At 43.6% G+C, this 144,179-nt stretch overlaps 2 protein-coding genes and 1 pseudogene across 3 annotated transcripts; 2 read left to right on the forward strand and 1 right to left on the reverse strand.

Annotated features, from left to right (window-relative positions):
• Window positions 1-16,076: 16,076 nt before the first annotated feature.
• Window positions 16,077-20,555, reverse strand: LOC147462373 (pentatricopeptide repeat-containing protein At3g09040, mitochondrial-like; annotated as a pseudogene).
• Window positions 20,556-21,226: 671 nt separating this feature from the next.
• LOC147462374 (uncharacterized) lies at window positions 21,227-87,133 on the forward strand. Of its 2 annotated transcripts, none has more exons than XM_086483719.1 (5): window positions 21,227-22,474; window positions 85,635-85,764; window positions 86,009-86,073; window positions 86,144-86,251; window positions 86,384-87,133. In XM_086483719.1, exons 1-5 carry the CDS (start codon window positions 21,281-21,283, stop codon window positions 86,561-86,563), a joined length of 1,677 nt encoding a protein of 558 aa, XP_086339845.1. In that variant the 5' UTR covers window positions 21,227-21,280; the 3' UTR covers window positions 86,564-87,133. The 2 variants fall into 2 exon arrangements, with proteins under 2 accessions (XP_086339845.1, XP_086339852.1); XM_086483726.1 differs by having other exon boundaries at window positions 21,227-22,468.
• Window positions 87,134-110,262: 23,129 nt separating this feature from the next.
• Window positions 110,263-111,223, forward strand: LOC147462375 (uncharacterized). The gene has a single exon (XM_086526069.1). It carries the CDS (start codon window positions 110,392-110,394, stop codon window positions 110,929-110,931), a length of 540 nt encoding a protein of 179 aa, XP_086382195.1. The 5' UTR covers window positions 110,263-110,391; the 3' UTR covers window positions 110,932-111,223.
• The last annotated feature ends 32,956 nt before the right edge of the window (window positions 111,224-144,179 follow it).

The raw sequence follows: 144,179 nt of genomic DNA on the forward strand, positions 1-144,179 counted from the left end.
TTTTCCTTAATTTTTCTATAGAAAATTGAAAGTTTCATGTGCACAAAATTTGACTTTGGAGTATATAAAATAATGAAAAGTTCCATGTGTTTGATATGGTCATTTCAAACATATCGTTGTATACAAAGAAAATTATGTTTCCGATGTATTTGTGAGTTTTAGAAAGTGATACATTGCTTGCCCTTAAAATTTTGTATCAGGTTTGCTCAAAAAGACATTATACGTGTAGACATTATACGCGTATGATGTCTTTTTTCACAGATTTTGGATATTTTTGCTTTGCTCACTCCCAGTAGCACCCTTATACTCTGTCCACTCATAAAATTCAATTTGAACTCTGTTTGTGCAAGTTATGGCCAGATTAGGCTTTTCTTGGCAATTTCCCAATTTTTGACTTACTTGAGGTCAGATGTGATCCAAATGACATGAAACTTGAAATACAAGCTCTAGACAACTAGTACAAAGGATCTATGTTAGCAACATATCAAAATATGCCGAGAATTAGGTTAGAGACATCATATGCCTATGATGTCTTTTTGCTCAATTGTGGTCAAGATTCAATATTTAAGCTTTTCACAGTGTTCTTCTTTGGGATCCGTTTTAGCCTTGTTTTTGGTTGTCGTATTTGGCATTGTTCCTCAGCAGTGGGTTCTAGCTTGACCTTTGGTATCCACATGTATGCTTGATTAGCCTGTGCTCTGACCAACTTCTTTGGTAGCCAAATGTGCTTTGTTCTAATTTTTAGAGTCCATGGTGATGACCTTGATAGCTACATCTTCTTTGGAGTGGGTAGCATGATTGTGTTGTAGGGTTGGCTTGTTTGGGGATCCAAATGTATTTTTTATTTTTATGTGCTTGGATAACGTACATTTGTAAATTCCACTTTGTTTCAAAGGTTTTAGCTTACATGTTTGAGATTTGGACTTCTCTTTGGTTGCCTCTGGTTATTTTGCTTTCGAGCTTTTCCTTTGCATTCACTTTATCTCCTGATCCGTAAGCCTTGTGCAGCATAAAGTGGTGAAGTGAGTGACTTTCTCTCTTTTAAGTGCAATGTAACTATAGGAGGAATTGAAAGAATACAAGCGGCGATGCGGTGATAGTAGTTTTATTGGTTTCCTTTGGGACCCAATTCTTTGATAATTGGTTGTTTTGTTGATGATGCTCGTTTGGGAACCCATACTTGTCCCTGCTTCGTTTGTGTTTGAACTGACTTCTTTGGGATCCACCTTGTCTTTGCGTGAGTCAGTAGCTGTCTTTGCTTCAGCCTTGTATGCTTGGTTGGGGATGGGATTCAGACTTTGGGAGTTGATACTTTAACCATTTTGGAATAGAAATAAACTCCTGACCTCTTTGTGCTTGAATTGACTTCTCTGAAACCCAAAATCTGAGTTGCAAAAGTTTGCGACTTTGTGATTTTCTTAGCCGTTCTTACATACTTTGATTGTTTTCCTTTTGGTGTTGGATCTTGTGATTTTTCATCAAAGATCTTCATCTTCTTGATCCATACCTGCTTTTGGCTGAATTGGCTCTTTGATATCCAGATTTGTCAAACGTTTTGGCTTTGACTTGTTGTTATTTTCTTTTGGCCTTACATGGTTGTTACAAAAGCTGCTAGTGTTAGTGATGACCTGAGTTCTTGGTAGGGGATGTCATAAGAATCATCTTTGTCGCTACTATCCTTAGCAAGGTTGAGTTCTAAGGATGATGGCACAAGTCATTGATAAGGGAAACCATAAGATTCTCCGTTGTCACTTTCGATCGAGGTGCTATCATCACCAAGGTTGATTTTTGACGTTTTTCCTCGGTGGTTTGGCTGGTTATGGAAAGTTAAAGTTTGTTTGCTCTTGGATTGCAGTTTCTAGAAGAACTTTTCTAGCCAATTGATTAGCACATTGTTAGCTCATTTTCATGGCCGTATTTTTATTGGCTCAGTATTTTCTTCCTATATAGGAGCCACATATGAGGATGCTTGTTGTGGTTGCGCCACCACCAGAGACTTTGGAATCCACTTTTGATGCACTTTATTCTTGCTACGGTTTGGTTCCTGGATCTTTGATCTGGATAATCATAAAATTGTGCATTAGTTAAAGTGTCGTTCATGTCACCTACTGGGTTGTCCGAATTTTTGTTGTCAGTATCTTCTTGAAGCTCCAAGTGTTCCATAGAGTCATAGAACTTGTCTTCTTCTTTGTCTTTTGATTCATGACATTCCTTTGTTTGCTCTTCATTCTGTGAACTTTTTGATGCCTAGTTCTCTACGTTTTCCTGGATCATACTCACTGCAAAATAAGGAATTACATCAAAGCCATCTTTATCTCAAAACTTCGTCATTGGGCCATCTTGAATAGTGCACACATCCAGAGTAGCCAAGATGTGTTCCCATTCTAGCAGCTCTAATGCTTCTTCAGGAAACGGTTCTGGGATTTTATCCTTATTTTCGATCGCCCTTTGTAAAATACAATCCTCTCATTTCAAGTTATCACACTGGGGGGCTCCACACATCCATAACTCCTTTGGTTGTCCTAACCATGTTGGAAGTTCTGATCCAGCTAAAGTGGCTGAATTAAACTCCTCAACTGGTGTTCTTGTCACGTCCATGTAGCTATGGTCTTTCAAGTTTATCCTTGTCGTCCTAGAATGATGTCATAGTTGCTTTTCTTGTTGAAACCGACAATAACAAAGGTATGCTCATACTCAATGCCATAAGAAGTGACGATTACCTTCTCTAGGAGCCCTAGGGGTTTCTCCATATATCCATCAGCTAGCTACGATTTCATTCACGTGGCTCTCGATCGATTAGTCCCAATTTTTCCAAATCTCTTTGGTAGCGATGGCAACTCCAGATCCACTATCTAAAATTGCCATGGTGGTGATACTTTGGAACTCCACAGGGATGGTTGTGTTTCCATCCTCACCTTCACAATACTCACCTATTTAATGGCACTGGCCTAGTGTTTAGCTAAGGCATTTCAAATTCTTTGATCCCTTCTTGTATCAGAGTTGTTGGGTCTTTCACACCAAATTTCTCTAGACATTTACCCATCACAATATTCCACATGTTTGGTCTTATTTTGAGGAACTTGGCTAACATTATCATATAGGTCACACGTGTTGACAAAATGTCTATCAACCCTTTAGAGTCAATGACTTTCTTGAAAGAGAGTCTCTATGATGACGAGACTGCAATAACATCTGACTTGGCCTCGTGCTCTCACGTATAGGACGATAGTGTTCTTAGCGAATGGGGTTGAATGTCCATAGATTGTACAGATCCTTGGTCTCCCCAATACAATTGCACTTCTAGATTATCTTGAGATCCAGCCTCAAATTCCTCTATTGGTGAAATAAACACTCCTCTTTCTTCACCAGTCTGGTTTACTCGTCTATTTAGCTCATTGGCTTCATTGGCCTCGCTGACTTGTTTCCACAATTTGTCAAGAGCATCTATTTCTCTACAACCCTCTGGTATAGCTAGGTGAATCCCTCGAAAGAGTTATCCATGGTATTCAACACTATCCTTGGTTCTAATGTTGGGTCCTAGAGCTTTGGTCCATGCTCGTGTGACTGGGATGTGGCTGGCTCTATTCGTTTCTAGTTTGGTGGGGTCATTGGTGTAGGTGGGACAAGGATCATATCCTCAGGCTTTGGCAACTAGTGGTTCTAGTAAATCTTGGGCTGTTTGAATCATTTTCTGGCACATTTCAAGTCTTTGTTTTTCTATTTCCACATAAGGATATGTCATCCACCTTTGTTCTTGGGTTTGGTTGTTTTTGAGCCACACTTCATAGGCTTTCAAGAGGGCATCTAATGGCTCATTAACCTTCTCGACCAACGCTAATCCTCCTGAACTAGCACTTCTCGGTTTATCTTCCATGAATGGTTCTTTTGGAGGTTGAGACATCTGCATAAGAGGAGGTGCGACCCTTTCCTCATGTTGTCTTATCTTCTCTTTAGCTTGGGTAAGCTCCTCAGCTAGGGAATTTTTCTCTCATTCTTTACATGCTTTCATCCTAGCCTTTTTAGCTTTCCAACTATTCCGTTTGCTCTTTGTTTTTTGACTTGGTGTGTTGGTCTTTGGTTCATCATCCGTCTCTGATCTCGCGTTAGTTTTTGTTTTCTCTATCTCTTTGGGTTATCATCAGTTTCCTTTTGAGCTTGCACTCTTGTAACTACTTGAACTAGTACGACGTTTTTATTTTCTGAGCTACTGGGTAGCTCAACGATCCTTGAGACATTCGTTCTGATCTTTCTGATTTGGTTTGGGTTTTTTGGACAGTCAAGAATCGAGTAAATGATGCCACAGCCAAGACAATAGGCATCTACTTGAGTGATCTCCATCTGAGGACATTGTTTGACCAAGTGGTTGTCACAGATTTTGTGACAATCTATCTCTGGTTGAGGAGCTTCTTCTTGCATTTCCTCTTGGCTGTAAACAGGCTCTGACCTAGCTAAGTTGCTATTCACAATGAACCGCAATGTCCTTTTGTCAATCTCATACCTTCTTTTTTCAGGTTGGAATGCATGAGGTGGAGGTTGTACCAACCTCACCACTCCATGTGTTTTTCTCGTCTTCTATCGCTTCGAAGGGTAGTACTTGCTTTGGTTGTTATAATACATTGTAGGGCCTAGCCCTTGTTTATTAGATGCTTCTATCATCGGTGTGTATCTCATGTCTACAGGCATTCTAGCACCTAACATTGGAGGTTGTTGTCCCAAGACATGTTGTGGCCTTGAAACAACTAATGGTCATGGTGCATTCCTCGTAATGTATATAGGTGGGGTAGATGCTACTGGAACAGGTTATACGTACCTCTCCCTAGCATATTCCTTGCTATAGTAGCACTCTTTCCATGTATGGTTTGTCCATTTACCCTCAATTTTGCACCACTTAGGATCCCTCAAATCAGACCTTACAAGAGGAATTAACCTCTTGACTATGTCGTCGCGATAAACTTTTTCGGATTGATAGGTGCCGTTGGTTTTGCAATGGACTCAATCATCTGTGAATACTATGTTGAGAGGATGTGTTGTTCTCTTATCTCTTACAATCCTTTTCTTTATATCCCTCACATTTATCCACCGGATAAAGATCTTCTTTGATCAATTCATTTAGCATCACGATCCTTATCATATGCAGATCCTTAGACCCGCACGTATCATTCCCTGGATAAAGATCATCATCACTCGTGTGACTGCGTAGGTAGTTTTGCTCTCAAACGGAACTTGACATATCTCTTGAGCTGTAATGCCGATTTGCACATTGATTCACCCTATTTCTGCTTGAATCTGTGAAGTTGCGAGACAATATTGTGAGCTATGCCTTTCTGCGAGAATTCTTTGATGAATTCTTCAAACAGGTCATCTGGAGTTTCAAAGTCCCATCTTTCTACTGAGTCAAACCATGTAGCCACGTCATCTTCCAGAGTCAGGCCGAATCCTGCAAATTGTGTTGCAAAATCCAAAACTTCCTCTACTCTAATTAATCTTTTGAAGCCGCTATGTGATCTCTCAGATCTTTATCTCTAGAGTATTTCATGTTTACTCATTTCTGGACTTGGGACGGTCTTACTCATCGCTGATTGTCTACAAATCTAACCATAGACTCTCTCAATCCTTCTCTCGCTTCATGCCTTCTACTATGACTAGGTTCTTCTTTGATTTCATCTTCTAGTTCATATCCTCGTGAGTGTCTCACGACAGGTGGGTCTTCCCGGAACTCTCTCTCGATTCTTACTCTTTCTACATAAGGTAACCCTGTTATAGTTGGTCTAATGGTTGGTCCTCGACCTTCACTCAAATAAGGATATGATGGGAATTGAGGTGGTTCACTTGGTCCTGGGATGATCGAATAACCACCTCTATTGATATCTAGTCTTGGTATGGCATCTTGATGTAGCCCCGCTGCAATGACTATGGAGTATTTGGTCCCATGTTGTTCATTGGTGGATAGATCGGGCATTTCCACTCTCCTTGTCTGGTCCAATTGATACCTGATTGTATATTTGTCTTCTTCAAAGGGATTGGTCATTTTATTAGAGATTTTCCCATTAGGGAGATTCACTTAAGGAGCCATGTATGCCATCTCTGTTATCATTTCATCTCTCATTATTGCTCTAGGACGGAATCCAAGTGGCTCCTTTTGGAATTCTCGTAGGAATTCCCGTGCTTGGTGGAGGTATCTATGGTCCTTCATTGACCAAATATCCACCTATTTTTAATCCAATCTGTGGATTTGTGCTTCTTACAACTCTCTATTCGTGTCCATACTTGTCAAAAACTATAGATTTCCATTGACAACTCCGTACGTATAGACATATAAGAGCTTGTAATCCGTCATCTCTTTTGGGTATGGCTTTGAGCACCTATAAAGGTTGACCTCACTACTGCCAATGTATCTATACAATCCTTCACTCTCATGATTTTTCATCCAAACTCTCTCAACAAAATTGGTCTTTATCAATTGCAAGTTTGGAAGATCCATTATGGGCCGATGCTCCTCTATCGATGGGATCCCGGAGCTTGTATAAGCTGTGTTTGAATCTAAAGTAGACATGATTTATGGGCTTAACATCTCTAGCTTGATGTGAGCAGTCTTATTTCAATGTGTTCCAAGTGCTTTGGTTAGGAAAAAGTCGAAACTATATTCAAAACCACGATCGTTTTCTCACAATTCTCTCAAATTGTCACTTTTAGACACTCCTAACTTCTGGATGCATTTTGAGGCCTCACATTACGTTTTTTTGAACGCTGGCCAACAATGAATGACCACAAGGGTCTTTCATTGTTGTTCAGAGGGTTACATTAAACATTGTAGAGCTACTCTTGAGCTTTGTTTTGATTACAAAAACTTTCTTAATCCGATATCGATAGTTCAAGTTTTGGCCAAAACAGTCTCCTATCGCATTCAATCTTCCTGTAGGTCAATTTTGGTGGTTTCAAAGTGTCAACACTAGATACATGCTTTGGTCCACTTATATGTGTCTAAATTTTGTTTTGGAATGATATTTGGGATGCTAGGGTCAAAAGGACGTCTTTTGGCTAGTCAAAGTTCATGTCTTGCCTCAACATATGCCTGGAGTCTTCATATGCGTATGATGTCTCCTGACTCATAATTTCTCCAAACTTTAATTGTAGACTCTCATTGATGTACTCTAACCACTCCAAGTCTCGGTTTGTGATTTTGACACTTTTAGTCAGGTCTATCACTCCTTTTTCTGATTGGTTTCTTGCAACTTCCCTAGGAGTTTAGATAAGCCAAAAGTGATCCAAATTGAATGAAGCTTGGTCTCTAGGCCTATTTTGTGATTGCAAACACTTCTGTAAGCTCATATGTAAGATTTGAGACATCATACGCGTCTGCTTTTTTTTTGTGGCAAAATGAAGTGAATTTTATCTCAAATGCAAACAGGGACTTCAGCAAACAGATTTGTGATGAATAGCTCTAGATTAGAATTAGATCGCTTGCCTAAAGCTATTTCTACTCATCATATGCAATTGTGAATAGAAAAACGCTTCACTACCACACACGGACTAGCAAACGCTTTTATCTCCTCGCAAATCACTCGACCACCAGCAACTACTCTAATCTACAACTAATACTACAAATCCTAACTAAATCTATCTAATCACAGACCCTCGGTAAGACACACACTTCCTGGTTGTCCTCTTGATCTCGGAATATCCTCTTCCGGATCCACTTTAAAAAAATGCTCTCTTTAGTTGAAACTAAAGCAAGCAACCATCACACAAGTGTTAGTAGGATTATCTACTTAAGTCCTTGTGTCCTCGACAACGACGCCAATGTTGCCGGAGCAAATCACACCACCTATAAAGTGCATGGAACACTACCTAGATCAACTCAATGTCAATTGAGGACACAGGTAACATGATAGGTGCATGGAGGCAATCTCTATAGCTTGTGAGGCTGAGATCATCCCACAAATACAACACTCTGGAAGGCCAACTAAACCAAAATCAAGAATCTCATAGCTCTCAAACTACATCACCCAACCCACATACACACAAACAGAAGGAAACTCACCAAATCATACAAAAATTGTACGAAACTTAAGGAACACCATCCCCTCACTAGGATACACCTGCCCCAAAGCCTCTACACTCAAAATCCATCTGTTGCAAATGCGTATGAAGATAATGCAAAATTTTGAAAGTGCCCAAAAATGAAATCCATGAGTGTCTATTTGTAGATTATGTCGCCATGATTCTAGTGACTACTTGCTAACAAAAAACAAACATCAGTTGATACACTTATGACCACAAATAGCTCGTAGATACGTTAGTGTGTGTGTGCTCCGTTTTTCATGGAATGCTTGGCGTTGTTGCATAGATCTCTTCGATCCTATCGCAATGGTGCATTTGGATCTCCAATGCGATGAGCGAACAGGGAGTAGCATCAAGATGAAGCTCACTCTCTCTCTCTCTCTCTCTCTCTCTCTCTCTCTCTCTCTCTCTCTCTCTCTCTCTTACACACAGTCGATGGCATCACAAAACCTTGATCAAGATAAAAAGTTGTCTTTACAAAATGACCTAGGTACCTTATATACTAAGGCTACCATAGATTAAACCATAAATAGCGTTCAATGGGTCAAATGGCTTTGTATTTACAATCTGGAAGTGCCATCGCACCCCAACTTCTGCAACTAAAATAGCTACTCATTACAAGTGATGTTTTTAACCATAATCCGCATCATTTCATAACCCTCAAAAAATAATACTTTGGTATGAAAATTGAGTTATGTCGTAATGTTGACCCATGGGTCAACAATAATACACACACATGCTGGTTGCATGAGGATGTTATTAACGACTTCATGAAAGGAAACCAATGAAGACAACTGAACAAGAACAAACGTAGAGGGAGAGCAAGAGAGAGAGTTCCTTACTTACTACCACTCCTACACAGAAACAAAAAGGGAGAAAAAATATTCCCTAATAGCCATCATAGAATAGCGATAGCTACTACAAATGTGCCATGAGGGTCCTTAAAGAGGACCATGTTAGAGGTGTCAACAACACCCAAGGTCATGGTTTACTTGCCATTCTATTTGGCTATTCCAATTTAAAGACCTTGAATTTGGAAGGTTGAAGCATGAGCTGATACAAACTATTAAGGTTCATTAGTGCTTATGCGATGGTAGGAGCGGCACCCCTCAGACATGACCTCCATGTGCACAATCACCTCTCTCTCTCTCTCTCTCTCTCTCTCTCTCTCTCTCTCTCTCTCTCTCTCTCATGCACATTATTATACAATTTTGTTTTAAAAAACTCTGTATATAATCCCATGCATGAAACTTGTGTATTGGACCCACATAACTTTATATAATTTAAATAAAACATTAAAATTGAGTAAAGTATAAACAAACATGTGAAAATAATATAGATATACTAACTACATTGTTTAAAGCATTGGCATTTTTTTCCAAGTTTATTGTATCTATCCTTTAAATTCATTACATGCAAATTTGCACAAGCACTATTTATGGTCTCTATAAGTTATCATGATAACCTCAAAAGTATAAGGAAGCGATTATAAAAACTCTACAATTATGGTATAAAAGGCCTTTTTTTAAGATTTCCTTTTAAAAAGACATGACTATTTATTCAAAATTTGAGAATGAGACATTTGAGTTATTTGTTTGGGTGGAAAACTAATAAATATTTTTTTTTTTGTGTAAATACTTTCTTGTTGGTTAGAGTCAGTTATTTTTTGAACATGGTGTTCTTTTAATGTTTAAGTAGTCTATTCACACACACACATGCCACTTTCATGTGTGGCTCTTCTGAGAATGGATACTTGCTGATATTTAACACTACATGGATGGTAGGTATAAGTTAAAAAGGTTTTAAGTAGGACATGGATAACAGCTAATAGGTTTGTTAACACTTGTAATACGTATTCAAGGCTGTGTTGTTTTGTTTATACGGATTTCACTTTAGAATAAGTTGTTCTTGACTATCTTATATACAAAACACTAGAATGATACCTCATTCTCACTATGATGTACAAACATGAGTCAAAGACTAAGTTGTTTTTTTGCTAATCATTGTCTTTCGTCTAAAGCCATTTGTCTTTTGAAATGTTATGTTCTTTTCTGTATAAGTCTAAAAACAGCAACACACGCGTCCTAAACACAAGGTTGTCCCAGAAAGCTAACAAATCAAGACATTGGCTTTGGAGATTTTTGTTTATAGGCTTCGATGGACCCATTGTCTATAATTCCTTCTTAGGTTGACATGTGTTAGGTGGTCTTTCCTTGCCTATAGATTGGGTTCCTGCTCACAGCTATTGTAGTCTTTGACTCTGCTAGTTTTAGGTTATAAATTAATTCAAAATTACTTACCCTCGTGTAATTATTTCGATATGATTTCAGGAACATTTTACCTATAAACAAACTACTCTTGGATGGACGGTTCGTTTGAGGACTATCCATAGAAATTGGTTAAAGCATGGAGAACTTCTACCACTGACTATGAACGACATCCACACTATTCTCTACTGGCTAACAAAGCCTTAAAACTCTAACTGGAGTACAATCCTCTCTGTTAACATTGTCACTTATAGCTCCGATGAGACTCATGGATTTTTTGGTATGCTACAACTCTTTGGATTCAGACTTGACTATTCTATTCTCATCAACTTGATGAGGCAGTAGGCCCATACTCAATGGGCCTACTACCGACTCATTGAGTATGGTGCCTGGGTTAGGGTGCACACACACACACATGTCACTTTCATGTGTGGCTTACTGTTTTGAGAATGGTACTTGCTGATAATTTAACACTACATGGATAGTAGGTGTAAGTTAAAAAGGTTTAAGTAGAACATGGATAAAAACTAATAGGTTCATTGACACTTGTAATACGTATTCAATGCTAATGAATGTGTTGTCTTGTTTATATGGATGCAGATGAGGATTCTATATTTACTTAGGATCTTTTTGGCTTTGTTGTTGTCCATCATTGTCAAACCTGGCCTCTTTTACTTCTGAATAAGTTGTTCTTGACTATCTTATATACAAAACACTAGAATGATACTTCTTTCTCACTATGATGCACAAAAACAAATCAAAGATTGAGTTGTTTTTGTGCTAATCATTGTCCTTTGTCTATAGTTAGCTGTCTTTTGAACTGTTATGTTATTTTGTGTATAAGTACTTCTAAAAACAGCAACACACACACATACACACACATGTACATAGATAATATATAGTGCTATATGTATGTCCTTGTTTGTGTGTACGCACAAACAAGGACATGCACACGCACACACACATAGATATGTGTGTGTACGCACACGCACACACACATATCTATAGATACATATATTATGTTGTATGTACATGTATGCCTATACATAAGCATGCCTTCGTTGACACTATCAGATGCAATTGCTAATGCAACGTTTCTATGTTTTATTGCAAAATGTGGCCTTGAATGTCTAACCACAAATAGAAATTATCCTTTAACAGAACCCATCTTCTCTTCTATGCTCCACGTTTTTGCCAAGCTATGTTTACATTGTCTCCATGCTAGAGACATAGAGAGAGAAGGGAAGGAAATGAGGGATTTTCTCTTACTGTGCCCGCGTTCTAAGCTGTGTCTTCACATCTCGCTTTCGGCAGTCTGTTCGTCATTGGGACGCTTTGTTTGTGTGCACACATTTCAATAGATACATATTGTGTTGTATGTACGTTTATACCCATACATAAAGCACTATACGTCTCTTCTATGCTCTGCATTTTGTGTTCACGATATCTCCATGCTAGAGAGAGAGAGGGGGGGGGGGGGGGAGGAAACGAGGGCTTTTCTCTCTCTGTACCCACTTCTAAGGTGCGTCTTCACATCTCACTTGCGACATTTTGTCCTTGGGATGCCTTGTTTGTGTGCACACCAATTGATAGATACATATATTGTGATGTATGTACATGTGTATCCCATACATAGAGCACTGTATGTACGTTAATATGAGTGAGTTAATAGTTCATCAACCTCATTTATAAAAAAAAACTTAACTCGTTCAAAGATTCCAAGGGTCTTAATCTTCTTAGGCACAAGGCCAGCCCATATGAGGATGGCCAGAGCGTGCGTGCAACCAAGAAGGGAAAGGCCCTAAGAGCACATGTAGCTGTGAAGAACTCTGTGATGCAATCGTATGTGCATGTAGTTTGGGGTAAGCTTGTGAACACATAAGGGAGCGGGATAGTTCACACAAGGAAATACCGAGCGAATGCAAGGAAGAGGAAGTAGAAGAGGAAGCAAGACATCATCGCAAGGCTCTTGAATGTTTCATCTCAGAATGCTTGTAACCATCCGAGATGGAAGGCGTCTGTAAGAAGTTTTGAGTCCGGCACAACGCAAGGATGCCCAAGAAGAGCATGAGGATTTCAAAATGCATAGAGAATGAGAGACACAAAGAGGTGGTTGAAGAGTGTTAGGTTCAAGCCTTGTGGTCTAATCCCGTGGGAACATATCCTAGAGCATGCCGATGAACTCGAACTCTTTTTTAAGTTTGCATGGCTATGAGGCTTTATATGTAACAAGGATTTCTCTCTCTCTCTCTCTGCTCTCGTTCAATCTCCTCTCTTGCCATGGCTACACCAAGGCTCCACCCGCCATAGCCACACTAGCCTAACACTGGTACCAGAGCTGCAGGCGGTGGTACTTCTCAAGGCGCTCAACCAACTTCTCAAGACACACACCGTGTGGTCCTCGCAGAGCCTAGGCGGTGCTCTGCAGCATATCTAGTTGCAGTCACAGCAGTAGGCCACAAGGAGGTAGGCATCCATCGGAGGAGAACATTCGGCAAGCTCTCTCATATAAAACGCTTCCATTATCATTTCCGAAAACTGTACTAAAAGTTTCGGATTATTTGGGGCTATTTTGATTTTCGCAAGGAGAGTGTGGCTGGCTTGAGATGACACAGAGCATCTCGCTATCTGTCCTTATCATATTTCGGTTTTCATAAGGAGATTGTGGCTGGCTTGAGATGACACATAGCATCTGGCTACTGTCCTTATATATATTGCTATCGTTGTCTATTTTTGAGGTTCAAGAGGAAGATGGGCATGTTTTTCATTACAAAGATTTGTTACCTAAGACATACAATGGTTTAGTCAGTATCCCAAGATTAGTTGATGACGAAAATGGTAAGAAGGAGAGAATTTTGGCCTCTTCTGAGCTAACATATGCTATAAGGAAAAGGTCATCAGTTTCTTGGACTAGAACACTTCCAAGCACCAAAATTATGCAGACATATACTTTCTACCAAAAGCCTTGTCTTCTTTCATCAGATGTCAAATACTGCTATGATAAATAAATTGTATGGGTTATACACTTCCACACATGAGTGGTAAGACCTCCCAAAAACATTTGTTCTCATCCCATTTTTTTTGCACTTCTCGTGAGGTTACTAGGTACACCTTAAACTGAAGGTTTGGCAGGGAACCAAGCTAATTTTTGACCTACACCCTATCTGTTCAAGGGGAAGTTTACTATCATAGCACCAGGTTATGGATACACCAAAATCCTTGGTTGTGAGAGAACCTAAAACTCACGGTTGAGGAGTACCCCAAAAACTCGAGATATCATGAGAGTGGTCTGTCTAGTTCGGGCTTGAGGGGGGTAATGTTAGGTTCAAGCCCTGTCTAGAGCATGCAGATGAACTCGAGTTCTTTTTTAAGTTTGCATGGTGATGAGGCTTTATATGTGACAAGGATTTTAAATCAAACAGATATCATGCTTTTTTACTTGCTCTGTCGAGTTCATCTCTCTCTCTCTCTCTCTCTCTCTCTCTCTCTCTCTCTCTCTCTCTCTCTATGCTCTCGTTCAATCTCCTCTCTCGCCATGGCTACACTAAGGCTCCACCTGCCATAGCCACACTAGCCTAACAAAGAGATCACATGGCATGTCAATCTTCCAAAATTGCCCTTCTCATGCACTGTCATGCCGCCTGCAGTTCAAGGGCCGAGTCCAATTCATTGTATCATTTACGATGCATCTTCCAAAAAACCATAGGAAAATCTTTTTAAAAATTGTTGATGCATACTAAGTCCCACACAGTCTTTAATGAAGCTAGAGAGATGGGATCAATGGCTGCAAACCAAGTGGGGAAATCTCGAGGCAGTCAGATGGTTAAAAAAATACGATGGTAAATGCCCGCGAGGTGATTCGAAGCCACCACCCACCCAATAATAGGTTGCTACCCTAGCCACGTGGACACATAGCTTTTGATAGTACCTAAGGCAAAACAAAACCTTATATTGTGAACACAAACGAGAAAAACTAAACTTAGCCAAAAAAGGTAAACTTGGACATCATCTCTGACGTGCACACTGTTTTTTATTTTTGAGCTTGGCTTGGGCATCATCGACCCTCGTTGAGTAAAGGGATCAATGACCCCCGTTTAATCCACCGTTGATTGACCTTCATAGAGCATAAAAAATTAGGGTTCCTAGTCATCGCATCGCGTCTTGAACCCTAGACCTCCCCATTCGCACTCAACAGCCTTGTCCAACGCACCTATCGCACGCCACTATAGGGAATATGACTCCATAACTACTACAAAAAGCCTACCCCCCGTTATGGAGATCCGACGGCCTAAAAGCTGCGTGACGTCAATCGTACGCCCGTGCCGTTGATCCCTCCACTCTCCTCTCGTGTCACTTATAGACAAGGGGCGAGCGTCATCGACCCCATGGCTTGGGGTTCATTAACAAGAGTGCCTCGTTAGCCGCATTTGTATTGAATCTTGATGGGCTCGATTGCTTGCTAAGAATTTCTACCACTACAAGTACTGCAAATGAATTCACTAAATCTATTCTCTGCGTGCATGGGTGTGTTAGTGTGTGTGTGTGTGTGCACGCGCGCGCGAATAGATCCGAATCTAATGGGCTTGGTTGCTTGCTAAGAATTTCTACCACTGCAAGTAATGCAATCACCTATGCGTGCATCTTGAAGCAAGTTTTGTGCTTCGTGAAGTACACCACATCATGAATTTTTGTGTCCGTATCAGAATCTTGTGTAGAGAGAAGAGAGTTTGAGAGAGATTTCATGAAAGAGTGTTAAATTTTTTTACCTGAGAGTGTTTGGGATACCGATTGTCATGGTTCAATGGTGTACCTCCACAAAGATTGGTTACTGATCGTAATGCTTCAGAGGGGTACCTCGCCAAAAACCACAAGGAGTGTTAAGAGTTTTGTCAAGCTCAATGTTCATGATCATACAAGATGTCAATGCTATTGTTTGTTGTTCCATTTTTATGTTTCAAAAAAAAAAAAACATGCAAGTCTCCTTGCATGGGGGAGTTTGCACAATCTTTCTCAATTTTTATAATACGAGGGAATGTGCCATTCCCACGGCAGCGTGCAATTTTCAATGCGTTCCTTAACTGCGTTCTCAGTGTCAAAAATAAAAAAATGGTAATGCTTACTCACCGTGCGATTATCATTGATGCACGCAAGTTGCATTTAACCTTCCGTATGACCGCATTGCTATGAACAAACATGATAGTGGAGGCGGAGTGGATATTGCAAAGCTTGAAACTGCGTCACCAAGCTTTGGTATGGAAGAGTCGAGAGAGCTCTTTTACAGTGGTAGGGGGCCCTTTACCCTCTTATAAGAGCACATCCAATAATTATTGCACTCCAGGTAACAACATTTATCACTGGCAACCATTGCAATAGAATGTGAGCATCCTCTAGACTCCTGCAACTTGGGTACATATTTATAAATGTGCTACATATATGGAAATCACATTCATGCCCTTTGTCAATTACGTGTTCATGAATTGACTCCATGTTTTAAAGCAACAAGGTTGGTACAAGCCTTTGTCAGAGAAATGAACGTAACCCTATCTGACACTATTCCTCTCTGCACCATCCCTTCAAATAACTGAAGAGCCTCCTCACCCTGTCTATTATGTGCATAACCGGCAATCAAGGCACTCCATGACACATGATCTTTGTAAGGCAGTCTATGAAATACTTCACGAGCCACCTCCATGTTGCCGCACTTTCCGTACATATCAACAAGGGAGCTGCCAATAAATGGGTTGATACCTAGGCCCCTCCCAATAACTTGGTCATGTACCCATTTGCCTTGCTCTTCAGCTACAATGCTAGAGCATGCTTTGACATCGCAACAAAGGTGACTTCATTCAATTGAAGACTCTCGCACTCCATTTGCTTTGTGCAATGAAGTGCTTCGTCTGGTGACCATGATGTGCATACCCAGTGATCAATGTAGTCCATGTTACAATATTTCTGTGTGGCAATCTACTGAGCAACTGGGCAACATTAAGCTTTTAGGCTGTAGAGACATGTCAACTAGCGCACCGCCAACAAAACCATCTGACTCAAAACCATTCCTGACAATATGAGCATGCACTTACATGCCAGTCTCTAAAGGTATTCCAGCAGTAAAGCATGCTTTAAGAATTGTTACATATAAATATCATCTGCCAATACTCCTGAGATGAGCATCTCATGATGAAGAGCAACAGCTTGGTCGTTTTCACAGATGGGTCGAAATAATGTCACCCTAGGGAGAAGCAGCAGTTTTTTCTAAAATTCTGAAAATTTAATTAGCTTGGGCAATATTCCCAAAGGACGCATGCATGCAAATCAAGAAATTTACCAATGTAATATTTGGGACCCGATCATTATGTAATATGAACTTCTGAAGTGCTTTTCTAGCTAAGTTATTACGCACATCTGTACAGCTCTGAAGCTGACTCTGAAGCTCATTAAGAAGCCCTGGGTGATCCAAGCTATTACCAGGGTCAAGAAGGATTGGAAACGACCCTCCGCCACTTCCATCCACTGGCTAGGAACTGCAAAGGAAGCATGCATCATTTTAGTTGCAACACTGCATGCCGATCTAGAGCCAACAAAGCACAAATGCATGTGAGAAAACTATCCTTTTTGTGTGATTTTCTTCCCACTTCCAAGGTGGGTGCAAGCAGCCGCAAGGTAATAATAGAAGAAAACCAGAGGACGATGGCGTAGCACCGCTGAAAAGCATACAAGCATGACTTCGTTTTTCAATAGCCCTTAACTACAAATATCATCAACAATTCTTTTGCCCATATCAGCGTCTTGCGTAATGCCACATGCCTTCAAGATAAAGGTGCAGGTGATTGCATACATGTCGATCGAGGCAGTGCCAACCATAACATTTTGTTTCAACAGCCCCTGACTAATGATACATCGTGAGTTCTTCTGTCCATCCTAGCCTCTTCCAAATTGCCACATGCCTTCAAGATGCAAGCATAGGTGATTGCACGTGTGGAGAGAGGCGCTCACTTCGCATTTGCTAAAAACAGCCTAGAGTGTTCTGTGTTAAGCATATCCCGCAATCAGTGTGTTCCAAGAGACGACATTCAAGACAGAAAGCTCCTCAAGCACTCTTTGGTGCTTTCCCAAGAACAACACATTTCGCATATGTGATCATTGCTCCTACGTAGTGCCACATGCTTTCAAGATGCAAGCATAGGTGATTACATCAAGAGAAATGTCTTCGCTTTGCATCTTGAAAATCGCCAGCCGGTCAGAGCTCCCAGGTCCTGTCACACTGTTGGGCATATCCCGCAATCAGATGCACTTGAAGATACGACATTCCACACATCAAGGAAGTGTCACATGCCTTCAAGACGAAAGCATAGGTGATTGCATTTGGAGAGGTGCCCTCACTTTGCATCTGTTGGAAACAGCCCAGGGCCGCATGGCGTCCCTCGTTTGGCATACATGTTGACCAACAGCACCACAACATACATATGAACACCAAAACATACATATGAGGCAAAGAATTGGCAACAATATGTTTCCAACAGCTGTTGAGCAGCAATCCATGCAATGAGCACACTGAGAAAGACAACTGTGCTTTCTCAACTGCAACACATGTGGCATATACATCGACCAAGGCAATGCCAAGCAGGACATCTTTCTTCAACAGCCTTGCTCTTGTTGCACGCATCCCGCAATCAATTCATTCCTAGAGGTGACACTGCGAACAAGAAGCTCCTCAAGCACTTTTTGTGCTTTCTCAAGCGCACCACATTAGGCAGTGCCAAGCACGACATCCTCTTTCAATAGCCTCTAACTAACAATATAATGGAGAATCTTTGTGCCCATATCGGCATCTTGCGTAGAGCCACATGCCTTCAAGATGCATTCGTAACTAATTGCATCTAGAGAGAGCCCCTCGCTTCGCTTCAACAAGACCTTTTTGGCCGTGCTCTTGTTGCACACATCTCTCAAGAGGCGACATTCCGGCTAGGAAGTTGCTCAAGTTCTTTTTGTGCTTTCTTAAGCACTCCACATTTGGCTTACATATCAACCAAGGCAGTGCCAAGCATGACATTTTTTTTCAACAACCTCTGACTAACAATTTAATTGCGAATTTTTGTGCCCATATCAGTATCTTGTGTAGAGTCACATGCCTTCAAGATACATACGTCGGTGATTGCATGTGGAAAGAGGCTCTCACTTTGCATATATATCGACCAAGACAATGCAAAGGACGCTGCACAAGGAAAATCTTGGAATTAGTGCATTCCAAGAGTCCACACTCCAAAACGAAGCTCCTCAAGCTCTTGCATAGAGCAAGATGCCTTCAAGATGTAAGCATATCCTTCAAGAAGAAAGTATAGGTGACCAAATCTCGAGAGATACACTTGCTTTGCGTCTCCTGAAAGCATCCTAGAGCATGACATGCTTCCCCAAGAGCCCCGGACAAGGTATGGCCTCATTTATTCTCTCAACCATGTCAACGACTTGTAGAAGGTCACATTCAGACTAAATTTGGAGAGATGCATTGCTGAAAACAACCTAGAGCTTTTTGTCGTGCATATCCTGCAATCAGTGCATTCCAAGAGATGACATTCCGGCCGAAAAGCTCCTCAACCACTTTTTGTGCTTTCTCAAGCGCACCACATTTGGAAGGCAGCACCAAGCACAACATCTTTTTTCAACAGCCTCTGACCAACAATACAATTGTGAATTTTTGTGCCCATATCAGCTTCTTGCGTACGTGATTGCATATGGATAGAGGCTGCTGAAAACAAAATAGAGCTTTTTGGCCCTGCCCTTGTGGAGCAAATCATGAAATCAGTGCATTCCAAGAGTCCACACTCAGGACACGAATCTCCTCGAGCACTTGTGTAGAGCCACATGCCTTCAAGACAAAAGTATAAGTGACTGAATTGGAGCGATATACTTGCTTTGCATCTGCTGAAAACAACCTAGAGAATTTTGGCCATGCTCCTGTTGTACTCATCCCGCAATCAGAGCATTCCAAGATGCCACATTCTGGACAGAAAGCTGCTCAACCACTTTTTGTGCTTTTTGAAGCACACCAACCACATTAGGCAGTGCCAAGCACGACATCCTTTTTCAACAGCCTCATAGTAACAATACAATGGTGAATCTTTGTGCCTATATCAGTGCCATCTTGCATAGAGCAACATGTCTTCAAGATACATGTGTAGCTGATCGCATCTGGAGCGAGTCCCTCACTTTGCTTCAACAAGAGATTTTTGGCCCTGCCCTTGTTGCGTGCATCCCGCAATTAGTGCATTCCAAGAGGCGACATTCTGGCCAAGAATTTGCTCAAGCACTTTTTGTGCTTTCTCATGCAGCCCACATTTGGCATACATATTGACCAAGGCAGTGCCAAGCTCGACATCCTTTTGCAACAACTTCTAACAAACAATATAATGGTGGAACTTTGTGCCCATATCAGCATCTTGCGTAGAGCCACATACCTTCAAGATGCATGCGTAACTAATTGCATCCGGGGAGAGCTCTTCACTTTTCTTCAACGAGAACTTTCTAGCCCTACTCTTGTTGCGCACATCCCGCAATCAGTGCATTCCAAGAGGCGACATTCCGTCCAAAAAGCTACTCAAGCACTCTTTGTGCTTTCTCAAGCGCACCATATTTGGCATCAACCAGTGCCAAGCAGGACATCATTTTTCAACAGCCTGCTCTTGTTGTGCACATCTTGCAATCAGTGCATTCCCAGAGGTAACATTACGGACAGGAAGCTCCTCAAGCGCGTCTTTTTGTGCTTTCTCAAGCACATCATAGTAGGCAGTGTCAAACATGACATCCTTTTTCAACAGCCTCTAACTAACAACATAATGGTGAGTCTTTGTGCCCATATCAGCATCTCTCATAGAGCCACATGCGTTCCAGATGCATGCATAGTTGATCGCATCTGGAGAGAGCCCCTCGCTTCACTTCAACAAGATCTTTCTGGCCTTGCTCTTGTTGTGCACATCCCGCAATCAGTGCATTCCAAAAGGCGACATTCCAGCCAGGAAGATGCTCAAGTTCTATTTGTGCTTTCTTAAGCACTCCACATTTGGCTGACATATCGACCAAGGGAGTACCAAGCATGATATCATTTTTCAACAACCTCTGACTAACAATATAATTGCTAATTTTTGTGCCCATATCAATTTCTTGTGTAGAGTTACATGCCTTCAAGATACATACGTTGATAATTGCATCTGGAGAGAGGCTTTCGCTTTGCATCCGTTGAAAATAGTCCAGAGTTTTGCAGCCCTACTCCTGTTGCGTGTATCCCACAATCAATGCACTCCAAGAGATGGCATTTGGGCCCTGACTTCAAGACTCAGGAGTCAAGGCCATAATGTCCATTCAAGGAATCGTGTGGCTGATGGCTTCCGCGAGGCCTTTGTTGCACATGACGAGGTGGTAGTGGTAGTATGTTTGGGTCTACCTTTGCCTTGAATCCCTTTGACTCTGCTCTCGCCGACGATGGAGGCGACTACAACACTGTGCTCTGCGGTGGCAATGAGTGGTAGTGGGTTTGGGTCTACCTTTGCCTAGAATTCCTCAGCTCCCGCCGGCGATGGAGGCAACTACGGCACTGCGCTTTGCGGTGGCGATGAGGGCGAGCAACACAGTGGGGCAAGCCAATGCGCAGTGGGTGGAGCGAGAAAGCGACGAGGTGAGTCGAGAGAGAGAGAGAGAGAGAGAGGAAACGGATTGGGAAAGTCGCTATTTTCAACAATCAACAACGCCATGTGGATTACCGAGAGGCCAATAGACACAAAGAGAGAGAGAGAGAGAAAGAGAGAGAAAACGGATTGGGAAAGTCGCTATTTTCAACAATCAACAAGGCCACGTGGATTACCGAGAGGCCAGGGATTTCAAATTGGCCACTACGCTCACAAAGTAAGGTCTTTACTGCTGAGGATAGTTCATCCTGTTAGATCGTCCCGCCTGCAGGGACGATGAGAACGAGATCACAAACAGGCGCTAAGAACAGCATTACTGGGAAGAGGAAGAAGAGCGATCACTGCGCTGCCCACGAAGATGGAGCCGGAAGAAAGCGAGGGAGGCTTAGCCCCCCCGAAGCTTCTGGTAGAGGAATGGCCCGTCATAACTCCGCTGGCACGAAAGAAGGGCTTCGTTCTCCTCGAGTCAAGAAGAGCGTTTTTGAAAAGAGAAAGGAGAACGTTAAGTCTGCACAAGATAATGGAGCCCGTGACAAGCAAACTCATGAGTCTCCTGATCAAGAAATGACAAACTGTAGCCCTGCAGGAACAGAAATTGCGGAAGTGCCTGGCGTTGCTCAACCAACCTGCAGAGATGATAATCTCATTGGAGATACAATTTCACCAACTCCTATCCTGGCTCTTCCTGCAATGGCGGTCCAATCCTCTGCTCCAATAGCAGCATCCAAAAAACAAAGAAATAGTAGCCATACAGAAAATCAACAGGACCCAGTGCCAATTCAAGATAATTCCATTGAGCATTGCAGCTCTTTACTCTCAGATGGTAATGGTGTCCAATCTCATGAAGAACATTTGCATGAGCAAAACACAAACTGTGAGGCACCTACCCAGCGTTCTGAGGATTTCCATGAGATTCTGGAGAGTGCAAATTTGCCACCAAAGCTTGCAGACACACAGTGCCAACCAGAAAGGGGTAATTCTAATCAAGCAACTCCTTCCCTCACACAACAGGGGGCAGAGAAGGGGTCATGCACAGCTTCATTGACACGAAAACCTGTCCGTTTGCAATCAAACTCGGCCGGCAAAAATAAACAACTGAAGAATGTTAGAAGAGATAAGCCAATGAAATCAAGAAAACCAGATCTTAAAAGAATTAGAGCTGCTGAGTTGAGATGGAAGCACTTAATGCAGAGCATTGTTAGTGCTAAATTTTCTCCAGGTAGCGCGACTGTTGACGATAAGCTTCCTCACAGTGGGGCTGAGCAGACCATGAGTGCTGAGAACTGTCAAAGCAATGAAACTCTGTCTGTGCATAAAAAGAGGAAGAGGTTGGTTAGGCATGACAGCTCATCAGCAGCACGCAGTAGGCCTAAAGTACTTAGGCAGCAGCAGAAAATAGGCAAGCAGCTGCGAAGACTGTTGAGATGGATCAAGACTTGGCTGATACAGGCAAATTTTTCACAGGTTATTGTGAGTGTTTTTTTGCAGTAATGCTTCTAAAAATTAAAATGCCCGACAATGAATGGATTCATAGACGTAGATGATGTTTCTTTTTCACAAAATTGACCTAGTGACTATTGCAGGTTATATGATAATAATAGATACTCTACTCATCATATTGTAGTGTGCATGAGCATATTGTTTATTACGAATCTAGATAAGATATAGTAGAGACTTGGGCAAGGTAGTGATGTTGAGCAATGGCCCTTGAGACTCTGTGTCACAAAGTGATGACGTGGCTACATTGACTGGACAAAGGAAGAGAGAAAGAGCGTCCAACTGATGACGGGACACAGGCTTGGACACCCAAGTGAGAAATCAATAGCAATGCACGAACAAAAACTACAACAAACTGAACTTGGAGAGAGAGAGAGAGAGAGAGAGAGAGAGAGAGAGAGAGAGAGAGAGAGAGAGAGAGAGAGAGAGACATGAAGCGGCAAAGTTTCGCTTCTTGATGCACTGGCCCCAAAGACTAGCGCCCCTTTCGGTATTTCTTTCTTTATCGATGATTCACAAATTACAAGTCGAAGAGCACTTTTGTTGCAATCTGCGCGCTGTAGAATTGCTAGAGAGGGCCCCAAGGCTCATATTTAAAGTCCCAAGGCCAAAAAGCAGTAGATATAAAAAACTGGCACCCATAGGACAAATCCCTAAAAATCTACCACGAATTTTTGGATGCCTGTATAGGTGCCACATCATCATATGTTGATGTTTCAAACTGATTCCCTTCATTTTGGCTACTTTCGGGTGCTTTGTGACATACCCCTCCTTGAAAGAAGAGTAAGATGTAACTGCCCTCAATTACGTCTGCAAAAGACACAAAGGTAGAAACTAGCTTAGTAGACACTAACTCTATGTACCCATGCACCAGACTGCACACATCTCGTACTTGCACAAAGACACAAGTCACTGAACGGTCACATCATTATTCCCGTTGAGATCTGAGGTACGAATCATGATCATTGTAACTTATGTAGCAATCACATCCAGGGGCTGAGGCTGTGGTGCAGGTCGCGGCCTCCTCCGTGGACAGGCCTTCGCTAGATGGCCCATCTGTCGACAAATGAAGCACTGGTTCGGGAGGCCCGAGTACTCCACACTCTGTCTAAACCAACCCCCACTCACCCGAGGCAGAAGAATAACCTTCAGGAGCGTGTGGGTATCTCTGACCAAAACTCGAACTGAGGGGATGCCTACCGCCTTGGCAGCTACAGATGCTGTCGTACGAGGTGTCTCCAGGACAGTCCCAATGGCGGAGCCAATCCTAGAAAGAAGTGGTAAGTACTCCCTCTGGAAAGCAGACTGAGATGGGGATGTCTGCCTCCTCTACTAGAACATCCGAAGCTGGGTCAAAACCATGTCGCCACTATCGAAAGTGGACGCGTGATGCTCGGATGGCCAGTGGACTCATAGCTATGACCTTGGACGCCATCTCGGAGGTCTCAAACTCGATCTGATAGTAACCCCGTCCGAGAATGTGGACATCCAAGATCTTGCCCACCTCTGCAAGAAGGCGGGCCTGGAGAAGGTCTCGCAGCTCTCCTCTGCTAGGTCGGGTGCCGAGAATCTTGTAGATGACCGAAGTCGCCTGCAATCGCTCCACCTCTACGGCAAGGCTCGCTCGCTCTGTCGGCGAGAGAGAAAGTCGAATGGTGGGCTCAACGGGGTCGAGCGAGGGGGCTTCTGGCGAGTCCCTCTGTGGCGAAGTTGGAGCCTCCATCTGTGTCTACTGCTGTGTCGTAAGAAGATGTCGACGAGAGCATGTTGCAATCCGGCGCAGAAAGCATCGCCCCAAGAATTGAAACAAAGCTAAATGGGTCGAATTGCAGGGCTGTCAGGGTGAAAACAAGGCGGGTGGACAGACGGGCCGGGGGGGGGGCAGCGGGCTGGGGCAAGTGGGAGCGCTGGCGGCAATAGGAGGGGGTGACGGGGGCGGCAGTGGTGGCAGGAAGGCAGCGCGGGGCAGGCAGCGGGTGGGCGGGCGGGCAGGCAGGGGGCGATAAAGGCGAGCAGGGAGCGCGAAGGCCAACAGTGCTGTCAGGCAAGCTGCGCGGCAGTAAGGGCAGAGGAGGGGGGGGGGGGGGGGGGGGCAGCAGGCAGCACTAGGGGGGGGGGGGGAGGGGGAGCGATGGCGTGCGAAGCAGCAGCAGTGAGCCGTTCAAGCTGACAACACTTTAACTCGATAGATAAAAAGATACATTCTTTTCATGTTGTTCCCACGATGCAGAAAAATGAGAATATCATCAAGAAAGATGAACACACATACACCAACTATATCGCCAAAAAGGCCTACCATGAGACTGTTAAATGTTCCACGACACCTGTCAATCCAAAAAGCATAACCACATACTCCCATTGCCCTCGCTCCGTGCGAAAGGCGGTCTTGTAGATGTCGCCTTTGAACACCCTTACTTGATGGTTATTCACTTTTGAGATCAACCTTACTGAAAACCATTGTCCCATTGAGCCTATCGAGGATATACTCAATGCGAGGCATCGGAAACTTGTTCTTGACGGTCATCTTGTTCAATGCCCTGTAATCAATACATAAACGAGATGAACCATCTTTTTTGTGGACAAACAAAATAGGAGCAGCAAAAAGACTTACACTAGGACGTATGAATCCTCTAGCCACCAACTCCGTGAGTTGCCGCTCTTAACTCTTCTTCTAGAGTCTTGTTCAAACGGTAGGGAGCCTTATTGACAGGTTGAGCTCCCTCCATGAGCTCGATGCGATGGTTCTCCGGCCGTTGGGGTGGGAGACGGGGTGGAAGATCATCCCACAAAAAGAGATGCTTAAAGTTTAAACTTGGTAAACAAGGCTGAATACCTGTCTGGAGCGTGAATGCTCTGGGTAATTGGAGAGGCATAGATGAATGCTGCTTGTGCTCCTCGTCGTAATTCACGCTTTGCTTGCACATGAGAAATGAGAGGCAAAGAATGCAGACCCTCCTCACCACGAATGATCATGGGAGAGTCACTTTTGGCATTCAACATGAGAGTATTGTCCGCCCAATCAATGAGAGGGTTATGCTCACGAAACCATGTGATGCCCAATAGCATATCACATCCTGAGAGAGGAGACACGACAAATTTCCTATGGAAGGCAGCTTGTTGAACTGTAAACAACACAGCAAGGCACTCTCTCGTGATGAGAGAGTCCACACCGGGAGGGAAGCCCGACATCTCGAGAGGAGATGCTTGACTAACCTCTAGGCGGGCTCTCTCTACAAGAGGCACCAATCACATCATGCATACTGCATGAATCAAACAATATAACAAAACGCTGACCCTTCACATGACCATAACATTTAAAGAGAGCGGAGACACGACAAATTTCCTACGGAAGGCAGCTTGTTGAACTGTAAACAACACAGCAAGGCACTCTTGCGTGATGAGAGAGTCCATACCGAGAGCGAAGGCCGACATCTTGAGAGGAGATAGCTGACTAACCTCTAGGCGGGCTCTCTCTACAAGAGAGGCACCAATCACATCATGCATATTGCCTGAATCAAACACTATAACAAAACGTTGACCCTTCACATGACCATAACATTTAAAGAGAGACTCCTCAATGTGTGTGTCAGAAACATATGAAGACTCGGATTGATTTATTAAAGTGCTTGTGGTAGTTGTTGGTTCTTTGGGTTCTTTAGGTGGGGCTGTCTTAGGACAAGCCTTCTTAATGTGACCCTTGACGTGACATTGATAGCATCTACCTTCCTTAGCATAAATCACTTGTTCTTCAGCCGTATGTATCCTCCTATAATTCCTTGTGCGGCTTTTTCATCCGGGGTTAGCTTAGGTTCTGCAGGTGCTTTGGCTTTATCCTTAGATTCATTTTGAGAGCTCTTTTATGAAGGATTAGAGGAAGATTGGCTAGAAGAGTCACCATTCTTACCATTCTTACCGTTCTTACCGTTTTGTGGGTTCTGAGGAGTCTGAGAGGTACTGTGAGAAGATTTGTTCTCCTTAGGCTTTCCCTTGTTGTGCTTCATCTCTTGTGTGTGAGAATTAGTGGTGCTAATCCTATATTTAAGACTAAAACTTCATACTTAAGATCAAACTGAGACTTAAGAGACAAGAACACTTGTTGTCTGAATGACTTTAAACTGAGTACAATAGGCTCCTTATATAGGAGACGAAGAGACAAATGAAAAGACATGTCTCATGATGAAGAGACGCGACTTTAGACGTAAAGACATGCTTTCGGCGAAGAGATGCAATCATTGGGCAAAGAGTCGCAACCATAGAGCGAAGGGGTGTGACCAGTCGTCGAAGGAGTGTGGCTTTTGGCAAAGAGGCACGTCTCATGAGCGAAGGGGTGTGACCATCCAAGCATAGGGGTCCTCCTTGGCATGACACTTCGCGTATCTGCAACTAGGAGTAGATGTAATACTGCAACATAGTCACAATCGTGACATTCCCTCCCATTTAAAACAGAAACCGGGGTAGTTGTAGAAACTTCCAGAGAAGGAAATGTATTGTTGTAGTGATTTTGCAAAGCTCTTTTTTTTTAAGTCCCATGTCATGGCACTGTTATTGACCATAACTATTTTACCAAATTGAAAACTGATTATTTCTGCGACTTGATAAGTGCCTTTGTCAAAGTTTTTTGTAACTTCGAGCTTTGTCTAATAAGAGATTGAATCTGTATCTGCTTTGAGTGAAATTATTGGTAAATTGACTTGCGTTTTCTGTTGAGTGATGATCATTGGTTGGAAATTTGTAAGGTATTCCATTGGTTTATCTGGAACAGCAAAATCCTCCCGAAGGGATGTCGTAGACTGAATCAGAGTAGTGTTTGGAGGTATATCCATCTGTAAAGGTTTATCACTAGAACAAGTTGTGTCCAAAGATTCAATTGCAGCGATTGAAGTCCTGCTGTAAGAGTCTGCATCTGATTTATCCTTTGTACCATTGAAGGCAAGAAATGGAGTCTTCAAGTTTGAAGCATTATCATTCACCACTGCATTTGTATCTGTTCAAAGAGAGAGACTTTATTTTGCAAGGGCAACGACAAGGCTAGTTTTTCTGCCTGGATCATGGCCAAAGAAGGGGTTTTGTGCTTGTCTGTTGTCACACAAAGAACCGGAATCTTTTGAATCTTCAGCTGTTTCAGCGGGTATTAAGGCTTCCAATTGAGAAGGGGGAGGTTGAGGGAGCTGTTGCTTCTAAGACCTCTGAAGAATCCTTTTGCACAAGGAAAGGATCAATAAATTTTCAACTTTACCACCGTCAAATAAGAAAGACTTAAATGTAGGGCATGGCTCACGAGAGGGAACTTGTCCACCATCGCGACATTCACGACCGAGTACTCGACTACTGTTGGATATATATGCCACTAAGTAAGCCCATCTTGATATGCGTGATTGCTTCTTAAGATGAGATCCTTTAGGCTTTGGAAGTGTAAGGTGCAGCGGAATAAATGTTGTATTTTCTCAAGATTAGTGATCTTACTGCTCAAGGTTCCTTTTAGTTCTTAGGGAAAGAGTGCTATGATCACGAACACAGTGAGTGGATATTGTGCGTGCAAGTGAATGAGATTGAGAGAAGGAGAGAGAAGAGATACGACACCGAGAGGTTGTAAAACCCTCCTCTGAAGGCCCCACTCTCGTCGACGACCCAAGTCAATATTATGGTCATATGGCGGGGTAGCGTTTTGTCATATTGTTTGACCCAGGTAGTATGCATGATGTGATTAGTCCCTCTCTTGTTGAGAAAGCCTGCCTAGAGGTTAGTCAGAAATCTCCTCTCGAGGTCTCTGGCTTCGCTCTTGGTATGGACTCTCTCATCACGAAGGAGTGCTTTGATGTGTTCTTTACAGTTCAACAAGCTTCTTTCCAAAGAAAATTTTTAGTCTCTCCTCTCTCAGGATGTGACATGATTTTGGGCATTCGATGGTTTCGTGAGCATAACCCTCTCATTGATTGGACGGAAAATACGTTCACTTTCAATGCCAAAAGTGACTCTCCCATTGTCATTCGTGGAGAGCAAGTTGTTCATTCTGCATCTCTCATTGCTAATGTGCATGCGAAGATTGAACGGATTTAGGAGAAGGAGACTCTCTCAGTCTCGTCTTCTCCAAAGCATGATACACAGGATTTGCATGATGATAAGCATGATTATTTGAATGAAAATGATGCGCATGATGATTTGGATGACAATGACAAGCATGATGATTTGCATGAAGAGGACGTGATTGTTCACAAGGATGATGAGTTAGTTGATGCCTTTTCTAGCGAAGCTAACATTGTTGCAAATTCGATCAATCACGAAGAACCGATCTTGGCTCTTGAGCTTAGGTCCAAAGAACCCTCGCAGGAAGTATTATGTGTTCACATGATTAATCAGCACGCATTGTTCGAGTGTTTCATTCGTGATCGTTTCCTGTGTTTTAGTCAGCGTCTTTATGTGATCGCTTTTCCTAGGCATGACATATTGGACGTTGAGCACGTTTCACTCATGAATGAGCACAGATGTATGCGGATTGTTCATGAAAAGCTGAAAAGTATGTATGTAAGGAAGTCACATTCCACGTCTCTTCTTTGGCATGACACATTTGTAGAAAGAGCACATGAAAGTATGAGCACCAAGCACCAGCATTTCCATTGTGTTTTGCCATAGTTGATTGATTTAAATCAGAAAAGAAAGATTCGATCTCATTGTTTGCGTGTGTGGGGTGAACCGTTTGGCACTCCGTCTAATTGTTCATCTACATTGCATGCACAGTCTTTGAGGAAGACAAGATTTTTTCCACTCACTTTACATGGAATGGGTATGTTCATGTGTTTGTGTTGGAAGTGGTTTCAGGAATTTTCAGCCATGGAGATTCTTGAAGAAGGAAGATGCATGACTCTAGACGAAGTTGAAGCATTGAAGGAGCCACAGAAGACTTTGTGTCGCTTTCGGCACGGCCCAAAGAAGCAAGCGTTGCAGACCTTTATGAAGTTCAAGTACCGCACGACCCACACATCAGAGTGGGCTGACAAAGAGTCCCTTTTAGGATTCCAGATGCTATTGGCGATCTCCCTCGATGCCATACAGTTCGGTACCAGTACCTCCTTTTCACCTCACTTTGAAAAGGAAGAGATGTCACGTGACACAGCCAACCCTATGTGTCCGTGGACAAGCTACAACATGATCAGGGTTCAGTTCAGTCAGTAAAGTTTAGAATAGCAAGTGATCTGGCACTTTTGTGAGTCTGTTCGCAGACCGTGCATGTCCAGACACTTAGATTAGATGCATATCCTCTGGTTGCACACAACATGACCATGAGATTCCAGTCAGATCCCATCAGTAGCATTTTTACAGTGTATAGACCTATTTTCCTTATTTTTGATATTTTTCACTTATTAATTTTAAGTGACTTTTGTTGGAAAATAGATAGGGCAATTTTGCTAAGTTTGTATAAATAGAATCCTAGCGCTAGCACTTTTTGGCAGAAGAGGCAGCAGGAGCACCTTGCTCAACAGGCAACTTCTCAGCAGAACCCATCAGAAGGCCTAGCGTTTTGCAGATTGCAGGACCTAGCGTTTTTGCATCAGATCAGCCTTGGCGTTTTGTGCACAGCACATCAGCCCCGACGTGAACGACACACCAGATCAGCCTAGCGTTTTGCATTTGCAGGTCAATCGGCAACAACAGCAGATTTTCAGCCCTAGCGTTTTTGTATCTGCAGACCCTTCAGCGTTTTGCAGATTCATCGCGACGGAGCCTCATTAAGCATCAACGTTTTCAGTTTTTAGCCCTTAGACACCGCAGATCAAGTCCCGAACCTCGCAGATCTCACCTTCCCGCAGTAGATCCTTGCCGCACGGTGGAATACATCAAGGTTTACAATTTCAGCCCGGAAAATGCAGATTTCAGCATCTGCGTTTTCAGCACGTCGTCGTCATACCGTCGTCATCGACATCGTCACCGACATAGAGTCAGAATTCAACAGATAGAAGATTTGCAAATTTCAGCGATTAGCGTTTTCAGATTTCAGCCCGTCTCGTCGTCATCCTCATCGTCGGCAAGTTTAAGCATTGTAGAGATTTGTGCAATCATCAGTAGACCGCTCTCGCCATAGAGTGGGGCCTTCGGAGGAGGGTTTTACGTCTCTTGTGTCGTATTCTCTTCTCTATCTCTCAGTCTCATATACTTTCACGCACAGTGTCCATTTACTTTGTTTGTGTCCATTGCACTCTCTCATTTAGAACGGAAGGCTCTCCCTTCCATAAGAACAAAAGGAACCTTAGCACAGTTCGGAGCACTCATCTTGAGCAAAGTTTAAACATTCACTTCCGCTGCACCTTACATCTTTTAATTGCGCTAGGTACTGAGGTGGCAAGAACCGCGCCTTGAGCTTGTCTTGGAAGTCGACCCAACTGAAAGAAAGGGGCACGTCTTTCTCGACTGCCTCTAGGTGCGCGGCCAATTGCTCCTCTTGCCACGCTTAATACCAATTAATGGCATGTGGTTGCCGTCAAAACTTTGCTATTTCTTGTCTTTTGAGTTGTCGCAAAATAAGCATTAGATTGATGCAACCAAGAATGAATAACATTAGCATCCATCTTACCGTCGTACTTACTAAATGTCAACTTCTTCGTGACGGGGTTGTTGGAGTCCAAGTCTCTGCTACTTGATGAACTACCAACATCTTTGACCGGCTCGGGTTTCAAGGTAAGTACCCGTAGGACCAACTCTCGCATGCGTTGGTCTCTCTGCGTCTCATGCTCTATCTCCAAGGCCGCTCGTCTCTCTTGGCGCTCGCGATCCAATTATGCCTTTCTTTCTTCGGCCGCCAAGCGCGCTTGCTCTCGCTCACGCTCTAAGGCTAACCGTCTTTCTTTGGCTGCCAAGCGCGCTTGCTCGCGCTCGCGATCAAAGGTGGCGTGTTGCGCCTCTTGTTGTAGCATCATATCCATCATCGACTTGACCAAAGCCTATATAGGATTTGGTGCAAACCGTGGCGTAGATGCGGAAGGGGGAGGGTCGGAAAAACCTCCCGTTGGGAAAAATTATTCTCCGCCACCTCCATGCTCATCACCTTCACGCAAAGTATCCATTCCGCTTCGGGTGATGACCATACACTGAGATCTTGGGTTCTTAAGTTCACGAGGAACTTGGGTTCTTGTGACGTTCTTGGGTTCTTGAGTCCTTGGGTTCTTGAGGTCTTTCTTTAGCTTGCAATCTGTGTTAGAGAAGGATCTTCTCTTACTCGAGCTCTACTCTTCCCTGCAGGCGCATCCCTTGGCCGGCCGCTAAGTGCACGGTCCGCTCTCAATAAGTGAAAAGAGGAATGAGGGGAGGCCGGACAAGCCCTTCTTTCTTGGGTTACCTGTCACTCTTCAACAACACGATTAGGAATTGACACGCTCAAGTGAACTTGGGTTATGTGCGATTGCAACAAGCAAAAAAAATTATTGTGGTTCTTTCCTTGAGTGATACAGAACATTGCCAAAGCTTTGATACCAATAAGGTGCAGTGGAAGTGAATGTTGGGTGAACTTTGCTCAAGATGAGTGCTCCGAACTGTGCTCAAGGGTTCCATTTACTTACGGAAGTGAGAGCCTTCCGTTCCTTTAGTGAGAGAGTGCAAAGTGAATGACACTGTTAATAGACTGAGAGAGTGAAGAGAATACGACACCAGAATGTTGTTAAACCTCCTTCAAGGGCCCCTCTCTCGATGGCGAGAGAAGTCTATGCTATTGATTGCACAAATCTAGTACAAAGGTGTTGATGCAAGTTTTGGATGCTATGATACAATGATGATCTGAGTCGGAGATGACGGCGACGACGAGGTCTATGGCTGAACATGCTAACTTCAGGGACTGAAATCGCTGATATGTCTCGCTTGGAAAGTGCTGCTATTCTGGTTTGAAAAACACTGCTGTCTTGGCTGAATGTCACTGCTGAAAAACGCTGTTACAGTTGCTGAAAAACGCTGGTTCATGATGAGCGAGCGGCGGTGTGTGCAAGTGATAGAGCACGAGGAGATGTGCAGGTCTTGAGGCTTCGAGCGGAGGCAATGTGCTGCAGAGGGGGAGCGCTAGAGAACGAAGTTGCAAAGAGAGAGAGGTAGCGCTACACGATATTGAGGGGAATGAGTTAGTGAGTAAATTGACTTACATTCTCTTTATTAAAAGTATAGGACCAATTTAAAGTTAGTGGCCAAGTTCAATGTGAACTTGGCCAAAGGTTAATAACCTTTAAAACTATACACAAAAGGGGGCCATTTGGGCCTTTAACCCAACAACCTCCCACTTAAAGGCATAAATGGTGCCTTTAAGCTACGTGACTCCCACCATCTGTATGCATAGATGATGATGTGCTTTGGATAAGCACCTAGTGAGAGCATCTGTTGGATTTTGTGATGTATGGACCTTAACCAATGTAATAAGGCCATCCTCAAGCACTTCTCGAGACTTCCGCACATCAATATGCTTTGTGCGTGCATGAAACATGGCATTCTTTGCCAAACATATAGCACTCTGGCTATCACAACCAAGCATAGGTGCCTTGTCAGGCAAACCAAACTCACTACATAGGCGTGTTAACCAAATGGCTTCTTTGGAAGCCTCAGTGGCTGAAATATATTCAGCCTCAATAGTAGACAATGCAACGATCTTTTGCAATCTAGAACACCATGAAATAGCACCTCCTGCAAGAGTAAACACATAGCCACTTGTGGATTTCCGTGTATCCACATCACCAGCCATGTGAGAGTCACAAAATCCCTTCAACTCCAATGGTCCTTTACCATAGCAAAGGCATTTGTTTTTAGTCCCTTTCAAGTACCTCATAATGGACTTCACTGCATCCCAATGCAACCTGCCTGGATTAGCCATAAACCGGCTCACAACTCCCACTGCATGGGCTATGTCAGGCCTAGTAGCAACCATAGCATACATAAGTGAACCATAAGCTGAAGCATAAGACACACTTTGCATGTCATTGGCTTCTTCCTTTGACTAAGGACAATCATCCTTGGAGATTTTGACATATGGTTGTAATGGCACGCCAACAGGCTTTGCTTCAGCCAATCTGTCTAGCACCTTTTTAATGTACTTTTCTTGCGACAAATACAATATGCGCTGGTCCCTTTGCCTCTAACACGCACTCCAAGTATATGTTCAGCTGTCCCAATGTATTTCATTGAAAATGCAGATTTCAGCTGCCCTTTAAGAGCATCAACAATGCTTCTTTTCTTTGCAGCTATCAACATATCATCCACATAGAGCACAAGAATGATAGGGCTGCCATCCTCATCACGTTTGGGATACAAACAATGGTCTGCATGGCTTCTTTTGTGACCATGTTTGAGCATGAAGCGGTCAAACTTCTTGTACCATTGTCTACATGATTATTTCAACCCATACAAGCTTCTATTGAGCATACATACCAAATGTTCCTTGCCAGGAATAACAAAACCCTCGGGTTGCTTCATGTAAAGCTCTTCCTCCACATCACCATGCAAGAAAGCGGTATGTACATCCGTTTGGTCCATTTCCAAATCAAGAGCAGCCACTATGGCAAACAATACACGCAAAGTGGTCATCTTCACTACAAGAGAGAACACCTCCTGAAAGTCTATGCCCTTGGTTTGAACATATCCCTTTGCAAATAGCCTTGCCTTATACTTGGGTTTTGCATCAACAGTCTTGATTTTATACACCCATTTGTTAGGAATAGCTTTCCTTCCTTTGGGCAATTCCACCAAATCCCAAGTATGATTAGCATGCAAAGCTTTAATCTCTTCATGCATAGCAAGCTCCCACTTGTCGCTGTGCTCACATGTCTTTGCCTCTTTATACGTAAGAGGCTCTCCCTCATCTGTCAACATAATGTAATGCAAAGAGGGATCATATCTACTCATGGGCCGTCTTGGACGAGTAGATCGCCTCACCCAATGATCCACATTATCCGGCAATGGGTTTACATCAGGTGGCATGATAAAATCATCAACAATGGGTTGTTGTACATCATTTTCAACACCATTTTCAGCATTGTTTTGTGGCTGCAAATGCCCTTCAGGAGCCTCAATTTGCCTAGCAGGTCTAACAGGTGGCTAGTCATGCTGAAATTTGACCCTTTTATGGTCATGCTTTGAGGCACAATTGTTTTGAAGCAGCTTTGGCTTATTAAAAACAACATCCCGGTTGCGTATAACCCTTTTGAGCTGAGATAACCAAATCCTGTAACCCATTTTGCCTTCTTCACCATATCCCATGAAAAGGCCCTTAATGGACTTGGCATCTAGTTTACTTCTCAACTCAGGTCTAACATGCACAAAAGCCTCGCAACCAAAAATGCGTAAGTGATCATATGAAGTAGGCTTGCCAGACCAAACCTCTTCAGGGATGTCATCTTTCAAAGATATGTGAGGGGATCGATTGCATATATGGACTGTAGTTTTTAAAGCTTCTCCCCAAAATCCATGAGAAAGATTAGCTGTGGACAGCATGCATCTCACCCTCTCACAAAGTGTCCTATTGAATCTTTCAGCCACACCATTAGAAGAGGGGCTGTATGGCACAGTAAACTTTCTCTTAATGCCCAAATTTTCACAAAATTTGTTAAATTCAGCACTTGTGAACTCCCCCCCATTGTCCGTACGCAAGCATTTTAGCTTTCTGCTTGTTTGGGTGGTCACAAATGCATGAAATTTCTTAAACGCAGCAAAGGCTTCATCCTTAGATTCAAGCAACTAAACCCAAATTTTCCTAGAACGATCATCAACAAAGGAGACAAAATAGCATGCACCTCCCATAGACTTAGTAGGCATGCTACATACATCAGAATGTACAAGATCAAGCACACAAGATTTACGAGACACCGGAGTAATAAGAACGCTTTACTTGCTTGCCATATTGACATTCATTACAAAAGTCAAGCTTTGTGCCTTGAGCATTAAGCTCGTTCAAAGTACAAAGCTTAGAACGGCCCTTTTGGCTCATATGGCCAAGCCTCTTGTGCCACAACTCCATGTGAGAGTTAATTTGAGCCAATGCAATAAACTTGCCCAACACGGCCTTTCCATGCATGCAGTAAAGTGTCCCTTTCTTTGTGTCCTTTACAATCAGCCTTAAGGATCCTCTCTCAAACAAGATGCTGTAACCATGCATATCCAGCTGACCAACAGAAAGCAGACTCTTCTTGATTCTCGGCACATATCTAACATCATGCAAGACAAGCTCATTTGTGCCATCTTTGGAGAGATGCACAGTGCCAATACTCTCAATGGAACATGCATGATTGTTTCCAACGTATACATGGCCATGCTTGCCTCCATCAAAAGTAGAGAAACACCCCTTGATATGAGTCGCATGAAATGAAGCACCGGAATCAACTATCCAAGTCTTGGATAATGTCACGTGACACATCTAACCCTATGTGTCCGTGGACAAGCTACAGCAAGATCAGGGTTCAGTTCAATCAAGTCAGTTGAGAATAGAAAGTGGTCTGGCACTTTTGTGAGTCTGTTCGCAGACCGTGCATGTCCAGACACTTAGTATAGATGCATATCCTCTGGTTGCACACAGCATGATCATCAGTATTCCCACCAGAATCCATCAGGGGAATTTTCCAGTACATTTAGCCTATTTTACCTATTTTTGGCATTTTTCACTTATTAATTTAAGTGACTTTCCAACAAAAGTAGGTAGGGCAATTTTGCTAAGTTTGTATATAAGCAAACTAGAGGTAGCACTATTTGGTAGAAGAGGCAACAGGAGCCAAGCTCAGCAGGCAACTTCTCAGCAAGACCAAGCCTTGGTGGTTCCCTCCAAGCAGCAGATCCCCCTTTCACTAGAGTTTTTGGAAAGCAAGCCTCAGCCTTGGCATTTTTGCATCAGCAGTTATCGCCATATCTCCCAGCCACTAGCGCTTGCATCAGCATCATCATCCATCGCCGGAAAGCAGACAAGCTAGCGTTTTTGAAAACCAGCAGCCTAGCGTTTTTGGTTTCCCTAGCGTTTGCAGACTCCAGCCTTTACAGTCTTCAGCCCAGTGATTTTCAGCATTAGAAGACCATCAATTTTAGCCCTAAAGAGTAGCAGATTCAGCTCGGTAAGAACCTCAAGTTTCAGCCTTAAGAAGTCTCAGTTTTCAGCCCTGAACCTTCAGATTTTCAGCGACAAAGATCCACCGAAACAGCCCCCAAAATCAGCGTTTTTGGACTAGTCGCAGATTTCAGCCCATAGCGTTTTAGATAGCAGTAGAAAGATTGCAAATTTCAGCCCTAGTGTCGGCCTCGTCATCCTCGTCGTCGTCGTCAGCATAGCCTAGACTTGCATCAGTATCATGCATACCATTTGTACCAGATTGTGCAATCATAAGTAGACCACTCTCGCTGACGAGAGTGGGGCCTTCGGAGGAGGGTTTTACGTCGTCTTTGGTGTCGTATATCTCTTCTCTCTCTATCTCTCAGTCTCACACACTTGCACGCATAGTGTCCATTCACTTTGTTTGTGATCATAGCATTCTCTCATTAAGAACGGAAGGCTCTACCTTCCATAAGAAGAAAAGGAACCTTAAGCACAGTTTGGAGCACTCATCTTGAGCAAAGCGCAAACATTCATTCCGCTGCACCTAACATTGGTATCAGAGCTTTGGCAGTGTTCTGTATTACTCAAGGAAAGAACCACAAGAATCACAAGAATTTTTTTTCTTGTTGAGGTCGCACGAACCCAAGTTCACTTGGGCGTGTCGATTCTTAATCGTGTTTTTGAAGAGTGACAGGAATCCCAAGAAAGAAGGGCTTGTCCAGCCTCCCCTTGTGCCTCTTTTCACTCATTGAGAGCGGACCGTGCACTTAGCGGCTGGCCAATCGACGTGAGGTGGGAAAAAGCAACCTTGGTGTGAGCGCAAGGCCGCCAAGGGGTGCGCTCGTGGAAAAGAGCAGAACTCGGTTGAAGAGAAGATCCTTTTCAAACACAGATTGCAAGCGAAAGAAAACCTTAAGAACCTCAAGAACCTCAAGACCCTCAAGAACCCCAAGAACCCAAGTTCCTCGTGAACTTAAGAACCCAAGACCACAAGAACCCACGACTTCAGTGGATGGTCATCACTCGAAGCGGAATGGATACTTTGCTTGGAGGTGATGAGCATGAGAGAGGCGAAGAAGAATTTTCCTTACGAGGAGGTTTTTCCGACCCTCTCCCTTCCCCATCTACGTCAAGAATTGCACTAACTCTTATGGAAGCTTTAGATCAGATGTTTCTGGAAAGGAAGTTAGAACGCGAAGGAAGAAATGCAGAAAGAATGGAAGAAATGGAACGCAGACACGTAGAAAGAAGAGCAGAAATGGAGCGCAGACACCAAGAAAGAATGGCAGCCGCCGTTAAAGGAAAGACAACCAACACATGAAAGAGTTCTTGCGACTCTTTTCTCAAGCTCAGGCATAGATGCAAGAGACTCGGGAAAAGGAGACTTTCTCAGTCTCTTCTTCTCCAAAGCATGACACGTAGGATTTGCATGATTCTGAGAAGCATGATGAATTGAATGACAATGATTTGCATGATGATTTGAATGACAAGCATGATGATTTGGATGACAAAGATAAGCATGATGATTTGCATGATATTAATAAGCATGATGATTTGGATGCCAATGACAAGCATGATGATTTGCATGATCAAGATGTGATTTCTTACAAGCATGATGATTTGCATGAAGAAGATGTGATTGTTCACAAGAAGGATGAATTAGTGAATGCTTTTTCTAGCGAAGCTAACCTCGTTGTGGATTCGATCAATCACGAAGATCCAATCTTGGCTCTCGAGTCGAGGTCCAAAGAACCCCCTTAGGAAGAACCGATCTTGGCTCTCGAGCCGAGGTCCAAAGAACCCTCACAGGAAGTAATATGTGTTCGCATGATTGATATGCACGCATTGTTCGAGTGTTTCATTCGTGATCTTTTCCTGTATTTTAGTCGGCGTCTTTATGTGATCCTTTTTCCTAGGCATGACATATTGTACGTTGAGCACGTTTCACTCATGGATGAGTAAAAATGTATGCGGATTTTTCATGAAAAGCTGAAAAGTATGCATTCAAGAAAGTCACATTCCATGTCTCTTCCTTGGCACGACATAGTTGTAGAAAGAGCACATGAAAGTATGAGCATCAAGCATGGGCATGTCCATTGTGACTTGCCACATTTGATTGATTTAGATCAGAAGAAAAAGATTCGATCTCATTGTTTGTGTGTGTGTGGTGAACGGTTTGGCACTCCGTCTATTTGTTCATCTACATTGCATGCACAGTCTTTTAGGAAGAAAAGATTTTTTCCACTCACTTTACATGGAATATGTATGTTCATGTTTTTGTGTTGGAAGTGGTTTCAAGAATTTTCAGCCATGGAGATTCTTGAAGAAGAAAGAAGCAGGACTCTAGACAAAGTTGAAGCATTGAAGTAGCCACAGAAGACTTTGTGTCGCTTTCGATGCGGCCCAAAGAAGCAAGCGTTGCAGACCTTTATGAAGTTCAAGTACCGCACGACCCACACATCAGAGTGGGTCGGCGAAGAGTCCCTTCGAGGATTCCAGATGCTATTGGCGATCTCCCTCGACGCCATACAATTCGGTACCGGTACCTCACTTTGAAAAGGAGGGGATGTCACGTGACACATCCAACCCTATGTGTCCGTGGACAAGCTACAGCAATATCAGGGTTCAGTTCAATCAAGTCAGTTTAGAATAGGAAGTGGTCTGGCACTTTTGTGAGTCTGTTCGCAGATCGTGCATGTCCAGACACTTAGTATAGATGCATATCCTTTGGTTGCACACAGCATGATCATCAGTATTCCCACAAGAATCCATCAGGGGAATTTTCCTGTACATTTAGCCTATTTTACTTATTTTTGGCATTTTTCACTTATTAATTTAAGTGACTTTCCAACAAAAGTAGATAGGGCAAATTTTGCTAAGTTTGTATATAAGCAAACTAGAGCTAGCACTATTTGGCAGAAGAGGCAATAGGAGCCAAGCTTAGCAGACAACTTCTCAGCAAGACCAAGCCTTGGTGGTTCCCTTCAAGGAGCAGATCCCCCTTTCACTAGCGTTTTTGGAAAGCAAGCCTCAGCCTTGGCGTTTTTGCATCAGCAGTCATCGTCATACCTCCCAGCCACTAGCGCTTGCATCAGCATCATCATCCATCGCCGGAAAGCAGACAAGCTAGCGTTTTTGAGAACCAGCTGCTTACCGTTTTTGGTTTCCCTAGTGTTTGTAGACTCCAGCCTTCAGCCCGGCGATTTTCAGCATTAGAAGACCATCAAGATCAGCCCTAAAGAGTAGCAGATTCAGCCCGGTAAGAACCTCAGTTTTCAGCCTTAAGAAGTCTCAGTTTTCAGCCCTAAACCTTCAGATTTTCAGCGACAAAGATCCATCGAAACAGCCCCCAAAGTCAGCGTTTTTGGACTAGTCACAGATTTCAGCCCATAGCGTTTTTGGACAGCAGTAGAAAGATTGCAGATTTCAGCCCCCTAGTGTCGGCCTCGTCATCCCCGTCGTCGTCGTCAGCATAGTCTAGACTTGCATCAGTCTTATGCATACCATTTGTACCAGATTGTGCAATCATAAGTAGACCACTCTCGCCGACGAGAGTGGGGCCTTTGGAGGAGGGTTTTACGTCGTCTTTGGTGTCGTATCTCTCTTCTCTCTCTATCTCTCAGTCTCATACACTTGCACGCACAGTGTCCATTCACTTTGTTTGTGATCATAGCATTCTCTCATTAAGAACGGAAGGCTCTACCTTTCATAAGAACAAAAGGAACCTTGAGCACAATTCGGAGCACTCATCTTGAGCAAAGTGCAAATATTAATTCCGCTGCACCCAACAGATAATGCATCATTGACAGTCAACAAAGCATCAATAAGATCACCAAGAAAGATCACTCTTGGTGATCTGCATGTCCTGTGAATGAACATTAAGAGAGGCATCAAGGTCATAAGCATCATTTGACATAGTGGCACACAAGATGTCCTCTACGTTTGACAGCTCCTCAATCACAACAGTAGAAGCCACATTGGGCTTCTCTTTGTCCTTTGAGTTGTCCTGTGCATCTGCTTTGACTTCCTTCTTCTCTTTCTTTTGTCTCCGCCATTCTTTTTCCGTTCTAACTCGGCTTTGTAGTCCTGCAATCGGGTTTCTTGTGACCTTTCCTGCCACACTGATAGCAAGTCACATCACCCTTGACTTTGCTGGCATTCCCCCTTTCCTTACTCTTACTCTTACTCCTTTGTGCATAGAGATTCTTCTTCTTTGTCCTACCTCTAACCATGTTGGCAGAGCTGCCTCCCTCTCCACTTGCTTTCCTCCTGATTTCCTCATTCAAGATAGAACTCCTAACACCATCAAAGGTCAAATTGGGGTTATTCGACAATGAAACCACCAATGTTTCCCATGAATTAGGTAAGGTCATAAGCAAGAAGATAGCTTTCAACTTATCATCAAAAGGAGGCAAACCTGAATCCTGTATCTGCGACAAAGTACCTGCGAACAACGACAAGTGCTTTGCATGCCAACAAGTTTTCGCATCAAATGCACTTGGTTGACAGGCGTTGTATTCTCATACAACGCCTTTAACTTCTCCCATACATCAAAAGCAGTTTTGAGACCTTTCAAATCAATGATTGTCTCATCGGTCATGGCCATTTTAATGTATGTAACTGCCTTCCTGTTCAAGCTAACCCATGTTTCATCCGTCATATTCTGTGGCTTTACCTGTTCAAGTGCCCCTTCACAATCCTTAAGAAATAGGATTCCATGGATCCTGTCTTTCCAAAGGTCGAAAGCTGTTCCATCGACCCTCCTAATTCGAAGAGATTCTTTACGTCCGAAGAAGATGAGGCCATAGTTGCATGAATAAGAGGGCTAATACGCTGAATTTTTGGGCAAAATGCACAAAAACCGGAGTATAACCTCACAGGAGTGTGCACTACAGCTCCAAATAGTCACAGGAGCAATTTGGGGAAAAATCGGTCGATTTAGGCACAAAAAAACAATTTCTCAAATTTATGCGTAGGAAATTTCAGCGAGTGAATTTATGCTCAAAAACAACAATTTTAGTTGTTTTTAGCCTCACAAAACATACATAAGGCTAATGCACAGCTTTAGAAGCATGTATGAGCAAAAATCCCAATTTGTAGCATCAAATTACACAAAAATGAGCCACAAATGGTGATACATAGCCAAAACTTGTCAAATGTGCGTAGATTGCATCAATTTGCACTTTCCCCAATGTAGACGCATCAAAAATACACTTGCTAAAACCTGCGTAAATCTAAAATTTGCTGAAAACACCTGTATTGGGACTTGTTTTTCGGCAATTTCTTTGTTTTCAGGTAGCGGGGATCTAGTAAAGATGTTCCCACACCTTAATGCATGATTTGCAAAACCTGTATTTTGTTGTCATAACCTATAATTTGCTGATTTTGACCTAATTTCAGCCTGTTTTAGGTCAATTTGACTTGCTGGGAGCCCTTTAGTGTCCGTAGACGAGTCCTTTGGCGATGAAATTGCAAAATCTCGCGTGAAAGTTGACCTCCTTGGCTGAAAATCAGCGTTTGCAGATTTGGGAGTAAACCCTTATTTGGCTCTGATACTAGTCGATGAGCGAGTTGCGGTGTGTGCAAGTGATAGAGCACGAGGAAATGTGTAGGCCTTGAGGCTTGGAGCGGAGACAATGTGTTGCAGAGGGGGAGCGCTAGAGAACGAAGTTGCAGAGAGAGAGAGGTAGCGCTACACGATATTGAGGGGAATGAGTTAGTGAGTAAATTGACTCACAGGGAATGAGTTAGTAAGAAAATTGACTCACATTCCCTTTATTAAAAGTATAGGACCAATTTAAAGTTAGTGGCCAAGTTCAATGTGAACTTAGCCAAAGGTTAATAACCTTTAAAACTACACACAAAAGGGGGTCATTTGGGCCTTTAAACCAACAGTTCAGTGGGTCTGCAAATGCTGGTTAAGCAGGTCTGATGTCACAAACTGGTGATGTGGCATGCCCGGACACACTCGCACCAACTGGCAGCATAGTACACGCCCACAAAACGTGGCGGCAGGCTGACATGGCAGTACCGTACGGACGTCCCGTAAAATCCGTTGACATGCTGTACGGATTTTCATGAATTTACGTTGACAGGCTGACATGGCAGTTGTACGAAAATCTGCTTTTTCAGCACTGACAGTTTTATTGGTAGATTTTGAAACAATTGCTTTTTGGGAACTATTGCTTTTGATTTTGAAGCTTTTGGGGCTTTGCTTTTAGCATCCCTTGTAACCTTTATAATGAACCCAAGGGGCCTCACTCTACAGAGCATCTGGACGCAAAGTTTGAGAGCGAGCACCCGCGGGAGTTGTACTCTACTCTAAGATTAATATAAAAAAAATATTGAAAGGGGCGCCAGTCTTTGGGGCCAATACCTATTGGCACAGAACTACGCTGGGCCGTGTCGTCTTTTGTGAACTGTGTTAAAGTGAATCTCTATTGTGTCGCGATAGAATCTTGACTTGGGGTGTCCAAGTTGGTTACAGTGGTATCAAAGCACAGAAAGATTCTTCTTCTACAGAGGATCCGATCCTTTTTGCAGCGCGCACAGCTTTTGGGAAAGAATCTTTGTGCCATGACCTCGGACTTATTAGCCACTCCCACCCTTCATACATTGCGCATCGGCCGCGCTCCCGGCATCGCTCTGTCGCCATAAAGAATCCCATATTACACATGGGCTCTCGTGAAGAATCTGACAGAGATGACACCTCTCAGTGGGAAGGCAAAGAAAAGTTGAAAATCCGGCCCGGGAATTGAAGAAAAGAATGAAGATTTGGGGCAAATTTTTTTCGGACAAGTTTTGCCAGAAAGGAGCACAAACGTCAGCTGCAGATTTGGCATATGTGAACAGATTGATTCAATCCTCCAGGGACTCGAGATTGGCGAAACACCTGAAGAATTACCCGATTGATAAGATTTACTCGAGATGGGTGTGGGGCCATTGCTTCTCCTCTTAGGTAGGGAGGAAAGCCGAAAAGATAGACGAGTGCGGAAAAGTGGAAGCAGAAAGACATGGACAAGCACTCTTGAAAAGAAGCACTTCTACATAGCCAACCAATATGATTCCTCGAAGACAAGAGCAAGAAAACAACAGAATTCAAAGAAGGTGGACACTCGACTACATTTAAATTCTTTTTTGGGTCTCGAGATGGTCGAACATGGCGGTCCACTCTTCTTCTCAGGAAGGAAGCTCCAATTTTATGGTTGAAATTCAAAAGGCTCTTGGTTGACTCGGGAGTATGAACGAGATATACGAACCGCTTGGAATCATCTTCGGATGACCAAGGGAGATTCTTTGAACGCTTATTGTGAGAGATTTTGGAACTCTTTTCTACCAGCCTCTTCATTTACGAAGGTCTTGTTTAAGAAACAGATTGAGCGGTTTTACTTCGAACTTCCTACAGGGACTCGAGCCTATTGCTTAGAAGAAAAGTTGAATTCTATTCAAGAATTGATGGGTCATGCGAAACGGGGTTTTGCGATACATTTTGGAAATGTGACTTACCCCACTGATGAGATCTTCACTTAGAGAACCCAACAGATCCCTCACAATGAAAGTAGAAAGAGAGAGAGTTCCCATGACAAAGAAAAGAAAGATACACGTCCCCGACAGACTCTTAGAGAAAGGATTATCTATCTCAAAGAGGGGAAGTGTTTTGGATGCGGGGAACATGGGCATGTCTCCGCAAAGTGCCCTAAAAAGGCACAACAAGAACAGAATGAAGACATGCCAGAGAGTTCGAGAGCAGTTGAGGAATGTGGCAGAAAAGGCAGATGAAAACAGAACTAGTACCACATCGCGTGGAGCCCGAACCGAATCAGATAAACGAAAGTACAGAACTTGGCCGAGCTTGGGGCAAAGTGAATGATCCTCATTTTCTTTGATGGAGGAGCCAAGTCCAACTTCTTTTCACTTGAATTGGCGGCTCGATTTGGAATTACGCCCGACAGACTGAGGCCACAAGCGGAGGTAGTTCTAGCGGCACCTGGATGGGATGTTGCCATTACACCGATCATGGGCAAACTTCGTTTGCAATGTCAGGGGTGTTTAGGGCACGAGGACTTCTACGTAATGCCCTTGGGAGGTTGTGACGTCCTCCTCGAAATCCCTTGGTACCACAAGAACAATGTCGTAGTTGACTATCGGGCTGGGAAAGCGACTTTGACAAATGAAGGGCACAAAGATTGTACTTGGTTTCTTTACTCGATTTTTTGGAGAGAACTGAATAATGATTGAAGGTCGAATATGTTTTGACCTCGAAAAAGAACGCCAAGATTTTCTCCATACTCATGCCAATTGCTTTTTTGAGGACTTGCCAGGCGAGTTGCCACCAGCTCGTCCTAAGGATCATACCATTGATCTGATACTTGGAAGCGCACCATTGAACCGGCCACCTTACTGTTTGAGCCGAGCCCAGAATGAAGAGATTATGAACCGAATGAAAGACCTCTTGAAAAAGGGTCTTATCTAGCCGACTACTTCACCTTACTGCTCTCCGGTGTTGTTGGTTTTGAAGAAAGACGGATCTTGGAGAATGTGCATTGATTATAGAGCTCTCAATAAAATCACCATTAAGAATAGATTTTCGATTTCGAGGATCGATGATATTCTTGACCGACTACAGGGATCCTCTTGTTTCAGCAGGATTGATTTGAAGAGCGGATATCATCATATTAGAATCGCGCCGGGAGATGTCTACAAGACAACTTTTCGGACGACCTTCGGTTTATTTGAATTTTTGGTGATGCCTTTTGGCCTTACCAATGATCGAGCGACCTTTAACCGAATGACGGACAGGATTTTCCGAGAGTACAGATCTTTTGTTGGCACTTTCTTTGATGAAATTATTGTCTTCTCCAAATCTGCTACAGGTCTTTCAGGCATTGAGAGATCACAAGTTGGTGATCAATGCAAAGAAAAGTGAATTTTTCTTATCAGAGATATACTTTTTGAGACACATTGTCTCAGCAGTCAGCTGGAGTGCAGATGGACCCGGCCAAGATTGAGACTATACGTGATTGGCCCGATTTGAAGAATGTCCATCAAGTTAGAAGCTTTTTGGGTTTATGCTCTTACTACGAGCGGTTCATTAGAAAATTTGCAGAGATTGCTTCCTCTTTGCATATCTTGACACAGAAAGGAGTCCCTTTCTCGTGGGGACCCACAGAGATGACTGCCTTTCAGACATTGAAAGAGAAATTGACTACAGGACCAGTTTTGACTTTGCCGGATTTGCAGAAGGCATTCGAAGTGTATTGTGATGCTTGTGGTCGTAGTCTGGTTGCGGTCTTAATGCAAGAAGGCCATGTCATTGCCTATGAGAGCCGATTGTTTTCAAGGCCGGAATTGACTGCACAGATAGATGAGAAAGAGCTTTCGGTGGTTATCCATGCTCTTACTCAGTGGCGACATTATCTACTTGGAGCCGATTTTACGGTCTTTAGTGATCATCAGAGTTTACGCTACTTCTTGTCACAGAAGCAACTATCGGAAAAGAATATGCGGTGGGACCTGGGCTAACATCTCGTCACAATTTCACTTCCAAATTGTCCATGTGCAGGGACAGAAGAACTTGGTGGTAGATGCTTTGTCCCGGAAGCCGTTCCGCGATTCATCATAGAAGCTTCGAGGATATGGTCGATCAGTACGCCACAGCTCCATAATTTTTAGATGTATTCGTCGAATACAGAATGGAGAAGTAGTAGCGGGATATTCCATACGGGATGGCTACTTGATGAAGAAAACGATGTTGTGCGTTACACAGCCGTCAAGGTAAAAGGTTCTAACCAAATGCCATTTTTCACCATTTACGGGTCACAGCGGCATTGATACCACCTTGAAAGGTGTGGAAAGATATTTTTCTTGGCCAAGACTCAAGAAAGACGTGGACGATTTTGTACGCAGTTGCTTGGTATGCGAGAAGGTCAAGTTTGACAGGCATAAAGCACAGGGATTGTTACAGCCTTTATCCATTCCTACCCGCCCTTGGGAAAGTATTGCTATGGATTTCATTTTTGATCTTCCGTAGACACAGAGTGGGCATGATGGTATCTGGACTGTTATTGACAGATTTAGCAAGCAAGCTCGTTTCATTCCAGTGAAGAAAATAGTCAAGCCGGATCACTTAGCAAGACTGTTCATTGCCTAGATATTCAGATTACATGGCATGCCTGAGACAATTGTCTCCGATAGAGATTCCTGATTCACGAGTTTGTTTTGGAAGGCTGTTTGGGAGAACATTGGCACACGGTTGTAGTTCTCGTCATCTTTCCACCCGCAGACAGATGGGCAATTTGAGATAGCAAATTCAGTCGTACTGGATTTATTGAAGTCTTACATCTCGGATCAGAAGACTCGATGGGAAAAGTATTTTCCCTTGGTGGAATTTTCCTACAATAACACGATTCACTCTTCGACGGGGAAGGCGCCATTTGAGATTATTGAAGGTGCTACGAAGGTTCCACCCTTCCTAAGCACGAAAGATAAGATTTTTGAAGCAGACCAGTACACGAGGGACTTGAACACTGCTTTTGCCAAGGTCTTGGAGGCTTTAGAGAAATCTCAGGAAAGACGCAAAAAGGCAGTAGATCGACATCGTTGTGATTTGAAATTAAAGGAGAACGATTGGGTGCTCTTACATTTTGAGAAGGCACGCCCGAGAAAGAAAAAAGGAAAGGAGTGGCCTTTTCCAAAGCTTAGCAACCCGAAGTGGAGGAAAGCGAGGAGATACTAGTTCGAGAACTGATATTGGCACATAAAGATAGAAAGATAAAGGTAAAGCAATAAGGCAGTTCTTGCTTAATTCAAGAACTATTCCGCATTGGATGCGAAGTGGATGAAGGAGGAGGACCTGGCAGATAGTAGATACTACTCAGATTGTGAACCTTTACCTTGAAGCACTCAGTTTAGCATAGTCTACTCCGATAGAACCCCAATTCAACATGAGCGGAATTTGGTGTAGCGGGGTTGCACAAGAGGGGAGTCACTCCGCTCCTTTGTCAACAAATTGCCTCGATTTTTTATAATAGAGTCACTGATGTCCCTATTGGGTTTCAGGGATATTGTGAGTTTACAGTATTCTGTTGTAATGACTAAGATTTGGAATTCCCGATAATATGATATTGATTTGTACTTGACTTGTTTAAGTGCAAGAACTGATAAACGAAATGACGTCAACATCTCGGTATGATAAATCTCTATAGACATGATTGCAATAAGGATTAGTTAATCGGGCATCTGTGAGGTCCCGACTGGATCTAGATGCGATTGCTAAATACGTTGCCGATTAATCATGCTCTGAGATTTGAAATAATAATTGAATGTGATTTGTCATGTGATGTCCTGTGACGTCAAGTGATGTCTTGTGATATGACTGTTGATTGGTACATGTGCTAGATGTGTTGTTCCTAGTGCATCGGTACTAACAATCAGTGTCTGTTAAGACAGTTTATGGCCTCTATCTGTTTTGTAGGTATAATCGAGGGCGATTACAATGCTTTCAAGAGGGGGGTATGTCACAAGCTGGTGATGTGGCATGCCCAGACACACTCACACCAGCTGACAATAGGGTACAAGCCCGCAAAACGCGGCAGCAGGCTGACGTGGAAGTATCGTATGGACGTCCCGTAAGATCCGCTGACATGTTGTACGGATTTTCCTGAATTTACGCTGACAGGCTGACATATCAGTTGTATGGGAATCTGCTTTTTCAGCGTTGGCAGTTTTACTGGCAGATTTTGAAACAGTTGCTTTTTGGGAACTATTGCTTTTGATTTTGAAGCTTTTGAGGCTCTGCGTGCTTTTAGCATCCGTTGTAACCTTTATAATGAACCCAAGGGGCCTCACTCTGCAAAGCATCTGGACACGGAGTCTGAGAGCGAGCATTCGCGGGGGTTGTACTTTGCTCAAAGATTAATATAAAAAGAAATACTAAAAGGGGTGCCAGTCTTTGGGGTCAATACCTCTTGGCACGAACTACGCTGAGCCGTGTCGTCTTTTGTAAACTGTTTTAAAGTGAATCTCTGCTGTGTCGCGGTAGAATCTTGACTAGGGGTGTCCAAGTTGGTTACATCTGAAAACGTTGATGAAGCAGGTCTGAAAAACGCTGTGAATGCTGATGTAAAACACTGGTTTGGTTGATCAAAAAGCTTTGGCTTTGCTAACCTGAAAACGTTGGTTCTGTTGTTGCTTTCTTTTCTGCTTCTACTTCTTCTGCTGCTTCTAGGGTTTAGGCCCCTCGGCCGCGATCTACAAGATGGCTCCGTTCTTTAGGGGGTTACACGTCAGCAGTTTGTGAAATCCCCCCTTCTTGAAAGGTAGTACACCACCGAACCGGCCACCTTACCGAGTTAGTCGAGCCCAAAATGAAGAAATAATGAACTAGGTAAAAGAACTTCTTGAAAAGAGTCTCATCCAACCTTGAGAAAACTTCAATGTTTTGTTAACCGGTGTTGCTAGTACTAAAGAAAGATGGATCTTGGAGAATGTGCATTGATTATAGAGCTCTCAATAAAATCACGTCAAGAACAAATTCCCTCTCCCAAAGATCAATGATACACTCGACAGAATTCAGGGGTCCACTTGTTTTAGCCGAATGGATAGGAAGAGTGGATATCATCACATCCGATTGCTCCTGGAGACGTCTACAAGATAGCTTTCAGGCGACTTTTGGTTTATACAAATATTTGGGAATGCCATTTGACCTTACGAATGCACCGACGACATTCAACTGTATGATGGACATTGTTTTTAGAGAGTATCGATCATTTGTGGGCACTTTCTTTGATGACATCATCCTCTTCTCCAAGAATGAAGCAGAACACAGACACCACCTATTGCAAGTCTTCCAGGCATTGCGGAAACATAAATTGATTATCAACGCCAGAGTGAATTTTTCTTGCTTGAGATACACTTCTTGGGACACATTGTTTCAGCAGATGGGGTAAAAATGGACCTGAACAAAATAGAGACCTTTCGTGATTGGCCTAATTTGAAAAATATTCATAAAGTTCAAAGTTTTTCTGGGCCTCTGCTCTTACTATTGGCGGTTCATTCGGAAATTTGTAGAAATAGCGTCTCCTTTGCATATGCTCACTCAGACAGGGGTTCCTTTTTCTTGGGGACCGACAGAGATTGCAGCTTTTCAGTCTCTCAAAGAGAAGTTGACTACTGGACCCGTGCTGCCCTTGCCAGACTTGTAAAAGCCATTTGAAGTTTATTGTGATGCTTGTGGTCGTAGTTTGGGAACAGCCTTGATGCAAGAAGGACATGTGATTGCTTATGAGAGCAGGACGTTTTTACGTCCTGAAATGGGTGGACAAGTTTATGAGAAAGAGCTTTTGGCAATTATCCATGCTCTTACGCAATGATGACACTATCTTCTCGGAGCTGACTTTACAGTCTTTACAGATCACCAAAGTTTACGCTACTTCTTGTCACAGAAGCAGCTTTCAGAAAAGCAGATGCCATGGGCCAACATCTTGCCACAGTTTCACTAGTTCATGTTTAGGGATAGAAAAACTTAGTGGCAGATGCATTGTCTCGCAGGCCCTTGGTTCTAAATACTTCCATGATATATCATCGAAGCTTCGAGGATATGGTAGATCAATATGCTATAGATCTGATTTTGCAGATATCTTTCACTTCCGGTAAAGAGGACAGTTAAGTCCGATCATTTGGCGAAATTATTTGTCTCACATATTTTCCGATTCCATGGCAGGCCTAAGTCCATTCTTTCAGACATAGATTCCCCAATTCACTAGTTGGTTTAGGAGGACAATCGGCGAGAACATTGGCACGCGGTTGCAGTTTTCATCCTCGTTCCACCCACAGACAGACGGGCAATTTGAGATAGCCAATTCAATGGTTTTGGATCTGTTGAAGTCTTTTATTAGAGACTTGATGGGAAAAATATTTGCCCGTGGTGGAGCTTGCCTACAACAACACAATTCATTCTTTGACAGGGAAGGCGCCATTTGAGGTAGTCGAGGGTGCTAGGAAGGTCCCATCATTTCTCAAAAATAAGATTTTTGCAACGGAAAAAAAGCAAGAAACGCAGATTTTTGAGAAAGCCTAGCAGGCATGAAAGGCCATCTAGTAGTTCAAAGGAGGAGAGCTCGTTCTTTTCAGACAGTGACTAGATGGGCAAGAAGACTAAGGAGTTCAAGGAGGAGATCAAGTTGTTAGGGTCGAGACAGTTTCATGCTACAGGGACACCCATCGAGCCCTTGGAATTGTACAAGAGTTTGACGTCGCCTTTTCTAGAGATTGATTCACAGAACACTTCACGGTGCGGAGGGCGGCATCTTACTTGAAAGGAATTGCATAGACATGGAGGTCTACTCTGTTGTTACGCATAGAAGCACCAACGACGTGGTTAAAATTAAAGAGAATTTTCACATCAACTTGGATATCGGATGAATAAGAAAGAAATGTCATTGTGGCTTGGCATCACTTGAGAATGACTAAGATACATTGGATGGTTACTGCCAGAGGTTTTGCGATACTCAGTTGTAGTGTCTTTGTTTCGCAAGATTACTTTGCGAGACCAAATTGAGCGGTTTTGCTGTGGTCTGAACCAGAAGTCTTGACTCTATTCAGAGACTTATGGAACATGCTAAGCAACGACTTGGAATGCATGCCGGCTCATTGACTTATCCTACGGACATGAGAGTATCCACCTCAACATGGCAAGAGTTTGCCAGTGAAGAGAATGAATTAGGGGAACCGGATGACAACTCCTCACAGGATTTTGGAGAATCAGATGGTAGCCCATCCGAGGATTCCGACGAACTAAGGGAACCACATGCAAGTTTATTAGAGAATTCCGAAGAAAGGGAATCAAATGAAAGTGCGTCTGAGGGTTCCTGTAAGGATTCTAGTTACTAATCTTTAATTAAGTATTGAAATTTATGATTAAGACTTAAGAAACTTAAACTTGACTCGGAGATAAGACTTAGAAAGGCTTTGTGTTTGATTCATTCATTGAAATGTGTTACAAAGGCGTTCTTATATAGAAACTGAGGAGACACGATGAAAAGACATGACCATAGGTCAAGAGAGATGACTCTAGGCCAATAGTCGTGTCCTTCTGCTGTAGAGTCGTGACCCTTCGGCATAAAGGTGCAGCCATTCGTTGAAGAGGCGTGGTTATTCGTCGAACATGTGCGACTCTTGGGCAAAGGGATGCGTCCTTTGGAGAATCGGGGGTCTCGGATCTAGTGCGTCTTTGTATCTGCAAAAGACTCAAGCAAGAGGTATACCAAGGCAAAGAATACGTCACAATCGTGACATTCCCTCCCATTTAAACTAAAACGCAGGGGTAGTTGTAGAAACTCCGGGAGAAAGAAAATGTATTCCTGCTTGCTTCTGCATCCAAAGCTCTTACTGTTAAGTCCCACGTCATGGCATTGTTATTGATCATAACGATTTTGCCAAATTGAAAACTGATGATATATGCAACTTGATTAGTGTCTTTGTCAAAGTCATTTGTAACTTCGAGCTTTGTCCAAGAAAAGATTGAATCTTTATCTGTTTCAAGTGAAACTATTGGTAAACTGACTTGAGTTTTATGTTGAGTGATGACCACTTGTTGGAAATCTGTAAGGTATTCCATTGGTTTGTCTGGGACAGGAAAATCCTCCTGAAGGGATGTTGTAGACTGAGACAGAGTAGTGTTTGGATGTCATGTGCACATCCAACCCTATTTGCATGTGGACCAAGCTATCTCAGGTCTAAGGTTCAGGTCAGCTTAGGAAGTGTTCTGACACCTTTGTGAGCCTGTGAGCAGGCCGTGCATGTCTAGGCACTTAGAGTAGTTGCATATCCTCTGGTTGCACACCGCATGATCATCATCATGACATTCAATACCATCATGAGCATTTTATAGTGCATAGAACCCATTTTCCCAATTTACTCATTTTTCACTTATTATTTAATAAGTGACTTTGTTGGAAAAGTGAGTAGGGCAAATTTGCTAAGTCTCTATAAAAGAAACCTAGTGCTAGCACTTTCTGAGAGAAGAAATTCCAGCAACTTGCAGTGCACCTTCTCAGCAAGACCGGCAGGAGGCCCTAGCGTTTTCAGCCAACATAACACATACAACGTTTTTGGGGGATTCTCTCCCTAGCGTTTTAAGCAGCAGATTCAGCCTAGCGTTTTTCATCAGTAGCAGATTCAGCCTGGCATTTTTAGTTTGCAGACCTAGCCTAGCGTATGCAGTTTCCGGCGTCAGATCAGCCCCAGCACATCAGCGTTTTCAGTTTCCAGCACTTAGCCACAAAAGATTCAGCCCTTAGCCTCGCAGATCTCACCTACCTGCAGCAGATCTCGCTGTACCGTCGAGTCAGCCAGCGTTTTCAGATTCAGTCCGCTGTCCGAAGATTTCGGCATTTGCGTTTTCGGCGCATCGTCGTCGCCATCGACGTCCTTGCCGACACAGTGTTAGAGATCAACAGCAGGTCAGCATTTTGCACAATTCAGCTTTTCAGCCTTAGCGTTTTCAGATTTCAGCCCGTCCTCGCCGTTGTCATCATTGTCGTCGACATTGTCGGCAAGTCCATTGCATCTAGACCATTGTACCAGATTTGTGCAATCTATAGCATAGACCTCTCGCCATAGAGAGGGGGCCCTTGGAGTAGGCTTTGAGAAGCGTCTGGCATCATATTCTCTCTCTCTCTCTCTTTGTGTGTGTGTGTGTGTGTGTGTGTGTGTGTGTGTCACGTGCGCATGCCTCTCTGTATGTGGACATGCTTCTGCCATGGTCTAGTCGTAGTTGAGCATTAGTTAGGATCGTGCCTGGCACTTTGTGAGCCTCTCGCAGGACGTGCATGCCCAGGCCGGTCGTAGGAGCATTTTCCCTCTCTTGCATGGCCTCTTTGGAATGCTCGACCCAGACTTTGGGATGCATAAAAGAGCACCTGGCGCCACCTTCTTTGGCAGATCGCAAGGGGTTGGTGGTTCAGACCCTAGCGTTTCTCACATTGGCAGAGGAGCCAGCATTGTGCAAAGGTAGCAGAATCGCCCAAGGATAGCCAATCAGTCCCAGCGTTTTCAGCATGCTGGTGATTTGCAGAATTCAGCTTATCAGTCCCAGCGTTTTCAGCATGCTGGCGTCTTGCAGAATTCAGCTTGTAGCAGATTTGAGTGGCGTTTTTGCATGGTGATGGCAGATCAGCCCATCGCCTGCAGATCAGTCAAGTCGGTTGCAAATTCACCAATCAGCTCAATGTTTTCTATTTGCAGCAGGTAGAGCCGGCGTGTTCAGTTTTCAGCCCATTGTCCAGGAGCGGACGGGTGGACTCTGTGTTGGCAAGGTAGTCCCGTTGCAGATTGGATTCAACAGTTGCATTCATTTGCAGTTTTCAGCCCTAGCTTCATCATGATCGACATCGCTAGTGTATTCAGTTTTCAGCCCATTGTTCCTCTAACCTCGGGTGCGTCATTCAGCCAAGGTTCGGCCATTGACAACCACATCGAGACGGATCGGTTGGATCTTGAAGCCATTAGCCTCGTTGTCGACTTCTCGTCCTTGACATAGCCTCGTCGTCGATATCCCCGTCTTCGACACACCTATAGCACGTCGCCGACATTAGCGTCATCGGCATCGTCAGTCGCATTTGCATTGTAGCCGCATTTGTGCAAGGAATAAAGAAAGTACTTGCTCTGGCAACAGAGTAAGGGGGCCCTCGAGGGTTGGGACCCGACAAATCCTTGTGTCGTCTCTCCTTCTCTCTCTTGTGTCTATCTCTTTCTTTATAGTTTAGTTTGGTTCTTGAAGTGCAGTGAGTAGCCTTTGTGTTTGTGCGGAATACTATGTCTTGAGCTTCCGTAAACTCTTCTGCTGCATTGGTCATTGGTGACAGAGATAGTGTGTGCTCTGTGCTTTGACCCCGTCACCTCTCTCTCTCTCTCTCTCTCTCTCTCTCTCTCTCTCTCTCTCAATCTCAGCAGCTTCATTCACAGTAGCATTCACTTTGTTTGTGATCACTGCACTCTCTCATTAAAGGAACGGAAGGCTCTCCCTTTCGTAAGTAAAAGGAACCCTTGAGCACAATGCAGAGCACTCATCTTGAGCAAGATCAACATTCACTTATGCTGCACCTTACATTGGAGGTATATCCATTTGTAAAGATTTATCTATAGAACAATTTGTATCCAAAGATTCAATTGCAGCGATTGAAGTCATGCTGCAAGAGTCTGTATCTGTTTTATCCTTTGCACCGCTGAAGGTAAGGAGTGGAGTCTTCAAGTTTAAAAAATTATCATTCACCACTGCATTTGGTATCTGTTCAGAGATAGAGACTTTATTCTCCAAGGGCGGTGACGAGGCAAGTTTTTCTGCTTGGATCACGGCCAAAGAAGGGGTTTTGTGCTTTTTGATTGTCGCACAAGAACCATAATCATTTGAATCTTCAGCTTTCTCAGCGGGTATTAAGGATACCAATTGAGAAGGGGGAGGTGAAGGATCCTCTTGCACAATGAAAGGATCAATAAATCTTCAACTTTATCACCATCAGACAAGAAAGACTTAAATGTAGGGCACGACTCATGAGGGGAAACTTGTCCAGCTTCGCGGCATTCACGAGTGAGTACTAGGGTCGGATATATGTGCTAGCCACTAAGTAAGCCCATCTTGATACGGCTGATTGCTTTTTAAGATGAGATCCTTTGGAAGATTCTTGTTGCTGCTTCTGTTGCTGATGATTCTAATAAGAAAGGTTGCTAAGAACTATAGCATTTCCAAGAATATTCATGTTGAGACTTTTTTTGCTCGCACGAAGATACTTTGTGTCTAGTTGTCTCTGAGAAACCATACTTTGGGTGAGAAAATTTGAGTTGCGAAGCCTTTGGTTTGAGTGGTTCTTCGTGGTTGACCACTGAAGCTTCAAAAGAAGATGGCAGAGAAGTAACATGAATAGTCCGAGAGGTAGTAGTATGACTTTGGGAAGAGGTTTGCGTTTGCATCTGCTCCAATCGAGTGTTAATTGAGGCTAGGTTGATAGAAAGTGTGGCCATTTGCTCCTTGATAAGAGTAAGGGTGTCTTCAGATTGACCACCTCCGTCCTGAGAATTCGGCATGGTTACGCTTCAAAGGGAACTCGAATAGGTGCAGGAGCAAGTTCTGGGATGGGTACTTCAAGAGCGAAAACTATGTTCGGAAATAGGATCTGAAGTTCGGGAATCAGGAATACTTATCACTTCGAGTGCAAGGGAGGTTTTCTGGGAGAACACTGTCCGGATCTCCTCTATGTATGAAAAATAAGGAATGGGCACACAGAACTCGTCGTTTGCGCACAAAAGGAGCCCATTGAGCTAGCGCTGAAGGAAAAGGGGGGAGGGGCAGCGCGTGCCCCAGAACTCGTCGTTTACGTGCAAAAGGAGCCCATTGAGCCAGCACTGAAGGAAAAGGGGGGAGGGGCAACGTGTGAGATTTTGACATCGCTAGGGGTTGTTAAAATAAAAATAAAAAAAATCTTGTACGGTGTTGGTTATTCACCCATAAGGTGGTTTTATGCATAGTCATCGGGGAACGCGTTCCGTAGGCCCTAGAACGCCGGAACCTCCCCCTTCTGCCAAGCCAGAACGTCCCGGAACGTTTTGCCATTCCGGGTGACCACCTGATACCAGCCTGCCAGAACAGCCAACTCTCAAAAATGGGGAGAAATAGGCAGTTTTTTGCAAATTTGTAGTGAACATTAGGTGTGTTTTTAAGTGTGCGAGGACTCAAAAATTAAAATGCACCCCCTCACACCCATTCCCTTCTCAAGCATTATTTGGGTGTTTTTTATGCCTCCCGTTCCATGCCGTTCCCGTTTCGGACCCCTGGTCGTTCCCCATTCCATGGGGGTCCCTGTCACCGTTCCCGTTCCGCGTTCCAGGTAACTCTGGTTTTATGTTATTTTGGGGCAAGCCGGTCAAGTTTGGCCAGCCACTTGAGTATATAAACTTTGGGCTTAATGTTTTAATAATTTAATGCTGCTGGTTGATGACGTAAAATAATCCAGCGAAGAGACATCTGCAGCGTAGAAAATAGCCAACGCAAGCATTAACGAAGGGGTAGCCAACGAAGAGATGCAGCGTTTGAGCCCAGTGCTTCTTCTTTGGAGCCAGCGAAGGAAGAAGGGTGCGAGCACTCAGTAAGAGAGGTGGCTGGCTGCCCTGTGCGAGGGGGTACTACCTGAGGGGGTACTACCTGTCTGTGCCCTTTCACGTGAAGGGGTGCGAGCGCGAGGGGTACTATCCGAGAAAAGGGCACCCAAAGAGGCAGCAACAGATGGGTTTCCGAAATGCACCGGGTATGCCACACACACACGTATGTGTTCTGCTTGTTTTTTTTTTCCGAGAAAAAGATCCTTCTATTAGTTAATGAAAACTGCCCATAGGGCTACAACCACCTCTGCGAGAGAGGGCTACAACAAACATGATGAGGAGACTCTCCCAATGAAAAAACAGCAACTATACAATGAGGCTAAATCAAGAGATGGGAGGAGGGAAGAGCCACACAGGTGGACGGTAGTGCCATCTGAGCACACCCTGGACTATGGTGTAGAAAGACCCAGGGCGCTAGAGTCGAAGGAAAGCCTCGCGGCGCTCCCGCATGCGGTCGGAGCTGCCCTGTAGTCCCTCAAGCTGTCCTCTGAGAGTATGGATCAGCTCTAGCCAAAAGTCACAAACAGTCTCTGCTGGTGGCACAGGGCGAGCCTCAAAGATGCGGAAACAACGGGCCCGCCAAATGAACCAAAGTGTCAGGCCACTGATGAGCTCCCAACACTCCTCTCTCACTGCACCACTCCTGTGGAGTAAGCTCTGTAGCAGGCTGGAGTGTAGGTCGTCCCCCCCTGCATCAGTATCATCTTGCTAGTGGAAGATAGCTCAAACTGAAGTCCGGGGCCCGTGAGGGTGGACCAAGCCGCTGCCCCCCAAGTGTAGTGTCGAGCCGTGGAGAGAGCAGGCGTCAGCCGAAGAACTCGTAACCACACTTGCTGGGCCGAGGGACAGTCCCAAAGACAGTCACGCTAACTCTCCACCAAATGGTCACAAGCTGCACATGCGGCCGAGAGACCACTATGTACTAGCCAGCTCCCTACTGTTGTAGCTCTGTGTGCGACCAACCACTGAAACAGAGTGACTCGCCTCGGCTGTCTGGAGTCCCACTGTCACGTGACACATCCCAACCCTATGTGTCCGTGGACAAGCTACACCACAGCAGGGTTCAGTTAGTTTAGATTAGCAGTGATCTGGCACTTTTGTGAGTCTATTCGTAGACCGTGCATGCCCAGTCACTTAGCATAGATGCATATCCTCCGGTTGCACACAGCATGATCATCGGAATTCCCATCAGAATCCATTAGCATCATTTAGGGGAATTTTCCAGTGCATTTAGCCTATTTTCCTATTTATTGGGATTTTCACTTATTATTTTTAAGTGACTTTCCAACAAAAGTAGGTAGGGCAATTTTGCTAAGTTAATATATAAGCAAACCCAAGTTAGCACTTTCTGGCAGAAGAGGTAGCTCAACAGGCAACTTCTCAGCAAGACCAACCCCCGCGACTACTCTGGCGTTCTCTCCATAGAAGACCTAGCGTTTTTGCATTAGATCAGCCTTGGCGATTTGTGCACAGCAGATCAGCCCCGGCGTCATCACGACACAGCAGATCAGCCTAGCGTTTTTGCATTTGCAGAACCCCGGCGACAGAAGGACCATTTCAGCCCCTGGCGTTTTTGGGTTTCAGCAGCAAATTAAGACCGGCATCATTCACCTAAAGTGTAGCAGATTCAGCCCTTAAAGACCATCAGTTTTCAGCCCTAAGAAACCTCATTTTTCAGCCAAGAAAACGCAGCCAAAACAGTCATTTGCAGCCACCGAAACAGTCCTGAAATTCAGCGATTAGAAGATCTCAGATTTCAGCCATCGTCGTCGTCGTCGTCATCGTCACCGTCGTCGTCATTGGCATAGACCAAGTTGCATAGTCCATTGCATACGCATTGTACACCTTTGTGCAATCAAAGAATAGACCACTCTCGCCGACGAGAGTGGGGCCTTCGGAGGAGGGTTTTACAACCTCTCGGGTGTCGTATCTCTTCTCTCTCCTTCTCTCAGTCTCATTCACTTGCACGCACAATATCCACTCACTTTGTTCGTGACCACATCACTCTACAAGACGGAAAGCTCCCTCTTTCCCTAAGAACAGAAAGGAACCTTGAGCAATAAAGATCACTAATCTTGAGAAAATACAACATTCATTCCGCTGCACCTAACACCCACAACCTCTCCCAAAAGGCTGCCAAGAACTCGCCTGTGAGACCCTCCTCCTGCCAATGACGTGCTACAGCGGGGCGGGCCTCTCGCTGTGCTGCTAGTATATGACGTCCCAGTCGAACAGTGTACTGAAAGGAAGCGTGATGACCTGCCAAGCCACCGTGGCTCGGGCTATCTGAGTGTCACGTCCTGACCAATGGAAGTTCCTAATCAGCCTCTCTACCTGGCTGATACAAGAACTCGAGAAGATCCAACAAGAAGTGATGTACCACATAGTCGCCAACAACACTTGGTTGGCAACTACTACTCTGCCAACCAGAGAAAGTCGTGCTGAGCTCCAATGTAACAACTTTCTCTTGATAGACAGGAGAAGGGAGCAATCTGCTGCTAGGGAGACAAGTCCAAACCAACCTGACAACCCAAGTACCGAACTGCAGTCTCTAGGGGAATCCACCTGAAACCCTCTCCTGGCATCCAATCTGGCCCGGGAACACTACCAAGTGAGAAAGCCACAGTCTTTCTCCAGTTGATCAGTGCGCCCGATGCACAGCAGAAGGTCTCCAAAGCCGGCTCACATCTGTGAAGATTGGCCTCCTGGCCATCTAAGTACAAGACTGAGGCATCGGTAAACTCAACGTCCAGTAGCTCATCTCCGCGAATAGGGAGCGCTAAGCCCCGTAGACCAACCTGTTGTGACACCAAAAATCTGCTTATCTCCTCTGCATAGAACAGAAAGAGAAAGGGGGCAAGAGGACAGCCCTATCTGACCAAGCGTGTAAGCATGAAGCGATCACCTCTACCTCCTGCCAAAAGTACCTCACTGTGAGCCTGTCTGTACAAGATTGACACCCCTATGATCCAAGCATCTGAGAAGCCCATCCTGCGTAGAGTGCCCTCTAGAAAGTCCTAGTCAACTCTGTCGTATGCCTTCTCAAAATCGAGAAGAAGAATCACGAGGTCCTCACCACGGAGCCGTGCCAGGGCAGAAGCCTCCCAAAAAGTAAAGATGTTGTCAAGGTTACTGCGTTCCTTGACAAAACTCATCTGAGTCCCATGTATAAGGCTCTCTAAGAGTGGCCGAATCCTCAAACTCAGAGCCTTGGCAAGAATTTTGTAGGTTGAGTTGAGGATGGTGATGGGGTGCCACTGTCGAATCTTATCCAAGGAGCCACCCTCCTTGGGAATGAGGTAGATCAGGCCCTCACTCATGCTGTCAGGCATCACTCCTGTGTGCAAAATGTACTGAAAAGCACTACAGAGATCTGGGCCAAGTAGGTCCCAGTATTCCAAGAAAAAGCTGGGAGTCAACCCATCCTCACCTGGACAGCTACCACGGGGGAGGGCCCTAAGAGCGGTGTGCAGCTCCTCAAAATGAAGTGGCATCTCTAGCCTCTGACGCATCACCTTAGTCACAAGACAAGTCATCTGTGCCCAAACCTGCTCCCTGCATGCATCCTGCCGCTCTGATTGGGGCTCTGCAGACAGTAACTCACGGTAGAAGTCAGTAGCAACTGCACGCATGTCCTCGGGCTCACAAGCAACTGACCCGTCAGGCCTCCTCAACTGACTGACCTTGGCATGCGAGTGCCGAGGTCCCACTGTCTCAAAGAAAGCACCAGTCACTCTGTCACCCACCTAAGTCCACTGAGATGCCTGTCGGTGGAAAGCAAACTCATGTCGCCTCTCCTCTGTGCTAGCAAGCTCCTTTGGAGCTTGCTGTAACTGCTCCTCCAACCAAGGACTGTCTGGATGCTACTCCTGCATCCTATGTAATGAAGCAATGCCTCGTCTGAGACGCTGCTCCGCCTCTTTGACTGCAACCCGGCGAGCCTGAGACTCCTGAAGAAAAAAATGGCTAATCTGAGCTAGGCTTGAGGCCACTCTGTCAGCAGGAGAATCCTTTCTGTCCATGCCCTCTGTCCAGAGAGCCTCTACCCTCTCTCTGAGTGCTGAGTCCAACAAGACCCTCTCTGGGATGCGAAGCATCGTGTCCCCACTCCTCTGCATGTCTGCCACTGTAAGGATCACTGGTGCATGGTCCAAGAAGGAGGTCCCTGCGAGGATGCCCAGTGATCCTCCCAAGTCACTGAAGTGGTCAATAGTGTAGAAGCGATCTATCCGCGATAAATTCACTCCTCCCACTCTCCGGTCCGATCGAGAGAAGGCAAGACTGTCTGGGGGCCTCACAAAGCCAGAGTGCTGCCATGTATCCGAGACCCTCAGAGTCATACAAAACCTCTCCCAAGCTGCTAACTCGACTCCATGCACAGTAGCATGGCTGCCACCAATCGTGTCAGAAGGGTCCTCCAACATGTTGAAGTCCCCTCCTATGCACCAATGATCTGCCTGCGGCAGAGACTCAACAATCTGTGACCAAAACTCTGCACGAGCACTCGCCACATTGGGCGCATAGATGTTCAGGAAACCCACAAGGCCACCCTGAACCTGCATAGTAATCCACTGAGCCCTGCTTGGCACAATAATCCCTCTGCCCACAATGGCCTGCTGCAATGAGTCCGCAATAGTCATACATACCCCACCCAAGATGCCTCCAGGTCCAAAAGCAGCTGACCAAAAAGTATCATATTGTCCACGCAAAAGCTGACCACATCGCCGAATGCGGCTCTCGCACAGATGGTACTCTTGAAGCATAAGGAGATGAATCTCTCCTCCCACAAGGCAACGCTGAAGCTCCTGACGCAATCAGCCCCGCTGACGCTGAAACTGGGGCCCACCTAGTCCTTGCACGTTCCATGAGACGATCCTCATGGGGAGCGAGAGAGAACAGATGCTGTCGCAGCAGCTAGACGGGCTATCTTGGAGGCAGGCTTGGATGGGGAGTAATCCGCATCCGAGCGTCCTCTAGATAGGCGTGACTACAGTGAGTGCCTAGCCCAATCCCAAGCAGAGCGAGCCATGCGTAAAGCAACCTCCTCTGTCTAGGAGTCCTCATGAATGTATACATAGCATGGCAAACACTGCGTATCAGCAAAGAAGTAAACCACAATGTGCCTACATCCTGCTGAGTCTGGGGGTGTCACCGCAAACTTGGCCAATGGCCACAAAGTCTGTAGCATGTCTCTAACTCCTAGTTCTCCCATGTGGTGAGAGAACTCTAGGACCTGTGTATGCAACCATCCCAACATTGAGTCGAGAGTCCACTCGGACTTGGCCCTGCCGGAAAGGGGGAAGGAGAAACCAACTGCTGAGTCCAAGGCCTCTGTCCCCCTAGCGGCAAGGAACAGAGCATGGACCCTGAAGCGGTGCCTCATGGTCTACTGAGGGATCGCCGAGAATACGAGTGAAGCCGTAGTCGAAGAAGTCCCAGCGGCGCCGGATGTCAATGTTTGTTAGAGGACGAGGGATAGCTGCAAGGGAAGATGTTTGTACCTATAGAGGGGGCCGTAAGAAAGGTTGACCCTCTGTCGCTAGGCGGCTCGTGGCAAAGACGTTGCCAAGAGATCTCCTTGCCGCCGAAGAAGGCCCTCCCCCCTGGGTTGACTGTGGAATTGGAGTAGGAGGGGAAGGAGAAGGAGCTGGGGGAAGCGGTGGAGAAGAGGGCCGGGAGGGGGCGACAGAGGTAGAGGGTCGAGGTGAAGAGGCGACGGGAACAGAAGGCGGGGGGGAAGATGATGAAGAAGGGGGGAACTCGGGGGGGGGGGGGGGGGGGGGGGGGGGGGGGGAGAGGGAGAGGGTGAAGCTGGGGTAGGGGCTGGAGCAGGGGCCTCCTCCTGCTCACAAGAGGACCAAAGCGGTTCCCCGTGGGAACCCACTGTTGCTGAGTAGGCGCCTGAGGGCCACTCTGAGTGCCAAGCTGACGTTGTGGTCCCTGTCTTCGTCTACCACGGGCCTACTGCCATCCCTCCTTGGCTGGAGCCCCAGGCTCGGAGGGTGGCTCAGCATGTGTGCGCTGTGTCTCTGTTTGAGGTTGCGTGTCAGCCCTGGCAGGCTGGGGCTGAGGCTGTGGTGCAGGTCGAGGCCTCCTCCGTGGACAGGCCTTCGCAAGATGGCCCATATGTCGACAAATGAAGCACTGGTTCGGGAGGTCCGAATACTCCACACTCTGTCTGAACCAACCTCAACTCACCCGAGGCAAAAGAATTACCTTCGGGAGCGTGTGGGTGTCTTTGACCGAAACTCGAACTGAGGGAATGCCTGCCACCTTGGCAGCTACTGATGTTGCCGTACGAGGTGTCTCTAGGACAATTCCAATGGCTGAGCCGATCTTGGACAGAAGTGGTAAGTACTCCCTCCGTAAACCCGGAAAGCAGACCGAGATGGGGATGTTTGCCTCCTCTACTAGAACATCCGAAGCCGGGTCTCCACTGTTGAAAGTGGGCATGTGCTGCTCGGATGGTCAGTGGACTCATGGCAATGACCTTGGACGCCATCTTGGAGGTCTCAAACTCGATTTGATAGTAACCCCGTCCGAGAATCTGTACATCCAAGATCTTGCGCACCTCTGCGAGAAGGCGGGCCTGGAGAAGGTCACGCAGCTCTCCTCTACTAGGTCTGGTGCCGAGAATCTTGCAGATGACCGAAGTTGCTTGTAATCGCTCTACCTTTGCGGCAAGGCTCGCTTGCTCTGTCGGCAAAAGAGCAAGTCGAATGGTGGGCTGAGCGGGGTCGGGCGAGGGGGCTTCGGGCGAGTCCCTCTGTGGCGAAGCTGGAGCCTCCATCTGTGTCTACTGCTGTGGCATAAGAAGAGGGCGGCGGGAGGATTCTGCGACAGTGGCGCGAATTGTTGCAAACAGGGGGGGACAGCGCGCGGACGAGCAAGGGAGGCGCGAGGGCAGGCAAGGCAGCGCTGGTGTGGGGGGGGGGGGGGGGGGGGACGCGATGGCTCAGCGATGGGGGAAGAGCAGCAGCGAGCTCCGTTTTTTGCCTCTAAGATTACCTCATGCTTTTTTGGGTGTGTGTACCACCTTTCTTCTGCTTCCATACAACTTCGGGAAAGGGAATGAGTGTAGCGGCGCTCGTGAGATGCTCACAACCTTCGGGTCCGGGGAAAAAAAGTTGCTATGATACCATTGTGAGGATTTTGGTCACTAATCTTAATTAAGTACTTAAATTCATGATTAAGACTTAAGAAACTTAAACTTGACTCAAAGATAAGACTTAGAAGACTCTGTGTTTGATTTTGATTCATTCATTGAAATGTGTTACAAAGGCGTTCTTATATAGAAACTGAAGAGACACGATGAAAAGACACGACCATAGGTCAAGAGGTATGATCTAGGCCAATAGTCGTGACCCTTCGGCGTAAAGGTGCAGCCATCACTGAAGAGGCATGGCTATTCGCCGAACATGTGCGACTCTTGGGCGAAGGGACGCAGCCTTTGGAGAATCGAGGGTCTCGGATTTGGTGCGTCTTCGTTTCTGCAAAAGAAAGCAAGAAGGTAATACAAAGATGAAGAATACGTCACAATCGTGACAGTTCCGATGATTGAGACTGACGTGCCAATGGACAAGGGAAGCTACCCACAGGTCCCAGGGCACAAGGAAAGAAAGGAAAAAGGGAATCAGCTGGTAGATCAGAGAATTTCCCATTTCGAGGATAAGATTTTTGAAGTAGACCAGTATGATCTAGATTTGGATACTGCTTTTGCCAAGGTGCATGAGGCTCTTGAGAAGTTTCAAGCCCGGCATAAGAAGGCAGCGGACAAGAATCAACGCGAGTTGCAGCTGAAGGAAGATGATCGGGTGCTCTTACGGTTTGAGAAGGCACTCCTAAGGAAACGAAAGGGAAAGGAGCGGCTTTTTTCAAAGCTAAGAATGTGAGACTATGGCCCTTTCCAGATTCAAGAGAAGATAAATGATGTATCCTTCGGATTGAAGTTGCCAGATACTTGGAAGATTCACAATACTTCTCATGTGAGACTATTGAAACCTTTCAAGGGTGAGATGCCGGTTGACAGGGAGCTTGAGGAGCAACCTGAAGTGGAAGAGAGCGAGGAGATACTCGTTCCGGAACAGATATTGGCTCACCAGGAACGGAAAGCGAAAAGGTAAAGTGAACGGTGGTTCTTACTTAGTCAAGAACTCTTCGGAATTGAATGCGAAATGGAGGAGGACCTAGCAGATACTGCTCAGATTTGGAACTTTACCTTGAGATTTGGGTCTAGCTTTGTTTGCTATTTTGTGGATCCCAAGGATCAGCAGGGTTGAATCTGGTGCAAATGGGACTGCACAAGAGGGGAGTCACTCCCCTCTTTTGTCACAAGTTACCCAGATGGAATAAAGTCACTGATTTTCCTTTGGATTTCAGGGATACTGATGGATTGACAATATTCTGTTGGATGACTTTATGAAAGAAGTACTTCGAATGGGAATTCCCGAAAATGAATCTGATTTTGTATGCTCACTCATGTGATTGTGTTTGAGTGCAGCTTTGAAAGACGAAATGTCTGCAACATTTCGGTCTTGAGATTCTATGGACATGATCGCAATAAGAATTAGTTAATCTGACATCAGTGAGGTCCACGATTGCTAAACACGTTGCCAGGAATCATGGTCCTAGATCTCCATGAATTTCTATGTGATATGATTGGAATGAGATGTGAATGTTTAGTGACTCTCGTCTTTGTGCATGTGTTGGATTTGTGTTGTCTAGTGCATCGGTATTTAAGAGTCAGTGTCCTACTGAACTAGTTTGTGGCTTGTGTCTTTTTTGCAGGCGTAATCGCTCTCGATTACAATTTTTTCAAGAGGGGGGTATGTCACAAAATGATGATGTGGCATGACCAGATGGATAAAATGACTATTTTATAAGTTGTTCCCAACTTATGGGTCCCGTCTGATGGGGCGCAGGAGACGCATAGGTAAAAGAAAAAGAGAGAAGAAAATCGTGTGGTATTGCTGACGTGGTTGTCATATGGAAATTCCGCGTTTTGCATTGGCTGTGCCACGTGGCAGATTGTACAGATTTCTGTGATTCACGCTGGCAGCTTTTGAGAGCAAATGCTTTTGGATTTAGTACAACTAAAGTGAGTAAGTGATGGTAAGAGCAAACAGCAAGGCCATGGGTATCTATAGGTGCATGCCAGGGAGGGCATCCCTTGTAAGAATAAAAGAGCCCTTGGGGCCTCACTCTGGAGAGCATCTGGACGTAGATTCTGAGAGCAAAGGTCCCTCGAGAGTTGTACTTTGCGATGATTAATGATAAAAAAATACCGAAAGGGGCACCAGACTTTAGGGCCAATACCTTTGGGCATGGAACTATGCCGGGTCGTGTCGACTCTCTCTCTCTCTCTCTCTCTCTCTCTCTCTCTCTCTCTCTCTATTAAAGTTGAGTGATTTTGAAGTTTCTGTTCGTGTGTTGCTATTGATTCCTCGCTTGGAGTGTCTAAGCCTGTTAGAGAAATCCTCAAAGGCGCTCCCAAGCGGCATGGCTACCCTCAATCTTGTCATAAGAATCCTCAAGCATGTTGAAGTCCCCCCCAATGCACCATTGCTTTGCCTAAGGCAAAGAATCCACAATGTGTGACCAAAACTCAGCCCGTGCACTCGCATGGTTGGTTGCATAACTGTTCAAGCAGGCCACAAGGCTACCTTGAACTTGCATGGTGGGCTCTGTCGCGCACAGTAATCTCTCTGCCCACAATGGCGTGCTTCCATGAATCCACAATGGTCATACATACGCCTCCGTGAATTCCTCTTGGCCCAAAAGCAGTTGACCAAAATGTCTCAAAGTGGCCACCTAAGATTCTATTGAAGCATAAGGATAACTATCGCGCCACCCACAAGGAATCTCTGAAGTTCCTGTCTCAATCGATCCCTTTGGCAAAAAATTGGGTCCACCAAGCCCCTGCACATTCCACGAGACAATCCTCATGGAGTCAATGAGGGAGAATTGATGCAGCTATAGCAGCCAACCTCGCAATCTTCGAGGCCTGCTTGGATGGGGAGTAATCCGCATCCGAGCGACCTTAAGATAGGCGTGCCTGGAGTGTCTGTCCAACCCATACCGAAGATAAGCGTTCTGTTGAAAGAGCTACATCCTCTATCCAGGTATCCTCAATACATGTACATAGCAAGGTGCATTCTGGGTGTCTGCAAAAAAGTATACCACAATGTATCTACAACCTGTTGTATTAGACAGTGTCACAGAGAACTTGGCCAGTGGCCATAGGGTCTATATCAAGTCTGCCACTCCCAAGTCCCTCATGTGATGAGAGAACCCAAGAGCTTGGACGTGGAGCCAATCTAGCACTGTAAGCATAGTCCGCTCTGTGTGATCGTGCCACACAACAGGAAAGAGAAACCATCTACACCTCTGGTTGCCAAAAAGAGAACATGTACTCTGAAACAAGCTACCTAGAGGTCAATGTCAAAGGTGGCAGCGGAGATGCAAATAAGACAAGAATTGGCTTGTGATCCAGTGGGTACCTCGACTCCGATCTAGAACACCTACAATGCCAAACACATGAACAAGGCACATCTGTGGAGAAGAGAGATCACTGATATATATATATATATATATATATATATATATATATATATATATATATATATATATATATATATATATAGAGAGAGAGAGAGAGAGAGAGAGAGAGAGAGAGAGAGAGAGGCTCTCCATGCTGATAACAATCCGCTCATACAAGTGACTAAGGGTGGTCCGACATAGAACTGACATGCCCAATGGATAGACACAACTGCAACTACTACTGACATTGCCAACTGCTCCTGCACACGAGACCACTAACACGGTTTTGTCATGAGCTGCCCTAGCCTCTTGTGGAATTGAGGCTCTGGCGGGATCTCCTCCTAGAAAGAAAATTGATCTGGAGAGAAGAGGGGAACATGTCTCGTCTAGAGAGCATGGAACCTCCTCTCGGGTGCTTGCACCTCTTTTGTGGTGCTCTGCATCATGGTGATCACATCGTCTCCTTATGGTGTAGGGCTAAGGGGGATGTGTTAGTGTGCCATTCATGGCATAAGCATGCTTTGGGGAGGTTAGTGTAGAGCTTGATAGAGAAACTATTGCACAATACAATATAGGGTATAATTGCAAATGATAAAGCTTAATATTATTCAGCAGAACCTACCTCTATATAGGCTTTACAAATAGGCAGCCTTTTGACACATGAGCACGAAAGGTGGCTGCCAATGCACAATACAAGTGGCTTTCTCTTTACAAAGGTTGCAAGAGGCTTTTCACATGGCTTGACACATAAGGCTTTTCTAGGTGGAAGAGATTGTTCACATAAGAGATGCAACAAAACTCGCATCCCAACAATCAGTGTCATGCACAAAGTTGTCGTCAAGCGAAGTGAGTAAAATGCCGAGAGCTTGCTCATCTTTAGCCGCAAATTGTGCCAAGCTCTGTCGCGTTTCTATTCTATCATCATCATTTGGTGGCTTAATGACGGACCATAACTGCTTTCACATTAACTACCCCTTGGTTTTTGCCTGCCACGTGTGGAAGCCATGACCGTTGAATTTGTCAATGTTTTTATCTCCCCTCATGATGGTGCGTTGTCGTGTGTGGTGAGAGGAAGGTCTTACCCGGGTGAGTGGGCAGTGTCTAGTCCTCGTGAGCACTTGCTTCAAAGATTTTTACAAATTATTTGTGAAGTCACTCTCCAAAATGGAGCACCTCTTCACCAAAAATTTGCGATATAATTCGAGGCTCTAAATGAGAAGCTTCTTTTGATTGAGGGTGGCACTGTGTTTTGAGCAAGGTGTTATAGCTCACTCTTTAAGAATCTTGAGGCCACGTGTGGGAATGGCTTCTTAGTGAAGCACGAGAGGGTTTACTTTTTTTTTACAAATGTGTCAGTTGGAGGAGACGTGGCAAGGCAGGCTTTATGGGAGGTTAGTGTAGAGCTTGATAGAGAAACTATTGCACAATACAATATAGGGTATAATTGCAAATGATAAAGCTTAATATTATTCAACAGAACCTACCTCTATATAGGCTTTACAAATAGGCAACCTTTTGACACATGAACACAAAAGGTGGCTGCCAATGCACAATACAAGTGGCTTTCTCTTTACAAAGGTTGCAAGAGGCTTTTCACATGGCTTGACACATAAGGCTTTTCTAGGTGGAAGAGACTGTTCACATAAGAGATGCAACAAAACTCGCATCCCAACATATGGATGCTTTGAGGGGGAAAATGCTATGGGAATACGCTTGCTACCTATCACTTGCCTGACGATGCGGCCTCTCACCTGAGTATGAAAAACGCTAGGATGGGAGCAGCCAACAAAAACGCTAGGCATGCTGCCCCCTCCGTGCACTCCGGCTCCCCAAAGGGATTATGCTCTTGGGTGTGTGCTCGCACCACAAGCAGGATCGAGTGACCTTTTAAGAGGCATTGGCTAAGATCTTGGGTGTGTGATCGACATCCAAGCATGATCCAATGACCTGCTATAAGCGTTGGCTAAGATACCGGTCATAAGACAGATTTTTAGATGCACGGGAGGTGTCTGCAACTAGCTTTTATGTTTGCACGGCTATTATGACACAAGAAAGCACGAGTGAATGATCAATCGTAAGATTTTAACTTACATGAATGTTAGAAGTATAGACATTTTCTTGCACACTGCAAATCGAGAACGGTTGCTTTGATTTTAGAATGCGGTATGTGACGGGTTTTAGGGTTAGGGTTTCTGCGTCGAGGTCATAGACGCATCAATGCGTTCGTTTGGCCCCACTGTAACAGACTTGGACACTCCAAGTCAAGAATTAATCGCGACAGCACCAAATAACCACTTCAAAACGATTCACAGATCACAATAGATTTGCACTGGCCCGACGGAGTTCCGTGCCTAGAGATATTGGCCCCAAAGACTTGCGCCCCTTTCGGTATTTCTTTTTATATTAATCAGATCAAAGTACAAGAGAGTGGCTAGGGTTTCACTCTCAGACTCTGCGTCCAGATGCTCTGAGAAGTGAAGCCCTCACCACGTATTTAAAGGTACAAGGGATGTCCAAAAGCAGAGCTCCAAAAGCTTTTAAAAATAAAAAGCATCAGTTCTCTCTCTCTTTTAGAGAGTCCAAGTTCTCTCTCTTTCTCATGGCATGGAGAAAAAGCAAGATTCGCGTCTCTCATCATTTTTTCTATATTTTAATAGCCTCCACAATTTCCGGAAATGAGGGTTTCTGGCAGAAATTAGGGTTTCTGCTGTCCGCCACGTCATCACTTTGTGACATACCCCCCTCTTGAAAGCATTGTAATCGACCGCGATTATGCCTGCAAAACCGACAAAAGCCATAAACCGTCTTAGCTGACACTGATTGTTAGTATCTACGTACTAGGAACGCATATCTAGCACATGTACAAAATCGACAGTCACATCACACGACATCACATGACATCACCAGACATCACAGGACATCACATGACATTCAACATTCAGTCGGATCTTAGACCATAATTTATCGGCAATGTAGCTAGCAATTACATCTAGGTCCAATCGGGACCTCATCGATGTCCGATTGACTAACCCCTATTGCAACCATGTCTATTCGAGATCAAGTAGACCAAAATGCTGCAATCATTTCGTCCGTCAGTTCCTGTACTCATAAGAAGTCAAGAACAAATCAGTATCATTATCAGGAATTCCATTTCATAAAGTCATCCAGCAGAATACTGTCAGCTATCAGTATCCCTGAAGCTCAAAGAGACATCAGTGACTTTAGTATCAAAATCAAGGCATCTGTTGACAAAGGAGCGGAGTGACTCCCCTCTTGTGCATCCCACTGCACCAGATCTCTGGCCAAGCTGAATTGTGGGTTCCGTTGGAGTAGACTATGCTAAACCAAAACATCGAGGTAAAGTTTCACAATCCGAGGAGTATCTGCTAGGTCCTCCTCCTCCATCCACTTCGCATCAAATGCAGGAAAGTTCTTGAACTTAACCAAGAACCGCCTTCGGACTTTACCTTTCTTCGTATCGTTATGTGCCAAAATCTGTTCAGGAACAAGAATCTCCTCGTTTTCTTCCACTTCGGGTTGCTTATCAGGCTTCCCATCATCAAGCATATCACCCTTAACAGGTTTCAAGAGACTCACATGCAATGCATTGTGAATCCTCCAAGTATCTGGCAGTTTCAATCGGAAGGAGACATCATTTATCTTTTCAGTAATCTGGAAAGGTCCGTAGTATCGCATACTAAGCTTTGGAAAAAGCCTCTCCTTTCCCTTTTCTTTCGTAGGCGTGCCTTCTCAAAAGTAAGAGCACCCAATCATCCTCCTTCAGTTCAAATCGCGACGATGGCGATCCGCTGCCTTTGTTTGTCGTTCTTGAGACTTCTACAAAATCTCGCGAACCTTGGCAAAAGCCATATTCAAATCTTGCGAATATTCATCCGCTTCAAATATCTAATCTTTCGTGCTCAGGAAGGATGGAACCTTCGCAGCACTTACAACAATCTGAAATGGCGTCTTCCCCGTCGAAGAGTGTATCGTGTTATTGTAGGCAAATTCCACCAAAGGTAAGTTCTTTTCCCATTGAGTCTTCTGATCCGAGATACAAGACTTCAATAAATCTAAAACCACTGAATTGGCAATCTCAGATTGCTCGTTAGTCTGCAAGTGGAACGATGACGAGAACCGCAACCGCGTGCCTATGTTCTCCCAAATTGGCTTCCAAAACAAACTCATAAATCTGGGGTCTCTGTCGGAGACAATCGTCTCAGACGTGCCATGTAATCAAAAAATCATCGTGATCATTCTGTGTTCTCGGGAGATAAAAAATGAAATCCATTGCAATACTTTCCCAGGGGTGGGTGGGTATGGGTAAAGGCTGTAACAATCCCTGTGCCTTATGCCTGTCAAACCTGACCTTCTGGCATACTGCGCACAAATTCTTCCACATCCTTTTTGAGTCTTGGCCATCTCTCTACCCCGTTCATGGTGGTAGCAATGCCGCGGTGACCCGTAAAAGGTGGACAGTGGCATTCAGTCATAACCTTTTCCCTCAACGGCTGTGTAACACACAACATAGTCTTTTTCATCAAGTAGCCTTCCCGAAGGGAGTATCCAGCTACTGTCTCCCCATTTCATATCCGTGTGAAAATATCTGCAAAATCTGTATCTGTGGCATACTGATCCACCATATCCTCGAAGCTCCTATGATGTATCGCGGAAATAGCCAGAACGAACGGCTTCCGAGACAAAGCATCTGTCACCATATTCTTCTATTCCTGCACATGGACAATCTGGAAGTGAAACTATGATAAGATGTTCGCCCACCGCATCTGCTTTTCCGAAAGCTGCTTCTGTGACAAGAAGTAGCGCAAACTCTGATGGTCTTTAAAGACAGTAAAATCTGCTCCGAGTAGGTAGTGCCGCCACTGAGTAAGAGCATGGATCACTGCCAAAAGCTCTTTCTCATATATCTGTGCTGTCATCTGCGGCCTAGAGAACAAACGGCTCTCGTAAGCTATGACATGGCCTTCTTGCATCAAGACCGTACTCAGACTACGACCACAAGCATCACAATATACTTCAAATGACTTTTGCAAGTCCGGCAAAGCCAAAATAGGTCCCGTAGTCAATTTCTCTTTCAATGTCCGAAAGGCAGTCACCTCTGTGGGTCCCAACGAAAAAGGTACTCCTTTCTGTGTCAAGGTATGCAAAGGGGAAGCAACCTCTACAGACTTTCGTATGAACCGCCTGTAGTACGAACACAGTCCCAAGAAGCTTCTAACTTCATGGACATTCCTTAAATCGGGCCAATCACGGATAGTCTCTATCTTGGCCGGGTCCATTTGCACTCCTTCTGCTGACACAATGTGTCCCAAAAAGTGTATCTTTGGTAGGAAAAATTCACTTTTCTTTGCATTAATCACTAATGTGTGATCTCGTAATGCCTGAAAGACTTGAAGAAGATGATCTCTGTGTTCTGCCTCATTCTTGGAGAAAACAATGATGTTGTCGAAGAAAGTGCCAACAAATAGCCTGTACTCTTGAAAAATCCTGTCCATCATCCGGTTAAATGTCGCAGGAGCATTGGTTAAGCCAAAAGGCATCACCAAAAACTCAAATAACCCAAAAGTCGTCCGAAAAGCTGTCTTGTAGACATCTCCTGGCGCTATCCTGATCTGATGATATCCACTCTTCAAGTCAATCCTGCTAAAGCACGAGGATCCCTATAACCTGTCGAGTATATCATCGATCCTAGGAATCGGAAATGTGTTCTTGATGGTGATTTCATTGAGAGTGCTATAATCGATGCACATTCTCCAAGATCCGTCTTTCTTCAAAACCAACAACACTGGACAGCAATACGGTGAAGTACTAGGCTGGACAAGACCCTTTTTCAAGAGGTATTTCACTGGATTCATAGTCTTTTCATTTTGTACTCGGCTTACACGGTAAGGTGGCCAATTCGGTGGCGTGCTTCCAGGTATCAGATCAATGGTTTGATCTTCAAGCCCTCTGAAAAGCAATCGGCATGAGTGTGGAGAAAAAAATCTTGGCGTTCTTTTGATCAGGTCAAAACATATTCAACCTTTATGCATCGTTCAGTTCTCTCTTAAAAGAATGAGTAAGAAACTGAAGTTCATCAAGTACAATTTCTAAGCCCTTTATTTATCAAAGTCGCTTTCTCGGCCTGGTAGTCAACCATGGCGTAGTTCTTGTGGTACCAAGAGATCTTGAGTAGAACGTCACTCGCGTGCCCTAAACACCCCTGTCATTGCAAACGAAGTTTGCCAATGCTCGGTGTAATGGCAACATCCCATCCGGGTGCCAGTCGAACTACCTCAGCCTGTGGCGTCAGTCTCTCGGGCGTAATTCCAAATCGAGCCGCCAATTCCAAGTGAAAAGAAGTTGGCCTTGGCTCCTTCAAAAGAGCTTCCTGATCCTTCACTTTGCCCCAAAAGCAGCAAAGTTTGTACCTTCATTCATTAGATTCGGTGCAGGTCCCACGCCATGTGGTATCAGTTCTACTTTTCTATCTGCCTTTTCTGCCACATTCCTCAGCTGCTCTCGAACTCTCAGGCCTGTCGTCGTCTTTATCATTTTGTTCTTTCTGTGCCTTTTTAGGGCACTTCGCGGAGATATGTCCATGTTCCCCGCATCCAAAGCACTTCCCCTCTCTGATGAAGCGAGCTCTCTCCTCAGGAGTAAGCTTGGGTCGTGCATCCTTTTTCTCTGGGTTGCTCTTTTTCTTTCTACTTTCATTCCCAGAAGTCTGTTCGGCTCGTGGTTTCATGGCCTTATCTGTGGGGTAGGTCAAACTGCCAGAGTGAATGGCAAAGCCCCGCTTCGCATGACTCATCAACTCCTAAATAGAAGCTGACTTCTATTCCAAGCAGTGATCTCGGATCTCTGTAGGTAGACCCAAGGTAAACCGCTCAATGTGTTCTCTGAACGAGATCTTCTTGAATGAAGAGGCGGGTAGAAAAGAGCTCCAGAATCTTTCACAGTAAGCATTGATTGTATCTTTCTTGGTCATTCGAAGATGGTTCCAAGCAGCTCGTATATCTCATTCATATTCTTGCGTCAACCAAGAAGAAATAAAAAGCTTCTTAAAATTTCAGCCATTTAACTGGCGCAGTCTTGTTAAAAGAAGCGTGGACCACCAAGTACGAGCATGCCTCTGAAAGTAAGAGGCAGCTCTCCGAATCTTGGAGTGCTCTGAATAGCGTCCTCCCGCGAAAGCGATGTCAAACTGCTGTATAAAAGACAAAGCCTTCGAAGCATCTGAGTATCGTGAAAAAGTATCAAACTTGATTGAGTGGCCACCTTCCTTAAACTCTCGGACTTTCTTGCTTTTATCTTCGAGAAAGTCATACTGGTTGGCTTTGTAAAAATTCTTCTTGTTTGCATAAAAGTTTCCATTGGTAGAGTTTGAATTGTCCGTAGACGAGTCCTATGTAGAAGTGTCACTCACTGGGCGAGACTTAGACTTCCTTGCCTTTTTCTTGCCCTTTCCGAAGCGTTGTTTCTTGCTTCGCTTTTTGCTTTTCCTATCTTCTTCGTTCGAGTTTGAAGAGCTAGAAGAACTGTCAGAAGTAGAAGAAGAAGAAGAACTGGGTAGGCCTTCAAACTTGACGCACTTCTTGAGTTTCTTTGCCTTGTCGAATGTTGACCGACGACCCAAATATCCCGGGAAGTCAGTGTCTTTCTTGTGCTTTTTGCCGTGCTTTTTGCCTTTCTTTTGCACGTCGAAAAGCTAAGCAATCCGTGCATCAACCACGTTCTCCAGTTCCTTCTCCGTATATTTCTTGGAGGTAGACGGTTTCTTGAGAGCGGGTTTCAGGAGTGGTGTTGTAGTTCTTTGCCACTCCATTTGTACCTCTTCCAAAGAGGTCTGGTTCATATATTTTGCCATCTTCAGGTCCTTGGCAAAATTGAGCATCATCTTTGTTGCATCACCAATCAATTGACGACGCTCCATCTCTTGCTGCTCCGCCTGAGTAGGCCTAGGCGGACCATACTCCGTGCCGGAATCTTCGTTGTGATCCCTGCCCGCATCTTCAGATGCAGAGGGAGTCGACTGAGCATTGCCTGAAGCCATAGGTTCCGCGGAAAAAAAATAATAATCGGGGATCGGATTTCCCGTAGAAGAGAAATCGGCCGTGCTCCGATACCACTATAACAGACTTGGACACTCCAAGTCAAGAATCAATCGCGACAGCACCAAATAACCACTTCAAAACAATTCACAGATCACAATAGATTTGCACTGGCCCAGCGGAGTTCCGTGCCTAGAGATATTGGCCCCAAAGACTGGCGCCCCTTTCGGTATTTCTTTTTATATTAATCAGATCAAAGTACAAGAGAGTGGCTAGGGTTTCACTCTCAGACTCTGCGTCCAGATGCTCTGAGAAGTGAAGCCCTCACCACGTATTTGAAGGTACGAGGGATGCGCAAAAGCAGAGCCCCAAAAGCTTTTAAAAATAAAAAGCATCAGTTCTCTCTCTTAGAGAGTCTCTTTTTTTTTTTTAAAAGCAAGTTCTCTCTTTCTCATGGCATGGAGAAAAAGCAAGATTAGCGTCGCTCATCATTTTATTTATTTTTATTTTTTTTAGCCTCCGCGATTTCCGGAATTTAGGGTTTTGGACATAAATTAGGGTTTGCAAGAATTTTAGGGTTTCTGGCAGAAATTAGGGTTTCTGCTGTCCGCCACGTCATCACTTTGTGACACCCACCTAGATTCACTCTCCCTAGGAGGTGCTCCTTGCTAATCTCTTGGTCAAAGCCGGAATTCTCCGTGTAGTAATTGTATCTAAAGTCATTTGCATGATACTAGGACAACTATGTGACCTTTGGGTCTCGAGCTAATTTGACTGTGTTTTGCAGATCTTGGCCGAGAGGCCTAAAATCTAGAAAAGAAGAAGAAGCAGAAGAAGTTTATATCAACTTATAGGACCCCGTCCGATGGAGCCTATAATAAAATTAAGCTAGAGCCCTTGCGCAAACAACTGATGACGTGGCTGATAGTGTATGGATAGGACAAATATCGCGTTGACTACTGACATGGCAGATTTCCGGATTTTGCGCTGACAGGTGGCACGTGGCAGTTGTATGGAATTTCCGTTTTTTGCACTGGTTGAAATTGGCAAGATTTAGCGCTACCTTTTGAAGCAATTGTTTTTGACTTGAAGTGCTTTTAAGATTAATGCTTTTTGCTTTTAGCAACCCTTGTACTCTTTATAAGTTCCCACTCTTTTGAGGGCATCTGGACGTAGAGTCTCGGAGAGTGTTGGACCCTCGAGAGTTGTACCTTGTCGAGTCAATGATTCCTTGTCGAGTCAATGATTAAGAAATACCGGAAAGGGTACGAGTCGTTGGGGCCAACTGGCTTGAAACTCCGCCGCGCTGTGTCAGCTTTTCTCTCTTTTATTCACGTTGTTTTGTAGTACTAAAGTGTGAAGTGTGAAGTTTTTGGCCCAGGTCTGCTAATGCTAGCCCATTTGCAGCCCCTTGGACAATCTACATCCATGGAGCCTCTCTCTTGACCATTCCCTTACCGCATCGAGCGCTCACATCGCTGTCCATCAACTCATCCATCATCACCTGCGTTTTCAGTCCTGCTTTGCGTGACGGATCGGCTGCGTTTTTGCAGCCAGATCTGCAATTTTGCAGCCAGCTTCTCTCACATCGAGGGCGCAAATCAACTCCAGATCTACCCCTTGGTAGGTTACCTCAATGCAATAAAGTCAATGATTTCTTTTGGGATTTGAGGGACTGACGGGCCGCCGACAGTATTCTGCTGAATGGCTTTATGCAAAAGAAGTATTTTGAAATGGGAATTCCTAAGATGATCTGCTACATGTGCTCTCTCATGTGTATTGTTTGAGTGCATGTTTGAAAAGCGAAATGACTGCAACATCTTGTCTTGTTTACCTGAGGGGTGATGTGGACATGATAGTAACGAGATTTAGTAGTTCAAGATATCTGTGAAAAGATGATCGTGATCTCGACGGGGATAGTGATGTGAATGTTCAGTGATTGTCGTCTACATGCAAGTGCTGGATATGGGTGGTCTAGTATGTTAGTACTTAGAGTCGGTGTCTGTTGTGTTTGAGTTCAAACTCTTGTCCGATGGTGGCTCTAGTATCTCCCAGGAGCAGATTAGCGAGTGGGCTTTTTTGTGGCTATGCCCGACCGTATCTGAGGGAGACGTACCTGTTCTCAAGGATGCATTCCACGGTGTTGCTCACCCGGTAGGCTGGCATGAGGTGGAACTCCCATTCCTAGGGTTTCCCGAGGTTAGAGTCTCGAGTGTTCAACAATTTTCGTACTGAATATGTGTCAGGTCACTTTCAATGAGTTTAAATATTTATTAGTATTTTTAGCCATTTATCAAGACCGTGGGGTTTTGTAGTAGGTAGGGAAATTCTGGGAATTGCCTATATATGTAACCCATCCCCTTTTACTTTTCCCATATATTGTGATCATTGTAGAGCTCCAACGTTTGGGCGCACTCTCTCTCTCTCTCTCTCTCTCTCTCTCTCTCTAGCGTTTTCTCTTGCTAGCATTTTTGCAGTGTGCGGCCTCACCCTCTCTAGCGTTTTTGCTCACCATCAATCTCTCTCTCTCTCTCTCCGTCTCTCTCTCTCTCTCTCTGGCATTTTTCACCTGTGATCCCTCTTCCTCTTACTAGTGCTCCCCTCCTTTGCCGTGTACATGCCCTCTCAGTGTGTCATTGGTTGCAGTGTGTTCCCGTGCTCGTACGGTGGGCGGTTCGCGCTAGGAGCTTGAGTACAAGGAGATCCAACCTGATAGATCCGAGATTTATTGGCTGCCCGGTCCCGAGAGGAGGTTTGCTCGCGGTTGCAAACAAGTTCATCACCCTTTTCCCTTGCACCTTTGACATGTTGAACTAGTTTTTGTCCCATGTCTGTTTTGCAGGCGTAATCCAGTGCGATTTTGTCACAAAGGCATGAAGGACAAAGGCTAGACAGAAGGGGATCTAATGCCTAGGAACGAGTCAGAAGAAGTTCTAATCAACTTGCTGGCGAGGACCCAAAGGGATTAGAGTTAAAAACCTAACCCACCCAACTTGTGGAGCCCGGCTAAGGGGCCTAAAACCTTCTGAAATAAAGCTAGGTCCAAAATCGCGTGGAGCATGCTGACATGGCAGTGCTATATAGACGCCTGTGATTTCCGATGCGAATTGCAGATAGGGTGCTTACGTGGTAGCGTGTATGGACAATTGCTATACGCTAGCTTTTGGGATTCGAGATGTGTTTAGATCCTATGCTTTTCATGTAACTGCTTTTGGGCATGGCCAAGGGACTTTAAAAGAGTGCCAGAGCCTCTTCTCTCGACAGATTAGCTTGGAGCTTGCTAGAGAGTGGACCCTCAGACTTTGTACTTTGTGGAAGCTTAATAAATAAAGAATTACCAAGAAGGGACGCTAATCTTTGGGGCAACTACTTCTCTGCGCATAGCTCTGCTGTATCGTGTCGCCTCTTTCTCTCACGTTTGCTCAGTAGTTTGAGTTTCTCTCACGTGTGTTGCTCTAGATATTCGGCTTGGAGTGTCCAAGTCTTTTATAGTAGTCCCTGATTCCCTTGTGCAATCCACAACAATACTTTTCAATCTGTGTCAGACAATGGCACAAACTTGTAGGTGCTTACTGGCAACAAGGCGCCCATAACTGCTTATTGTACTCTTCAAGATTCGCTTAGTTTAGGTTGACTTGAAGGAGTCAAATTGTCATAACAGGTGCCCATAAAAGTGGTGCTCCAAAGTCGACCATTCCAGTACTCGCATCACCCGTTTGATCTGTCATATCTGCATTTTGGGCATATGGTTGTGAAAAGCCATCCATACCAAATTGTGTTCCAAACATTCAAAATTGACCATAGGCACCTTGAAAACCTTGTTGGACACCCATGTTCTCATACATAGGGTTAACCATGCTTGGTTGCATTGTCCAAACACATTCCTTGGCCTATAAGCTTGCAAATTTGTGGAAGGTCCAACCATAGCTTGAAACACTGAACCACAAAATTAACCAGGATATGAAGTAGGCAATGGAAGGGTCTTGACACACAGCCTGTTCGTTACTCCCTTGACCATTCACAAACAATTCTTGTCCAGGTAAAGCAAATTGCTTTGGATCAATGGACACCACTGGTTGCTCAGTCATATGGGCTTTTCCTTGAGCATCAAGAGACCCGTGTGCATGGAAAGTCTCCCTTTCCTACAACGCTGTAAGAACTCGTGCATTGTTGGATTCTTGACCAATTGTGGAATACTTTCCATGCAGCTAAGCAGTTGAGCTTTAAACAATCTGTCCTCTTCTTGAATAGTTGAAGGAACTTTCTCTGTGCCATGTGAGGAAGATCTCTCTTCAAATACCTACTTGGTCTCTCTTCTCTGCCATAATATATGCTATGTGTTGCATTCACCCACAACATCCACATTGCATTTTTTGAAGAAAAATTGACTATCCTGTTGATGGAAACCATATAACCGGCCAATACACAATTGAGGGTGGTACTAATTCAATGACCTGTCAAATTTACACAGAGGATTAAGAAAAAGAGAGAACCCAGATGCGTCCAGTGACTCGTGACACGTGTCACTATGTACATGAAGACCAACACCTTGTAGGCCCCAAAGACTGGCATCCCTTTTGTCACAAGGCGGGCACCATGTGCCAATAGAAAAGAACAGACTGAACATACTATTAGCACTTCAATAACAACTGAACTGAAAGAGAGAGACGACACGCGACACGGAGTGGCGGAATTCTACCCTAGAGAGTATTGGCCCCAAACCTTGGTGCCCATTTCGGTATTTCTTTATATTGCATCAACACAGTACAAGCCGGTACTTTAGACTCTGCACCTTCTCCAGGAAGCATGCCAAAGAATGAGCCCTAGCCTCATATTTAAAGGCCCTTGGCCTAAAAAGCAGTTTACATGAAAAGCTTTCAAACTCGAAAGCTTCCGGCCCAAAAAGCAATGCCAAAAGCTACCAGCGTAAATCACGGAAATCTGTACAGCCTGCCACGTCATCAACTAGTGCAATTTTTTGAAATCTCCCTGCTGCCCTTAGGGTTAGGGTTAGGGTTTTTGCAGTTTTAGGGTTTTTGCAAGCACATTAGGGTTTGCAGGTTTTAGGGTTAGGGTTTCAGCAGTTAGGGTTTCTTGTAGAAATTAGGGTTAGGGTTTTTGCTCTCGAACAGCCACGTCATCACTTGTGAAGTTTAGGCCCCTCGGCCACATCTGTAAGTTGGCTCCATTCTTTAGGCTTGACATGTCAGCAGTTTGTTACATCTCCCCGGCAAATAACCACAAGGGTCCGGGCCATGAGTAAAAACATCACTTTTCAATCATTCAATACTCCCCCCGCAAATAACCACAAGGGTCCAGGCCATGAGTAAAAACATCACTTTTTAATCATTCAATACTCCCCCCGCAAATAACCACAAGGGTCCGGGCCATGAGTAAAAACATCACTTTTCAATCATTCAATACTCCGCCCGCAAATAACCACAAGGTTCCGGGCCATGAGTATGAACAAGCATTCTCAAACATAATTTCTCACTACTGCACCCGGGAGTAAAATCACCAATCATTGAATTAAGTATTAAAACTAGAGTCAACCAATTCAAATCGGCACCAAGACAGGTTCAAAACAAATACCATCCATTTCCAACAAACTCCAAACAGGATCACCAAACAAGATCAAACAGAACTCAAACTTAAAAAGCAATCTCGACATAAGTCGAGCTCGAAAAGTCGACTGACTTACCATCCTGAAACCTGCATCAAAAATTAGGGTTAGGTTTCTTCCATAAGGTTGTAGAGAAGCACAGCATGGTCCATCAACTCTTGGACAGACAATGTTTCTTTGGCGGCGATGGTAGTCCCAAGGTAGCAATCGCACTGGACCTCCAAGGTCATTTGATTGTGAAGAGACATCTACTGGGAGATGTCGAGAAACTTCAAGTTATAATCTGCTAGGGTTTCCATGGCAAGCATTTCAGGATACCCCACTCTGCCAGAAGTTGCACTCCAAAGGAAGATGTCAGAAACCATATAACTTCGGGCAAAAATTTTCTTGAAAGCTTGCCATGTCCTTGGAAGTGTGCGGCTTGGTAGCTATAGACATCAACATCTGCATGGCACTACTTCTGAGAAAAACAGTGACTCGAAACAATCTGGGATCCTTCTTTTGCAAGTGATCTTAATGGCTTATGCCCTATAAGACATGAGAGGTGAAGAGGGGAGCGCGCCCAATGCGCGATGAAGTAAGGGTGGGAGTGGCTAATAAGTCATGGTTGGAAGGCGAAGATACCTCAAATAAAAATTCCAATAAGTCCATCTGCTCTTTTATAGGACCGGAAGTCTGCTCTTTTGTGGGACCGGTATGCTTTTAGAAAAGCACACGCCTGATGCTCTGATACCACTGTCACAAGGTGGGCACCACGTGCCAATAGAAAAGAACAGACTGAACACACTTTTAGCACTTCAATAACAACCGAACTGAAAGAGAGACGACACGTGACACGGAGTGGCGGAATTCCACCCTAGAGAGTATTGGTCCCAAACCTTGGCGCCCTTTTGATATTTCTTTATATTGCATCAACACAGTACAAGCCGGTACTCCAGACTCTGCACCTTATCCTGGAAGCATGCCAGAGAATGAGCCCTAGCCTCATATTTAAAGGCCCTTGGCCTAAAAAGCAGTTTACATGAAAAGCTTTCAAACTCAAAAGCTTCCGGTCCAAAAAGCAATGCCAAAAGCTGCCAGCGTAAATCACGGAAATCCGTACAGCCTGCCACGTCATCAACCAACGCAATTTTCTGAAATCTCCCTGCTGCCCTTAGGGTTAGGGTTAGGGTTTCTGCAGTTTTAGGGTTTTTGGCAGCAGAACTAGGGTTTGCAGGTGTTAGGGTTAGGGTTTCCAAAATTAGGGTTTGCAGGTTTTTAGGGTTAGGGTTTCCAGAATTAGGGTTTCAGCAGTTAGGGTTTTTGGCAGAAATTAGGGTTAGGGTTTTTGCTCTCGAGTAGCCACGTCATCACTTTGTGGCAGTTTAGGCCCACATCTGTAAGTTGGCTCCATTCTTTAGGCGTTGCCACGTCAGCAGTTTGTTACACCTTTTGGTATTTTTTATTCAAAAAACGATCCGAACACTTAGACCAAACTCTCACCAAGCTGTCCAAACCTATCAAGTGAAGAAGTTGTAGGTTTTTGACCCCGTTTTGACAACATAACGGTGCCAAAATCTCTATAGGTCAAAAGTACAAACCTAGGACGCATTTCCTTGCATTTTAGAAGCTTCCAAGTGAGCTGCAAGGAAATTTCAGCATGCTGTAATTTTCTGTTTTGGTCTCTGTCAGGTGCCCAAACTCCTGTATAACCACCCCAAGGCTTCCCTGAGGCTTCCCGTTAACTTGCAATTTAGGTGCGAAACCGTAAACCTGCAAATAAACGCAGCAAGCTGTAATTCTTTGTTTTGGATCATTTCGAGCGGAAAAACACGTCTACAAGTGTTAGGAGTTCCCACACATGATGGGACACTTCCCTTTTGATTTGGATGAGTTTTCATGCGATCTATCGCGATGGAACTGTGCGTACTTGTGGGGGATTTAGCAATTTGCTAATCCGGTTCATGTTCGGAAGGCTCTTGCCTTGGCAAACGCTTATAAAACCCACAAGATGGTACATAGTCATTTGAATTTTGAGTAGCCCAACTAGTGGGGCATTACCATACGTGTAAGGGGGAGAGAGATGCACGAGAACGGAATCATCGCACTACATGAGACATGGGAATAAGGCAAACTTTCCATTAAAGCTTCAAATGAAAATCCACTCATAAATGAAAAAAGCAGCCCCCCCCCCCCCCCCTCTCTCTCTCTCTCTCTCTTTTGGGCAACCCCCAAGCTAGAAGAGACCTTCTAGAGTGTGTGTTGACCAGTAGGTGGCTCTCCTTCAGCCATGTGTCCACTATGCCCCTTAAGGTTGAGTTTCCTAACCCCTCTGGACTTATGAAGTTGTCAGTGACTTGTCGAGTGGCCCAAATTCTATTTAGGCGCACACAAGCTTCCATACTCATCAAAATTTAGTGCTAACTGGCTCGAACAATCCCCGACCGACTGACCTAGATTCCTGATGTGAGAAACCTGCTTGACTACAACCATTTCACACTGGCCATGCAATGTCCACTTGCACCTTTTCAAGGGTTTCGGGGGAATTAGTAAAAATAAAATATGTAGTATATATTTAAAGAATGCAACATGAAAACTACACCTCTTAATGACATACATAAGTAGAGATTGTTGGAGAGTTGTGGTAGTTCATGGGAGCGTGGTCTGACATCATCCCTACATAGCCGGTCTAAGGCCTCCTTGCTAGCTGTGGATTTCATTGTCAATACGCGTGGGATCCAGCGTGGGGTTGCTACACACAAGATAGAAATTGATACTGCTAGTCTTGCCGACTGGCATGCCATGATTAGAGGACATACTACCTTGCCTTTCTCATGAGGGGTGGTTGGTGTTCTTTGTCCCCTCCCGCCAGCTGACTGTCGCTTGCCATGGGACTCTTGTTTTTGACATCGCTCAGACTCACCTTCGGCTAGTGTTTTAGTGTGTACTCCCTCTTGACCAACATTTGAATGTTCACTGGCAGTCTATTCGTGGGTTCCCTTGGCAAGCGCTCGTGTTAATGTGGTTTTCCCCGTAGAGGAGGCAGCTCTGTGGAGATTATGGATTTGGGATGGAGTCTTGTTGGCGGAGTTGGTTTGGGATCCTCGTGAGTGGTAGTGGCGTTCTGAGCAGATTGATGGGGAACTAGTGTCTTTCTTTGAGTACATTGTTCGCATTGGGTGATGGATACTTTTGAGTGAGCATCACCCTCCTCACCGTCTGTGTGAGAGACTTGGTCTTAGTAATGCATCTCTCTTGCTTTTTAGTTACAGTTTTGGTCATGCATTTGGAGCCTCAAAGTCAGTCGAAAGATATATTACTTTGTGTATGATTGCACATGCAAGACTCCTTGTTGGTACTTAGGTTGCATGTACTGACCACGACTGGACATGTCATCAATGTACTACACTGCAGGAGGAGTCCCATTAATTTTGAATATGTCCATATGCACGCCCAATTTGCAGGTAGTATGTTGTTTGCTCATTAGAGTTGGCATTCATGACGGGTTTGTGACATGGGGGGCGGTTGCATGGCTATTGCAATTTTCGGGGTCACATACTCTTTTTGATGGTTCTCCTTCATATCCGGTTTTCATGCTCACATCCTTGGGTTACAGACGAGGCAGTCTTGATATGCTTCCACCCATTGTGCATCAGTTTGATCTACATCTGGTATTTGTTGCATTATGGATTATGTGGAACGCTTGCTATGCTCACATTTTGGGCTCCTCTACTCCGTGGTAAACAAGTCAACAAGATTGTGATTAGAAGTCATGTGGGTATGTTGTTCAGCATAATCACAAGCTATTGAGACTGATAGTATTCTGCCTAGGGGCTTCTACAAGGACTTCAACATTTTGTCTCATTCTACTGGTTCGGTGATGATGATTCTGGTGCATCAAAGACATCCAAAGTGGTCAATGCGGACTTGGATGTGATGACTAGATATATCCAATGCGATTGAGAGTGACATCTAAAGTCAAGTGCGGATCAAGATGTGAATGTTCAGTGTTGTGCTACATGCTCTGTGGTGGTATGCCATGTGTGAGTGTAAAGTCTAGTATGGATGGTCACGATCATGTTTGATCCTTCGTGCCATGTTGGTTTTGACAGGTGTAATCGAGAGTGACTACTTCTCTTTTACGCGCCGTTTGGGGGGGGGGGGGGGGGGGGGGGTATCGGTTGGCACCTCGCCTTTGACGGAAGACACAGATAGAGGGACCACAGACCTGATGATGTGGCCGTGCATAAGCACTGTATGGACTGATGATGTAGTGGTGCTGATATGGAAGCATAATGATGCTGCACACGATGTTGCTTTTCAATAAAAAATCACATGTGGGAATATTTTGAGCCAAGATTGCTTTTGAAAGCCTCGGTTGTAAATAGCAGTTGTTTTTCAGTTTCTTTTTGCGAGCAGGAGCTACAAGTGAGTGGCTCACAGCGCATTTGTACACACGGTTGTTCGCCAATATACTAAAGAAGAAATTTGCCAGGACCGCTTGACTTGGTGCGTCTTAGATGGAACTCTGCCCCTCCGTGCCTTGATGAGGTGTTCAAGTTCTCTTTTTGCTTGTTTCTGTTCAGTTTGGTGTTGTTGCAGTGCATCTACCGCCTGTTCAAGTGGCCTGCCGGTATCATATTGGCTGGCCTGTTTTGAGTAGCAAGAATGTCTGACCGCTTAAATGTGCACAATCATGGATCATTTTTATGTTTCTTTTACTTTTAATGAACTGGGTTCACATGGTGTTTGTAGAGTACAAACAGTCAAGGCAGCAATGGCATGGGAGAAACATTTATTATGACAGACGATGAGCTCAATGCTTTTGCAAAAACTATGGTGAAGAGTTGTCAGCAAAACGAGAATTTGAGAACCCTTTTCTTGGGTAAGCTTGGGCATATGCATTGTCTGTATGCTTGTTTCATGTACTAGGTGTAGACACATTCATCCACAGAGAAATAGGTACACATGTGGTTGCATAAAGTCATTTGACTACAAGTGACCCTCTCTAATTTTTTGTAAACGAGCGTGATTTGTGTGGGCCAAATGAAATTGAGCAGGCTTGCATGTTGCTTTAACCATGAATGTCATGTTTTGACTCTGTCTATTCTGACCTTTAATTTGTGCAGAATCTGTAAGGAGTTTGACAATGAGCGGACTCATGCATGCTGCAGCATCTACCCTGCTCCAAGAGGTTAGCTCATCACCTTGATAACTTCACTTTGATAATATCTAAGTAAATCTGAGTCTTGATTTTGATACAGGAAGCTTGTGAGCAAGCACAAACTTTAATGGATGCATGGGCAGAAGCCAAGAAACAAAGTGATGTCGCAAAGTCATTGCCTATGAACCTTCTTAAAGCAGTGAACCAGGTAAGTGCCTTGCTAAAAATCCAATTACATATGACTTATTGTGGAACTTTGTTTTTTTGTCTGCTCGTGTGTGTCAGGATGTATGTGTGTTTTGAAAAATGACCAGTCACAAATCACGTGTTTATTTTTTAGCTCCATGAAAAGAGGGGAGATTTGTCTACCAAGCTCGCCTCATCAGAGGATTCTTTTGGGTTAACGCGACTTGATGAGAAGACCTGGAAGTTAAAGCTGCCGATTTTACCTGAACCTAAGCCTATTGTACCTAAGAATCTGGGAGAGAATGACATTCCAGTACAAAAGGAGTTCGTATGAGACACAGGCTGCTCCACCAAGAGATTCTTTTGATGACTATGATGAGATAACCTGGACGAGCAACCCTAAGATGACGGATGCATGACCCATGAACCTGTTTGAATGCCCAAAGAGATACTGGACAAAAGGTGCCCTCGAAAGGTGCAAAGCTTGTAAGGCCGCCTCGACCATTTGCAGGCCATTGCGACCACAGGAGCTCAGTATCATAGCACTGCCCATCACGAACAAGTGCATGGCACGACAATCTTGTTGGTTTGGGTATGGTTGTCATGGAAGCATGTTGTCCATGCTTTAAATACTGAAAACAATAGAGACCGTAGTGGCGATAACAGCAGCAGAGCTTGGCTGGCCCATGATAGGGGAAGCAACAGTTGGATTATTTTGTAGAGCTGCCCGAAGAATAACTAGGTGGTTGGTTGTGGTAGCATTGTATGTACCGTTTATTGAACTTAGCAGCTCAGAGGAAACAGTTAATTATGTGCTTAAGCCTACACACAAGACTCTTGTGCTTATTTGACAGTCCTGCAACATTTATTTATTTCAACTTTTTAAATGAACTTCCTTGAATCATGTTCCTGGAGGCAAATTTTGTAGATTAAAAGGGAGACTGTAAGATTAAACTTTATGGCTGTCTGTATTTCTATGCTCTTTCTTGCTTATCGTTGCTCAACAGTTGTAATACGTTTCTTGATCAATTTTAATGTTTTGTTGGAGATGGATTTGAAACATTCATAATGAAGTGGAGCATGCTACTTATTTAGACTGAGTCCAAAGGTTTACAATGCGCTGCCTAACGTGGCTTCAGATGCCTTGCTATCTTGAATGAAGTATGATAGATGCTCATATGACTCATTGTGAATTCATCGTAATCAGTCATACTTAAGCTCGAGTCATAGCACCAAATGGAGGTTCCATAGAGGGTTAGAGTCTCTCTCATTTTTTCTCAAGTCATAGCACCAAGTGGAGGTTCACATAGAGGTTTAGAATCATATCTCACTCATACTTAAGCTCGAGTCATAGCACCAATGGAGGTTCCCATGGAGGACTCGTATTTCACATTTTTTCTCAAGTCATAGCACCAAGTGGTGGTTCACATAGAGGTTTAGAGTCATATCTCATACTTATTATGCTCACGTCATAGCAACCAAGCAGAGGTTCACATAGAGATGTGGAGTCATAGGACATAGCCAAGAAATCCAACCACCCTTCCCTTAGAGACTATGATGGACACATTGATGGAGACACTCATTTCTCACAAAAGATCTCTAAGTGATGAGGCTTCCCCTCAAACAAAGGTCAGGTAGAGAAAATCATCAGAGTGTCTTTTACAATGCGTTGGGATTATTATTGTGAAAGAAAACATGGTCGTTGCTTCCTTGCTGTTCTTCTTCTTTGCTATTTGCTAGGTTTGTTCTCGTCCATAAATGAGTACGACTATTGTTGGAGTAGCAGTCCTTGTTTAATTGTCCTATCCTACCTGTCGTGTAACATTTTGAAGTCTTTGATAGAGAACATGCTCGTTGAACTCAATTCTTCTGTTGTTTTTTTCTTCTTCTTGGATTGAAGTTGATTATATCTTGGAGTTTTAGTGCATCTTCTTTTTCTTATAGAATACTTACAAGGATGCCATAAGATTTTACTTGAGCATCAAGAAGCACAATAGCTTTGGCATCCTTTGGACATCACACCTAATGTAAGTGAAATGAATCATCATGCTTTTGAGCCTATTGATTATAATTTCAATATCGTCTCCTTAAGACGTAGTTAATTTGTAAGGTGGTTCATGAAATTCCCCTTACTCTTCTTAGCTCTAGAGTAAAGTTCTTTTCTAGAACTTTTCAAGCTTGAAACGCATTGGTGCACTCATCAATGAAATGTCTATGGTTATCATGGATTATGTTGATACTTGCCTAGTACTGGTTCATCCTTTACTTGCCTTCTTAAGGTTCCGTCTATGTGTGCTTAAGCTTGTAGAGGTACTCTAGGTGCAGTGACTAGTGAAATAGAGCTACATAGCATAGTATAGGGTATTAAAATAGTTAAGAAGAGTCTGTGTTGATATTAACTTGCATTTTCATGGTGATGAGAATCACTCGCATATCTCGTTAGACATGAAAATTTCTCGGTCAAAAATGAAAATTCCTAATAATTATTTCATTGGATCTTGGTTTTCAAGGTCAAAATTTAAGCTTTATAGTCATAATTTCTAATAAATAGGTTGGATGTTTAGAAAACTTGAGGTTTTGCTATGCAGCTTTCTTAAAAAATAAGAGGAGATAAAAATGATATTTCTCAAGCAGTAACTTGCTACTGTCTTTATTTTGTAACCATTTCTATTGCTATTTTAAATGTTGAAAATATTGGAAAAGTTGACAAAGAGGGGTAAGTACCAGAGAGAGAGAGAGAGAGAGAGAGAGAGAGAGAGATTTGAACTCAAGACTTAGTACCAGACTTCACTTTAACAAGAGGAAGACTCTATTGGTAGTATTGAAAGTAGTGCGACCCAAGCTTGACCATCTACGTTAACAAAAATGGATCTTCTTAGAGTGCTTTCGCTTTACGGTCAAGGCATCATTCATGCACATGGAGGTTCAATAGCACAAAAACAAGGCGAAGTCTCACAATGGTTTGCAAATTGACTTGTCTAGTGCATTACCAAATCTGTAAGTTCAACTTAGGGACATGCACAATGAAAATTTCAGGCCGTCTATTGCATTTTGGACCTAAAAAATTATCAATTTGCAAGGCGCCATTCTACATGTGCACAAGCAATCTATCAAGAGTGGCATTCATGCATAGAGACACGTAAGGCTAGGGGTGTTTATGTAGCCAAAATTTTGACTCATCAATTTGTGCAATTATGTTCGTTGATTGAGGGATGCACATAAGAACGGAGCTCATTTTCAAACGATGAAAGAAGAGGAAGTACCAATCCATAGAGGATAGCAAGAGTTATACTGCACAAAGTATCTCTGCTAAATTTTTAGCCAAAAAACAAAGGGGAGAATATTGTATATGTGTCCTTCATAGGGATGGACAAGAGAATGGACCATTTGAGTATTCAAAGAGCTACCAATGTTAAGAAGTACCAGACTTGAACTTCAAAGCCATTTTGTGTCTTGCTCTATATAAGTATTGTATACCCATGCTATAATGTTTAAGCTTCTTACTTACAATCTTGTTTAAAAACCTCATTCACGATATGTTACATGGGGTATCACTTTATTAACACCATTGTATATGCATGCTATACTGTTTGAGCTTCCTTTTTACAATCTCATGCAAAAATCTCAAGACATGTAGCATGGGGTATTAATATTCTATCAGCACCATTGTATACACATGCGATATTGTTTGAGCTTCCTACTTACAATCTCATGCAAAAATCTCACTCAAGATATGGCATGCTAGGGTTCCTTCAAGCCATCCATAGATGCATCACTAAGCTGGCCTAGGATGCTCTTGGACATGCTCACCCTTAGCATCATAGGATGCTATGGGGCCACGAGGTGCTCTAAATATCTTTATGTTGGGGAGTGCTTCAACAAGAATGCATTGGAAGTGCTCACACAAGGCATAGTTATTGTTAATTGATAACCGGTGCCTACTAAGGGACCTTCTGAAAAAAAAGGACAACGAGCTCTATCACCTCACAGTCTCTCAGTGAAATCAAAGGTGCCCGTTGCAGCCCAAGTGTCCATAGCATGGACTCTTGTAGCGCGGATAACGTGTCGTGCTCTCTACAGTGGGTGGTCCTCAGTGCAATGTGCGTGACAATCTCACTCAAACAGACTGAATCTCCCTCAAATAGATGAACAGAAAGGAAACAATAGACGTCAACAGAGCTCTCAAAGACACAACAGCAGACCAGAACATAACATATGACTCGACTATCTCAAAGACTGATACAGACTCTGGCGTGGCAGCACACTCAGCTCCAGCCCAGGACTCTCAGGTACAATGGGGGTGTCGAGGCTCAGATGTGCCGGGATGGTGCAGACGTGCTTTGTCTAAAGACCCACTCTAGACGACTACTACGTACAAAGATAATGCCACTGGCCCCAAAACGACTACTCATATGTACAATCATCAAGAGCCACCAACGGCTCATAAAGAACATCATCTAAGTCTATCCCCACTGGGTGGCAATGGTGACCTGGCCACGATGTCCACTAGACCACCCTGCCACGTGTCTGCCCAAGTGTGAACGGACCAAACCAAAGACCAACTGACCAAAGCCCAACTGTAAACTACTGTCATATGAAAGTGAAAGTGACACTGTAGAGCAGACCAAAGACCAACTGACCAAAGCCCGACTGTAAACTATGAAAGTGAAAGTGACACTGTAAGCAGGCTACGGGTTGCCCGCCACAAGTCCGCTGCCCGTCCCGGAGAGCGGAGCTGATGAACTTGAAATATCGACGATCTACTGTTGGTGGTCGGATGATGGAGGAGGAGGTGGAGGAGGCTGATAGTAAGTTGGGTAAGGAGATGGAGGCCAAGTGTATGGTGAGGGGTAGTGTCCATGAGGAGGAGGGTACATCGGGTATGGAGCAGCACGCTGCGTCATGTGAGACGGTTGCGGTTGAGTAGGTGGAGCTAGTGGAAACCCAGGAAAAGACTGCGCAGGCTGCGAGGGTGGAGCAAGTTGTTGGAATCCCGGGAAGCCGTAGAAGTGCTGAGGATAGGATGGAGACTGGGAGGGGGAGGCCATAGAGGGACCCTGAAATTGTGATGACACCGATCCTGTTGGTTTAGACTCCATTTTGGTAGGATTTGCTTTCTCTGCTGTTTGAGAATCCCCTGAATGTGCTTTGGAAACGTCCGTGTGTGTCGGTACCTGTGTTGCCATAGCAAGAACTTGCTCAGAAACCGGGGTTGTAGTTGTAGCTGTAGCTAGAACTGCCTGTGAAATGGCTACAGCTTGGTATTTTGCGCAAGAAGGACATAGTGTATGTACCACCGAAGAGAGGTCCTGAACTGCTGCGGTCATATCATTTGCCTCTTTTAACTGTTTTTGCTGAGTGTGGACAATATGTTTGAGGTCCACTACCTATTGAGTTAAGATTCTTATACGATCTTGAGCTGTAGCAATGAAATTTTCCCTATCCATCGCTTGTTGAAGATGCGTTTGCACTTCCCTTGTCATACCGTCGTAGCAAGCGCGATGCATAGCGTTGGTACCTTGCAATGAGAGGGCTGCATTGATAATCGTCGAAATGTCTCTTCTGTCTGCCTCTAAAAGTCTGTCGGCCTGAGGCGCAAAAGTATCATACATGTCATGCTTGTCAGATGTAGGCGCCCCAGAGCTAGATGCCCCTGCAGTATCCTTCAGTGCCCCAGCAGTAAGAGTAGCACGTGGTGTTGGCGACACAACTGGAGGTTGTGTTTTAGTGACTGCAACACTACTCACAAGAGGTGGTGTGAAAGTGGAGGTGGCCACCGAAGTAGACATACGCACTACTGGTGTTGTAGTATGGACGTCCGAGATTTTGACCTGTGATTCTGAGAAAGGTAGTGTTGTCAGTTTCTTAGATGAATCTTTGCCCTCTTGCGCAAGATGCCTTTCCCTTTGCCCATTTTGGAACGTTCTTGATCTTTTGGATCATCTTGAAGGGTGAGAACTGCTTTTGCATCCATCTTTTGCTGCATAATCTGTACTACCCAATACATAATAGGCGCTTCATAGCAATTGAACCTTTCCGCTTTGCCTTTACGCTGAGTCCGAAAACGCTTTGCCCTGTCCTATAGCGCTTTAAACAGCAAATTGTGGAATGGGTATGGCAGGCAGTGGTAGAGACAAAAAAAGAGCATCGCATATTGCTGGAGAACCTGGAGAAGATGGAACCCCTGTTCTTTCAGGTGCTCGCAGTAAAAAACAATACTGGAACACTGAATACAGTTGTGACTCCTGTGATAGTCTAGATGTGAGTCCAGCAAAAGTTCCTGACAAGCATTTGCAGTTTCTTCTTGTGAGAGATTCAAGAAGGTTTTTGTTGCGGGCAGAGGTGCCAGCACAGTCAATATTCCCATAGCCTGTCCGATATCCTCCGCTGTAAGTGCAGTATCATTCAGCTTTGGAAAAGTTAGCAACAGGGAACATAGATTGGCAGTAGAGATATTGGCAGACAAATCGGTCTGAGCCAAATTTTGAAGACCCAAGTGTACCCGTTGTTGCTGAGAGAACACCTCCTTGAGTGCTGGATTCGGAGCCTGTAGATGATATATCGTTATTAAAGGTACCTTGGAGAGGGCACCAGACATGAGAGGCACCTGGAGAGTGGTGACTCTGTCAGCAGTGACTGACTGTGGTGAATCTTCCTCTGAAGATTCCTCTGAAATCTGCTCTGAACTAGGAGTATAGTCTGATTTACTATCAGAGCTATCCCCAGATGCATAGGACTCTTCCTCTGATTGCAGATGCTTTTCCCTATTTCGAGTCCGAACCATTTTACTAAACTGTGAGGGGACTTCCAGTGTAGCAGTGCTCCGGAGCTGCGGAGGCACCGGAGGCACTTGGCGCTGGGAACTGTGCACCGGAGGCACTGGGCGCTGGGAACTGTGAAGACTCTTGGCGCTTCTCATATGAAGAAGTGGAGACTAAAAACTTTTAAATTGAGGCTAAAGTAGCTTTTTAGTTTTTTAAAAGCTGCTTTTTAGGGTTTTTTGCTTTTGCGCAATCCAAGCGAGGACCCAGGCCGAGAGTGGGCAGGGGCCATGGCAAGGGGCTAGGGGCGAGGAACAGGGCGGCCCAGGGGCAAAGAACAGGGCAGGGCTAGGGCGAGGGAAAAGGTAAGGGCGAGGGGGAAAGGGGCTAGGGCGAGGGAAAAGGGCAAGGCTAGGGGGAAAGGGTGAGGGGGTGGGATGGTTTAGGCGAGGGCGAGAGGGTGAGGGGGAAAGGGTGAGGGCGAGGGGATGGGAGAGGGCGAGGGCGAGGGGGAAAGGGCGAGGAGGGGGTGGGAGGGTTTAGGCGAGGGCGAGAGGGTGAGGGGAAAGGGCGAGGGGCGAGGGGATAAGAGAGGGCGAGGGCGAGGGCGAGGGGGTGGGAGGGTTTAGGCGAGGGCAAGAGGGTGAGGGGGAAAGGGCAAGGGCGAGGGGGTGGGAGGGTTTAGGCGAGGGCGAGAGGGTGAGGGGGAAAGGGCGAGGGGCGAGGGGATCGTAGAGGGCAAGGGGGTGGGAGGGTTTAGGCGAGGTCAAGAGGGTGAGGGGGGGCGAGGGCGAGGGCGAGGGGGAAAGGGTTAGGCGAGGGAGAGAGGGCGAGGGGGAAAGGGCGAGGGCGAGGGGAAAAGGTCTAGGGCGCGGGAGAGAGGGTGAGGGGGGCGAGGGGGAGGGGGAAAGGGCTAGGGTTAGGGGCGAGGGGGCTTGCAAACTTGTATAAATTTAGGGCCTACCCACTTAGCTCAGCTGCAAAAGTCGTTTCTCTTGAGTAGCAAACTGAGCACGAGAGTTTCTCTTCAGTAGCAAAATGAGCACCACCAAAGGCGGCCTTCAATTTGCAACTGCCACCACACACCTTATTTATGAAGATGCATACCGAGACGGCCTTCAATTGGCAACTGCCACCACACACCTTATTTATGATGATGCATACCGAGGAGATGTGAAAGTTAGGCAAGGGAGGGGGAACGGAAAAGGGAAGGATTAGGGCGAGGCTAGGGTCTAGGGAGAGGAAGGTAATGGGTAGGTTTAGGGCTAGGGGAGTTGGTTGAGAGGAGAGACATGCTGAGGGTAGAAAAAACAGTTAGCTCTAACGCATCGGAAACTATCCCAGAGACCTTAAAGATTTAGCTAGACCAAAAGAATAGCAAGCATTGATAAAACCGAGTTACTAGCAAGAATCAGCAATTCCAGATAAAACGCGAAGTATCATCCTACATAAATACCCCACTCAAAGCATTTATTGCTTTATGCATCTCCAAGAACTGAGATAACTTGAGAGCAAAATCTGAGGAAAGGAACTTATTCAGATTGAGGAGATTAGGTTATGTCCAAGAAAGACAAAGATTGAATACAGAGAGAGTGAAGGATAGAGTTGATCACCAGAATCAAACCTATGAGCTTAACAGAGTCTGCAGAAGGATAGCTGCCTAAGGAGAGGGTCTAAGAGAGATAAGATAAAACGGAACAGTAAGATGGGGAAGATAGTGAGTCCGAAGCTATTTAAAGGTTCAGGAGTCTGCGAAGCTCAACACTTGATTTGATTGTCGCACGGTTAGACCCTTGAGCGTCTTCTCAAGCATGATAGCATTTGATCCAAGATCCATTGACTAAAGGCAACGTAACTCCTTCGAGAGTGGCTAATTGTACAACGCCGTGGGGTAGAATCTCCATCACCTTATATGGTCCTTGCCATGCTGGGACCAACTTCTTTGCTTTTTTCAGAAACTTGGCCTGATAAAGTAGCACCAGTGCTCCTTGCGTTATTTGCGGCTTCCTAAGATGGCGATCATGCCAGGCTTCACGACGAAGCTGCTCTGCTTCTAGAGCCAGTGAAGCCAAACCTCGGCTTTCCTCCAAAAGGAAAAGACAAGAGACTGATGCCGACCCCAAATTTCCATTGGCACGAAGACTCCCCACTCGCGGGGATCCTGAGTTGAATTCAAAAGGTGCTATCGCTTCCAACCCGAAAGCCAATTGAAATGGGGTGTGATTGGTTGTGGCTTTGAAAGAAGTTCGATAAGCCCAAAGTGTACCGTGGATAGCTTGAGCCCAAGTCGAGGGATGAAGATGACATGCTTTCCGCAGGAGTGCTATTAGAACCTTATTAGTGCTCTCTGCCTGCCCGTTTGCTCTAGGGTAATAGGAACAAGATTTTCTGTGACAAATCTTGTAGTTGGCCAGCAAGGTAGAAATTGTTTCGTTTTCAAAGTGACTACCCCTGTCTCATCACTGGTGATTTCCAAGGGACATCCAAACCTGCACAAAATATTTTCGTAGAGAAACTTGGCTACCGTAGTGCCAGTGCAGTCCGTTGTTGCAAGTATCTCTGCCCACTTTGTTGCGTAGTCGGTAGACACCAAGAGATACTTCCGATTGCCTGGTTGGGCAGAGGGAGTAATTGGGCCTACAAAATCTATGCCCCATCTCTCAAAGGGTTGCCATGCCATAGAGACCTGCAGAGGACGGTTTGACTGTTTGCTTGGTTTAGGGCCACAACGCTAACATACATCACATACCTTTACATAGGCAATTGCATCGCGGAAAATATAGGGCCACCATAAGCCACACTGGAGAATCTTTTGTGCAGTAATATGGCCAGGGTAATGGCCACCAGTGGGACCACTATGTGCATCCTCTAAAATATACTCGACTTCATGAGGAGAGACACACCGCCGCAGAACACCATCCTGCCCTGATTTGTATAGCTAGCCCCCAATGAGAGTGAAAGGCCTAGACTTCAGCAACAGGCTTCTCTTCTGCAGGGGAGAAGCATTCTCTGGGTAGAGGCCACTAGAAAGCAGATGCAAAACATCGCCTTACCATTCCGGTGTGGTATCCACCTTAAAGAGACTGCTATCAGGAAAGTCGTCAGCAACCCCTGTTGCTTCTTCACCAGTGTGAACGCGAGAAAGGTGGTCGGCAAGGACATGATGTTTGCCGGGCCTGAGTACCACTTCGAAATCGAACTCTTGAAATAAGAGTAGCCATCGCCATACTCTACCTGCAACCTACGGCTTGTTGAGCAGATATCGCAGGGCGTGGTGATCAGTAATAACTGTGAAGTGGACCCCTAATAAGTAGTGCCGAAATTTTTGCAGAGCATACACAATAGCTAAACCTTCCCTTTATGTGGTGCTATAGTTGCACTCTGCCTTGGTGAGTAGGCGACTTGCATAGTGAACAGGGCGATCTAGGTTATATTCCTTACTAGGTTGAGTCAGTACCGCACCCCCACAGCCAGTTGACTAGCATCTGTATGCACATGAAAGGTGAGAGACCAATCGAGAGCTACTAAGATAGGCGCTTCAGTGAGTCATTTTTTAAGGAATGCAAAAGCTTCAGCCTCTGCCTTTGACCATTGAAAGGGAACAGCAGCACTGGTTAGGCGGGTCAGGGGTTGAGCCACATATGCATACATGCGTATAAACCTGCGATGATACCCTGTGTGGCCTACAAAGCTCTGTACCCCTTTTGGGTTGATGGGAGGTGGTAACTTTAAGATTGCCACAATCTTCTCTCGGTCAGGCGCAAAACCTTTAGCATACACCACATGGCTTAGAAGTGTGCCTTCAGTAACCAAAAAATGACATTTGTTAGGATTTAGCTTTAGGCGTGCCTCTCTGCACCTGAGGAAGACAGCAGAGAGCTGAGCGAGGTGTTCCTCTAGGTTTTCCACTGGGGTTGAACATTGAGCACCTGAGAAGGTCGAAAAATCGCCCATGAGGATGCGAAGATGATCCGTAAGCAGAGGACAAAAGATGAGATATACCGCCCTATTGAAAGAAGGTGGGGCATTTTTCAACCCAAAAGACATTCGAGTGTATATAAAAATACCCCAGGGAGTCACAAAGGCCGTTTTCAGCTAATCACCTGGATGGATGCCCAACTGATTGTATCCACTAAACCCATCCATGAAACTGTACAATACATGCCCTGCTACATCTTCGAGCACACGCTCCGTGAAAGGTGTTGGGAAACCATCTGGGATAGTTACCTTATTCAGAGAACAGTAATCGACACACACACGGATTTTGTTGGATTGCTTCTTAGGCGCTATCACCATGGGTGATAACCACTCAAAGTGCTCCACAGGTACTATGATCCCTGCCTCTTGCATTTTTTCTAACTCTGCCTTGATCGCCTCAGCATACTTCGGGTTGAGCTTGTAAGCTTGGCCTCTTACAGGCTTAGCCCCTTCAACCAGAGGTATAGTGTGGACACCCAATTCTAGTGGAATCCCCTCTAAATCCTTGTAGGACCAAGCAAAAACATCTTTAAAAGAGTGGATGAAAGAGACTACCTTATTGAGTAATGCGGGATGCTCCCATAACCAAGCTGCTAACAGTACGTGCTGAGGGTTGTCAGGATCTCCCAGGTTGACTTCTCTGACCGGGTCTGGGGGTGTAGCTAGAGAGGGTGCTTTTGAAGATGAGGGGTGAGCTGCCTCTTGGAGCTTCAAGACATCATGTGCAGGTGTTTGATCGATTGGAAACTCTGCATACTCTTCTTGTAACCATCCCTGTGGGAGATCCTCGAAGGATAAATCTTCAGATGCAGACGACATGACAGAGTGCTTTTGAAGGGGGTCCGACTTGGGAGATGCTCCAGGAAGGGGGAAATCTTTGGCGAGTGTATGCAGAGGATATTTCTTCCCCCTTCGGTGATGTGTTATAGGTTCCCCAAGACCGAGGGCTTCCATCGGCGGGTCATTCGACGCATGAGAATTTGGGGCTGACACACTTACTTCTTCGACTATTGTACTGTCTGCTGTAGGACTTTGGACATCAGTGTCCTCCTGAGGATTTTGAAGAGAGAGTGTTACTGGCGGCACAGGTAAGTTTTGAGTAGAGACCATGTAGCATGGCATCGAAGTGGTAGCTTCCAACCACTGTAGCAGGCCCATCAGGTGGGATGGGCTGCTCAGGGTCGAGGTTGGACTGTACTATCAATGAGCTGTGCTGAGCCACTGGATCCATCCCTCCTTCAATCCAGGTTGGTTGCATTTGGGATCCGGGAGTGTGTATCCACATGGCGTCGTTTCCCCAATCATGAAGTGCCTTAGTATGCCGCAACCATGGTCTACCAATCAGCAAGGGAAATCCTCCCTCCACCTGAGGAAGACTGACCACCACAAAATCCAAGCTAAATGTGAAGTCTTGTACCTTCAAAGGCACCTTCTCTACTATGCCCACAAGATAGACTGTCCTCTGGTCTGCCAATGTAACAGTGAACGGAGCAGGGCGAGTAGGCTGCAGACCTAAGGCTGACATGGTAAATTCAGGCATCAGATTGATTCCAGACCCACCATCCACTATGACGCCTGAGAATGACTTCCCAAGAATAGATACAGTAAGACATGGACTTTTATAGTCGGTGAGGGGAGCAGCTAGATATGAAATCATGTAGGACTCCAGGGGCTGCACAGGTAGGTGCCCGCCACTAGGCCCTGTACCAGGGTACAAAGATTGAATTATTGAGAGGGTGTCACTTCTAAGAGTTGCATCTAGCCGAAGCATCTCATAAAAAGATACTTGCTGAAAGGTGTTCTTCAAGATTGCTTCCGCAGTGGGCCTAGCTTCTACAACCTGGGCCTCCTCGGAAACTTTGACCTATTGCAAGTCAGCTATTGCTACCAGGAAGGCTCCATCAATGTCCGAAAGCATAGAGATTCGCCTATTCTTTGCACCATTTACGGGTGCGACATTTTGGACAGGTTGTTGAAATGTTGGATCTGATGGTCCAGTTGGCAAACTTAAACCCAGGGCTCCTCTTTGTGCTTGAGTGAGCACCCCAGTAGGCTCTACTTCTTGTTGTGGCTGAACTGTATGCGTAGCAGGTGCTGGCTGAGGGGTGGTGTTCACTGTGATTAGATTGATTTTCGAGAATGTAAACTCTTGTTGATTTTGATTTGGGCCTGAAGACGAGGATGCCTTTGTTTGGGACAATCTTTATTGTAGTGGTCCTTAGACTACGGACAATGTCTGCAAGGAGGAGACCCTTCAAGTAAAGGACACTTACTTTGGTAATGCCCATATTCACCGCATCTCTAGCATAGGATTGGCCGATTTGATGGACGAAATGGGGGACGAGGTGGTCGTTGCTCTTGTTGTTGCATGGTGCTGGAGGTTGAGGTGTAGAAACTTTGGGGAACTGAGGGAGTACTGGCATGATAAACATTGTGGGGTGCAAAGTTGTTGTGCATACCTTGCTGCATAGGGGGTGTTGTCAGCAGAGGAGGCAACGGTTTTGATGGCCGTAGGGTGAGACCATGTTGGATGCAGGTGCTAGCCCTTGTTGGAGAGAAAGACATGGATTTTGTTCTATTTTCCGCAATCCTTTGATATAGTAACAATCCTTATCTTCGTGCCCAGATTTTTCACAGAAGTGGCAATAAGCCCGAAGGGACAGTCCTGTGGAGGATGTCCAGGAGAGCGACAAGAGCTGCATCATACCATAGCTTTGGTCTCCTGCTGAGACCGAATCTCTTCTAGTTCTCTTTTGATTTGATCGAAAGCCTCCAGGTGCGATGGTTTCTCTTGTCTCAGAGAGACTGATTTCTCTTCTTGGAGGGCTCGTTGTAGTTTGAGGGCTTCGAGTTCCCTACGCAAGGAAGTCAAAGGATCAGCAGGACTTCCTTCGGAGAACACAGAGGGAGTATCTATGTGAGGAGAGTTGTTGAACAGCTTCCTAGCCCCCTCTATTCTAGTAGCAGCTGTGATGAATTCCTCTAGAGTGGCGTCAGGTCGAAGGCTCTCCCGGAGTTTTTGCTGAGAGGTTTTTGGAAGCGCCTTCTCCACCCACTTCTTAACCATGAACTCACCGGGTTGTTGGGGAAGCTTGGCAACCAGAGACTTGGTTTTGGTCATAAGCTCCGCAAAAGTCTCCTCTGGCTAGAGCACCATGTTGGCCAACTCATCCAACACTTTCTCTTGGTAGTCGCCCGGCCTGAAAGCTGCAAAGAACTGTTGTCTTAAGTCTGCCCAAGTTGCAAAATCATTCTCTGCAAACTGGCTGTACCATTTGTCTGCTAAGCCGTCCAAGGTGGAAGGAAAAAGTACCAGATAAGCATCTTCCCTGTTAAGACCACGTCCTCTACAGAGAGATACAAACCTCCGTGCATGGTCGTCCACATCTTCCGAGGAGAGTCCTTTGAAGGTGGGGAACTTGATGTTTACCTTGGCCAACACACTAGCCAATGCCTCCATGGCCCCTTGTTGCAGCAGAATAGGAGAGAGCTTTACTGGAGAAGGTGATCTGGAAGATGTGGAACCTGATGAAGGAATGGGGGATGGCGTATGTGGAGGTAAGGTTGATGAGGTTAATGGGCTTCTACTAGATACCACCGGGTATCTTCTGTTATAGTGCTTCAAGGGACTCAGTAGTGCGCTTTGACACTCAACTGACCGCCTTGTATGTGTCATGCAGTGAACAGTGAAGAGCACAGGTCTAACACAGAACAAGTGAGGATATGACTAGACCACCTGGTCCAGGACCAGTGAGACTAGACCACCTAGCTGGCAGGACGAGGAGGGCTGGACCAGGGCAAGGACTAGACCGGGATCCAAGACCAAGGACCAGGGGCGAGGACCAGGACCTGGACCTGGACCAGGGCGAGAGAGGACCAGACCAGACTTGCAGACTATCTACACAGTGTAAGCAAGTGTGCAGAGCCAGGTAACAACCGATTAGCTTCACAATTCTATCCCCACAAGAGTGAGACTTCCTTTGAGGTCCCACCGTGATCGCCAAAATGAGAGCACCTGTAGCGCGGATAACGTGTCGTGCTCTCTACATTGGGTGGTCCTCAGTGCAATGTGCGTGACAATCTCACTCAAATAGACTGAATCTCCCTCAAATAGATGAACAGAAAGGAAACAATAGACATCAACATAGCTCTCAAAGACACAACAGCCGACCAGAACATAACATATGACTCGACTATCTCAAAGACTGATACAGACTCTGGCATGCAGCACACTCAGCTCCAGCCCAGGACTCTTAGGTACAATGGGGGTGTCGAGGCTCAGATGTGCCGGGATGGTGCAGACGTGCTTTGTCTAAAGACCCACTCTAGACGACTACTACGTACAAAGATAATTCCACTGGCCCCAAAACGACTACTCATATGTACAATCATCAAGAGCCACCAACGGCTCATAAAGAACATCATCTAAGTCTATCCCCACTGGGTGGCGGTAGTGACCTGGCCACGATGTCCACTAGACCACCCTGCCACGTGTTTGCCCAAGTGTGAACCGACCAGACCAAAGACCAACTGACCAAAGCCCAACTGTAAACTACTGTCATATGAAAGTGAAAGTGACACTGTAGCAGACCAAAGACAAACTGACCAAATCCCAACTGTAAACTACTGTCATATGAAAGTGAAAGTGACACTGTAGCAGGCTACAACTCTATGCATATTCAACACCAATTTTTTTCTATAGAGAATTTTGTTTCCGATAAAACATTTATTGGTTATGTCTATGAGTTGAGTCTTGTTGTGCTTTAGTCACATAGTTGGTTTAGTGTCCATGGGCTTCATCTATTAGAGTAAACCATGTGTGTGTGTGTGTGTGTGTGTGTGTGTGTGTGTGTGTGTGTGTGTGTGTGTGTGTGTGAGAGAGAGAGAGAGAGAAAGAGAGAGAGAGAGAGAGAGAGAGAGAGAGAGAGAGAGAGAGAGAGAGTCTTGTGCCCAAAAGTATACACTTGTTAATTAAGATATGGTTAACTTTGGTCAAGGCACTTAAAGCTTGGTTAACAATGGTAAATGGAAATAAGAATGGTCAAAGTGGAGTATCATGGTTAAATAAGGCTACATGAAACCTAAATGCATTACTTGGAGCCCTATTTGACCTCTTTTCAAAGTATTGCAGGAATGCTACAAGAAGGGTAAAAACCTAGTCAAAATGGTGATTTGGTAGAAGTCAACCATGAAAGTGTCAAATATATGATCATGTAATAATTCATTATGGAACTATTGCAAGGAGAAGGGCAAGCATACAAGTTTGTGCCCTCATTGGAGATACTAGTTGCAAATAGAGAGTTAAAAGGTGTTTTGTGCACTGTCTGCAAACTATGCATATATTTTGCGATATTTTTTGTATGGTTTTATCATGACATGAGATATATGTAATTTTACAATGATATCTAGGCTCATGTGAGCTCCAATTTGTATTCCTCAACCTCCCATTTTATGCCTAGAGTAGTTATTTTGTCCGTCCGAACACTAGTTTACAACTTTAGGTATAAATAGCACTTTGTAGAATGTGAAAGGGCTTTTGACCTGATCTTTAAGCAAGAAATATCTTCTCCTTGGTTGCAAGCTCAACCTTCCATGGTTTGCAAGCTTGGATTGAAATCTATGTTGAAGCAGTGAAGAGCTTTCCTCCCTCTCTACTCTCTTCTATTCTCTATTGATTGTGCATGTTCATCCTTTCTGACATTGCAAGTGTGTTTGTGACACTATGCATATACGTGTGTGTGTGTGTGTGTGTGTGTGTGTGTGTGTAGAGAAGTGATCTCTCCAATGCTGGTGTATGTGCTCTCTTGACTCCTTCAGTGTGTGCATGTGCTTCTTTGTGCATTTCGTACTTGATTGATGAGAACCATTGCTTTCTTTTTTTATTATAGATTGTAGATCAAGTAGAATTGATTGAATGAGTAGGATTGAGAAGAGGTATCTTCACAATAGATACACTCTCTAGGGAGTGACTACGCTTAAAGATAAGGATTTCAAGCTATTTCAAGAGCCTACTAGGGGAGCAAGTCTTGAGCTAGAAAGAAGGAACCAACTACTCTTGTTGGCTACATCAACAAAAACTCGACTACCGTGAGATTTTTTCTTGTAGTTATAATCTACCATTACCATTGTTGAGGCCCTTTTGCATCATTTTGTGATGAGTCACTATAATTGGACTTTCCCTCAAGAATTCCCTCTTGCATCACAATGGATCCAGTCTAAGAGGGTTATCTTGGATATTAAAATGTATTTCCAACAGATCAACAAGGCCATGTTTGGAAGAGATCAATGACTACATAAACTCTTCATCGTTTCCTTAATCCATGATATTTCCTTTGATGGACAAGTATACATATCCTTGTATGATTATGATGTTTCTATATCATGTATTGGTATTTTTCTAAGAAAATTGAAGCAAGAGAAGAAATTACAAGTTTTGAGGCTTGGCTATGTTTAGCAGGTGTCAAAGAACTTATCAGTTATTATTCATGTCATACTTAAAAGATATTAGACAAGCTACAATCCTATATGTGCAAAAGTAAAAAAGTGATCCCATTCTTAATCTTAGAAAACCATCCTTTCCTTTGAAGCTTACTGCAAAGTATGAAAATATTGAAAAATAAACCAAATGTTCTCGAAAGAAGCTGGGAAACTCTTTATATGAATTTCATTCAAGTGAGAGGAAGCCCCTTCCATGACTTCCATGAGCAATACATGTAGTTGTTGGGGTAAAGGCGTTGTGCCTCTTACCTCGGTGGGACATGTGAGAGACGTCCAACCGCCCATTACTTGTGTTAGGAGTAGGCTATGGTGGGTGTAGGCGAACCATGGTGAGCTTGGAGAGAGTGCAAAAACGAGAGAGAGAGAGAGAGAGAGAGAGAGAGAGAGAGAGAGAGAGAGAGAGAGAGAGAGAGAGAGAGAGAGAGAAGAGGCTCGACACGTTAACACTAAAAAAATCTCTTTGATAATTAAGCAAGAGATACAATATAAGGCTTCATGGCAAAACCATGCAAACTTTCCCTATTACATTGAAGTGTTATTGCATGTTATAAAGGAGGTTCCTACTATGGGCTTGACATGCTAAACCAGGGCTTGGACCGAAAAATCCCCCCCTCAAGCCCGAACTACATTACTCTCATGATACTGCGACTTTTTGGTGTACTCGTCAACCGTGAGTTTAAGGTTCTCTCACAACGAAGGATTTTGGTGTATCCAAAACCTGGTGCTATGATAGTAAACCCCCCCTTGAACAGATAGGGTGTAGGTAAAAAATTAGCTACCAACAAATGGAGTTATTTGTTCACTGCCAAACCTTGGGTTTAAAGTGTACCCAATAACCTCATGAGAAGTAGAACAAAATAGGACTTGAACAAAAACTTATAATTTGGGAGGTCTTACCACTCATGTGGTAGTATCTATAGTCCGTACAATTTGTTTTGACTAGGAAAAACATGAAAAGAGTTTATCTAAAAAACATCATTGTCAACAGAAAATATTGGAGATTCGGTGTTTTCCTCAATCACATGAATTTGATTTTTACCCTTTTGAAAGCATCTATGTGAAGGATGATTTGTTTTTACCAAAATAAACACAAGGATTCTTCTTGAAACAGTCGTTTGTCTGATGATTTTTGCACCTACAAATGGCACAAGATCTGGTACCAATGGATGGTCGAGATGAAGCTGAGGTAGAAGCACAATTAGTAAGTGCATAGGCACTAGAAGTATCGAAAGAATTGATGGGGGATACTGCATGGGAGATAGTAAATGCACTAGGAATAATGGGAGAATTGGTATGGGATACCCTTCTTTCTTCTTCTTGCAATGAATTGATGATACCATCCAAGGAGGGCAGCGGACCTTTCTCCTTTAAAATGGTAACAATCTAATGGAATTTATCAGTAAAACTTTTTAACAAAACAGCTATGCGATCTTTTTCTGGCATTGGGGCTTTGACATAAACAAGTTGAGGTTTAATACTCTTCAGTCGATTAACTAGAGATGTAATGTTTTCATCAGCACGCATAGCAAGAGAGTACAACTCCATCTTGAGACTCATCATTGAATATTTAGTGTTAGCACCAAAAACCTTCTCTAACTATATCCAAGCAACATTAGAAGATTGCACATCATCCAAGTAATGAATAAAATTGTCTTTGAGAGATGTCGGAATAATACCTAATGCTTCTCTAACTATATCCAAGCAACATTAGAAGATTGCACATCATCCAAGTAATGAATAAAATTGTCTTTGAGAGATGTCGGAATAATACCTAATGCTTGCTCGTCCTTGAGTTGTTGCTCGGTAGATAATGCTCTAGTACCTGCATCCGATGTACCTGCTTCGTTGGTGGACAGCGGCTTCACGACACTCCATAAATTTTGCCGCATAAGATAGCCTTTTACTTTAATTTGCCAGGTGTGGAAGCCGGATCCATTAAAATTGTCGACTTTTGACGCCATGTTGAAGTCTTTAAGAAGCTTGATAATAAGATTGTGTTGTTGGTTATTGCATTGGCTTAACCTTTAGAGAGGTTGTCTTCGTCTCCAACTGTCTTTGCATGCACCTTAGAGAGCGTATTGAGATACTGCAAAAACTTTCTTTAGAAGCTGAAGGGTTTGCAAGATTCAGCCTGTGGCAGGATTCAAAACCAATCAACTTTCGAAGCAAGTAGTATGTCCCAAAAAGCGCGTGTTTGCTTTAGGACTTGTTTAACACCATATCACCGCAATTTATTGTTTCTGAGCTTGAAAAGACGCCTTCAAAATCACTAGCCAATATGCTATAATGAGCACCGAGCACAAAATGTGTAAGCATGGATTAATCGAGGGTGTGAATGGTGTGAATGCCCACTTTCTTGAAATATTCAATGAGGTTGGCCACTTTAATAAAGTGTGAACACGAAAGCAAAACAAGCTCTCTTTGTAGCAACACAAACAGGAGATGACGATGAAGACGGTAGCGGACTGTAGGTGATGAATCAAGTGAGCTTGCCGTGTTGGATTTTCACCAGTAGGCCTAGGCGACCAGTTTGATACCGGTTATGAGCAATTTGATGTAGGTTGACGCACTGGATTCCCCCTTTGCAAGAGATGGTTCTCGTAGCAATGTTTCCAGTGGAGGCTTCCAAGATCTTCAAGCTCTAATACCAGTGTTAGGAGCAGCCTATGGTGGGTGTAGGCGCGAACCATGGTGAGCTTGGAGAGCGTGCAAAACGAGAGAGAGAGAGAGAGAGAGAGAGAGAGAGAGAGAGAGAGAGAGAGAGAGAGAGAGAGAAGAGGCTCGCCATGTTAACACTAGAAAACACTTCTTGATAATTTAGCAAGAGATACAATATAAGGCTTCATGGCAAAGCCATGCAAACTTTCCCTATTACACTTAAGTGCTATTGCATGCTATAAAGGAGGTTCCTACTATGGGCTTGACATGCTGAACCCGGGCTTGAACCCAAAAACTTGTACACACCTTATTCTTTACTAGATAGAAGAATAAGGGGCTCTCTCATACACACGTAGTGTTGAGCTACGAAATCCACATCATGTGTTCTCTCTCTCTCTCTCTCTCTCTCTCTCTCTCTCTCTCTCTCTCTCTCTCTCTCTCTCTCTCTCTCTCTCTCTCTCCCTCCCTCCCTCCCCCACACGCATTGCATTCACGCACTCACAACTGGTATCAGATGGCATGGTGATCATGGAGAGCACGACAGCTTTGAGAGTTTCGAGGTGATAGCTTGCTCGATAATGGAGAGATCAAGAAAGCTCAAAAGCTTTGTGAGAATTCAATGGGAGCTTGTGAGATTAGTTGAGAGTGATGTATGCTCTTGTGAAAGCTCAAAAAGGAGTGTGGAAGGTTGTGTGTAAGTGAAGGTGCTACTCTAAAAATTGTGTGCACAGCAGGACTGTTTTCAGACTCATTTTCTCCTTGTAGAAGGCACATATGAATATTCAGCTTGCCATGCCCATCCATTTTGACGTGGTCTACAACTTTGCAGAAGAAAGTTTTTGAAAATTACTCATTGTTTTGCTAATATTCATCTCATACTGACTGTATACAGAAATTGCAGGGATTCTGTTTTCGCATAGTGTGCAAGTTTGATGCACTTTTGGAAGCACAGCAGATTCTCCAAGTGGGTGTATAAATTTTGAACCTTGTGTAAAGCTTGTGGTTTGAGGGTTTTTTGGTAGATTTGGGCAAAGAGTCACAGAGGTGTTTACAACCATCGAAGCGGTCTCTTGAGAGACACTGTTCTTGGAGCACACAGGTGGAGCTTCTTTCACAAGTTTTCACACAATACTTTGGTAGTGATTGTGTGCTTGGATTTCATGGTCTTTGCGGATCAATTTGCATATGTTTATGGTGCATTGTTGATGCTCATTGTACATGCATTTTGGCGAGCACTTTCAAGTGCTAGTGAGCTCTCTTGAGAGCATTGTTTTTGCATTGATCAATTTTTTGGATTGCAACTGTTTTGGCGCTTGTTTATGAACGATCACTCTGTTGATGTACGTTGAGTGCAGATTGAGATTGTATGTGAAATGTGGAGACATTTTTGCATTTCTACTCATTGGCTCTGAGTAGTATTATGGTTTAGAATCTTCGTTTGGAGACTATAGTGGTCGAGGTTTACTCCCACTTTGCCATACTTTTGGTTGACAGATTTTTGTCAGTTTGTAGTGGTTGAGAGCTTCTCCCACTTTGGCACATGTTTACGAAAGGTGTTTGAAAAGTGCAAATTGTATTGCATCTCATTAAAACCTTTCAAATGTCAATTTTGGGTTGAACATGGAGTCATCTTAGGGCATATAGTTGGTTGATATTTTTCTCCACTTACAAAGGAGACTCTGTTGAATTTTCACTAGGTTTTATGCGTTTTGTGACAGGTGCTAGAGAGCTGTTTTAGCCACATTTTGGCTTGTGCCTATACGGATGGTCATTTTGCTTGCGCTCTCATTGTGTATGGTCACTATTTATGCATGATTGGTTCTTGATTTTGGAAGAGGGTTATAGACTTTGTGCGATGTTTTCCATAGCTTTTGTGGCAGGTGTTTGATCAGTTAGTTTTCTTCTGCATTGTGTTGAGCGTTATGCGCTTGTAGACAGTGCATTTACACCTTGTGTGGGCTAATCTATAGACTCATTTTGCACTCAACTAGTGGCAATTTGTCATTAAATACACAAGTTGGTGTGTCAAGAATACCTCAAAGGCATAGACATGTGGTTTGTTGGCATTGTGGCAGACCATGACACATGAGGAGACATTGTTCTAGGCGTCAAATACAACGGAGGATTCCATTGGTTGTTGATGAGAGTACGTGTGGTTCCTACTTTTGCAGGTTCACCTAGACATGCATGGACTTTGTCTCACGATTGCTAGCTGGATAGTAGTGATTTACACCATGTTACTCCTCGCAGGGAGTGGTTTAGCACGTTTTCTACTCTGAGACATGATGGTGTTCATGGTGTGGGTGACATTCATTTGCATTTTGCAAGTGGAGTATACTTGTGCTCCATGATGTTCAGTATGTGCCTGATGCTTGTAGAATTCGATCTCCATCTCGCAACGTAGAGACCATGGGTGTCATATTCAATTGACTGATGAGTCTTACTTGATGAGGAGAGGTTTTGTTGTGATAGCACGAGGCCATCGTGGCACTCGTTTGACTCTTCTCTATGTCCTTGGTATCAGAGATGCCACAGTCTTTGTGAGTCCGTTTGCCATGTTGACATTCGCAGTTTAGGCGAGTAAATTGTGCTGATGAGCAGTGTGACACTTTTCACGTTGTGCATGCAAGGTCTAAGAATAGACATGTAGAGCAGGGTAACTCTTTGAGTGCATGACTAGAGCAGTCACCGATGGTGGTGACGAATTTTGATGCTTTGCCAATTAGAGAGCAGAGCAATGAGTCACATGTGTGAGACAATGTATTCGTAGTGACTTTGCAGACATGTACTTTTGCGGATGAGCTGTAGAGTGTTGTGCATGACATGTTTGTAGATGCAGAGTTAGAGCAACCACGCTCTATCGAGACACATCGGATTGATCCTCTTAGGAAAGAGATGCCTCCTACCATGGAGATGAGTGATATGGAGTTATTTGACATGCTCATGCTAGAGGATGCTATGGCGATGCCAGGACATGAGGATACAGTTCCTATGGATGCATCCATATGTGAATAGTTATGGTGGTGATGCAGTGAGAGTTGAGATACCAACTGCGGATAGATTGACAGAGGTCATTGCTCATGGTGTTGATGCAATTGGCATGGATATGCTGGCAAAGATTATGTGTTTATCATCAGCCTTCGGGACACTCATGTACGACCTCTTAGTGTTGAGACCCGACATAGAAGCTGCAGTGGGAGCATTTGCGGTTGGGGGTTTTAGTCGTGCAATGATCAACACTAGCATGATGCATCATGGAGCAGTGTAGGTCATTACAAGATACCTGCAGGGTATACATGTTGCTTCTAGCAAGGATATACACTTCCACAGACCTTTATTGTATAGTTAGAAACCAAAAAACGTGTTGTGATGCGTGGTTTTGTTGCATCTCTTGTGTGAACAACCTCTCCACCTCATGTGTCAAGCCATGTGAAGAACCTCTTACAACCTTTGTGTAAAGAACAACCACTTGCCTTTGTGCAGAGGCAGCCACATCTTGTGGTCATGTGTCAAAAGGCTGTCTATTTGTAAAAGCCTATATAGAGACACATTCTGTTGAATAATATCAAGCTTTATCATTTGCAATATACCCTATTGTATTGTGCAATAGTCTCTCTCTCAAGACTATCTAACCTCTTCAAAGCATGCCATTTACATGAATGGCACACCAATCCACCCACCTTAACCCAACAATTGGTATCAGAGCCATTCCTAGATTAGCATTTCCTAATCTGATTAGATCCTAGGCATCCCCTCCTATGCTAGATTCCTCATGTACTAGATTTTGTGTATCTCCTTTTTTCTCTCAAGATTGAATCAATTGCTTTGCATTTGTATTCAGGTAAGCGCTAATCTACTTGCTAATTACTAGTTTTGGGCACGTTCTTGGTGTATGCCTCGAGCCACTATCCTCGCTAGAGTGATTATAATATGCTTATTTAGCACACATCCTAGCTTAATCCAATTTCATGCGCTCTTTGGCTACTACAATTGAGCCTCTATTGGCTCAATTACGGCTAATGTCAACAAGCTTGTAGTGCTAATTAGACTCTATTTGCAATATTTTAGTGTCTTATTTGTTTTGCGTCTTAACATTGTACAAAGCCTTTTCAATTTTGGATTGGAAGTGTGTGTTTGCAACCCTCTATTCAAACTTCATTTAGAGCCCCTAACCTTTGAAAATAGAGGTCTAATCACCTTTTGCCAATTTCAGGTGTGTGTGTGTGTGTGTGTGTGTGTGTGTGTGTGTGCGCACGCACGCGCGTTTATGCGGGAACCACTCTTGGATAAGGACAAATTTTGTTTTGATTGGGTAAGGTCAGCCTCTTTGGATTTTCTTGAATCCACGAGCATTTGTCAGCACTTGGCTCCAACTCATGTGTTCAATTGCCTTGTCCCACAAGCCGCACCTACCTCCATCCTCATCATCAGCAGCAAACCTCGGCCTCCTTCAAGCATCCTCACCTACAACTTGTCGGCTCCACTGGTATCCCTGCCCGCCATAGCTATCGCCCTAACCTTCCGCTCGTGCAATTGCCTCTACACAAGCTCAGAGCCTCACTCTGCTGCCCGATGCCCTGGTACTGCTGACTCTCGGCCTGAAGGCCTTGCAGATCATCAAATCGCCCAAAGCATTGACTCATCATCCAATTTCGATCAACTACCGATCATCCAAGGCTTCTTCAAAGTCGCCATCATCAGCTGCAGATGTTGCTTCTCTCGCCAGGCTTCACGCTTGTTGCACATCTCTCATAGCCAACCAGCTCCCGGCGTGCTCATCTCCAACATTTCATACAACTTGCACTAGTATTGAGGCCCCACCTACATCTCACCATACACTGCAATCCTGCGGGACCCCCTCTGTATAACTTTCCCCCCGCATCCCAATCATAGCTTGCTTTCCCTGGCCCAGTTGCTTGGATCATCAACACCGTCATCTGCTACTCTCGGCCCTGTTGCATCATCATCGCGACACCCGTACTGTGTTGCTGCAATCGATAGCGTCTACCTATTTCAACTTATTTTGATTTCATTATTTAAGTTTTCCAAGTGTTTGTTCCCACGACATGGCCGCAAGTCTTGGGGCTCCTAGAAGTCAAACATCCTAAGGGACTCTTTGCACACAACTGATAGTAAGAGCCTCTTCCCACGAGCTAAAGCTACCCAATTCTATCAAGGCCGCTAGCCGCAAGAACCTGTTGACGGCAATGAGTGCTATAATAGAAATGTATGCAATACATGGATATGAAGACACTAAACACATAATGTGCACCATTGTTGGAATGTATACAAAATTTGTGTACATAAGCACCAAGCACACTGGTTGTAGGCACTGCCCGAAGGAGTCCTTCGTGGTAAGACCGCCCATCGTCATGTGTGTGTGTGTGTGTGTGTGTGTTTTCTTAGGCACCATACTCAATGTTAATGCAATAAGTCCATTGGGTATGAGCCTATTGTCTCATCAAGTTGATGAAAGTACAAAAATAAAGTGTGATGTCAAGCAAGTTGTTATACTTAATATCAAAGAAGAATGTATTGCATAAGTTATGCTTATGAGAGCTAATAGAGAAATATTTGATACTAAAACAATATCCACCAATGTTTATGTGAACATTATACTCCAGGAGGAGTTCTTAAGCTTTGCAATCCATTAAAAAAATAATATGGATATTTTCCATAGTCCTTCTCTGAAACAAAATACTTCAATATTAGATACAAAATTTAACAAGGAAGTATAATTGGTAGCTCATATTTCCCAAAACTAGCAAAGATAAAGGACCAAAAAAGTTGTGAATAGAAAGCCCCTTGTTTGAGGTTATTTTCCAAACCAACTAACACATGTCAAACGAAAAGGAATTACTGATAGTTGGCTAGTTAGAGACCAAAGACACTACAGTAATCCAAAGCGAGCATCCTAATCCAATTTCCTGGGAAGGCCTTGTGCTTAGGATGTGTGTGTTGTTGTGTTAGGAAAATACTTATACACAAAAGAACACTTTGTTCAAAGGACAACTAGACATTAGACATTATATGAAGGTGGTTTGCACAAAGACGCTTTTGTATTTCACTCACTTTTGTATAATACGATTAGAATGAAGTAGAATTCTAGTTATCCTATACTTTAGGACTACACCAATTTACGTGGATGAAATGAGTCTTCATCTCCAATGTTGGAGTGCAGTTAAGCTAAACCTGTTTAAGCAAAGATAGAATTCTCACCTACATCCACGTAGACAAGACAACATATTCAATATAATTAGGCTATGTTAAACAAGTGTCAACGAACCTATTATTCGTTATCCATGTCATACTTAAAAATTATTAGAGAGTCTTCAATCCTATAAGTGAAAAAGTGATCTCATTCTTAAACTTAGAAAACCATTCTTTTCTTTGAAGCTTACTCCAAAGTACCAAAATATTGAGAGTGAAACTAATGTTCTTCAAAGAAGCTAGGAAACAATTTACGTAATTTTTATTCAACTTCGAGGAATCCCCTTCCATAAATTCCATGAACAAGCAATCCATGTATTCATAGCCATATTATGTTTCAATTACCTCACTTTCTACGTCTAAAAAGTAATGTAGAGCATCCCGAACATTTAAGGTTTGACAACCAAACAAATTCACTTGTCAGAATTAAGATACAATATCCAAAAAGTGATACCAATCATCGCTTTATCTACAAAAGGCTAGATTTTAGTAGATTAACTTTACATCTATGATTCCAATGTTTCCATATGTATAATCATATAGAAAATCCGCAATCAGCATCTCAAGCCACTTCCATTCTTGTAAAGCAACATTTATTGCAAAAAGTTTTCAAAGCATGGAATCATAAAAACAAAAAATTAGATCCAAATTGCATTATGTAACCATGAAATAGAGAAAAATCTTGTAAGGAAGAATAATTATCTACCCTTCCAACCAGTACCCTTATCCATCAACCACAATAACATAGAGTTTCATTATAGGGTTAAGAAAAGAGCCCCAATGAATTCCAAGTACTACATGTAAGCCAACTAACAAACTGATAGTACTTAAGCTTAAGGTCAAGCTCAGGAAGTAAAGTGAAGGGAGGAAATCTTTCTTCTAAGCAAAAGAAAACATCACTAGGTGTTTTCTGCAACCGTCAAGCAATTCAACTAAGAGACCAATGCACAAAATCAAAATACAAAAGATTCATGCATAATATCCTAGCTAAGTCCTGTGCAGAGGCAACAAGGCAACGGAGCAAAACTTTTAGCCCTAGGAACTAGGTAAAAGAAATATTAGCAATCAATAGAAGGAGCAATGATACTAGCACTTGAGTCCAAAAACATGTTACTAGAACCACTACATAAATTATAGCTCCATATCTAAAGACCCAAATTTCTCAAAGAGCCATAAGTAGATTAAAAAATCATAAGTCCATAATCCATCCTTATAATAGGTTAAGATCAGTATAAACAGTCTATGAGAGGGAAACAAAATATTCAAATATCATCTAGTTAGAAACCAAAAAACATCATCATGTTGTATTTGCCAAAAGTAAACATTAGTGAGAGATTATGGCAGCTGATTTAATCAAAAGCCAAAGAAAAAATAAATAAATCTCGTGCAAGATCTAGCCCAAGCAAATCAGGCTCAAGAAAACAATGAAAAAAACCAAAGTTTTGATGTACTTTCTTTCCCTAGGAAATAGAATTGAGTGGTATAATTAGAAACCATCATTCTACAGAATAGCAAAAACAACCAGAACACCAAAAAAATCATGACTCGATATTCTAGAAAAGAGAGGATGGATTCTCCATAATCAGCCATAAAATTATGAATCAAGCAAACCACAAGTGACAGTATCACAATACCCCCACTATTGCTTTCAATAATAGGATTCAAAACAAGTATGGTAGCAACATCAAGCTTTCCCATTTCCTACTCTTATTCTTTTGTTTATAGTTAAGAGAGTATAAAGTCAGCAGAAACCAAAGCTATCATCCTCTCCCTCTCAATCTCATTAAATAGGAAGAAAATAAACCCAATTTTCAAAAATAATAACAAACGTTCAAAGATTAGTAATCTGAGCATTAGGTTCAAAGTTCAAGATAGATTAGAGTGTCATGAACACTGACATCTATGGATAGACTAAGAGAACAACTCCTATTTTTGGTATCTAGTTCCACAAGGGTAAAATCATAAAGTAGCCAACACATATAGGTTTTTCTTGCAAAAACACACTCATCGGTGCTAGTTAAATTCAAAAAAGACTAGAGTTCAATCAGTCCAACCATCTTCCAGGTCTTCAAAAAACCTTTCACATAATGTTTGTGTGTTTATATAAGCAACTCTACCCTATCTATAGTTTAAGATCAGTAAAAATTCCATAATGTGAAATCACATTCATTATAGCTAGAGATCAAACATATGCTATCTTCTAGGGCCACATAAGTAGTAGCTTACTACTACATGTGTGTTTGTATAGAAGCAAAAGTCAAAGCAAAGGATGACAATCAGACTCAGATTTTCATTCTGACTATAGTTAGGAAAAAGCTTGATTGAGTAGACACTTGTGAGGAAGGCCCTTCCATTATTTCCATGATGTTTAAGAGATGGGTAGAATCACAACACACAGGAAGTAGCATCCATCAAAATTTTATCCACCCACAACCTAGATCTCACTCACTATTATCAAATTGCATCCTCACCTTTATGATATAGAGGAACCAACACACACACCCCCCCCCCCCTTTTTTTTTGGGAAAGTATTACAACCTTAAAACATGAGCAGTTAAAAAGGCCAAATATAACCATGCACAAATCAAGTGCATGCCATTTAAGGCAAAACAAAGAAAATGAGACAATACAAAACCTTTGAAGAGGAAGCTTTCTCACAAGACCTATTGTAGCAAGGGAGAACTACCCACAACTCAAAACCTCCAAAAAAAAAAGGCCTCCGACTATTCTCTCTCTTTCTCTCTTGTACAACAAGGCTAAGTGAGGGATGAAGAATCCCACCTTAAATAAGGAGGTGGTAGGCCAAAGAGGGAGAGAGGCCTTCAATGGTTAGGTAAACAAGGAAGCCATTGGGAGGAATAAAATATGCTTGTCCAACTCCTTAGCTACAATAGGAAGATAATGAACATTTACCATAACAAGCCAAGGGAATCACCTACCATGCAAGACCATAGATCTCTCAGCAAAATCCATCCATCCCTCCATCGTAACCCATGGCGCTACCATAACCCATGAGTGCATTAGCATGCACACAATTTGGTAGAGGCAAATAAATGGAGGTGAACTCATTTCATAATGCAATCCAAGATTTGGAGTATTGCCACTACCTACAGCATCGAGTAGAGAATTAGTCGGCAAGCCAAAAGTGGGAATCAATGCATCAGAGGAGATTGCAATGCTAGGCACAATAGACAGAGAGAGGGAAACTTGGTGGAGTCTGGGATATTGGGTTTGTGGAATTTGGCCTAGCCAACAACTGGTGTGAGAATTAAACCATCTCTTGTACAATAAGCAGTCACGTAAAGCAAGTAAGCATGTGAGGACACATTGCTTAGCACATGTGACAGATGAGTTTCACAAGAGTCCAAATGAACATCACAATCAACATGGCTTTTCCACATTTGAGCAACTCTTGACCTTTGGAGAGTTTTGTTGGGGTATAAAGCCCAATGTGGTCACCGAGGTAAGTGGGCGGGCCGCCAGGTATGTACACATATTCTTTTGTAAAAACCTAATAAGAACTCACTATGCTCTACACATTACAATAGAGCGAGTTCACCATATCATCGTGCTCTTCTTCTCGCACTCTCTCTTGCGCCGCACTTCTGCTCGTACTCCTTCAACTGGTATCAAAGCTCAGATTGAGGCTCGGGGCAGCATTGCAGGAAGCTAGAGTCACCTGCTCAGATTGGAGTGAGATTCGACAGGCGAAGACACGGCCCCAAATCTTGTGGGAGAGGCCGAAGGACTTGGTGTTCTAATAATTTCATTTTGAGGTCATCTCGGCCACCGTTCGGCTTCGACAAAGTTCTACGCAGGGCATTTTTGACTACGTGGTCTAGGCGGGTGCGGATCTGACTCTGCAAATTTGGGGTTTCGGCCTACAACTACAGGTGCTGAGGATATCGACACTCCTAGAGTGCTGATTTGTGGCTATCTACACATCGAAGGACGGCTCACAGTTCTTGGAGGCGTGTCACATACGACACGGGCGCATCTACACACAGACTTTAGGCGGCATCCACTAGTTCATCAGGTAGCTTGTGTTTGCTGCTTGATATTCCAGATTTCATCCTAACATTGCAGGTACTTCCACATGGGATGTATTGTCAGAGATGATGTATGTCTGTTGAGGGTTTCCTGGTTGTGAGTCACGCAGCAAACAATCGCCGCAACGGTTACAGCATACAGTGGGAAATTTGTGGATGTATGACTTTGTGGGAAGTCTATGTATTGTCAGATTTACTGCAGCCTTTGTTGAGGGTCAAGTGAGGTTTTATTGAGCTGGGGGATTCTCAAATGTTGAGATTCTTTCGGTGATACAGGTCTTGGAGTGATCCCTCGAGCACCCTTAGATAGACAGCTAGCTAGGATGTATTGACTGTGAGTTAGACAGTTGGGATTGCATCTTTGCTTTACTGCCGTTGAGGCATTGTCAGAGCCTATGCTTACAGGACAGTGAGAGACAGTACAGGTGCAAGACAGGTTTACCCACAGCTTACAGTGTTAGAGAGACAGTGGCTTTTTGAGCTGTTTTTTGGTCTGTTTTTTAGTACACCAGAGCCATTTTACAAAGGAGACTCTGCCAAAATTTCTGCAGAATCTGAAGCTTTCTTGGTTCATTTGACAGGTTGATATTGGTTCAGAGATCAATTTACAGGGGAAACTCTGCCGAATTTTTCCCAGGAAAGTAAACTATTGTGAGCGTAGCTATGGCTGGATCACAGGACACTGCTCTTTACAATATCAAGAAGCTGGATGGAACCAATTTCCCATTGTTAAAGAAGCAGATTTGGCACGTGTTGGTACAAAAGAAGCAGATAAAACCTATAAAGCTCAAGGGGATAAAACCAGAAGATATGGACGAAGATGAATGGAGCGAAATGGATGAATTGGCACTTTCTACCATTATGCTGACTTTGGCAGAAAGCGTTTACTTCAATGTAGCAAACGAGATGTCGGCTTATGAAGCATGGACAAAGCTGAGTGATATTTATGAGAATCAGAGTGCAACTTCACACGTATACTGGCTTAAGAAGCTTGTTGACTTGAAGATGAAAGAAGGGACACCTATGTCCATTCATCTGAATGAATTCAACACCATCTACAGTCAGTTGTCAGCTCAAGGTGTCAAGTTTGATGAACCTGTTAGATCTATGTTCCTGTTGATCATATTGCCGAAAAGTTGGGACACTTTTCGCACATCTTTGAGTAATTCTGCACCTCTAGATGGTTTGACCATAGCAGGTGTAGAAGGCAGTCTGCTTACTGAAGAAACCAACAGAAAGACAATGGACAAAGGCAAAGGAATAGCCTTAGTTGTCAGGGGAAGGACCAAAGAAAAGTACAAAGGTGGAAAGAGGAATCAATCTCGTAGCAAGTCCCGCAGTGCTAAAGGCAAGAGTGACATAGAATGCTACCATTGTGGCAAGAAGGGTCACATGAAAAGAGACTGCAAAGAATGGAAAGCAGAAAAAGGCAAAGAGAAAGTTGAAGACCATGGTGAGAAGAACAAGTCCTCAGTGAAGATTCAAGAAATAAATGTGACAAACACTGTTACAGAGGATGACAGTCTAGTGTCAGGAGACATCTACTTCGTGAAGAATACAATGGACTCAGCTCTTCTTACAGCATCTGATGGACATGCACTGAGTGAATGGATTATAGACTCAGGGGCATCACTTTATGTGTCTCCAAACAAGGAGTGGTTTACTTCTTATGTGACCACTAAAGATCATGTTCGGCTAGGCAATGGGCAGACATGTGAGATCTTAGGTGTTGGAGATGTTCAATTGAAGTTTCAGAATGGCTCTTCTTTCACACTGAAGAATGTGAGACATGTTCCCGCAATTACAAAGAGCTTGATCAGCACAGGTTTACTTGATGATGTTGGCTACGTCACCACTTTTGGACAGAACATGTGGAAGATATCCAAGGGTTCTATGACAGTAGCACAAGGAGTAAAGTTTGGAGGACTTTACATGATTTATGTATCAAATGTCTCTAAAAATGTAAACAATGTAACCGAGTAGCCGAACGTTTCTTTGTGGCATAGCCGGTTAGGACATATGTCCAAGAAGGGAATGGAAATCTTGTCTTGTTCTGGTTATTTGCCTGGCTTTTCATTTAATGATTTTGAATTCTGTGAACATTGTCTGTATGGTAAGCAAACACAGCAGCCACATAAGCATAGAAGCGGTAGAAGAGATACACAGTTGGCACTTGTTCATAGTGATTTGTGTGGACCTATGCCTAACCTATCTCTAGGGGGAGCTTCTTACTTTATGACATTTATAGATGATTACTCGAGGAAAGTATGGGTTTACTTTCTCAAGCACAAGGTTGAAGCGTTTAGTGTTTTCAAAACGTTTGTGACACTTGTGGAGAATCAAAGTGGCAAGAAGCTTGTTTTTGAGTTGGCTCCTCCTGGTGTGTAGCCCCAGAGCTTTCCTCTTCATCTCTTCTCTCCGAGCTCTCTTTTCTTTGTTGTCAGAGGTCTCGCTGATGTGCCATTCTGGTGAGTTGTCAGCTGATTCATCATCTGATTTTTGTGACCTTTTACCTGACCTTGTAGCTCGTGGAGAGGGTTGTGCTGCCAAAATCCATGTATTCTGATCAGGGGCAGGCGGTAGGTTGTCAACCATGCCGATGGCATGATATGCTATTCTAGTCAACACCTCTGGCGTGCCCACGTATGTGATTTTGCCTTTCTTCTTGATGCCCTTCAGTTGTCAAGACATACTGCACGTGGTCCACAGGCTTCCTTGTTGTTGACTTAAGAACTTGAGTGAAGGTGGTGGCCACGGTGTGATTTGGTGTAGTGTACCTTGGTGGACTTTTTGCCAGAAAATGGAAGTGTTGATGGTACAAACGAGTTGGCTCTTCCACCTGTTTGTGGATAAGATCGGCGAATGTAGCCGCGACTGCCTCCTTGGTCAATGTGCCTACGATTTTCCTGTCTCTTGCCCGCATGGTCATTCCTTCAATGGGAAATCTGAGTGCCTCTGCCACTATCTCTTTTGTGATTACTACCTCGACCTGTTTCCTTGGGTGTCGGATTTTTGTGCTTCCGTCCTCTTTGATGGTGGATAGAAGCTCGTAAGCTTTCTAAAAGTCCATTTCGCAAGGCTCTTGTTCGTAGAAATGCCTGAGTCCCAACATGCGGTTAGCCTCCTTTGTCTCTGGCTTGGTAGCTACATCATAGACCTCTTTAGGCAGGAGTTGCAACTCCACCTGATGCCCTTCTTCACTCTTGAACCTGCCAGTGAAGACCATGGTGTGGTGTTCTTCTAGCTGTTCTCTAGAAAGGTAAGATGGCTTTGCTGCTTTGACCGACTCGGGGTCTAGTTGATACGCAGGTAGTTCTTGTAGTTTGTCTTTCTGGTTTAGCTTCTTCTTGGCCCTCTCCGCTGCTTGCATTGCTCCTATTTAGTGAATAGAGTGCAAAGTTAGCAGATATGTCGGACTTTTCTCTGGAATGTCCTTTTAAACTGAAATGCTGACAACTTTGTCCAAATTGCTTCAAATCAATTTTTAAACAAGTAAAGATGCATAAAATCATGCAAGGAACAACACTATATGGTCAAAACAAAAATTTGCAACCAAAGTAAATAATCGTTGAGGAAAATTTCCAGCTTTTTGCAAATTTGGCTTTATAGACTTGAATTATATACCCAACACATGCTCTGAGTGAATTATGGGCTCATTTGGATGCACAGGTTGAAAATGGTACCAGATTTTGGCTTTAGGTCTCTGAAACAATAGATATAAAGGAATTTTGAACTCCAAATTGATTCAAAGTTGGCTAGTGGGATTATCACAACATGTACTTTGGATGTATGATGGCAAAATATCAAAATTCCCCAATTTTGACCAAAAAGTAAATAATTGCGATTATTAACTTTTCTTCCAAAATTGATAATTTTGGGTACAAATTGGTTCTAGGCATGGTATAGACCTTGGGTATGAGATATGAGGTGATTTGGATCAAGAAAAGTTGTTCATAACCTTAATTTTGGCTTGCAAAGACTTCTTTACATTTTTTGGCAATTTTACAAGTAATGGGTGGTCATTTTGGCTCATACTTGATTTTTGGCATGTAATAGGTGTGTACACATGATAGGTGAGGTGATTTGACAATTTCCAAGAAAAACTAATACAAAAGTATATAATCGTTATTATTAAATTCAGTGACAAAACTTTGCAAAACCCACAAATTTTGACCTAGACATGTTTCATACACCTAATACAAGTCCTAAATTGAATTTGGTCAAGTTTGGTCATGCCGGCATCACTTTGTGCTCTATCGACTCTGAAATCATCGTTTTTTGTGGTTACTCTATCTGTTGGGTTGGTTGGTCAATTTTGAGGCTTTGGACTTGTCCGTAACATATTCATGAAGCAACCTGTCTAATTTTGGCTCATTTGGAGTCAGTTTGGCCTCGTATGTCAAATTTGATGCTTTGTGGAGTTAGTTTGGCCTCGTATGTCGAATTTGATGCTTTGTAATCTTTGAGCCATTTTCTGCTTTTCGAGGGCTTTTCTTGATAGATGTCACCAAACCAATCATATACATTGTATATGGACCTCATTAGCAAGCTATCTGTGGAGTAGTCGGAATTCTGACATTTGCCAAAAACCTAACTTTTCTACTGGGGACCCCCTTGATCCCAGTCGAATGGTCATCTGATGGTATAGAAAGGTTCTATTATGTTAGAGCATGCTATGGTTCAAATCCCATCCGATTTGGTCAAGCTGGCACGCCACTATGGTCAGTTTTAGGTTGTAGGTCTTCGTGCACTGCTCGATTTCTAGGGTTTTTTCTAAGGCTTTAGACTAGATACCAGCCGTAAAAAACGGATCATTATCGAGTAAAGAACTTACCCCTCATGTCTCGTGTGAGACGGCGCTAAAAATAGTCAACTGTGGGCTCCAGAAATGTCGCACGAAAGAGGCCGAAATCTCTCTCTTCAAAGGCTCCAAGTGGAAATGAGGTGGTTTTAGCCTACCATGGATATCTGTACCTGGACTTCTCGAACCAAATTTCCCCAGATTCCCCCGTTAGTCCTACTAAGTCGTGAAATCTATGCTAGACTCAAAAATTTCCCTGATCGGGTTCCTATAGCTCATTCTGTAAGAATTTTGCAAAAGTAGGCCTGGCCACCTAATTTAGGCTTCCCGCTTCCATCTTCTGATTTCATTGAAAATTTTTGTGCTTGCCCGCCTTGTCTTTTTAATCACCATCGTGTCTTCCATTTTTTCATATGAGCTTCCTTGCTATTTATTATTAATTTTGACCTGTTTATTTGAAAAAATCAAAGAAAATAGAAAAATGCTCTAAAGAAGTGAAGAAAAAATCCAATAATTAAGAAAATCCCTTGAAAAACATAGCTTTATTGTTTTTTGTTAGATTTGTCTATTTTTTAAAGCCTCCTTATCAACAAAAATGATGAAAAATATCCAAAAAGGGACTATTTTTTATGATTTTTTGATAGTATATACACTATTTACACTCATCGGGAAGATATTATCAGTGAATTTTTTCTTGATGTGATGAATTATCAGGGCATTATTAGGTAATTTTGCAAAAAATCACACGTTAACATAGAACTTTTCCTCTCTCTTCAAACATCGCCCTTAATTACTTAGTACTTAGTGTCCTTCCACCCCTCCTAGATGGCGTACTTCGGGACAACTGTGCGCATGGGTTGAACAATTGTGTCTATGCATAGCCGTGATTGGTCTACCATGATATGAAGATCAATGCAATTCAAACCAATATGCGGTGCAAGAGCTGGGTCTTGAGTAATTAACTTAAGGGTTTCCGATGTTGAGGTTTGCTGCTGATGTCTTTCAAAGAGCAAATCTTGTAGCTTTTGTGCTCTCTATTTGATTGTACCATTCGGGTGCTTTAGCACTCTGATTGCTTGAGCTGTTGGTAGCACTTTCGACGGTTGTCGAGCTTTTTCTATCCATTGGTAGCTCGATCGGCTTGGTGCTGCATGGTGTGGTGGAGTCTATTGAGACTTAACTCGACATTGCTTGATTGGTTTCGCGGTTTGTGGAGAAGATAAGTGCTCCTTTTTTCTCCAAACCATTTTCATGTTAGGTTCCTTGCTCGAAGGTGCTCGATTCGTGTTTGAACCCTTGGAACCTTCTTTTGTTTTGTCGGTGAAGTTTTAGGCACCTAGATATGATTCGGTTTATTCGTAAGCTGTGCTTTTGGTACCTAAATCTGCCAGACTCCTTGCATGCTACATGTAGCATTTGATTGTCAAGGGGATGGAGAAGATTGGCATTGTGGATTGGTCTGCTGATTGCTTCTTTTCCATTCCTCCTTGCTTGGTGCAATTGGAACAATGAGTTGCCCTCCTTTAGGTGATAGCTTTAGTTGATTCATTAGGAAATAAATGGACTCATTTTCGGGCCGTTCAACTCTAGTGAGAGAATGCTCCTTAGCCAATAGGAAGAAGGCTAACGTTACGTTGAAAAAACATTTTTTCCCATTTTGAAAATGTCCATGAAAACCATTTTGGTGAAATTGTCACTATCATCAGAAAAGTAAGGCGCTTGATAATGACATCTGGCACAAACGCCGAACGTATTTTTATGACCCGTTGTTGCTATCCTATAAAGTGAAGTACTTGTACTTGTGCATCTCGCACAAGTATCAATCACCTTTTTATGAAGTACTCGCAATTTAAATTCGAACAGATTGTACTTGATAGTGATTGATAGGTACTATTTAAGACTATGAAGGAGTCAGAACCAAGCGAATACGGGTGCTTGAGGGGTCTCTGGGACCTCTATTCGCTTGGTTCTAACCTTATGAGGCCCTACAATTAATATATAGCACTTTTTACCGTATGCTCAGCTTGTCCGTTTGCTTGTGGGTGATAGGGATCTGATTTGTTATGGATGACCATAAACTCATTAAGCAAATACTCTATTACCTCATTGAGGAAATGAGTTCCCCGATCACTAACAATCTCTATTGGCAGTCCATATCTCGTGAATACATACTCATATAAGAATGCAACAGTGGTTCTGGCATCATTCTTATGGGTTGCTTTAGCCTTGTCCCACTTGGTCAAATAGTCCGTAGCTACAATGATATATTGAGCTTGGGTTCTATAAGCAGGTGGCTGTATCGGTCCAACAAAATCTATGCCCCATTTTGCGAAAGCTCTAGCCCCCATCATTGGTCTTAAGGGCATGCTGTCTACTCGTGTTGGCATTTTTGCTCCTTGACAAGCATCACACCTTCGAATATATTCTTTAGCATCTGCAAAAAGTGTTGGCCACCATATGCCTGCCATCAATATTGCTCTTGCGGTGATCTCACTAGAAAAGTGACCTCGAGCTAATCCAGCATGTGCTTGTTCTATAATCGGAATATACTCGTTTTCATTTGCACAAAGACGCAAATGATGATTTTTACCTCTCCGATACAATTGGTTTCCAATAAGAGCATAGTCTCTTGCTTCAATTTCAATTGCTCTTTGATGGCATTTACTCATATCCTCAGGAAATGTTCGGTTCGATAAGTAAGTAACCATATAATTACTCCACTTAGGAACAGGTGACATTTCAAACAATGTTACATGAGGAATGGGTGTTTATTTTTGACATTGAATGCATTCTTTTACAAAAGATCTAACATCTCTCCTCATAGTCAGCCAAAATACTCCAAGTCTCAAGATTCGTTGCATAGTTTGGTCTTCCGCAAAGTGAAGTCCTACTATGGTAACATGTGCTTGACTTAGTTATTGTTCTTTTTCTTCACGGTTAATACATAAAATCAATATCCCGTCCTGATTTATTTTGTATAGCCTTCCATCTAGTAATTGATACATAGCCGATTGCTCGATTAAATCGATTGTGATAGGAAGTGGTATTTGTGAATCCACTTGAGCTATTGTCATCAATGACACAATGTTTTCCCACCATCTAGGTATCATTTCCATGGAGAAAAAATAGGCATCTGGCAGGTCATTGTCTACCCCTTTAGGTGATTCCCCTCAAACAATCCTTGACAAATGATATGCTCATTGATGTGTAGTGCCTTTTTTTTACAACCACAGTGAAATCAAATTCGAGAAGAATGATGAACCATCTCACTATTCTCCCTGTGCTGCATGGCTTGTTGACCAAATACAACAAAGCTTGGTGGTCCACAAAGAACACAAACTTGTTGGCTAATAGGTAATGTCTATACTTTTTAATGGCATAGATCATTCCTAGTCCTTCTCTTTTGGTGGTGGTGTAAATATTTTCTGCATGTTCAATTGTCGGCTAGCATAAGAAATAGGAAAGTCAATTTTCCCGTCTCCTGGTTGAGCTAGTATACAACCGATAGCAAAATTAGAAGCATCTACATGTCCATGGAAGACCTTATCCCAATCTGGTGCTTTCAATATTGGAGCTGAGGTGAGAGCTTGCTTAAGCTTCATGAAGGATTCTTCACATGTCTCGGTCCATTCAAAGTGCGTAATCAAGCTATACATGGGTTTTGCAACTATAGCATACATGTAGATGAACCGTCAGTAATATCCACAATGTCCCATGAAGGCTTGTACCCCCTTGACTGTTGTTGGTCTATGCAAATCAACAATGACATGAATCTTCTCAATATCAGTAGCTATGCCATTTTTAGACACTATATGTCCAAGAATTTTTCCTTGTCTTCCCATGAATGTGCACTTTTCAGGATTTAAGCAATCCTATAAAGTCTTCATTTCTCAATTACCCTTTTGAGGTGTTCAAAATGATCAGCCTGGATTGACGAATGTACACATAGATCATCCATATATACTTCTAAGAATTTCCAAAGATACTCTTTGAAAGCATGGCTCATCAACCTCTGAAACGTGGCTGGAGCATTAGTTAACCCAAACGGCATAACCTGATAGGCAAATATATCCCATTCTGTTGCAAAAGCAGTTTTATGCTGATCTTTTGGGTCAACCAAAAGTTGATTGTATCCTGAAAAACCATCTAAGAAGCTGTAAGCTTCTTTTCCTACAACTCGTTCTAAAACATGCTCAATTATCGAAAGAGGAAACTTGTTTCTAATGGTAGTTGCATTCACCTTTTTGAGATTAACACACACTCGTTATTTCCCATTCTTCTTAGGTACCACCATAGTTGGAGATACCCAATCTGTGTGTTCAATTTCGTAAATGAATTCAGCTTCCTTTAGTTTTTCAATCTCTTCCTTGATCTTTCTGGCAAATGTTTCGTTATAAGTGTATGGTCTCTGTCTACTTGATTTCGCATCATCTCTCATGGGTATAGTATGTCAATAGATTTCTGGATCAACACACTTGAGATCCTTGTAAGACCAAGCGAAGATATCTCGGTATTCCTTTAACAAGCTCAGCAAAAGCTTTTCTTCTTCTTCTGTTAGGTCATTCGCAATGTAAGCAGGTCTATGCTCTTCTCCTGGTTCAACCAAGTCTTCCCTTTTAGCATTTCCAGGCCCTTCGTAAGATTCGCCTTGTTTTCGTAGTTCCCTAACAGGTTGTTCAATTATGATTTTTCGATCTTGGAGAGTATACTTTTTGTAATGGGATGGAACATGCATTACATCCTTACCATCCTCTTCCGTGGTTTCCATTTCGATTGTGTATATCTCCTTTAGAGCTTTTTACAACTCTTGATATTTCTTTTTCCGCTCAACTCTGGTCATGAGTGATTTTTTATCCTGCGATTTTTCTTAAGTACCCTTCCTTGTTTTTCTCAATGTCTGAGACATTTCTGAGTTTTTGTTTGAAGGATATCTGCCAGTTATTTTGTCCTTGACACAATCATTAGCATCTAACTGCATCAGGAGTTGTGTTTTACTTGAGACTGATGGCATACGTCGTGTTTTCATAATTTGGTGTCTCTCTTTCGTCTATACCATTTTTGTCTTCTTGATTTCTGGTTTGGAAAGTCAAAAAACTTTTCCTCCCCTCCCTTTAAGAGTAGCTTTGCTCTCGTATGCTCTTTTTCTAACCCCGAATCTTTTGAGGTAGGTGAGTGTTCATTTAACTCATTAGTTGCATCGTAATAGAGGTCTAAAAAGACTTGTTGAGCTTTCATCAAGTCCTTGGGTTCCTCATCTTCGTTTTCAATGTTGAGGGCCGACATCATTTGGATGGGAATTATGTTGTAGCCATCCTCATTGCAAAATTGAGTAGGCATAAACGTATTCACACATACATCCATCATCGCTAAAATTTGAGTCCACTCGAATGGCTCAAATAAATGCTGTGGAAACGGTTCAGGTATGTAAGCTTCGTCTGTGCAGTCCCTTTCTAGGATACATTCTTCTTGTCTTAAGCTTCCATTTTCTGAAGCTCCGCACATCCAAATAGGAGTGCCTTTGTTTAACCAGGATGGGATTTTAGTTTCAACCGAAGAGACTGAATCAAACTCTTGGATGGGTGTTTTCAAGACATCTCTATAAGTGTGATCTTTTAGATTGACTCTTGTTATAGATCCCACCTGCTTCAAGTACAGATAGTTGTTTTCCCAATCTTGGATAAGCTGTACCTGTCGCATGAAAGGTCTTCCCAATATGATTCCATAGTTGAGTTTTTTCCCAAAGTCTACTATGGAAAAAGTGTGTTGATATTCAAGGAATTGACTATCACTTTCTCAAGCAGCCCTAGTGGTCTCTCAATGTTTCTGTCAGCCCACTGCAATTTCATTCGAGTTTGTCTAATGGTTGACTGTCCCCAGGATTCCCATACTGCTTTAGTGGCTATGGCTATGCCAGCTCCACTATCCAGTGTTGCCATGGTTTCAATGTCATTATATTTCACTGGGAGGGTGGTGTTCCCTTCTTCTCTTTCATAATATTCTCCGACCTTGTTCATAGGAACTGATTGAATCTCTTTGTTTTCCATTTAATGTTTCAATTTTCCCAAATTCTTAGAGATTAACCCCGTTATCCCCACCTTCTCTAGGGTTTTCTGTAAATCATTCCACAAGTATGGTCTGAGTTTCAACAGTTCTCCCAAAGTAAGAGTGCATCGGATGGGCGTAGACATGATTGAATGAATGTTGTCTACTTCTAGGGTCTGTTCAGCTCTTTTTACTTGAGTGGTCTTGCAAACGATGGATTCATCTTCGTTATCTCCCAAGTAAGAAGGTAATGTTTTTAATGTCAATGGTTTAGACATTCTTGAAGCTTCCAATCCGCAATCCCCATACAAAGATTGTAAATCCATGTTCATATCAGAAGGTAGGTTATCCAACAAGGCTTCCTCTATAGGAGCTGACTTTAAAGTTAGGCTTCCATCTTTGATTTCTCTCACTTTTTCCCATAAGTATCTTGGCCAGTCTTCCTCTACGAATGGAATTCTGTCTAAGGCATCTTCGCTGTCAGGCACTATAAGCTCTAGTTCATTTGTTTCAAGGTGGAGTTCTACCACCACATCGGATTTTACTTTCGTTCTTCTACCGCAAGCTCTTTAGGTTTTGCAATACTTTCAAGCTTGGGTTTTTGTTTATCTAGCATTTATTACGTGATTCTTACCAAATTTTGATAAGCTTACAGCTTCGCTGCTTCCATGTCTGGAGATGGATAGCTTTTCCACTTGTTTTCCATGTTTCGGCCTGCTTTAAGTCCTACTTGGTAGGCTTCCAAGGCAGCATTAATAGGCTCAAAAATTTTATCGACCAGAATGGATCCTCCAGATTTCACGGTTGTTTCCTTAAATTCATTGCCCGTTTCTTTCAAATTGTCCTGGGCTAGCATTTTTGCTTTCTCTTCGATTTCAACACGTTGTTTTTGTTTTTTCATCTCATATCTTTTGCTTCTGCTCCTTTTGATTCTTTGAGAAGAAATTTTCGTGTTCTCCGAATCATCAGAGGAGTTGTGTTTCTTTTTCTTTGCCTGGGCTCTAGTGATTACCTTGATTGGAACAATCGGTTCACTCTCTAATGAGCTACTAGGCATCACTTGGACTAGGTTTACGACAGTTTTTTCTTTGTTCAAAGGATTCTTAGGAAAATCTTTCGAAAAGTGTCCTCCCTTTTTGCAACATTGTATGCAATAGGCTTCAATTGGTTTGAGGTTTTTGTCAGGCTCTGGACATTCGTTCTTCCAATGGTTGTCAGCACCACAATTATGACAGTTTCCTATTCTAGGCTTCATCATGGGTCTTCCCATGGGAGGTCTAACACCTTGATTAGCTACATAATACATTGGTGCGAGCTCTGGTGGAGAATAAGTCATGGTTTCTTCCATTGGTGGTGGATGTGGACTATACCAATCTCCTTCTACCATTACTGTAGATGAACTAGGCTCTGCATATGGTGTAACAGGCACTAATGCTTGTTCATCTATGACTCCTTCAGAGTGCATGTACTTTACAGGCACTACATTATGTCCTGTATATGAAAGTTGTTGTCCCAACATAGGTTGAGGTCTTTCCATATCCATTGGTGGTCTTTGAGCTTGGGCCATATTAGGCTAATATCTATACATGGGTTGTCCTTGTGGCCTCATGAGAACGTACTGAACATTCCCATCATACTTTGGTCTGAAGTAGCACTCGTGGGTCTCATGGTTGGTCCATTCATCCTTGATTGCACACCATTTTTGTGGCCTAATTGGTTGTCCTTGTGGAGGTATCCCTTGTCCTGGTCCTCTCATAGGTGCTTTTTGCATATTGTTCATCATGTCGTTCATCCTTTTAAGCATATCTTCTATGGCTAAGAGTGGTGCCGCAGCAGTCGTTCACACTTATGCTAGTTTTTGTGGATGCTATTTTCTCGCTTTGGTTATCCTTACGGACATCTTCTTCGTTGAAGATCTCGCAATTGTCTCCTAGGTCAATCGCATCAGACACACACGCTTTTAGGGTTGTATACTTTTTACTATAGAGTATATATGAAGTTCTTTGTTTAGCAGTCCCTTCACAAACAAGGATACAAGTCGTTCTTATGCAGGTATCTCCATCTCTGGGCATCTGGCAATGTATTGTTCCATTCGAGTTTCACAATCCCTAACAGACTCACCATGTTTGTGTTTAAAGCTGTAAAATTTGAGCTACCGTATTATGTTTAATCCCCGTTTTGAAACAAGCAGCTACAAATCCTTGATCTAATGTGTTCAAGTCCATGATCGACCTTAGTGGAATGTTTTGGAACCATGCCAATGCTTTTTTTTCTAATGTCATTCCAAACCCCTCGAATTGAGTATGGAAATTGAATATATGCTCTGCTCTTAACACTTGCTTAAAGCTTGCTAAGTGGTCATATGGATCCCCTGATCCACTGTATTTTCTGGTTCATTTTTGAAATTCAGCTGGTTTGACACGTCTGTTTGGTTCAACTCCATGTCTTCTGAGAGTTGGTCGTGTTCCGAGTCCTTTAAACCAGTCTGTTGGAAATAGTGACTCATGTAGCCATGGACTGGCCTTAGTGTCACCCGATTTTCTACGTGATAAGGTGGTTTTTGGTTTCTTCACATTACTCTTAGATGATCTATCACGGTGTTCATCCCTTGGAATTGTGTCTGGTCCTTGCCCCAATATCCAATCCCGTATGGAATACCCTTGGTATTTGGTTTCTCTACCTCCTCAGGAGTCATCATAACAAAGTTGTTGCTATAACAATCCCCAAATAAATAGGTTGGTAGGTCTATTGATCCCTTATCTTTGATCATGAAGATATAGATGATCTTCGTGCCCATTAATTTTCCTGGTTTCGCATGAGAAGTCCATAAAAGATTTTTTATGTTTCTATCTTCCCAACAATAGACTCCGATCCTAGGATTATCCGTACTAAGCCGTTTCAAAGGCTTCAAGTCTACTTGATCGTATCCCTCGAATTCCAAAGTTGGTGGTCCTTCTTTTGCTGACATATCTTGGATTATAGTGTTTACTTCTAACCCCCATTTGTCTATCACGTCAGGGTTTTCGACCTATAAATATTGAGTTCCGTTTTGATCCATGTACATTTTTCCTTATTTGTTTGCCCTAACCTCTTCTTTGAACTCAATACCATGGTCATCAATGCGAATAGCATACTCCTCGTTAGCGTCCAAGTAAACCTGGGCTCCATGACGCTTAGTCTTTTAAAACGATAGTATATGATTGTAGCGCACTGTCGTTCCGGTTTTCGAGTGAGTCGAGTAAGAAGACATTTCGGATGTTGAATGTGAAAAAGTATCTGAGACTTCTTCAAGAATTGTGTGCAAGGAATTGCCTTGATTCACGCTTTCTTCGGTAGATACTCTACTGGAGGTTTCTCCGAGTATGCCCTGATTTCCTAGTACACGACCAGATCTAAGGTTCATATAGACTTATGAAGCCCTGGATAGAGTACTCACCTTTGGATTGACTTGTAGTCAATTTCCACTCGATTCAATTGCAACTTTCTGTCAAGCCACTGATTCCTCGTCTGCAACTTGATTCCTGTACAAATCTAATCAAGTTAGTTATTCTTCTATAAAGACAGTAGAGCTCTTGAGAACTCTTGTGATTGGTCTTTGTGTATCACTTCAAATCGAGCTATGGGAGTTAAAATTTGACTTTCAGGTTCGACTTTAGAAGAATTCAAAGGTTTGATCTGCAATCTGGAAACTGAGTGTATCTGTACCAATTTTGATCTGATTGAACCCAAAATTTCCCTGTGGCTTTTTATTATGTTGGTCTATCATTGTATCAGTTCAAAAGTAAAAGATGATGTCTTTGAATAGTAGAAGTAAATAATTGTGATTATTTACTTTTGTCAATTTTTTGCACTTTTTTTATAGGGTTGGTAAGTATACAACTTTGTAGAGTCTCTGAGCAAATTTCAACGAGTTTGGACCAATTCTGATCAAGTTTATCAACCGTTTGGTGTCTGCATACTCTGATTTCAAGAATCTGGCCTAAGTCTCACTTTTGGGATCCAAATTTCACCAAAATTGATTTGTGAGGTCTACTTGATGTGCTTGACCTTGTGGTATACTCAAATTTGCAAAATCATCAAGTTTTGAAGCAGATGTAAATAATCGCGATTATTTACTCCAGCTATATTTTTGCAAGTTTTTGTCCCAACTTTGACACAGATCTGTTAAGCACCTTAAGTTAAGGTCCCTGGGCAAGTTGAACAAGTTTGGACAATTTTTGGTAAAATGGTCATCAATTATCTGTCTGGAGACTAACTTTGCAATTTTAGTCACAAATTTCACTCCAGTGGTCCAAATCTTACCAAATTTGGATTTGTGGGCTTATTACAACATGGTGAAGCTAGTGGTATGCAGACTTGGTCAAAAAAAGTTGAAAATTTTGTCAGATGTAAATAATCACGATTATTTACTAAAATTTTGTCAGATGTAAATAATCACGATTATTTACTTCTGACAAATTTTTGGTCAACTGAGCATATACACATGTTTATCACATCAACATAAACCTATTCCAAATTTATACTCAAGATTCAAAAAGTCAGTACAAACTTTAGTTTTTACCCAATTTTTTGTCAGTTTAGTGATCCAAATCTTTTGGGCCTTTACAAAAGTTGTTTGTACACATGCAATGAGTCAATGGTATGAACCTTGGCCAATTTATAGCAAAAAGTAAATAATCACGATTATTAACTTTAGGCTTGAAATGAGCACTTTTTTGCAATTTTCTCAAAGACAGTCTTTATATGAAGTTTTTTAAGCCTATGAATCGTCAAAACTTAATTTGTCTAAACTGTCAAGAAAAAGTAAATAATCTGAGTTTTGGCCAACTCTTGAAATTTTTACCTCAAAGTGTCTTTGAGCTTACCCACTGGTTCGGACAACTCATAAGCTTACTCTCCAATCGGATTGAGTGGATTCGAGTCTTTTCAAGCTATTTCTAGCCGTAGACCTGAAAGTGTGCAACTTCCAATAACAACTCACACTTGATTCTTCAGAGAGAGAAATGTTCTGAAATCCACCTCGGATCCTACTTACCCTACTCCTAGATCCTCATGCAATGGGGTTGTGGAAAGAGTCCACAAACACTCGTTTTCTTGTGTTTTTTATATTTTTCAGATTCTTGATCTTAAGACTTGTCTCATCTACCAATTATTCTCCAAATCCTAATCTAAATCTACAACCCTACAGTCCTAAAGGTACTCAGTAAGTACGATTACTTCCAAGCTACCTCTACACAACAAAAGATGACAATCTTAAGCTATACGGTTTCTAAAAGAAAGTTTTGAACTCTAGGTGGACCTAGAGGAAGTTAAAGGACAACTACACAAGACGCTCGTGTTTTTGCCTAGTTTAAGTCTCTTCGATCCTCAACAGCGGCGCCAAATGTGGGACGCATGTCTAACCTCACCATCCTATCTTATTGCAGTATTAGCGAGAACCACGATTAATTTGTCAAACCATGGGACGAAGCTGACTCGACTAGTGCATAGAGGCTACAAGAGGTTGTCAATCTCTCGAAAAACAACTAACAACTCACATCTAACTCAAGCTACACTCAAGTGACTGAAATCACCAAAAGCCAATCGCTCATCGACAAGCAAATCACATCCGTTATAGCATCAAATGACATCCAAATGTAGCAAAACTTCTAGGACAAGTTTACAAGACCTAAGCACACATGCCTATGGTCTCAAACCCCACTTTAGGTCAAGTTCCAAAATTGCTATTATTAACAACAGTGGATTTTTGACCTAGTTGTTTTCGACCCAGAATGCATCTAAATGCTTAGCAATGATGCCCCAATACCTCGTCCATGCTTAGTTTTTAATTTAAAAGTGTAAATTCCTAGTTATGATGAAATTAGGCCACGGGTCGGTGATGCCAAAAGCTACAAAATACTGTGAATGGCTTACGTCAATGGGTAGAGCTCTTACCTGCAGTTGCAATGCAACAAACGCATTCGCAATGTGACAATTGGAGAGAGAGTAGGAAGTGGGAGAAGGAGAGAAGTGAGTGTCGTTAGCTCACGCTGTGTATTCCTTCTCTAAAAACTTGTAAAAAACCTTACAAAAATTGGCTTTTATACCTTAGTCAAGGTTTTTGGGTGGTCAAAACTAATAATCTGGAGTTCTACCAAAGCTGGGAAATGACTGGTTGATACAATCTGGAAGCTTGTAGCCCTAGCTCATTAACTACAAGGTTTATCCGAGAAAATAGGAGTTACAATATACCCGATTATCAAAATAATAAATGTTTTACAAGGAGAACTCCGAAAAATGGTGCAAAAATAGTATCCACGTTAGCTTGCTGCTAACAGTATGCTTGAAAGAAATGCTAAATCAGCATGTGATTTGATTATGATTTCTTATTATATATGTTTTGATTGTGTGCTTTGCAAATGATAGGAAGAGTTCAATGCTATGTACAATAGTAAAATTGAAGGGCTGTCATAAAAAGGGAGCTTAGACTACGACTTGGCACCTGAGGCATAAGAGCAAAGTATCGGTTTTTGCGCTATCTCAAACAAAGTAGTATTTTACGTGCAAAGGGCTTGAGATAACGACAATTGCAACGACTTTTTTAAAAAATGCATATCATTTACATGCTGGGACCACCAAAATGACACCATCTAGAGTGGCGGAGGTTGCACGGGCACGCATTAGCCCACAAGAGTTAGTAAATGTTTGTAAGTCATTTGGTATCTTCCTCTTTTGATTATGTCCCGATGAAAAAGAAGACTCTCTTTTCCTATGCTAGGAAGTGCCGCTTAATCGACTTGCTACAAGGTGGTGATGCAACCTTGAAAGAGCATGTCATAGGGTTGATGGAGAAGGCATGGATCCAACGGCTTCGCTATCACGTGTATTGGTGGAAATGGGAAAGGTGGATCGTGATTATTTTCTTGAATCAGTATCTTGGTGATCTAAGTTGTGTCCTTTTATTTGCTGCAGGAGAGTGCTTGAAATGGCCGAGAAAATGGAGGGCAAGAATCAACATGTTGCAGACCTACACGAATTCTTCAAGAAGTGGAGTGCACGGATCAAGTCCACACAAGAGCAAACCCACTTCGCTTGCACGACACAACGCATGTTCTACAGGTTGGATATCTTTGCTAGACACATTACGTATGTTTTGTAGGTTACACTAATCTTGTCATGGTGGCACAAAACATTATTTGTTGTCTTGTAGATGGTGGAGAGATGCTCTAGACTTCCCCATTCCCGAGCACCCCAATGATGCATGGTGCATGTCGGAGAGAGAGAGGAGACGGGCTTATATCTGGACGCGTGGATAAATGACTTGCGGCCAAAGGGAGCGTTGGGAAAGTGTCCTTGGTGGTTGGATTACTCGGATAAGGAGTACCCACTTGAAGAGGAAGCACTTTACATAGGTATCGTACTATGTATATTTTGCCTTTGCCATGCAATACGACATGGGCGTAGTAACCTTCATTTTTTAATTAATAGAGGAGAATAATGCCTCACGGAAGAAAGCCGTTGTGATAGAGGATGCACTCTCTCCGAACAAAACAAAGAAACCAACCTCAAAGAAAGACCCAAAGATTGGCTCCACATCGGTTCCGCAAGCCCCCTTGGTTGACCGACAACGTGGGAAGACAAGGAAGAGAGCTATGGTCTCTAGTGATAGTGAGACCAAGCATGTAGTTGATGAGCATTCTGTAGAGGTCAGTGATAGTGCTCAGAGCCTTGGTGCTATGAGCCACAGTGTACCAACACTTTCGTTCACTCCTAGCCCAGAAGGGGGGCACCCAAGACTCACCTCCATTGCCACCATCATAGGGTAGGGATCCAGAGGACCTATCGAACATGGCCAGATTGGTCAAAGAAAACCCTCCAGGTATGTGAAAATGGTTAATGTTGAGTTGTTCTCTTTAGCATTGTATGCAAGATGTATTTAATCTTATGTTAGGCATACAGTTATTTTTGTAGAGCCAGGCCACCTTGCATTGCTTGCTAGTGTCAAGTGTTTGGAAAAAGCTATTCCTGATGTGTTATGCAATGACATGTAAGCCACACTATTTTGCCTTCCTAGTTATGTCCACATTTCAAGTGCTACCAAAGATTTTGTGCAGATCTATGCAATCACTACATAGATTCTTGGGCTCTCTAGCAGAAACAGGGCAGATGAACCCCAACTTGAGATTGGGTGGCATACGTTTGATGTACATGGCCTATCCCATACACACTAGGTCACATGCAGCTAGCACACAGGTGGAGTTCCTTTATGGAACCAGTAGGATAGCGAGCTTGTGGATGCTGCATTCCTTCTCGCAACCAAGTTTCTTTGGGTTGATGGCATGGTTGTGGTGACTTGTCGTGCAAAAAATCTTTCCATTGTAACTTCGAAGGCAGAGGGATCTCATTTCCAATTGTTGAGAATATTGTACATACACCTGTCGAAGTCTAGATGCACGACTATTCAGGACTATGTAGAGGTGGTATGTTGATTTTTGTTTTGATGTTGATAAGTATATGTGGTGTTCACATTTCAAAATATCTTATTGTTGATGTTATTCGTAGGTTAGTACTTTGTTGCTAGTCATTTTTTCACCCTCTACAGAGGGTGGGTGTCGGCTGTATGATCGAGCGGATGGAGAGATTGCAACAAATGTTTGTGGCTTCTCTGCAGATGATGACATGTTGTGGGAGAAGCTACCAGGTACGGATCCCACACAGTGGACCCTTGATCGTATGGGCAGGCCTTATCACAGAGGTGTTGAGAGGAGTCCAGCGTTTGCCAAGTGCTAGAAACTTATTGGATGTTTTGACTTCATGTTCCTAAAAAATTGGAGGTATAAAAAATCTAAGAATTTTTGTTGCTTTGTAGGTGGCTACTAGGTACCTTCACAAACATGGGAGATGCTGTGTTTGACTATTTTGCAAGAATGGGAACATTGGCAGCACAATGTTTACTGCTACGCAGGCATTGCATCGGTTGTGAGAAGGATTAGTCAGTTTTTAGTGCTTGTCTAGGGTCGGCTCAACGCCTACCTTTTGATTTAGGCTCGACCTTGATGTTTCGTAGGGTAGATAGACCTCATGTAATTGAGCATCCGGAGCAGGTGACAGAGCAGATTTGTCCATTGGAGCACCTTTTCTGACACCACTCAACAGCCAGGGGGGGCAATAGCAGCTCCACATATGACTTTCACAACCCCAGTCTTGGCATGGCCTGCAACTGGACCATCCCCCAGTGCATTCAGTGCCTCCACATTTGAGGCCCCACTCCGAGTCGATCTATTGCCCCGCACACTACCTACAGGCTTCCCCACATATGGTTCGTACCCTCTACCATTCAGAGGAGTTCCCCCATCATTTGGTGCACTACCCTCACTGGCACGACCTTTGTTTCCTCCAGGAGCATATGGCCCTCAACTGCCCTTCTTTCATCCACCTCACCCATGATGTATCCCCCCCCCCCCCCCATATGTATTTACTTTTGATGCAATGGAGCACATATATTTGGGGTTTGCTATATCAAATATGCCATAATTGTATGTAAGGAACTTCTCTTTGTCTTATCAATAGTATATTGAATGCAACCATGGTGGTAAACCATGTTTTTGTTTGAATGTAAGTTGGCCCTAAACATGCAATCTTCAATGTTACATTTTGATTGAAAAGGGAGTGAGAGGCACGTAACGAATGGTTCTAGACTCTGCAATAGCAGAGCGAGAGAGAGAGAGAGAGAGAGAGAGAGAGAGAGAGAGAGAGAGAGAGAGAGAAAGAATCTTTTGGGAATCCGCTTTTCCAATTCTTAAAAAGTGCTCATCAAAAATTGCTCACCCAAAAATTGCATCCCAAGAGATAGATTTATGGGATAGTAAGTACTTCAACCCTCGTGCCTCTTGTTTTCATGAATGTGATCATTACTTTAGTGATAATTTATTTTACATTGTGCATATGATGATTGTTGAGTGAAGGGTTTAAGAATGAGAGTGATGAGTGAAGGAGTACGAGCGGAAGTGCGACGCGAGAGAGAGTGCGAGAAGAAGAGCACGACGATATGGTGAACTCGCTCTACTGTAATGTGTAGAGCATAGTGAGTTCTTATTAGGTTTTTACAAAAGAATATGTGTACATACCTGGCGGCCCGCCCACTTACCTGGGCGACCACATTGGGCTTTATACCCCAACAACCTCCCACTTAAAGTCCAATGTGGTACTTTAAATGTGAGAGAAGCTACTATACAAGCTAATATACAAGAGATGTAGAGAAGTGATGTACTACCCTACACCCAACTGCTTGCGAAAATGCGCAAAGCTCTCTGAGGGAAGTCCTTTTGTAAGTAGATCAGCAGGATTTTCTGCCGTGTGAACTTTGACAAGCTGAAGTTGCTTATCCTCGAGCATTTCCCTGATGAAATGATACTTCACATCCACATGCTTTGTCTTTGAGTGATAAACTAGATTGCGAGCCAATTGTATAGCACTTTGACTATCACAATATAACACAGGCATCTCTTCTTTGATTCCCAAATCTGTTACTAGTCGATTAAGCCAAATTGATTCTTTGCATGCCTCTGATGCTGCAACATATTCAGCCTCTATGGTAGACTGAGTAACACAATCTTGTAATCTAGAACGCCATGATACTGCTCCACCAGCCAATGTAAAGACATACCCTGACGTAGACCTTCGGTTGTCTAAGTCACCTGCATAATCTGAGTCTATAAAACCCTTTACACTTAGCTCCTGACTCCCATAGCATATACGCATACTCTTTGTAGCTTTCAGGTATCTCAATATTCCTTTCACTGCCTCCCAATGTTTCTTGCCTGGGTTTGACATGTATTGACTTACTACTCCCACTGCAAATGCAATGTCTGGGCGAGTAGCAATCATTGCATACATCAAACTACCCACTGCAGACGCATATGGAATCTTATCCATTTCAGCCTGTTCTTCCTCAGACACAGGACAATCTTGTTTGCTAAGTTTCACATATGGTGGCAATGGAACACTCAGTGCCTTTCCCTTCTCCATATTGAAACGTTGCAAAACCTTGTCAATATACTCTGTTTGAGATAACCAAATCAACTTCTTTGATCTCTCTCTCTCAATGCGCATACCAAGTATATGACTTGCCTCACCCATGTCTTTCATGTCAAACGATTTTTCCATCTTTGACTTCAAAGCTGAAATTTCTTCCAAGTGCTTGCCAGCAATCAACATGTCATCCACATACAAAATAAGGATCAGCCAACTACCATCCTTAGCCTTCTTTGTATATAGACAGTGATCGAACTCACTACGTTTGTAGCCTTGAGAAAGCATAAACTTGTGGAATTTATGGTACCATGCCCTCGGTGATTGTTTTAAGCCATAAAGACTCTTTAACAACTGGCATACCCAATCTTCCTTGCCTTTCTCAACAAACCCTTCTGGCTGCTGCATGTAAATTTCCACATCTAAATCACCATGCAAGAACGCTCTCTTGACATCCATTTGGTGCAACACCAAATCTAATATGGCAACCAATGCAAGAAAGCATCTCAATGTAGTCATCTTGACCACCGGAGAGAAGACTTCATCAAAGTCAATGCCTTGTTCTTGCTTAAAGCCCTTGGCAACAAGCCTTGCTTTGTACTTTGGCTGACTATCATGAGCAGTGATCTTATACCTGTAAACCCATTTACAGGGTAGAGCCTTTTTGCCCCGTGGTAATTTAACTAGCTTCCATGTCTGGTTTTTATGCAGAGCTGTCATCTCTGACTGCATGGCCAATTGCCAATTCTCGGAGTCCTTCATTTGCACTGCTTCCTTGTAACATGAAGGCTCATTGCAATCAGTCAACATGACATAATTCATAGATGGAACAAACCTATCAGGAGGTCGCGTGACACGTCCAGATCTACGCACAATAGGTGGCTCAGGCTCAGCCACAACCTGTGGTTCCACTCTATCCTGTCCTTGCCCCTCTTGAGCTCTGACATTTTGTCTTGCACGTGCAGGTCCATCTTCTTGGAAGACAACTCTTCTAATCTCCTCAACCCTCTCTGGTTTAGAATGATATTTGGATTCATTAAAGTGAACATCATTGCTGCGGACAACCTTTCTGGATTCGGGATCCCAAAGTCTGTACCCCATCTCACCAGAACTACCATAGCCTAGAAAGATGCACTTTCTACTCTTTGGCTCAAGTTTGTTCCTAAATTCCTTTGGAACGTGAGTATATGCCTCACAGCCAAAGACTCTGAGATGCTTGTATGAGGGCATTTTGCCTGACCATACCATCTCTGGCACTGAATCCTTCTGCAAAACCTTCCTAGGAGATCTATTTACAAGATGAACAGCTGTTGATACAGCTTCAGCCCCAAAACCCATTTGGCAGCTGTGCATTAGACAACATACTTCTGACCTTCTCTTGTATGGTCCTATTCATCCTCTCAGCAACACCATTTTGAGGAGGATTGTAAGGAGCAGTAAGTTCACGTTTTATACCTTTTGACTCACAAAAGTCCTGAAAGGCCTTTGAAACATACTCTCCACCATTGTCAGTGCGTAAGCATTTAAGCTTCTTGCCACTCTGATTCTCCACAAGTGTCACAAACGTTTTGAAAACACTAAACGCTTCATCCTTGTGCTTGAGAAACTAAACCCATACTTTCCTCGAGTAATCATCTATAAATGTCATAAAGTAAGAAGCTCCCCCTAGAGATAGGTTAGGCATAGGTCCACACAAATCACTATGAACAAGTGCCAACTGTGTATCTCTTCTACTGCTTCTATGCTTATGTGGCTGCTGTGTTTGCTTACCATACAGACAATGTTCACAGAATTCAAAATCATTAAATGAAAAGCCAGGCAAATAACCAGAACGAGACAAGATTTCCATTCCCTTCTTGGACATATGTCCTAACCGGCTATGCCACAAAGAAACGTTCAACTGCTCGGTTACATTGATTACATTTTTAGAGACATTTGATACATAAATCATGTAAAGTCCTCCAGAATTTACTCCATGTGCTACTGTCATAGAACCCTTGGATATCTTCCACATGTTCTGTCCAAAAGTGGTGATGTAGCCAGCATCATCAAGTAAACCTGTGCTAATCAAGCTCTTTGTAATTGCGGGAACATGTCTCACATTCTTCAGCGTGAAAGAAGAGCCATTCTGAAACTTCAATTGAACATCTCCAACACCTAAGATCTCACATGTCTGCCCATTGCCTAGCCGAACATGATCTTTAGTGGTCACATAAGAAGTAAACCACTCCTTGTTTGGAGACACATGAAGTGATGCCCCTGAGTCTATAATCCAGTCACTCAGTGCATTTCCATCAGATGCTGTAAGAAGAGCTGAGTCCATTGTATTCTTCAAGAAGTAGATGTCTCCTGACACTAGACTGTCATCCTCTGCAACAGTGTTTGTCACATTTATTTCTTGAATCTTCACTGAGGACTTGTTCTTCTCACCATGGTCTTCAGCTTTCTCTTTGCCTTTTTCTGCTTTCCATTCTCTGCAGTCTCTTTTCATGTGACCCTTCTTTCCACAATGGTAGCATTCTATGTCACTCTTGCCTTTAGCACTGCGGGAATTGCTACGAGACTGATTCCTCTTTCCACCTTTGTACTTTTCTTTGGTCCTTCCCCTGACAACTAAGGCTGTTCCTTTGCCTTTGTCCATTGTCTTTCTATTGGTTTCTTCAGTAAGCAGACTTCCTTCTACACTTGCTGTGTTCAAACCATCTGGAGGTGCAGAATTACTCAAAGCTGTGCGAAAAGTGTCCCAACTTTCCGGCAATGTGATCAACAAGAACATAGCTCTAACAGGTTCATCAAACTTGACACCTTGAGCTGACAACTGACTATAGATTGTGTTGAATTCATTCAGATGATTGGACATAGGTGTCCCTTCTTTCATCTTCAAGTCAACAAGCTTCTTAAGCCAGTATACCTGTGAAGCTGCACTCTGCTTCTCATAAAGATCACTCAGTTTTAACCATGCTTGATAAGCCGACATCTCGTCTGCTACATTGAATTAAACGCTTTCTGCCAAAGTCAGCATAATGGTAGAAAATGTCAATTCATCCATTTCGCTCCATTCATCTTCGTCCATATCTTCTGGTTTTATCCCCTTGAGCTTTATAGGTTTTATCTGCTTCTTTTGTACCAACACGTGCCAAATCTGCTTCTTCCACAATGGGAAATTGGTTCCATCCAGCTTCTTGATATTGTAAAGAGCAGTGTCCTGTGATCCAGCCATAGCTACGCTTCACAGTAGTTTACTTTTTTGGGAAAAATTCGGCAGAGTTTCCCCTGTAAACTGACCTCTGAACCAATATCAACCTATCAAATGAACCAAGAAAGCTTCAGATTTTGCAGAAATTTTGGCAGAGTCTCCTTTGTAAAATGGCTCTGGTGTACTAAAAAATAGACCAAAAAACAGCTCAAAAAACACTGTCTCTCTGACACTGTAAGCTGCGGGTAAACCTGTCCTGCACCTGTACTGTCTCCGACTGCCCTGTCACTGTCCTGTAAGCATACACTACGACAATGCCTCAACGGCAGTAAAGCAAAGATGCAATCCCAACTGTCTAACTCACAGTCAATACATCCTAGCTGCCTATCTAAGGGTGCTCGAGGGATCACTCCAAGACCTGTATCACCGAAAGGATCTCAACATTCGAGAATCCCCCAGCTCAATAAAACCTCACTCGACCATCAACAAAGGCTGCAGTAAATCTAACAGTACATAGACTTCCCACAAAGTCATACATCCACAAATTTCCCACTGTATGTTGTAACCGCTGCGGCGGTTGTTTGCTGCGTGACTCACAGCCAGCAAACCCTCAACAAACATACATCATCTCTGACAATACATCCCATGTGGAAGTACCTGCAATGTCAGGATGAAATCTGGAATATCAAGTAGCAAACACAAGCTACCTGATGAACTAGTGGATGTCACCTACAGTCTGTGTGTAGATGCGCCCGTGTCATATGTGACACGCCTCCAAGAACTGTGAGCCGTCCTTCGATGTGTAGACAGCCACAAATCAACACTCTGGGAGTGTCGATATCCTCAGCACCTGCAGTCGTATGCCGAAAACCCCAAATTTGCAGAGTCGGATCTGCACCCGTCGAGACCACGTAGTCGAAAATGGCCTGCGCAGACCTTTGTCGAAGCCGAACGGTGGCCAAGATGACCTCAGAATGAAATTCTGACAACACCAAGGCCTTCGAGTACTCCCACGAGATTTGGGGCCGTGTCTTCGCCTGTCGAGTTTCACTCCAATCTGAGTTGGTGACTCTAGCCTCCTGTAGTGCTGCCCCGAGCCTCGATCTGAGCTCTGATACCAGTTGAAGGAGTACGAGCGGAAGTGCGACGCGAGAGAGAGTGCGAGAAGAAGAGCACGACGATATGGTGAACTCGCTCTACTGTAATGTGTAGAGCATAGTGAGTTCTTATTAGGTTTTTACAAAAGAATATGTGTACATACCTGGAGGCCCACCCACTTACCTGGGCGACCACATTGGGCTTTATACCCCAACAATGAGTACATGGAGGAGGCACAAGAAGATTCACTCCCTCCCATTTCTCATGGAGCTACTCAATACACCATTGGGAGTGGCTCTTAAGCTACACCACTAGCAAGCAATGCACTCAACAAGGATAAAGGGAAAATGGAGCCTCCTAGTACATCTAAAGTACACACTCCTTCGTCCATGCCCATCACACCATCTTTGGCACCCTTCACATCCTCTTTGGCAGCCACTACACCTCTTGTGGCACCCTCCTCTATGGTGGCCACTACATCCTCTTTGGTGCATACTACTTATTTTTTTGTAAAGTCTTCACTTGGATCTAAGACTTGGGAGAGGAGGCCTCTCATCCGATCTGTTGATAAGCCTTGAAACATTGGTTGCAAATGAGTGTTCCTTGCTTAGTACTCCAATGCCTATTGCAATAAAGAGTGTAGGAATCCAGTGCCAAACAATTGTTGATGTTTTGCTTGTGATATCTCGCAAATTGATAAGGTTTCCCTTACCAAGTAGATTTAAGTAATGAATACTTATATGCATGCTACGTTGCACAGTATCATATTTCTTGAATTGATTTATGCTTGGTTTTCTTGCAGAATCAATAATATTTTTGCAACACAAAATACAAATCTATATAGCGGAGACGGTGTGCCGTGTCATGAGGTTGTCAAGTTTATCTTCACATATTTCCCTATAAGCTTGCTAGTGGACAGTTTAGATCCAATCCCATTGGGTAAGAAACATACTCTTTTGACTATGGTAGTATGTTTACACACCATCAATCTATTTTGTAGAGTGCATGAGTGTTCCCAAGTGGAACACATTTTCCAAGGGTCTAGTGATGGGGTGCATGGATCTTGCACGTGAGTTTTTGGCCAATGAGGAGTTTTTGGTGACCATGCGTGTGGCAGATCACATGGAGATTTCATTGTAGACGCATCAAGAGTAGGACTTGTGATCCTACGTACATGGACCCTCATGTGTAATAATTAGACCTATCGGCATCCACTCACTAGAGAGGCGGTGAGATAACAATCTTGGTCTCTTCGTTTAATATCACAACTAAAATTAAGTCACTTAATCTCATGAGGTTATTTAAATATTTATGCAGGTACTTCATCTTACCATGTGTCTTTGGTATTTTGTTGGGAATTTTGTGTCGCGCTATGATAGAGAGGCTGGGGAGAAGATTGTTGAGAGGTTGTTCCAATTGATTGTAGCTACATGATGGATGATTGTGTCTTCCCCACAGAGATTGATAGTGTTATTGCTAGATGCGGGGCAAAGAGGTCTTCTTTGTTCTTTCGGTAAGACTACTCCAATGTAAGACATTAGTCAATGTTGTAGTACATGTGTGTTTGCAATTCATTCTTAGTTGACTTCTTTCTATGGTCAGGTGGTTGTTGGCTACATTTAGTTAGTCTTATGACTATGTTTTGGACT

The sequence above is a fragment of the Adiantum capillus-veneris genome, chromosome 2, assembly GCF_014529385.1.
Source record: "Adiantum capillus-veneris isolate H3 chromosome 2, ASM1452938v2, whole genome shotgun sequence".
In the NCBI taxonomy this organism is placed as follows: domain Eukaryota; kingdom Viridiplantae; phylum Streptophyta; class Polypodiopsida; order Polypodiales; family Pteridaceae; genus Adiantum; species Adiantum capillus-veneris.

Bases quoted from the DNA above. Each gene is read 5' to 3' on its own strand.
- LOC147462375 (XM_086526069.1), top strand. From the start codon at position 110,392: ATGCGGGAACCACTCTTGGATAAGGACAAATTTTGTTTTGATTGGGTA.
- LOC147462374 (XM_086483719.1), top strand. From the start codon at position 21,281: ATGAGAACGAGATCACAAACAGGCGCTAAGAACAGCATTACTGGGAAG. The intron at 22,475-85,634 runs GTGAGTGTTTTT...TGGTGTTTGTAG, and splicing joins CAAATTTTTCACAGGTTATT to AGTACAAACAGTCAAGGCAG. The intron at 85,765-86,008 runs GTAAGCTTGGGC...TAATTTGTGCAG, and splicing joins TTTGAGAACCCTTTTCTTGG to AATCTGTAAGGAGTTTGACA.